Consider the following 144,179-nt stretch of genomic DNA (forward strand, 5'->3'; position numbering starts at 1 on the left):
CAGGGCTGGCCTGATGGATGGAGCCTGAGCCTCCTGCCGTGCTCAGTGTTTGTGGTGGGCGGGGCCAGCCTCCGGGAAGTAGCAGAGGCAAGCCCTGGCTGTCAGCTCTCTGCTCCTCCCGAGAGTCCAGCTCCCGATGCACAGCCTGAGCCTCAGCTCAGAGTGACATCCTCCACTGTCTGCAGCTCGGCCACCCAACCCCGCGGTGGCCTGCTGCGATGTGCTGAGCTCTCTGCTAGCCCCGCCCACCACCATGTAAAAATCAGGAGCGTAGGCAAGCCTGATTTAAATAGCGCGCCAGCGCTACCCGAATCCGCACTTCCGGGTAGCGCTGGCCCCACTGTTCTCTTCTGACCAGGGGCGGATTGGGAATTCAAACCAGCCCGGGAAATATTTTGAAGCAGCCCTAAAGCGGGGAAGGGGGGGGGGGGGGTAGTTGTTGGTGCGGTAAGGGTTAGGGGGGCTTTTGTGCATGCCCATTTGCAGCAGCATCTCTTCCCATGTGTGTTTTTGGAGTCCAGGAGACTGCCCCTGCACATTGCTGCCTGCTCGACACTACAACAAGTCAATAGTCAGGACTAATCCAGTTAAATAGAAATACGTTTTGGAATAATGTCTAATGGGAATTACTGTGCTTTGTGTATAAGGACATTACTAATGTAGGTGTGAGGCTTAATGTGTGAGGGTCATTACTGTGTGGCCTTATGTGTATACAGCCCTTACTAATGTGCTGGAGACGGAGAGATGGAACTAGTGCTAGCGCTACATGGTAGCAGCCAAAATCTAATAGTCCCCCTGCAATAACTGCATCCAGCCGAATCTAGTCAGTCAAGGGTTGAAGCCCGCCCCCCTAAAAAACGGATGACGATGGAAGCGCAGCCACTACTCACCACCACCACGTTTCCGTCGTCATCCAGCAGTGGCAGCTGCTCACACAGTGCAGCATAGCCCAAAACACAGGTTTGTGTGTGTGTATCGATAGGGTTAGGCTAGGTGTGTGTATACAGTAGATACAGTAGATAGAGTTACGCTATCTACTATATGGATAAGGTTCGGCTTCATGGTGGTGTGTACTAGCTACTAACCTGGCCTTCCTGTGGATGAAAAGAGCCTTCTTTTTAGGGAGATTCACTGGACCGGATTTATCTCATGTCATCACACTCTGGCTCTGGATACCTTCAGACGTACACACTCTGATACTGTAGGGCAAATAAGCTGTCATTACCTCGTGCACAGTGATTGCCACCTGTATGTAGCTGGGCTGGTAGGTTCTGCCGCTTGGGAAGTACAGTGTACACTGACAGTAGTAGCATCATACCCTCACCACCAACCCCCACCTCACCCCCACTCCCCCCCCCCCCCCCCCCAATAAGTCAGTCACACAGCATATGAGAGGCTGGGTAGGTGGCACAGGCAGCGGGTGCAATGGGCACAAAGCTCCTGGTGAGTGCTGCACAGTGCAGAGCAGTAAGAGGGGAAGTTGAGTACTTACTGTCTCCCTGGCCTATCTGCTGGCCTGGGAACACAAGCAGCAGACACTGGGCAGCAGTGAGTAGAAGTTGCAGAGCACATTGCCCAGCATATGGTGCATTCTCACAGGGCAGAGCTCCCCGCATCTCCTGGTACTTACTGGGCTCCCCGCTCTGCGGCATGCAGTGAGGATCAGAGTGGGGCGCTGCTCTGCTAGGGCCCCAGCGAGGGGCAGCAGCAGCTGGCATGGGGACATCCTGCACTGAGGGGGTGGAGACCATGCTCAACAAGTGATGTGCTGCAGCAAGACCCACTCATAGGAGGCACTGTCACACACAGGGCCGGTACTAAGGTGCTTGGCTCCCTCCAGCAAACTATAAATTTCATGCCCTCCTACAAACACAGCAAACAACATCGGCACAACCCTGTACCTCCCCTTGCACACACTGCACTTCCGCCGCTTCCCTGCACCCCCTTTGCCACAAACTACATGAGTGCTACCCTGCACCCCACACACTACAAAACCGTTGCTACCCGGCACCCCATCCCTGTGCACACTACTACCAGTACCCTGCACCCCTTTGCCACGCACATTACACTACCGTCGCTACCTTGCAACCCCCCCCGCACTCACTACTTTACTGCTGTGACTCTGCATCACACTCACTACACTACCGCTGTTACCCTACACACACACTGCGCTACCGCTGCTACATTGCACCCCACTCCACGCACAAACTACACTACCGCAGCGACCCTACCTTATACGCATGTCGCTATCACCAGTACACTGCTACCCTACTTTACACACACTACACTACCACCGCAACACTGCACCCCACACCGTGCACACACTAAACCACCTCCACAACCCTACCTTATACGCACCCCACTCCTCGCACTACAGCTGCTACCCTACTTTACACACACTACACTACCACCACTACACTGCACCCCACTTCCCACACACACTACACCGCACCCCACTCCCCCCCTGCCCAGCACACATTACACAATGCCCCCCTTTCCAGCACACATTACATTGTCACCCTCCAAGCACACATTTTACATGGCAACCCCCCCAGCACAATTACAATGCCCTCCCCAGCACACATTAACACCCCTCCCAGCACTCATAACATACCTTACTTTGTGCTGGTGTGGCTGGTTGTAGGGCTGGCTCCTCTCTCCATGTCTTTGGGCTCCTCCAGTGAGTGCACATGTGCACCATGTTCAGTAGAGAGGACGGAGTCGCTTCCGTCGAGGCTGCTGCTATGGGGGAGGGGGTAGCAGAGGGGAGATAGGTGAGTTGTGGTGCATATACTAACAGGGGAGGGAAGGGGGGATGCGATGCTACTGCTGACCGACAGAAGCAGGAGTGGGGAGAGGGGAGAAGGGACAGAAAACATCCCATGCTGCCAGCACCGCTGTCAGGCACAGGCAGTGGCTGCTGGCAGTAACAGTATAGACCAGCAGGGATGCAGGGCAGTACCTCCCTGCTTTGCTACCGCCACCACCCTCAGGCTCTCACACAGCCGCTCGGACTCGGAGCTAGGACAGCTGCAGTGTACGGGGATCAGTGCAGTGGGTGGAGTGGGCGGAGCCGTGAGCTGTCACTCACGAGCTCCACAAAAGGACCATGGGAGGAGCTGCACGCCCGCGCATGCGCAGCAGCCCTCCCGCCGCCATCTTGGATTAGGGCAAAAGCAGCCGCGGCCGCTAACCGCTGAGACTGCGGTCCGCGGCCAGCCAGAGTGGCCGGCCCAATTCTAATGTTTTATGGTGCGGCCCACCGGGAAGTGGCCCGGTTTCCCGGTGGGCCAATCCGCCCCTGCTTCTGACAGACACTAGAGGTATAGAAGTACCTCTAGTGTCTGTCTCCTATAAGGTGGCGGCCATTTTTGAAGAGGCCGTCACCTTACATTCGTGCGGCCAGGAACAGCTTGTGCTGAACACACGAAGGTGGCCGGCGGCTGCGTCGGTGATGGCTGGATTGCGGCAGCGTGTGCAAGATGCACACAGCGGCCCAGCCAGTAGATAGTCATGCCGGCCTGGGGGGCATGTGGCACTCTGCCCCCTGGCCCAGCCCGCCTCTGCGGCCAACACCACTTCTCCGGGAAGAGAGTCCCAAAGTATGACTGCTCTGACTGTAAAGAAATTTTTTTTTGTAGATGAACAAAATCTTTTTTCTTTTTTTTCTTCCTTTCTAGCAGAAAAAAGGGTGTTTGACAGTTCCTTATATTGGCCCCTAATATATTTATACATGTTGAGCATGTCAACAATTTAATACATCTCTTCTCTAGTGTAAATAGTCCCAAATTAGTCCCAAATTGCTTAATATTTCCTCGTAGCTTAAATCTTCCTTTCCCCTAATAAGCTTTGTTGCTCTTCTTTGGATTTTCTTTGGTATACAACCTTTAATATTTTATTACTCAATATATACATTACAGTACACTTATTGTATTTATAAGTATTATTATTGCCAACTGCAGAGCCAGATTAAGGTCTAAATGGGCCTGGAGCTGAATGATCAAGGACCTATTATGTGCAATAATAGGGGTTGTGGCCAGCACCTAATAATGTGGGTGACGTAACCAGTGTTCTGTTTGGGTGGTCTGTTCATGGGTGTGTCTGTATTTGTGTAAATACTTTCAACTAATTATATATGCCTGGAAAAGGCAGGGGGCTGGCATAAGAAAAATGCAGGGAGATATATTGGCGGGTGCACTCCAAAGGTGCTCCCACAGGACGTCAATGTCCTAAGATACTTGCGGGGTGAGGCGGCACTGCAGTCATAAAAAAAATACTGAAAGCCGAAACTTAGTAGACAACATTTCAGCACCTTTTATGTGGTCACCTAAGTTTACCACACCATATACAGTGGCAAACGCAGGATTTTCAGAAGGGGGTTTCCAGAGGGGCGGAGCAAAGCACGGAGATGGACACTTAGGTGACCCAGTATATGCCGGGTCAGTTAAAGTATTATAGATAGACCAAATGTATATAAATAATAATAATAATAATAAAAAAAATATATATATATATCTCTATTTGTACATACATACATACATACATACAGGGGCGTCAACAGCAGTGTAGACCCCTGGGCATAGCAATGTATTGGGTCCCCTACCGATCCTCCAGCGGTAGGGGTGGGGGAAGCTCTGATGTCCCCCGGGTGGTAGGGGGTATTATATCAACAGCTCAGCATGTAGGGCCTGGATCAGTAATTTTCACTTATTACCAGTTTACTGCAAAGATGGTGGGAGATGGGGTGGGAGAAGGGGGCATTGGGCTGAATGAAGGGGCCCTGATACATAACTTTTCCAGGCTGGTAGAGGATGTTTAATACGCAGAGGAGGGGTGTATAGTGGAGTGGGCTTATTATTCATAATTTTCTGGTGGGAGGACAGCTTGCTTGACTGCAGATATCTCCAGTTCCTGGAAATAGATTGCTTAGATTTTAATGGAATTATAAACTAGAGAATCCCACCTACCAAATGGTATTGGGGACAAGGGGATCAGAGTTCAGGGGGCAGAGCAATCTGCCAACGAGTATATAATACTACATACCAGGTGTGCGGAGCTGGAGCAGTAACCAGCTGCTGGAATGCTGATATCTCTGGTTCTGGGAACAGTAGAGACAAGCTACTAGTGTCTATCAAAGGGGGAGAGTCCCAGCTTTTGGAATATATCCTCAGAAAAACTCTATGTCAGACAGAACCTGAAATATCTGACTGGAAATAAATTAACAGGCTTGGATGGGGACCACTGCTTTGAAGTCAGATATCTCCGGTTCCCAAGGGCCGATTTTTACAATTCTTATACCCATGGAAAGAGGGGACCCTCAGCTTTCAGCTGAGGGCCCTTAGACTCCTGGGGGGGTTTCTGGGTACTCAGAAACCCCCCCTGCGTGCGCTACTGATATACCCCTTACACAAATCATGCAACACAATAGTAACCCCCTTATACTGTACTTGCCTCTATTACATTATGCCACATTGAATGAGCCAAAATTCACACTGAGTGAGCCAACATTCACACTATGGCACACAGATTGAGTCACAATTCACGTTATGCCATGCAGATTAAGACAAAATTCACATTGTGCCACATGGATTGAGCCAAAATACACACTACACCAGGCATAGCCAAACAGTGGCCCTCCAGATGTTGTGAAACTACACATCCCAGCATGCCTTGACATAGTTTTAGCATTCCCTAATAGCAAAACTGTGGCAATGCATAATGGGACTTGTAGTTTCAAACAGCTGGATGGCCATAGTTTGGATTTGCCTGCACTATACCAAACAGATTGAGCAATAATGCACAATATGCTTCATAAATAGGGGCATTGGCGCGCATTAAAAATTACACCATAAAGCCCATTACATGTTAAGACACACACCATAATCTCCATTACGTATTATGCCAAACACCATAATGCCTATTAAAATTTATGCAACATAAGTGTTGCTTACCTAAATGTTCATTGCCAGGGGTTCCATATTCATTGCCAGGGGTTCCATGCTCATTGCCAGGGGTTCCATGCTCATTGCCATGTGGGATTACATGCTCATTGCCAAGGGGAATACATGCTCGTGGTAACTGGGGGACAGCTGCCGCCGGGCAGAAATGACAGTCATTGACAGCCGGGCAGAGAGCAGGGGGCTGCCCGGCTGTATTCAGAGCACTACTATTTGAAATATTACCCCTTTCACACCAGAAAATGCAGGGACTTACCCGGGAATATGGTCCCAGGATCATGCAGGGACATTCCCGGACTGGCCCCTTTCACACCAGCCTAGTCCCTGCATTTTCTGGTGTGAGGGGGAGAGAAAACCACCCCCGCCCCCCTTTAAACAACCAGCTATATCTTTGGAACCAACTGACCCATTTACATGTAGGCTTCGACTGATTTTGGTCCCGTGAAACTGGGCAGTTTGGTTCCAGAGAACTGTGTCCTCAAACAACATGAACAGCCATGAAATTACATTTCAGAAATGAAAAAAAAATTTGTTTACCCGCAATATCTCTAGAACCAATGAACCCATATGGACCAGGTATCTGATTGAAGACCCAGCAATTTAAGTTCGACTGAGATCAATCTCGAGCTTCTGTGATTCCGGGAACTGGCAGCCATTGGAACCGGGTGGAGGTCGGAATTAGCGGGTCCCATGTTATCCTATGGGGAAAACGTTCCAGGTTTGCCTGGCGGTATCTCCGGTTCTCGGGGGCTAGCGACGCGGGTCTGGGCTCGTTGAAAGCCCTGGCCCTCAGCTACAAAATGGGCCTATTTGGAGAGTGGGCCTAGAGCTGTAGCTCCATCAGACCCATTGTTAATCCGGCCCTGGTGCAGCAGGCAGCAGGTAGTGATTACGCAAGCTTGTTAGAATGGCCCGGGTCTTCAGCTGTCCAATCACTACATGCAGAGCTGCACATATCCTTTGTTTTTCTCCAGAGGGCACAAGGTCATGCTTTTGGATTTGATCGTACCCCCAATACTTGGATTGGCTTTGAGATTATTCCCCTTTCATTGCTAAAACAAGCTATAATGAATATATTTATGTAAACAGACACTTTATAAAGGTCAAAATAATGGACAATTACACCAGAGAAGATAGCCCAAATGTGTCAGACTTGAGGTTAGAAATCTCTAATCTGCACTTTTTCTTACAATTATATATTGCAGAGTCAGGTGATCAAAGCATCTCTACTTAAAAAAATGGGTACTTATGTAATATCTGGGCTCCCGTTTTTCTTATGAGACCGAGTCCCCTCGCGGGGCTCGCTGCGCTCACCACGCTTCGGGCACGGTGGCTCGCTGCGCTCGCCACACTATATAAAATCAACTCCATGCGTAGTTGGATAGTAGGGGTATGAAAAAATGGGGTGCATTTAACATGGGAGCCCAGATAATACATAAGTACCAAAAAATGTGTTCTAGAATTCACTTTGAATACTGTGTATGTAATTTTCTGGCTGACAGTGCATGCTGGGACTTGTTGTTCCAAAATATCTTGTAAGACACTGGTTGCCTTTTGCTGATTTTGTACTACCTACTACAGTATATACAGTACTAATGTAGTGCATACAGTTTGTAATGACTCTTTAAGAATTTTCTCAAACAATTTAGGTCATGAAAGTTATGAAAACATACATTAATAAATAAAGACAAGGAAATAAACATTTTGCAGAAATTCTTAGCATGGAAAGAAAGGCTAAAATCAACCCAAACCGCCAGAACACTAAACTCCAAATCTAAAATAATGCAAAACAACCAGCACACAAAAAAATCACTCAACCTTCTACATTGACTGTCCACCTGCAAGGGTGATGACGCTGCCATCCATAAGGTTGTCCATCATGTATAAACAGTCAACAAAGTTGAGTGCACCTAAAAACTAAGAACCAATAAAACTCCAACTGAGATCTGCAACAAACACAGCCTGGTAACCTGCCATAAACTTGCCATCGGTAATCCTTATGCCCCGACACTTTAATAACTTATCTAAACTTATCTATCTTAACACTAAAATAAAGAGACAGACACAAGTGCTGGCGTTTCAATATGAATGTCAAATTTATTATTGACAACTATTTATATATATTGATCTTATAAAAGAGGGTGGCGGCCCTAAAGAACGGTCATAGAGAAAAGAAGGGTAAGATGACATCACACCATTCACACAACGTTGGTGTTCAACTCTCCCACGCAACCCACCCGTGCGGATGGTGCAGCCCATCCCCTGTCCAAGGGGCATGGGCTCGTGGCGTATCATTGAGGGGAGAGCGCACCCCACTATCCTCATATCAGCATTTGAACAAGGACCGTTCTTTACCGCCGCCAAGAAAGATAGAAAAAATAGGGAGGGAGGGTGGGGAAATTCGAGCCAGAGAGGCAGATCACCTGACCCTCTGGCTATTCCTAACTGCAGGAACTCCTCCCTTGCTCCCTAATTGGCTATTGCTGCAGCATCATAGCCCCCTTAACAAACACAACTTAAAGTGCAGGCATCTCGGATTCCTTCAGCAGTTTATGGCACCTCTAGCTTAATCAGCCCTCGGTTCTCTTAAACTTGCCATCGGTAATCCTTATGCCCCGACACTTTAATAACTTATCTAAACTTATCTATCTATCTTTTTTTTTTTTTTTTTTATAATATTTTTATTTTTCAAAAGAAATTTCCTTTTCATACATACATATAAACATTTAAGTATACAGAAATATTTTTGTCTTCCTTATTTCCTTTAAAAACATGTGTTGAAAGTTTTTACATTATGCTTTTTGATATTTTACAGGTATTGTCTAGGTTATCCGGTCCCCGGCGCCTCAATAATGACCTCTACTTTTAATTTACTGTTCCTATTTTAATTCTATCTATTCAAAAAGTGCATGGTGCTTTGTAGAGTGTTCAGCTTATTTTGTGTAATGTGCCTTTCTTCTATTATCTCTTGCTGTGTGGTATTACTTATTTTGGAATCTGATTAGTGCCCATTATAGATTTCGATGTGTAACTCCCCTTCCTTACTCTTTCCAAGTGGTTGTCGTTATGTGGCACCGGGTCTCGGTCACAATTGGTCATTTCCCAAACCCGTATTCCCTTCACGTTATAGTTGTTATCTGTCTAGCCATCTTAATTGCTGTTCCCTATGCCTAAATAGGCTATCTTCTTATGTCGGGCTCCTTCCCTTACTCCTTCACATATACTACCCAGACAAATAAGTCACAAAAAGTAAAAATAGAGCATAGCAGGATCCAGAAAATAAGTAACACAGGGGGGGAGGTGATTGCCCCAACTTAACATGTCCCGCTCCTGTATCACCCGTGTCCCCTCCAGTTTCATTCTTATCCCGTAATTCTGGTTCCCAGTATTATCAGAAGGGATCTGAGCCCATAGCTTCTTTCTCTATATCGTACCAGGCTGTAGTTATTATCGTCTTTCTTATTATTTCCTTGACAAGAGGAGATAGCTTTCTGACATGGGGCAACCAGATGTCGAAAAACCCCTTCACCCTTCTGTCTTTATCTATAACCATCTCAATCCAGTCCATCTGGTACAAATACAAGATTCTAGGTTTTAATAAAGCAATTGAAAGTGTATTTGAGGCCGTCCATTGTGAAAGGATCGTCTTCCGTGTTGCTGCTGCAATTTTTGCCACAAGTTTCCACTGCCCTTGCGATAATCTATTCTGTTTGTTATCTGGCAGTATATCCCATATGGCCCATTCAGGAGTCAAATCTATACCAATGCCATAGGTAGTTTGTATGTATGTCACAACTGTCTTCCAGTATCCTTGCACCTCTGGGCAGCTGTACATACAATGATACAGATCCGCCCCCGGTGCTGTACACTTGAAGCAGTCTGTATCCATAGATACTCCCATTTGATACTTTTTTTGGGGTGTATAGTATGCCCTGTGCAGGAGCTTGTACTGCATCTCCATATATGATGCTGTCACTAGATTTTTATTTATTCTAACAAAGGCATTTAGTATAGTTTGAAGGGATGTCCCAGGGAGGTCCCTGCAACACTTTCCCATCCCTGTCTGTATGTCATCCACTTGGGCCTGTTTTCTTATCTGTTCATACAGTGATGACGTGGTGATACTCCTACTGGCTGCTTGACCTGTCACCATATCCAAACCTCCCATTGACTCTCTATCTGGTAGTTGTTTTATTATACTTGCTACGTAGCTTTTTATTTGAACGTAACTAAATATTGGGATACTTGCTTCAGGGTATTTTTCAACCAGTCTTTCATAAGATAATATTGACATATCTTTCTGATCTAGTACATCCCGTACAATCCTAATCCCTTCCCTCTTCCATTTATGAGTGTCCTTCTTGTTTTGTATAAGTGATTCCTGGGTTTTTAAATTATGATATAGCGAGGAAAAAATTGAATTATATGGGGATATTCCTAACCTTTTCCGTGCAAGTCTCCACGCTTTACATGTCGTGACCAATAGTGGGTTCTCAGTGATCTTAGCTGGGAGTTGTGCTGACCTCATATGTAATAAATTACTTAAGGGGATTTCCTGGCAAAATGCTTGCTCTAAACCTGTATTTGCAAAGTTTTCTGTGTTATTAATCTAGTCCACTGCATACCTGTAGTTAGCCGCCAACCCATAGCTCCGTATACATGGCAGATTTATGCCCCCTACATTTATCTTCTGGCTCAATTTATATAGTGATATTCTTGCTTTCTTCCCTGCCCAAATAAAAGTACTCATGGCAGAGTTCAGTATCTTCAAGTCTGCCTCTCCAATCAGTATTGGTAACATCTGTATGTAATATAATAATCGTGGGAAGGCCACCATTTTAATCAGGTGGCACCTCCCTATGTAGGATAGAGGCAGGGATTTCCATCTCTTAAAATCTGCCAGGATACGTGCTATTATGGGCTGAATGTTATTGCTATATATATCTTTAAGCTGAGCCGATATTTTAATCCCGAGATAAGTAATATATGAGTCTGCCCACTTAAATGGGAATGTTCCTGACCACCCTTGTTTTGCCCTACTTTTTAGTGCTAGGGCGTTGGTTTTTGTCTTATTTATCTTAAATCCTGATATTTGTTCAAAATCCCCTAGCATTTTAATTATTCCTGGGACTGCTTCTTGTGGATTAGCGATATATAGTAGCAAGTCGTCAGCATAAGCTGATACTTTCAGGGCATTCTGTCCCACCTGTATTCCCTTCCAAGCCTCATCTTTATAGAACTGTCTGATCAAGGGATCTATTGCTATATCAAACAGCAAGGGTGAGAGGGGGCAGCCCTGTCTTGTGCCTCTATGTAATGTAAATTCTGTTGTGTTCATTCCGTTAACTGTCAAAAAGGCCTTGGGTGAGGAATATAATTTCCTAAAGAGTGTGATAAAACCTACCCCTAGGTTTTGTGCGTGCATCACCCTTAACAGGTGTGGCCATGAGACCCTATCAAAGGCCTTATCTGCGTCACAACTTATCAGGATAGATCTTCCCCCTGTGTTAGCCTCAGTTTGAGCTAAGGATGCTATTACTTGTCTTATATTATGAACGGATGATCTCCCACGCACAAACCCAGTCTGGGTGGAATGAATGAGCTTGGGTAGAACTATTTGCAGTCGGTCCGCTATAATAGATGTTAAAATTTTTAAATCTTGATTTAATAATGATATTGGGCGATAGGAGGATATTAGGGTAGGGTCTTTTCCTGCTTTTAGTATGACTATTACCCTCGCCCTATTGAATTCTGCATATGCTGGCTCTCCTGACAAAAATAAATTAAAAAGTGTTTGGAGGTATGGTACTAAGGGCCTTATTCTGATCGGAGCGGCCAAACGTGCGTACGTTCACAATTACCGCACGCTAGCCGTACGCTGCCGTTAGGCTTAAGTCCACCCACAAATCAGCCGCTTGCGTACGGGCAGAAATAACGTAGAAGGGGAGTGGTGTACAAATGAGCGTACGGCAACGTACGCGGCCGGCCCAGCCCTTACACTCCGACAACTGGCGTACGACTGAGCGTACGGCGCCGTCTACGGCCGTCTTTCCTCCGTCTCCCCACCGCCTTCTTGCGGCGATCTGAGCATACGCCAGCTTGCACGGACGGGTCCCTATTGTTTTCAATGGAAAACTCAGCTTATGTCACCGCTCGTGAGAGTGAGCGTACGTCCGTGCACGCTGGCATACCCTTCACATATATGGACCTGCAAATCTTGCCTCTCAACTACTAATCTGACAATTGATTAATTAATCTATTTGTTATTCACTTATTGTTTTCTATTAACTCAATTGTCTACCTTAATAAAGACCTAATAAAACTACATTTTAAACCACATTACATGTATATTTGTTATGTTCTAATGTGGCATTTTAATCACTATCTATGTGTCCCCATATTGCTGTTACTTTTAAATCAAGTTATGTTGGTGTTTCTGTATATGTACTAAATTATGTCCATAATTAGTTTGTCCAAAATGTGTAACATGTATACCTACCCTGATGTTATGTGTGATGTTGTAATCGAAAAACATTAAACATTCATGCATTTTCACTATGTGTTATTTTACTCAAAAACACACACATTTACACATCAATCATTACCCCTCACCTCAAATTACTAATATAACTTACATTACACATCTGTATGTACCTACCCTTACAAGCCCTCTAACATATTTATTATTAAAAACACAGGCAATTTATAATACAATATAAACTTTTATTTATTACAAACATAATAAGGGGGGGGGGGCTAAAAAAAAATTAAATGCGGGCCTCCAGTAGGCCAAAAAGAAGTTGCAAATAAAAAAGGGTCAGGAAGATCTCCCGAATAAGGGCTGCCACCTCCTCCTGCTGCTGTTCAGTGTCTGTAGTGAAGGGATAAAAAAAAAAATTAATATATAACATACACAAATGTTTGTTGTATTTGTACATAATAAAAAGTTGTGAGTTATGTGTGAAGGGCACATACATTTTTAAACTACATTGAAGATGGGTCTGCTGTAAACACAGTACTAAAAAAAAATATGTTAACACACACATACTGTACATAGTAAATAACATTAATTCAATTACTCCTTCATCAATGAATGTATGCTGTATCTCAATTGGTACTTTGTTTTTGGGGGACTGTCCTCTAACCTCACAATTAGCCTGTGCTATTTAAGGGTTATGACATTGTTGTGGCTTAAGCACTCCTTACTATTTTAAATTTAGGACATTGCTGTACAAATTATAGGCCTACAGCTATGTTTGTAAAGCATGCATCCGCATGGCCTCACACACTATTACCAAAACAATCTCTACATTTAAGTTGCACCAGTGGCAGATTAAGCCTTTGGGGGGCCCGGGGTACTTTAGAGCGGGGGGCCCCCTTGCACTTGTCATTACTGGCCGCACACTGCATGGCCGAATATTATACTGTCAAAACATAGAGTAAAGGCAGAATAAACTTGGTCAATGGTTACCTGCAGGGGATATATATATATATATATATATATATATATATATATATATATAGACAGGGGGTTGGCGGCACTCGGAATAATAATAGACACCATATATATATATATATACACACACCACATGAAAAGCCTGTGTTTGTCCCTCTGCCCCTTACTCTGGAGGAGACCTCACAGTCCTAGTGCTGCCTCTGATTAAAAACCCTCCTATGACTAAGCTGCTGCTGCTGTTCTCCATGGACCTGAGAAGTATGTATTGAGCTCCACCAATCAGAGCTCAGCACAAACTTCTCAGCCTCTGTCCTCTGGTGCAAAGTGTCATGGGACTTAGTCAACTCCCAGAAATGCACTGCACACTTGTGCAATCAGTGTGCCTTGCCTCCCGATGCTCAGCACCATAAATCATTGTCACATTGGCAGATAGGTGAAGCTGCAGCACTACCCCACCCATGCACAAAACATTTAGCAAAAAAAAAAAAAACATAACTTAAACATTGTCTTTTTAAAAAAAAAAAAATGACAACCACAGGGGGCCCCTAGCTAGAGGGGGTCCCAGGGGCACTGACCCCTTGCGCCTCCATTATAATCTGGCCCTGTGTTGCACATCATGCTGGGAACTGGAGTTACCCAACACCTGGAGCCACATAACTACCACACCACTAATGTCGGATATCTCATTGGATGTACTGTTATGTCAATTATTCAAGGGGTGAGGCATGGCCACACTCAAAAAAACCACCAAGGGGACCCTTGTTCCTGGAGAAGGACAGGACACACCTCATGGTCGCCCTGCAGTGATATGTTGCAACTAATGTTGATGTTGGATACACATATGTGGTTGTTGTGATTGTTTATGTGTAGAAATGTGTAGGTCAACATTAGACACATTATTTACTTACGGCTACTTGAGCCATCCTGGGCGCCGCTGGTTGGCTGTGGAGTGGTTGGGGAAGGCAGGAGCAAGGAGGATGGTCCTGGTCTTTGGCCCGAGGTACTGGGTGTTACTGGGGAGTGGAGAGGTTTGGGGGTGGGTGGTGGAGAGGTGTAGGGGGGTTGGAAATGGGGTGGGGAGGGGGGGGGGGGGGGTTGTGGAGGGGGGGGGGGTTGTGGAGGGGGGGGGGGGTTGTGGAGGGGGTGGGGGTTGTGGAGGGGGTGGGGGATGGGGAAATTGTGTGGGTGAAAACTGCACCCTGGGTCTCCTCTTCTTCCTCCTCCTCTTCTTCCTCCTCCTCTTCTTCCTCCTCCTCCTCTTCCTCCTCCTCCTCTTCCTCCTCCTCTTTCTTCTCCTCCTCCTCCTCTTCCTCCTCCTCCTCTTCCTCTTCCTCTTCTTCCTCCTCCTCTTCCTCCTCCTCCTCGGCTGCCTGGTCCCGGGCTGCCTGGTCCCGGGCTGCCTGCTCCCGGGCTTCAATGCGTGCCCTTGCCCGTGCTGAAATGTTCATGTTGATGGCATAGAAATCGAAGATTGGGTTTCATAAAAAAGGGGGAAAGAAAAATTCACATTAGTCATGCTCATAACCTTCAAAATTATCATTGCTGTGAAATTTCAGACATTTATCATGCAAACTATTTGATATCCTACACCCAAAAACTGATCAACTACTTAAACCCCCCCTATACACCCCCTATACACCCATATACACCCCCTATACACCCATATACACCCCCATATACACCCAAATACACCCCCATATACACCCCCTATACACCCATATACACCCCCTATACACCCATATACACCCCCATATACACCCCCTATACACCCCCTATACACCCATATACACCCCCTATACACCCCTATACACCCCCATATACACCCCCTATACACCCCATATACACCCCCTATACACCCCCTATACACCCATATACACCCCATATACACCCCATATACACCCCCTATACACCCCATATACACCCCCTATACACCCATATACACCCCCATATACCCCCCATATACACCCCATATACACCCCCTATACACCCCCTATACACCCCCTATACACCCCCTATACACCCCCATACTCAGGAACATATTTATAAAAAGTACACCAAACATTGCTAATAAACGCTGACATACTAGTAATCAAAACTTACATCGGGCAATATGGCGGCGAAGGCTGCTGAGTAGAACCGGCTGCCGCCGGCGCAGGTCGGACCAGCGCCGCTCAACCTGGCCCAGGCTTCTGCGGACGCCGGTTGTGGAAAATATCAGGCGGCGGGCAGCATTATACGCCCGCCGCTTGTCCGCATTAGATACATATGGGCCCCTGGGTCCCAGGTGACGATCCATCACTTCCACCAGGGCCAAAAGCTCAGATGTAGAAAAGGGCCTGGCTCTTGTAGAAGTAATATTGGCAATGGCGCAGTTATTAATTGCAGGTACATATATCACTTTTGGTGCTTGCTGATTGGTCGAAAAAATTGTTTATTTGGTATTAACTTTATTAATCCCTCTTATATTAACAAACTGGATGCGAATAGAAACTTACGCGGACCGTTCCGATATACACACCACAACCAACAGCATGCATTCAATGAAGAGAGAAGTACTGTATTTACAGTGTGCGGAAAATAATACACGCACCCCGTCTACTCCTAACTACGCTGCTTAAAGGGGGCTCAATACACCAATTGCCATGAAGAGAAGTACTGTATATATAGTAAGCGGAAATTAATACACGCAACCGTCTACTTATAACTACGCTGCTTAAAGGGGGCACGATACAGCGATATGCATGGGGAGGAGTACTGTATATACAGTAGGCGGAAAATAATACACGCAACCCTCTACTTATAACTACGCTGCCTAAAGGGCCACAATGCAACATGTTGCTGTATGACAATTTCATACACATTACATATGTAAGGAAAGCATTATAACGTGATGTTTTGAAATGTGACTCACAAAGCATACACGAACTCCAACAGATACCAGCTGACAACACTCATCATTGGAATGACAGGTGCACACATTTCACGATGTAGCCCACAATGCTCCACAACCTGTGTAGATACATATACGGGTGATTGATCAGGTGCATTGAGACCTGCGTAATTTAAGCGGCAATTATCGGCGGGAAATATCGGCGTAAATTTGCATCTACCTTGCGGGGAAAAATATACGCCCCCTTGTTCGTGGCGGGAGATTAACATATAAATATTCAGTCAGATGCAGCCCACAATTGCTGCAAACATGTCTGACTCTGACGATTCAGCAGCAGAGGACGCTCTGCAGAGAGCACAAGCCGAATCCATGCTTCAAGCATTACAGAAGAGGGAAGAGGAGCGGAGAAGGAGGGCCCAAGAGAGGAGTCGCCTGCAAGATCAAGCGGGCCCCTCAGTAACAGGCCCTGGTGAACCTCCACCAGCTCCACAAGGGCCAAGCAGCCAGCCAGAACAAGAGGTTGCATCTCTCCAAACAGGTGTGACCCAGCAGGTGCATGGTGAGAGAGCTGGGGCCACCAGAAAACGTGCTGCAACATCTAGGGTGATGACTGAGCAGGATACCACCACCAGAAGGAGAAACCCTGCATTTGTAGAGGCCGAAATGCGAATTCTCGTGCCCAGGGCACGCAAATGGATTGAATTGGCAACCAGGAAACCAGGTGCCAGTGCAAGGAGAAACCTTTGGGACAAGATCACAGAGGAAGTGAACCAGGTGTCACCAGTGGTCAGAACTTGGGACGCGGTGAAGAAAAGGTTAGTGTGTTTGTCAGGGCAATTTGTTCAGCAGTCTCCAGCAGGAACTGAGGCCCTTATTCTAGTTCACTCTTTCTGGCCAAATATTTCTTAGATGGACAAAACCATGTGCACTGCAGGTGAGGCAGGTGTTACTTGTGCAGAGATAATCAGATTTGGGTGGGGTTTTACACCTGCCTCACCTGCAGTGCACATGGTTTTGTCCATCAAAGAAATATTTGGCCACACATGGCACAAAAGATCACCCACACTAGGAAATGTCACGTAGCTAGGGGTACCACCTAGTCCCTTTAATTCCGGACACATATTAATTACACAGGTTCTGTGGCTGGCTGACTTCAAGACTCCACTTCACCTAATTTTAAACTGCCACAGAACCTGTGTAAGTAACATGTGTCCAGAATTAAAGGGACTAGGTGGTAACCCTACACGTAGCACAGTGGTGCACATATCTCATGGTGATATTTGTATTTTTAAACTTGTAGGTGGACTGACTTCAAAAGTTCCCTGAAGAGGAAGATGACTGACCGGTACAACCACAGCATGTCCACCGGGAGCGGTCCTATGCCTGACCATTTGGAGTTTACCCCCCTGGAGCTGGACTCCTGTGACGTGATCGATGTGGGGGAGATCAGGGGGATCTCCAATATGGACAGTGAGCTCCCGGTGGAGGTCTTTGCTGCTGCTTTTGATGGTAAGTCACAGTAATGCATTGTATTTAGAAAGATATTTTTTATTGCGTATGTGATGGTGACATTGTTTTCAATTCTTATCCTAGCAGAAGCAGAAAGTCAGGATGTACCGGCAGCATCGGCCTCTGCAGAGCCACAGGTGGAGCAGGTGGTCCAGCCTCCACCAAGACGTCGCCCCCAGCCCCAGCCTCAGGAGACATTGAGTGAGAGCCTGTTGGTGACGCTGGAGAGGATCGAGCAGCAAGGGGTGGATGCTGCGATCCGTCAGCAGCAGGTGGCGGATTTTCTGGCGGAGTGGAAGGCCACAAACCAGCTGCAGGTTGAGGCGTTGAACCGCATTAATGAAACTCTGGCGGCTGGCATGCTAAGCATTGGCCAACACCTCAGCCGCCAGAATGAACTTATTGCGGAGCAGCTGTCCACCGCCAGGTCCCTAAGGGACAATCCCCCATCTGCTGCCCCACCCCAAGCTGCTCCCCAACCTTCCACCTCGGCTGACCCTCCTGTGGCGACTAGGGGAAGACGCCGAAAGCCAGCTGACCCAAAGGCCCCTGTCCCCAAGGCCCCATCTAAAAGGGGCAAAAAAGGGCCCAAATGAGACCTGGGTCACTTCCTCTGTGGTTGGAGGCCAAAGGTTTAAATTGCACTGGACATCCGCTTCCTGAGTTGCCCATCGATCCATTTGCGTGCCATGGGCATGAAAGTTCGTATTTTGACCTCTACAAATGCAGGATATTTTTTTTGGTGGTGTGTATCTTGCTTAGTATTCACCCTGGTTGTTGCAGTACGTATTCTGGTGTCCCCATTTCTTTCACCATTGCATTTGCAGGGTAACACATGTTTGGAGATATGCAACCTCTTGTTCTGGCTGTTTTATTATTTGTGTGTCTATTTTATTTGTTTTTTTTTATTTCTCACATTAAAGTGTCAAGCTGTGATGCTGAACAGCAAATAAATTTATTTTACAAATTAAATCTAAATTGTGGTATGTGTCATTTCTTGTGTGAAACAAATACTAGATTTATGTGTACTTACTGACCAGGGTATTTTTGAACATTTGTTGAAGTGTGGTGGAAGTTTCCCATGTGTAACCCTCTCCATGGCCATTCCCATGTTCCTATCCAACTTTTCCCTGCTAATTAGTTTGTGTCAGCACATGTGCAGAGCAACTTAATAGGTGAGAAAGCAGTTTGTGTGCAGGTGAGGTAGCTCCTACAGTAGTAGGTAAAAGCAGGTCCAGAACAATGCTTTCCTCATGGAGTGGGTGAGGCAGACAAACAAGGGTGAAAAGGTACATTTGTGTAGGAATTCATATGTGTCCTCCCTAAAAAAAGATGTGTGAATGGGCCAAACATGATAAATTAGCTTGTGAACAAACATGCATAACTTTTAAAATATATATGATTTGACAGTGTCATAAGCAGATGTAGGAATCCTTTGTTAGAGAGATGAGAGTGCAATAATGTGATTGGTGGCATCTTACATCCAGAGTGTAGTGAAATCCAAATCATAGCAGATGAGATAGTGGTACAGGTCATAATTTTGGGTACTATACAAAGATTGTGTTGAAAATAGTGGTCATGTGCTTCAAACATTGCAGAAACATCCTTTGTAGGTGTTAGATGTGGTTTATGTTATTGTATCCTAAATACAAAACCTATGTTAGTATTAGAGTGAACACGTTGACACATGTCGACTTGTGTAGATTGAGTGTGCTACTGCGTAAAGTCTATGAAAGCAGGTAGTGAATGTGTCTGTTTATCAAATACCTACCTTAGCGTATAAAAAGATTCTTACCTTAAATTAAACAAACCTTTAAATGTGGAGAAGTATAGAAACATAAGCTTCCAATGTGTTTGCGTGCTGCATGTGTGGCTTGCAGGCAGTGAAATCATGGTTTGGAGTTAATAGACTGCAGCATTGCTTATTACATTCAGGTGTATGTGTTTAAGTACTAATCAGCGTTAATTAGCCAACTCAGGCGCACGCTGGCAAGCGGTATCTGTAAGAGTGGTTTTAGCTGGCGGTTGGCGGCCGCCTGTTTGGTGTCCGAAACGAACGGTGCCTTAGTCGATCGTGCGGTAGTAGCACCGCTCATTTCTGGTGCACACCCCCGTGTACGCCCATATTTACGCCCATTTTCCCTCATTATTTCGGCCGCTCCCATCAACACGCCCCTATGCCGCCCCATTACCCGTACGCTCGCGTACAGGTTTTTTCGCACGTTGAGACACCGGCCGTAAGCGATGTGGAGTGTTCGCGCCGGCGCATTAGCGTATTTGCACATGCGCAGATCGTGAAAAACCCCGGGACGTACGCGTACGGCCCGGACGCTCCAAGCAGAATAAGGCCCTAAGTGTGGTGTTAATAACTTATAATATTCTGCACTCAGCCCGTCCGGGCCTGGTGCTTTACCCCTTGCCAACCTCCCAATCACCCCCCTTATTTCCAGATCTGTGACAGGCCTTACTAAGTTTGAATTCTCTGACGACGTGAGTTTAGGCATGTCAGCTCCCCTTACGAAGTCCATCCCTAATGAAGGGTTATCCATGGGGGCTTCGTATAGCTTAGAATAGTAATCTAGAAAAGATTTGGCTATGTCCGCAGCCGCGTTTAATTGTTGTGTCCCTAGATTTATTTTAGGAATATGTGTTATAGGATTTTTACTTCTAATTAGGGAAGCCAGTAACTTACCCGATTTATTCCCTCCCCTAAAATAGCGATTCTTTTGGCAGTCTATACAGGTTGAGTATCCCGTATCCAAAATGCCCGGGACCAGGAGAATTTTGGATAACGGATTATTCCGTATTTCGGAATATTTTAATATTTCAATGATGTATTTTGAAGTATCTTGCATTTATGCTGTATAAACACATAATATACACACAAATATATTTTATTACCACATAAAATACACACAAACATATTTTATTTGTTCAAAAAACAAGGTTTCAAAACGTGAAACAAAATGTGTGTACTATCTCAGCACTGAATTTGAATGCCAAGCAATCATTGTCTTGCACATATATAGTGCCAGTTACATATCATGTCCCCAGTGATGCTGTTACATATGTCCCCAGTGAGTTTTTAGCAAAAAAAAAAATTTTTTTCACTTTCTGGAATGTCCGTATTTCGGAATAATTCGGATAACGGATATTCGGATACGGGATACTCGACCTGTATTAAATTGAGCTTTCTCTGTACAGAGTGTGTCATATAGGGCTTTCAGTTCTTTATATATTTTCTGCGTTTCTGTTGTCCTGTCTCCCAACATATTGGAATAAGCTACTGATATTTCTTTACTAAGTTCACTATATCTCTTATTCATCTGCTGTTTTTTGGCTGATACGTATGCTATGATATAGCCACGCATGACTGGTTTAGAAGCAGCCCATAACAAGTTTATATCTTCACTGTGTTGATTATTATCTTCCATGTAATTTAAAAAGCTTTTTTCCAGATACCGTTTGAAGTCAGAAGATTCAGTCAGGTATGAGGGGAACCTCCAATTGTAAGAATGGGTTTTGGGAGATGATAATGTTAGGGTGAACCAAATTGGGGCGTGGTCTGTGACTAGTATGTCCTCTATTTTGGTGTCTATGATCCTTACCAGCAATGTTGTTGGTATGAGCCAGAAATCTATCCTGGATGAAGATTGATGCGGGTGCGAGTAGAATGTATACTCCTTTTCTATTGGATGTTGGAATCTCCAAGGGTCGCTTAACTGTAAGGAGTCCATCAATAGAGACAGTGCTGGAGGGGGAGCATCCCTTGTGGCCTTATCTGATTTATCTAACCTTTGATTTAGTGTTGTATTAAAATCTCCTCCTATTATGATATGTCCTTCGGCCCACTCCTGTAACTGAACATATAAATTTGTGTAAAAGACTGTATTCGGTCCAACTGGGCCGTATACCGAGACTATTGTGTATAGTTCCCCTTCCAGCCTCATCTTTACAAAGAGATATCGGCCTTCTGGGTCTTGCTTTTTATCTATGATCACATATCGCAAATTTTTATTAATTATGATCATTACCCCTCTTTTTTTCTCCGCAAAGGAGGCTTGTATATGCTCAGTGAACCAATTATCTCTGAGTGTGTTCAAGTCCCCATCCCTCCAGTGGGTTTCCTGAAGTAGTGCTATATCAGGTTTCAATCTTTTTAAATGTTGAAGCACTTTCTTTTTTTTTAAAGGTGAGTTTAAACCTTCCACATTCCAGGATAGGAACTTGACACACTCTTGAACAATCAATTTCCCGTTATCCCCAGTCTGCCTGTCTACCATTCCTTTGTTGGTGGAACGTATATTGCCATTTCAGCCATATTTCTGATTATCCTCCGTCCCAGGTCGCAGAGCAATCCCATACCTAAAAATATCTGTTATATACATTAGACCTAGAACCAGTGTAGGACTAATTCCCTCTCCCCAACAAAATAAAACCTCACCCACATGCATTAATTTCCCATAAGTACTTATGATGTTGTCTATAGAAAGTGCCCCTTGACTCATACATTGGTTTCTTTGTGGGCTCCATTCTTTTTCCATATACCTGAACCAGTTGGGGATTTGCTTCCCCTTTGGTGCTAGGTAAATGTTTTGTATAAAATCCCAGGCATACTGCTGCAATGAATAAACCAAAAATACTAGAAACATCAAAATACCGTGCCAATTAGAAGACCAGTCTCCCCATATCCATAATGTATTTAAGCTACAAGTACCATTTATTAACATGTATTTAATGGAACTTTTTGTCTGTTGGAGTTCTACCGCTCTGTTAGTTTCCTTCCCTCTCTTTCTTTCTTCCTTTTTGTCTATCCAATGCTGACCGTGATTAATCTTTAATAATAAAAAATGCAATACAAATACGGGTTTATCATTTTTTACGGGACCAGTGATGTTACCTATGGGGGGGCGTACCCTCCTACGTTCCCCTGTCCTCCCACTTTGGTTTCTTTGTGTGCTTTGTTCCTTCTCCATATGCATAAGCCAGTTAAGGCTTTGTTTACCCTGTAATGTATTATGCATTGAGTCCCAGAAGCACCACTGCAATGAACCAACCAGTGACAACAGATTACCATACAAATCGGGAATACGTTCCCCCCCTATCCGTAACATTTTCAAAGTGTAAAGAACATATTTTAATAAACATTTAGCGGCGCCTTTTGTCTGTTGGTGCTTTGCCACTCTGTTATTCCCCTTCCCCTTCTTTTTCTTTTCTGTTTTATCTATCAAGTGCTGACCATGATTAGACTTTAGTGCCAAAGACAAAAAAAATAGAAAAACATATATACTGTACACGTGTAATATTTAGCGGGGTGGTATGTCCCCTGTTGTTTTCTAACTTTCATTATTGAGTCCCGGGAGTACCACTGCAATAAACCAACCAGTGACAACAAATTACCATACAAATCAAGAATACGTTCCCCCCCTATCCGTAACATTTTCAAAGTGCAACTAACATATTTTAATAAACATTTAGTAACGCCTTTTATCTGTTGGTGCTTTACCACTCTATTATTCCCCTTCTCCTTCTTTTTCTTTTCTGTTTTATCTATCAAGTGCTGACCATAATTAAACTTTAGTGCCAAAATAAAGAAAAATAAGAAAAAATATATACGCGTGTAATATTTAGCGGGGTAATATGTCCCCTGTTGATTTCTAACTTTCATTATTCAATCATTCAAGTAATTTTATACTTGCGTGTCCCAGTGTTCTTTTCAGTCCTGAATCCCTGGGCCCTCTTTCTGCTTATCCAGCAGAGTGGCCACAAAGGGTTGTGCTTGTGCTGTGGTGTGAAACAAGTGTTGTTTTCCATCATGGTGAATTCTTAATTTGGCGGGGTACTGTAGCGCAAATCGTATTCCTGCTTTGAATAAGGCATTGCAAATTGGTGTGAATTCTTTTCTCTTCATCCCGACCATGTAGGAGAAGTCCTGAAACAAAAGAAGCTTTTCCCCTTGGTATTCTAGGATTCGTGATTTTCTGAATGCGTCCATTATGATAAGCTTGTCCGTATAATTCATAACTTTAAAAATTACTGGGCGTGGCCTACGGCGGTCAGGTTGTTGCTCTGGGCCTATTCGATGTGCTCTTTCCACTACTATATGACCACATGCTGGAAGACATTGTAACTCCGTTGGTAGCCATTTTGTGACAATTTCCATCAGATCTTAATTTTTTACAGTTTCTGGAAGGCCGATCACTCTGATATTATTTCTGCGGCTCCTGTTCTCCATTTCTTCCAGTTTTTCCTGAATACTTATCAATGTGGTGGCCTGGGTACTTATAATGGCTTTGGCTGTGGCCAGCTCGTCTTCCACGTCTGAAATGCGTTGCTCTGCCTCCTCAAAACGTGTATTGTATTCTTTAAGTTGTGTAACCACTGTATTAATGGCTTCTTTAAGCCCTGCTAGCTTTTGGTCCAAGAGAGGAGCTAGTATGTCCGCTATCTCTTGTGCTCTTGTTGCCGCCGAGATGCTGCTTTGCTGGGTCTCCTTTGGCTCTTTGGGCATATCTTCGCTCAAAATTGAAGATGTGGAACTGTTGCAGGACTGTACTTTACTTTTGTTGTTTGAGCGTACAGCCACACTGCTTTTCCCCCCTTTCTGGCCTTTGCCCACATATTTATCCATGGTGGTATGATCAGGATCGGGGTTAGATTGTTTGTAAAAAAAAAAACGTCTCTTGCCTGCCGGGGTTAAACTTTCTTGTCTCTTTATTTTCAAGCCCAAGTGCTAAAGCTGGGTACCTGGTTTGGTGGCCCTTGTGCCTTTAAACTTGAAAGACTGGGGATTTCTTCTTTAACCTTTACTCTCCGGTGTGCTAGCTCCCTGTATCTCAGGGTCCCATCTACCACTATGGGGTTCTGATGGGGGCCCTCAGTCTTGTATCAGTGCGCTGCGTGCTTATATCTGGCCACCAGCAATCCCCCTTATTCCAGGTCTCCAAAAAGTGGTTACTTATAACAAGAGTCTCCTGTTCAATGTCTCACCCCTATTGCCTGTTACCTTGTTTTTCGTGCTTCTCCGTGAGGCTTCTTAGGACTCTGCAAACAGGCAGTCAGTTTTATGGGAAGCGGTTGCCACAGTTCTCAGCGGAGTCTAAGTGTCTTGCTTCTCTCTCCTGCCTCTTACTCAGACCTGGACAGCCAGTGTGCGGCGTGTTCTCCCCCGCTGTCTCTCGTCTGCCCATTCAGCGAGGTCTCTGCGCGGGGTTGCCAGACGCCAGACGCCGGAGCCAGACCACGTAATGCCCACGTCTCTCCGGGTCACCTCTTCGCGTTCCCTCGCCGCCAGGCTTGATGACGCGCTCCCCGGCAGGGTCTCGTTGGTATGTGCTTGGCGTCTTTACTAACGCCTAGATTCCGGGGGTTTAAAGTGTGGTTTAGGGGAAGCCGGAGCCCGCAGATGCTCTCGCTTTCTATCCCCGCTTTATCTCTTCTCCGCCCTGTTCCCCAGGGGTTTTTGTCTCCGGGGTAGTCGGGCTGCTTTGAAATTCTAGCAGTGTCCGGAGCAGAGAGCTAGCTCGTGCGACCGTTCTCTTGGTCCACCCACCGGAAGTCCAAACTTATCTATCTTAACACTAAAATAAAGAGACAGACACAAGTGCTGGCGTTTCAATATGAATGTCAAATTTATTATTGACAACTATTTATATATATTGATCTTATAAAAGAGGGTGGCGGCCCTAAAGAATGGTCATAGAGAAAAGAAGGGTAAGATGACATCACACCATTCACACAACGTTGGTGTTCAACTCTCCCACGCAACCCACCCGTGCGGATGGTGCAGCCCATCCCCTGTCCAAGGGGCATGGGCTCGTGGCGTATCATTGAGGGGAGAGCGCACCCCACTATCCTCATATCAGCATTTGAACAAGGACCGTTCTTTACCGCCACAAGCCAAGCATTTGGCTGCAGCACCGCCACCCTAACGCTCAGCACTTCTACCTAACAACCAGAACTTTAAAAACCTCTAAACAGGTCGTCCAGGAATATTGCCATTCCTTCGGGACTTAAATGGACACCGTCCGGCCTATACAGGGAACCCCGCTTATAGACGATGGAGTCATGCCTGATGACACCACCGCTATTCGCCAACAGGTATCGCTGCATCGCAGCATTGACCTTTCTCCATGCGCCATCCAAGCGGGGCCCTGACCTGGCTGTCCTCCAGACCCGCCTGGGAATCATTGAGGACCAGACCAGGTGGCAGCAAGGGAGCGTCTGGGCTATAATATGCAGGTCCCTGATAATAATTGACCGCAACTCTAAGGCAGTGCATCGGCCTAGATCATTTCCGCCCAGGTGCAAAATTAGCACCTCAGGGACTCCAAAGTCCCGCACTGACCTTAGCAATAGGCCCTGCAACGCTCCCCAAAGCATGCCACGCACTCCCAACCATCGAATCATTCGAGCTTTTGCACGCATACCCTCAGTCAAACTCTTACACGCTTTTGACGCCCAGTGGACAAACGAGTGTCCCATCACCCACACCGTCTTGACGTCTCTGCGACCTGCAAGATGTAAACAGGTTAGGACGCATGCCATCAACATTTCACCGCTTTTAACAATTCAAACACACTGGAGAGGGAGAGAAGAGAAAGAAACCGTAGCCGACCAGACCTTGAGGCACACTGCACAGAAAACCCCCGGAGTAAACTATCCATGACGCCATGTCAAATTGTAATTCAGCCGAATTGTGCCCCCGGGGGAAAGTGGACCACCTCAAGACTCCCGCTAAAGTGAGACGAGTACTTATGCGTCCAGTCGGCTACAGTCAGGCAGTTGGACAGATAGACCAGGCCGAATGTATCTGCGGAATGCTGCCGAACGCCATCGACCCAGAGACGTATCTCTGCGTCGGATTGACCCCCAGCAGCGGCAGATGTGGCCGCCCCAATCCGAAAAGAGTGTGTTCCAAACTCCCTTGGATCAAGGCCAAGCAAGACCAGGGCACGCCCCAAAACGTGGCAGAACTGGTATTTGGTCAATGTGGAACCATCCAAGTGCATTAACCATGCCCCCGGGCAGTCGGGCCGCAACAGGGCGTAGGCGCTTGCCATCGCCACTGGGCATATCCCTTCCACCGGGCACGGCTGCAATGACAGCCATTGACCTCTCCCAGCCTGGTCCGTCTTGGAACGCCGGACCCGGCACCAAACCAAGTCGACCTGAATTACCACGTCCTCTATTAACAGAGGCGAAGGCCGCTGCCTCGACGGGGCTACCAGTTTGCCAACCCTGAAAGCTCCGTGGAAAGCCATAGCATATGCCAGGCGAAACAGTTGGACCTCATAATCGGAATGACATATATCCCTCACTGCCCCCAATAAAGGAGGCAGCAGGGACACGTCGATGGGCCGTCTGCTATCCGGAGCCACAGGGTAAGCGCGGCGCCAGCCCCTCAAGGCTCTAGACACCACAAAAGACCGGCCGGGGTCCGATCTCCCATACAGCGATGAGAAGAACGACACACCGGCCAACAGTCATCTCACGGCCGACACAGACTGCCCCCTGGAGTACAAACTCCACACAAAAGCCTTCATGGCATCACTCGGGGCCTTACCTGCTTGGGATGCGGACAGTCTGAATTGTTCCCATTCCAGCCAGCCAGCTTGGTAACAACACAGTGTCCTAGGGGCAATAGCCCGCATGGCTAGTTCCTCCATGCCTGCCTGATGACCTGCCAAACATAAGGAGGACAGAGCTCACCAATCAAGTCGGCCCCTGGCGCCAGGGACCAAAACCTAGCCCAGTCACGTCTGGACAGGGCATCGGCAATCGAGTTGTCCACCCCTGGCACGTGCCTGGCAACAAAATGCAAGTTAATCTGCAGACATTTTAAAACAAGGCGGGCCAACAAACGCACTACCGGCAGCGAAGACGAGCTCTGCTTATTGATGGCCTGCACCACCCCCAGGTTATCACACCAGAAGGTGATGCAGGCATCGCGCAAGCGGTCGCCCCAAAGTTCTAAGGCCACCACTATTGGGAACAGTTCAAGCAGTAGCATGTTCCTGGTGAGCCCCTTCTCCGCCCATTCGTACGGCCATGTCGCAGTGCAGCAGGATCCATGTAGGAACGCGCCGAAACCTATACCCCCAGCGGCATCGGTGTATAGCTGCAATTCCCTACTATTCCTTGTAGGGCTAGGCCACAACAATACCCCATTGAAATCGCGTAGGAAAACCTCCCACACTCTCAGGTCTCTTTTGAGTTCCGCGTTGAGGTGTACAAAGAACTGGGGTCTATTGGGGCCGGACATGGCGAGTTCTAATTTTCTGCAGAAAACCCGGCCCATGGGGATAACCCGGCACGCGAAGTGGAACAGTCCCAGGAGGGACTGCAGCTGGCGCACCCTGAGCTTGCCAGAGGCCAGGGACTGGGAGATCGCCCCCGTAGCCGTGCAAGCTTATCGGAGGGCAATCAGGGAAATCAGCCGGGCCAACGCACAGGAAGTCGTCCAGGTAATGGGCGACCCCTGACTCGCCCGAGCTCTCCGTGACACACCAATGCAGGAAGCTGCTAAAGCATTCGAAGTAAGCGCAGGACACCGAGCAGCCCATGGGCAAGCAACGGTCTACGCAAAACCCAGAAGGCAGCTTAAACCCCATGAAACTAAAGGATTCGGGGTGCAGGGGGAGCAATCTATATGCTGACTCCACGTCCACCTTGCCCAGCAGCGCCCGCTTCCCAAAGCTGCGCACTATCGCTAATGCCTCTTCAAAGGATTGGTATCGTACATGACACAATTCCGCCGGAATTGCGTCATTCACGGATAACCCCGGAGGGTGGGATAGGTGTTGTATCAGACGGAACTTGCCCTGCTCTTTCTTGGGCACCACCCCCACTGGGGACAGGACCAAATCCTGAACCGGGGGTTCAGGAAATGGGCCCACCATCCTACCTAGGCTCACTTCCTTTAACACCTTTTCTAGTACCACCTGGGGCATATCGATGGCAGATTTCAGGTTTCTCGGACACCCAGACGCCACCTCCCCATGAATGGGGAGACGGAATCCTTGCGATAAACCTGTGGCCAGAAATTTTGCCTCCTCCCTGAGGGGGTACCACCCCAGCCAGCCGGCCAGGCGGTCGCCCTCAGTGGAGAAGGAGCCTTACTGAGGAGGGGCGGGAGCCGGGGCTGCTCCAGCATTATTCCTGGAAGCCCCGCCTGTTTGCTTGCTGCGCGGGCAGTCCTTGACCGAGTGCCCTCCCCAGCATTTGGAGCATTGATGTTTAATTCTGCAGCGAGCACCTGCTGCGCATCCTGCCCCATTAAATGCAAAACATCTCCCAGCTGCCTGTCCTCCACCTGCGCCCCCGCGAAAGGACGATGGGCCCCTGCGCGGGACCGCCGGCGCTGCCGGAGCCGTAGATGCAGCAGTCGTGGCGGTCGAAGCCGAAGGCTTCTTACCCATCCATACCTCGACATCCTTGGCCCCGAGAGCCATGATCTCGCAACCCGACTGCTTTCGCCGGAATTGCTCATCATAGGCCCGCCATACGCTCTCGCCGTCGTCCATGTACATGGCATGCATCATATAAATGTACCTTATCATATTCATATGCTCCTGAGGCCTGGTTTCCAGATAACATGCCGCGAACATGAATAGCCCCACCTGCCACCTCTGGTACGTGCAGTATGCAGCCTCCCCTATGCCTCCTTTGCGCTTCGCTGCGCGATAATCTTTCTCATCCTGAGCAGTCATGGTAAAAAAGCTCACGTATCTGCCATCCCTGATACGGTCCCTGATGCTACGCCGCAGGCCTCTCAGCACTGCGGTGTTTTCGCAATGTACCACTTGCCCCCTAGGGAACAGCGGGGAGCCCGAGTCACCGCTAGAGGACTGGGATCGCCTGCGGCGTCTCCCAGAACGGCGGTGCCTGCGTCTGGACCTATGACCCCCCTGTCACTGATTCAGACACCGATGACGAGGAGGTACGGGAACGTCTACGCCTGCGCTTTTTGTGTGTGCTGGAGGACCCACCTGGAACAGCTCCTGCTGTGGACGCTCCTGTAGACCCCGAAGGACCAGCCACCTCCACCGGCCCTGCTGCTTCGACACCCGCCAGCCATTGTGGTGTCACTGCTAGGCCCTGGATCGCGGAAGGAGTGGAACCCGCTGCCGTGGGTGGAAGGCCAAGGGCAGCCAGCACGTGAGAAGCAGGCCCTCCACCAGCAATAGCACTAGCAGAAAGGATAGCGGGGGGCTGGGACCCAGGTCCTGTCCCGGTGTGTGGTGTCGACTGCTGACCTGCCAGCGGTGTCAGCATAGCCACTAGCTGTCGCACTACAGACATATCAACAGCCGGGGAGGACGTCTGCGCAGGGGGAGGGGCTGGAGCCGCGATGTGGGACTCCTCATCCTGGGATGGCCTAATGCGCTGTGGCAACAGGCGGGCCCTGCTCAGCCACCTTCTCCTAGCTCTCTGTAAGGGAGTCATGGGGGGCCCCGCAGGCAGGTGCCGTGGGGTTGATGGCAGTGGAGCTGTAGCTCCCACTTGCGCTAACCCTGTGGGGGCAGGAGACCCCTGTGTCCCCCTCCCAGCCAGCCTCCTGGAGGCTGGCGAGGTGTGCGCGCTCTGTGTTTGCTGGGACCCGCTACTCGCTGCCGGAGCCCGGCGGCCATCTTGCCGCGCAGTGGGAGCGCCTAGCGCGGCCCTCGTTGCAGTCCCCCTCGCGCTGGCACCCCTCCTGGGACCCGCGCCGCCGCTGGGGGAGCCTCCGCTATCCCCCGCGAGCGCACTACTATCCCTGCACGGTCGCGGCCAAGCGCCGCGGGTGACCGCGTCATCAGCCGACGACGCGGTCCCCCTCGCGCCCCGCCGCACACCCGGCCTCATCGCCGCTCTGCTTCCCCGCCCAGCCAGCTCGCCGCCAGCCGGGGCAGGATCAGAGGGGGAGTCCTGCTGCAGGTAACGGGCGGGTGGGTTACGAGACCTACGTGGGCGCGGCATAACTAGGCCGACCTGCGGAGGTGCACGCGTTGTGACAGAAAATAAGGCTGTCAGAACCCCGGAAAGGAGAGAGAGAGGATAGATATAGAAGAGAGCTAGCTAGAGAGAGAGAAGATTGGATGATTATAAGGGATTTTTGAGGAGGTTAGGCAGAAATAAAGTAGTTGTACAGGAGGGGTTCTGAACACACCTTGCAGCCAGGAAATTCGAGCCAGAGAGGCAGATCACCTGACCCTCTGGCTATTCCTAACTGCAGGAACTCCTCCCTTGCTCCCTAATTGGCTATTGCTGCAGCATCATAGCCCCCTTAACAAACACAACTTAAAGTGCAGGCATCTCGGATTCCTTCAGCAGTTTATGGCACCTCTAGCTTAATCAGCCCTCGGTTCTCTTTATCTCCTTCCTACAACAGCACTAAAAGCAACAACCCAAAAAAGTGACAGAGGTGGAAAGACAGTTTCACACCAAAGGGTTGGGGTTGGTTTAGGACGGTGTTTGATATTAAAAAAGGAGTAAAAGGTGAATGAAGGAAGTGAGGTGGTTTGTGCATTCACGCAATAAACATAAACTCTGTATCAGGCCTAATAACCTTGAGACCTGAAGACAGGTTTAAAAACGAAAGACTGCAAAATTGAAGGATGAAGACTGAAGATTGAAGACTGGATCCAGAATAATAACCAGACTTGGAGATTAGACTGAAGACTGAAGGCGACCAGACTGGAACCAGGATTATAACCAGACTTGGAAGTGCAGCAGGACCAATAACCTGACTTGTCAGGGATCACTAATTGTTTTATGAACCTGCAGTCTATGTAAAGTCTGTGTGGGTAACTGGAGGACTATGTGTGGGTATCTGGTTGTTCTGAGGGAAACAGTTGATTGTAGAGATAAAGGGCCAGATTCTCTTAGCTTCAAAAGTGATAAAATGGAGAGTGATAAACAGCCAGCCAATCAGCTGCTGTCTGGCATTTTTCAAACACAGTCTGTGACATGGCAGGTAGGAGCTGATTGGCTGGCTGTTTATCACTTTCCATTTGATCACTTTTGAAGCTTAGTGTATCTGGTCCAAAGTGTAATCCCTGACCAAGAGTCAAACCCGTGTCTCAGCTGAGAGAGCCGTATCCTGACCTCTGAAACACCAGGGACTTTGGTGTTGATAACAGGATGGTTAATGTAGCAAGTAAGAGTGTAGCAGATGATTAACTAGCTGTATACTGATGAATACTTTAGGTCAGTGGTTGCCAAACTGTGTGCCTATGCACCCTGGCACACAGTAACCAGCAAAACCAGTGCTGGTAGCTACCAATCATTACATATGTTGGCAAACAGAAGCAAACCCTGTCCTTCAACACATAACTATGACACAATGCACTTAATTTAATATTTGGCCTAGGGGTGCCTTGAAAACATTTTGATTCTATCGGGTGTTGTGATTCAAAAAAAATTTGGGTATCGCTGCTTTAGGTAATAGGGGGCCAGATGCACTAAGCTTCAAAAGTGATAACATGGAGAGTGATAAACAGCCAGCCAATCAGCTCCTACCTGTCATGTCACAGACTGTGTTTGAAAAATGTCAGGTAGGAGCTGATTGGTTGGGTGTTCATCACTCTCCATGTTATCACTTTTGAAGCTTAGCATCTGGCCCAATATGAGAATCTGGCAGAGTGATAGGTTAGAGAATAATCAATGTTGAGCAGGGTTCAGCTGGATTGATGTGGAACAGGGTTCGGTTGGAACTGATGACAAAGTAATAGTGGACTGGAACTGATGGTATCTGCGTTGGGACTGTAGTGCTGACCATCACCACAAAACAAAATGTAAACGTGACCTCTCAGGCGCTCCACATAAAGATGACCTGGGTTTCTCTCCCCAGCGTGAATCACATGAAAAAAGAGGGAATAAAGATGCAAATAGTGAAGCAAGTTTTACAAGCTTCCCTCCCCCTTTAATAGATAATTCAAAGATACATGAATAAAAACAATTCTATCATAAAAACAATTTCATAAAAGATTCCTTCATAAAAACAATTCAAACAGAATGACAAAGTGTTGTGTGCAGTCACGGATTCTTTTATCCAAATAGGGACACGGGCAGATAATTACAGAGTTTGTTGGGAACTGGTGGTTAGGCAGTTCCTTTCAGCGCGTGCAACACTATTCATCAGTGGTGTTGACACTGAGCTCCTGGCACATACTCCCCGGTCCACCGTCCTCCGTCCGTCCACAGCAGTTGTGTAAAATCGCCACAGTTCACTAACGCGTTTCGTCCTATTAATAGGACTTTTTCAAGGTGTATCTGACCAGAGGCAATCTTCACATTTATATACCTTGCTTCCGTATGCCGGCAGGACTCTAATTAGTGTAATTCCTACAAGTCCCATGGTCCTCTGCCGGCATACGGACTTCCGGCCCGCAAACCAATGCGAGTCGGGTTGCCATAGAGACCCTGGCGTCCTGACGCAGCAGGACGTCAGGTCCCGATACCTAGCTTCCGGAATGCATGTATTGCGGCGCGTCACTTTCGGGTTTCCATAGTAATGTTAGACGCGCTGCTATGGTCTTTACTCCCCGGATCATGGCGTGTTTCTGTTGCCAAGGTGACGCACATCACAGACATTCAGTGGCAGATACAGGGGAGGGGCACCTGGGCACGTGCCCCCCCTGTCGTGCATTTTGTAGATGAGGACGAGAGCTTTCCAACGAGCCCAGCCCCATGTCTCTAGCCCCCCGGGAACTGGAGATATCGCCTGGCAAAGCTGTAACATTTTTTCCCAATAGGATAATATGGGACCCGTCAATTCCGACCCCCACCGGTTCTGACAGCTGCCAGGTCCCCCCCTGGCATCACAGGAGCTTGTGATTGATGTTATTCAATTCCAAATCGCTGGGCCTTCAATATGATACCAGGATGGTCCATATCGGTCAATCGGTTCCAGAGATATAGCGTGTAAATCGATTTTTTTATTTTTGAAATGTAATTTCATGGCTGTTCATGTTTTTGAGGGTAGATTACTCTGGAACCAAACGTTCCAGTTTTACTGGACCAAAATCATTCAAAGCCCACTCAAATGTTCTTCAATATGATACTTGTCTCATGTAAATGGGTCAGTTAGTTCCGAAGATATAGCCGGTTAAATGAGATAACTGGTTAAAGGGGGGGAGGGGTGGTTTTCTCTCCCCCTCACACCAGAAAATGCAGGGACTAGGCTGGTGTAAAAGGGGCCAACCTGGGAATGCATTTTCTGGTGTGAAATGGGTATTATTTCAAATAGCTGGGACCTGCAGTGCTCAGAATACAGCCAGGCTCTGCCACTGTCAGTGACTATCACTTCTGCCTGGCGGCGGCTGTCCCCCATTTACCACGAGCATGTATTCCCCATTGGCAATGAGCATGTAATCCCACATGGCAACGAGCATGGAACCTCTGGCAATGAGCATGGAACCCTTGGCAATGAGCATGTAGATAAGCAGCACTTATGTAGCATATTTTTTAATAGGCATTATGGTGTTTGGCATAATACATAATGGACATAATAGCGTGTAACTTAACGTGTAATGGACATTATGGTGTAAATGTTTAATGCGTGCCTTTGGTGGACAATGTCCCTGTTTATGAAGCGTATTGTGAATTTTGTCTTAATCTGTGTGGCATTATGTGAATTCTGTCTCAATCCGTGTGGCATTATGTGAATTTTGTCTCAATCCGTGTGGCATTATGTGAATTTTGTCTCAATCCGTGTGGCATTATGTGACTTTTGGCTCAATCTGTGTGGCATTATGTGAATTTTGGCTCAATCCATGTGGCATTATGTGAATTTTGGCTCAATCCATATGGGATTTTATGAATTTGGCTCAATCCGTGTGGCATTATGTGAATTTTGGCTCAATCCATATGGCATTTTATGAATTTGGCTCAATCCGTGTGGCATTATGTGAATTTTGGCTCAATCCATATGGCATCTAATGAATTTGGCTCAATCCGTGAGGCATTATGCGAATTTTGGCTCAATCCATTTGGCATTATGTGAATTTTGGCTCAATCCATGTGGCATTATGTGAATTTTGACACAATCCATGTGGCATTATGTGAATTTTGACACAATCCATGTGGCATTATGTGAATTTTGGCTCAATCCGTGTGGCATTATGTGAATTTTGACACAATCCATGTGGCATTATGTGAATTTTGACACAATCCATGTGGCATTATGTGAATTTTGGCTCAATCCATTTGGCATTATGTGAATTTTGGCTCAATCAGTGTGTTATTATGTAAATTTTGGCTCAATCCGTGTGGCATTATGTGAATTTTGACACAATCCGTGTGGCATTATGTGAATTTTGGCTCATTCCATTTGGCATCATTTGTAAGGGGCAAGTATAATGGGGTCTAGTATTTTGTTGCATAATGTGTAGAAGTTGTATATGGTGTTGTACACTACACTCAAGGACATGCTCCCTGTTGAGTGGCCAAACCCCCTTTTCCAGAGCGCGCCTTCGGCGCGCACACAACTACATCCTTCACTTTTGTCGACATGGTGGGCCTGCGTACTTTAAATGCCAGAGCCTATTTTTAATCCCATTCCCACCCTCTCTCTGCCGCTCTCTTAGCATGTACACTGGCACCACTAACACTGGCCCTCCCCCACCTAAACCCTCTTTTATCATGGTGCCCCCCCTGTCATTTTATCCTGGATCTGCCCCTGCAGACATTCGCTATTGCCATAAGCCGATTCTTATATCTCCATGATCCCTTATAGAGGCAGAAAGGTACAATGAATAAATATCACATAAATCATAAAATACAGACCATATCCACCACCACAAAGTGCATAATCGTGTAGTGTCCTAAAGTGCTTAGTGCATTACAAAAACCATTTAATGTCAAAATCTGAGTTTAACCCTCCAGGGATCAATGTACCCAGATCATAAATAAGCTGCATTTCAGCCTTGGCCAGTTGTTTAGGTAGCCCTTTGTGCCTCCAATTTTCTTTGATTTGTCTGAGGCCACAGAAATTAACAATCCCCTTCGGGTCACTCTGATGATGTGTTCTGAAATGTTCTGATAACGCATGGGTGGTCATTCCCCTTCTGATGTTCCTGAGGTGTTCACCCAAGCGTACTTTAAATGGTCTTGTAGTGCTGACCAGGCTGTATCCAGAATGATGACACTGGATGATCCCAGGAAATGCAGATGGTATTACTGGAACAAATAGATAACACAATAGACCCCAGTATTAGGTATTAACTGGAATGCAAGAGTATAGTAGCTTAAAGCTCACACATTGAGCTGTGTGACTTATGGCACTGGCTGATTCTGAAAATCAGGTCTACTTATACCCCATGGTGCTTGGTGATTGGCTAATATAGTCAGGTGATTCAGGAAGTCCCATGAATCACATGTGATCATGTGATCAAAACTTGTCACAGCAGTACTTATGCATTGATGTGGATTAAGGTCCATAAGGCTGGAAAACTGAAGCCTAAATATCCTAAAATGGACAAAGGATGCTTGCAGTGGAATGATAAACAGGACAGCATTGTGATACTCAGAAGAATGAGTAATCCAAGTTGACTATACAATACCAAGGAGCTCAGCTCAAAGCTGCTTACACTATGATAGCGACATTGTACTGGCGATTTGGAGGAGGCCAGTCAGGTCTATTATACTGTACGGATGTAGCGCCTCTCATTCAGCTGGCAGCTGGCAATAGAATCACCAGCCGCCAGCCCCCGCCATCCACCGGACAGGTGACAGCATACTATTATTGGTCACTGTGATCAGCTGATTCATTATAGAAATTGGAGTGGCCGAGATCCATCAGCTGACTTCTGCCAAAATGGCTGTGACCATTCCTGAGAACTACAGAGAGTGATGGACGGAGACAGTAAAGTAAGACTTTGTACGGTGGCAGAGTGGAAATTCCCCAGCATTCCTGGAGAGAGACGTTGTGTGTCAATCCTGGCGCTACCCACAGGCAGCACTAGCACACCTTAACTGCAGACTGCAGTGTCCTGCGGGAAAAGCAATATAATTGTACTTTTTTTCCAATTTAAAGTTTTATTGAAAATTGCAATACATCATAATCATGTTAATGACAACAGGTAAATTATAAAGCAAACAGATGAGAATAAAAATATTCAAGCATTGGGGGGCTGTGGGGGGAAAGTTAGGGAAAGGGGGCAGGGGTTACACCAAACATTTGTAATTAATAGTCTGGTAGGTAGAATGGGGCCTTAGCTATCCATTATATCCAACATAAGAAATACATTTCACACGGGGGTTTCACCGAACAAGAGGACGAAGGGTCTTGGGTACTTTATAGAAATCGGATACACATCAGCTTCCGAAACAGGTGGATAGGTTTGGGAGTTGTGTTAATGTTATAATTGTACTTTTACTACTCTGGATCCTGACGGACAGCAACAAAAGAGAGAACTAAACCCACACCCTCCATGTCTAAAGGACAAACCCTATCACGGGCCCACCTCAACCTCCTTGCTTTTACTTAATATACCATCATTGATATGCATATGATTTGTGCTATGATATATTTACTGCAGGCATCAGGCAGCTCTGAACACTAGGGATATAATAATGAATCACTCAATCAATAAACCATTAAACCTGAGTATGCTGAGCATTTATTACCATTCCTATAGCAGTCACAGAACTATTAAGGAATAAGTTGCTTTGGGAAAGCACTGATATTAATGGTGACAAATCTCTAGAATGAATGCAGCAGCAGCACGCCTTTCCAGCTATAGGCCTAGGTGATAAATAACACCAAGACAGTACAGAGCAGTAGAAGTCTAAGGTTCTGTTTAGTAATATACTGGTCTGTATACATCTATAAAACACAATACAGATAGCACCACGGGCCAGACTCAGGGCTTAATTCAGACCAGACCGTTGGGCTGCTAATATTTGGAGCCTTGAGATCAGGTATATGCTGCCCAGTGCAAGCTTATTTGCTTTGCGTAGCCGCTCACCATCTAATGATTTTTCCACTGTGTGCAGTCTTTGCGTAGCCCAGGACTTACTTGGTGGCTGCGATAGAATCAGTCTGATCAGGGCCAGCCTCAAACGCCAGCTACCTGTCAATCAACTTGTGTAACTCAAATGGTATTTCCCATACTTGTAATGAGAAATGTGATCTGGCTGAATTTAAAAAACAAACAAAAACAAAGTTAAGAATACTGGTGGCCGCCCTGTGATAATAATGCCATCCAGAGACAGAGTATTTACCGTTTCCCTCTTTCCCGAATCCTAAGCTGCCCTGCCCCAATCAGATCCCTCCCAAAGCTGCTTCCTACCTACCTAAGGAGACTGCACATCTAAGCTTATGGTTGCATCTACGCATTGCCTCTTAGCAGGATCTGTTTAGAAGGATGCTTATTCAAGACTTACATACAAAAGCCTGCTGCATCCTGCTTAACAATATGTGTGTAGACGCAAGAAGCTTCATCCCTCTGAACAGGATCCTGTTCAATTACGTCCTTTCAAAAGGCAATGTGTAGACACAACCTTACTTGATCGGTGATATTTGGGAAGATGACGCTGGACACTAGAGAGCAGTCTTTGCTTTCAACGTGCGGTGATGATGTCACTGGGAATATGGTGCCAGTGACAGGTACAGATGGAGCACAGCTCATTCAGCCGGGGGCTGGCGATAGAAACGCCAACCGCCAGCCGCGTGCTGTCCGCCGGAAGGGGGCGAGCATGCATGAGACACTCGCGCACCCCGTTCCGACAGAGCTCTCCGCCGCCGGTCCTCGCCACCTCCCCACTCCCCCAAACCCTGTTCAACTCCCTGAAGTGGAGACAGGCAGGGATTCCTCTGCCCACTGCGGAGCGACAGGGACACACATGCGCGTCCCTGCCAGGTGGAGTCCCTCTACACCAGCGTATGATATCTGGTGAATTCCTGTGCTAAATGAGAGGTGCTCTATCTGTATAGTCTGGAGGAGAGAGGGTAGCAGACCCAGGCACAGTCAGGCCCCTCCAGCAGCCTGGGCATGGGTAATTACTCCTCCTCTTCCTCCCCTCTCAGCGCTACTCCAAGTTGAGAGCAGTGGGGAACAGAAGCCAGTAGGAGCACAGTGGCGCCAGCTTATAACGATCCATCTGTATCACTGGATGCAGCCACTGGATGCAGACACATCCAGTGATACAGATGGATCGTTATAAGCTGGCGGAGAGGAGCTCCATCTGTTGGGGACGTGCAATAGTCTCACATGCACTCGCATCCCCGTTGCTCATCGGTAGGAATTCCTGCCGGGGGATAGCGGGGCTGGCGGTTGGTGATTCTATAGCCAGACCCGGCTGAATGAGCTTTGCTCCATCTGTATTTGTGCAGTAAGGACTCACATTGGGAAAGCATTCTCGCAACTGTCCCTGCATTCAATCATTTATACATCCCTGCAACATATTCAATTATTGCATTGCGGATTGGGGCAATGTTATAGCATCATATCCTCATCCAATGCAGATTGTGATAAATCTGTCAATTATTCTTTATACAGTATATTTCAAAATATAAAAAAAAAATTCCCTTCATTGTGAACACAACAGTTTGAACATGGAAATCATAACATCCAGTTGCGTATTTGTGATGGGTGCAATGTGTGCAATATACATGGGCCCCTGTGTTAAGATTAACCCCTTCCTTGCACATTTGAGGAGCTTATACTGTACATTGATCTGAGCTACTACAATTTGGTGAATAACCTTTAAAGCACCACAATTTGGCTTTTCTGGGTTTTTTTTACCAGAAACTCCTGACATTTAGGGCCTTATTCTGACCTGTCCGCTGTGTCATTAGGTTTGTCATCAGCGGCCTCCTTCACCCCACGGTCTAGACTTGTGAGCAGGGAGAAAATCATTAGATGGTGAGTAATTCCTAATGATTTCCCCTCACGTGCACAGCTGCGCACACATTCGCAGCCGCGCACATGGGCAGTAGTTCTGTCTGAAACCTCGCAGTCCAGTAAGCAGGTCTGAATTGGGCCCATAATTCTGAGATTCACTAAAAATATCTATATGGAAATCTACGCACTTCCCTCTGGTAAGTGAACTGTACATAGTAAATATTGGGGTGTGGTATAGGGGTCCGACAGTCGGGACCCGACAGTCATTAGCCCGACGTCGGGATCCCAACTGGCTGCACTCAGACAGCATGGTGAGCGCAACAAATCCCCTTGCGGGCACGCTGTGCTCGCCACGCTGCGGGCATGGTAGCTTTCTATGCTCAACACCTATTCTATTCTCCCTCTACGGGGGTTGTGGACCCCCATGAGGGAAAATAGCAGGTGGCCGTAGGGAACATGGCTGTCGTGTTTTGACAGTCGGGATCCCGACGTCGGGCAAATGCCTGTCGGGATCCCGGCACCCATAAATAATAATCTTCATGTTAGGTGAATAGTACACGCCATTGTTTTATTTGTTTCTCTCTCCCATTTCTTCCATACAGATGAACCATTGTATGCATGTCTTCAGAACCCATTTTTACAGGGTTGAGGTTTCTCATGGTTAATATTAGGGCTTGGCATAAGATTAAGGATTAGTGTAGAATAAGGTTAAGGGGGATATTCAATCCTGAAGTCTTCCCCGACAGCATTGAACAGGGGATCTAGGCAGAGCAAGCCCGACTTCACAATCAGTCGGGCATGTTCTGCCGGGAACGGCCGTGAATTGACGAGCTCCTGGCCGCAGCATGCAGCCTTGCCCCCTTCTCAACCAGCAGCAGGCGGGACATTGAATCCCGCCTGCAACTTCTCAGTCAAGCAGACCGAAAACGGGACAGGGTCCCGACAGCCGTGACCCGACAATAAATACCCCTTTAGTGTGATCCAACCTTGACCTTGCTGAATGTATTTTTTTAAATGAACCATCCTTTCTCCTGAATACATCCAGTAAATGTAATAAATAGGAATTTAATTCACTCTATGTAGAGCTGACTTTGGATGCATGCCTTGGTGGTGGTGATGGCCGGGGTATAAATGACAGCTTAATATATGTGACAGCTTAATATATGCTAATATACATTTGCAGGTTGCTCTTTGCTAACCACTGGGAAGATGCTAAGGTGCACCCTGTTGTTCTGCCTTTTAGCATAAGGGCACCGGCCATGTACTCAATCAAACTGGTCTGAATAATCGATTTAGAAAATTCAGATCCCCATGAATCTGGTTAATAAAAGCTTGCGGATTTATTTATATATCTGCAACAAATGGTGCCGCAGTTAAGATCTTAAGAAGTAAAAATACAAATGTTTAACCACAACACCATCTAGTGGAGATAAATTAGTTTTTGGCTATTATAACTTATATACTGTATCAGAAAACAATGAAACTTAGTAAAGGTATGTTAGCAATGTGTATAAAGGCAATTAGTTGAGCTATGCAGGTAGAGCAGCAGGGGTACAGGCACATGGACAGAGATCCTGTTTTATTTTCTCTCCCTCCTCCTTGATGTGCAAAAGATATATAGCATTGCATGGAGTCTGTTGCATACCTGACTATATCAATGGTATCACTGCAACCCTTCTTGCTGTGCCATATTAGTGGCCTCTGACATGGGTAGATAGGAAACTATGTGGCTGCAGAATAAAATTCTGTATGTGCCCTCATGTAGGTGGGACCAAAGCAGTAGCTATCACTAAAGCAATGAAAAGTGCTGTAAAGATGCCCATACACAGGTCCGATTTGGCCTGTTTTCATCTGATTCCAATGGATTGGAACGATATATCAGATGAACACTGGCCATATCGGACCTGTGCGAATCGGATTCTGTAGATTATATATGCAGCACATATTAGCTATCGGATCAAACCCATCAGCAGCACATCATGGGTGCTTATCAGAATGCACGATGAATTGCATCCGATCAGGGCTGTGGTGTGAGCCAGCGGTGCTATCACACACCAATAGTCTGCAGAAAAGCGCCAGGCAGGAGAGGCGCTCTCCCCACTCTGATCCTTTGTGATCCCCCCTTCGTCTAGTATTACTGTGTGTTTAATTTAAGATTTCATATGGGTCCTTCATGTGACTTCCATTCCATTCCACATTAATCTTTATACATTTAAGATAAATGCACTACAGACAACTACAGTGCACTACACACAGCAATGCAGCAGAAATTCAACCTTTTAAATTATGACAATAATATATGGGGTAGGTAGTCATAATTAAAGGAAACAAAATGATGACAATCAATCTGATGGAGCAATGCTAATCAAATATAAAATGAAAGAATAATATGTCCCTTAAATACTGTGAAATCCATTTTAAACTACAATTCCTAACAGACTGAGAGGGCCCATCCTAGGAAGGAGGCTGGGAGTAATGAAAGTCGAAAAGGAGCACAAGACAAGGAGGCGTCTAATAAGATAATTTTACTTGTGCAGAGAATGTGTTTATTTAAGAGAGGAGGGTAAAGAGTACAGTGAGATGATTAATGAAAGGAGGGGGGGGGGGGGGGTTCTGTGAGAGGCAGACATTAAAGGGTCTCGGGGATGCTGTAACCCAGGGCTGTATCTTTGCTCCAACCCCTTGCACATTGCACCACACATTAGAAGTACTCCTTATACATTATTCCCACAGTCATAGTGCCATTTGCATATTATAACCACACAGCTGTACGGCCCCTTACACATTATGCATCAGTGCCTGGCCAGCCAAGAAGGGGAACTACTATGCCACATGTAACCAGGAGGTAGCATAAAATAATAGTGGCCGTACCTGATGAAGTGTGCTGCCCTGGTCATTGCCTGGCCTGGAGACTAGCACAACAGCCACTGTTCCTTACACCAGTGACTTGCACATTTGCAAAATGAAAAATATCTGTTTGTTATAGGGGCGGGGGGCATACTGGCTGCTCAATCACTTTAAGAATCCTTCAGAAAAAAAATATATTCCTGGCACAATGAGGGCAAGATATACAAAAAAAATGTGGTAAAACCTAAGTTCTCTGGGTTTTTACCGCATTTTCGAATTCACTAAAGCCCCTCCTGGCGTAACCCAATGCTGCTGTGTTAGGGATCTGACATAGATCTCTCTCAGCAAGCCCCACAGCCTCCAGCTTCTCCGCACATGCGCAGTTGGACTTCCCCATTAGAAACGAGGAAGTAAAAACAACCGCAGGGATGGCAAAGGGCAGCTCTTATCAGGAGAGCTGCCCTTCACATTGCTCATTGCATATGTTAGTACATCGGCACGATGGGCGGCGGGATGTACCGCCACTGCTTGGTACATCCCGCCATGAAAAGGGTCAGCAAGGAGATTTGAATTCTGCATGATAATAGAAATATAGAGATCTCAGTGTGCATATATAAGACATTATTACACCACCAGGCCAACTCATAGTATGTGTCTCTATCACTACATAATATTAGTATCCAATCTGGCTCATATAATTGCATTTAATTATGCTACTATAGCACAATTATTAATATATCTAAATTGAGAGCCAACTAATGATAAAACTGCAGCCCAAAAAATATCTCCATGTCTGACGTCACAGCCCTAATACAGCAATATATTTATCTTGGTGATAAAGCTAAAAATTGTTTGTTTTTGAACTCCACCTTCAAACCTATTGGAGAATGCTGAGTCGCTCTGGGCGGGAGTATATGTGTGTGTGAGCAGACCTCAGTATGAAGAAACATGCTCTATAATGACCTACATTAGTCCTTCTGTCGGTAATGAAGATCTTCCCCAACAAACATCTGGTGTGACCATGGGGAGAATTGGATTCACCTGCTGAGGTAAGGAGTTTTTGAGGTTGTAGAACTGCCATGGGGAAGCCGGAGCATTTGCCATATCTCTTGAGAGGTTATAAACTAATAGTACATCTCCCTCCAGATGGATATGTTTGGAAAGTTTTTGAAAAAAAGCTCAGTCTAAACCTATAAAAGATTTATATTTTAAAGCACTTAAATAATTCATAGTTGTAGATGTAAATGCTATTATTCTTTGCTAGAATGTCAGCTACAGCGTGTGGCATTGTACTTACATTTTCGGAACAGCTGAATGCTAGTCGTGCTCTCCGTTATCAGTCATCTCAGACAACAAGCTCACTGTAGTAACGTAAAGAGAAAAGTCTGCATGTACGATCAGCAGTTTCTAGGTACAAAAATAAAGGATTCATTTTGTTTTATTTGTAAAAACACATGTATCACTGGTTAAGAGCACTGGCTGTTATTCCAACATTCAGAGGGTCCTTAGGGCGAGATGTACTAAAGGGAAAATGCGGTAAAACCCCCGTTTTACCGCATTTTCCTATGTACTAAAACCCGTTCGCAGCGGTTTCGCAGGGCAGGGTATCGCCACCTTTGGGTGGCGATACCCTATAGAAGCCTATGGGCTTCTTTTCGCCGCCCGCCACATCGCCGCAACCCGCCGCCTCGCCGACCCCCCCTTTCCCCCCTCCCTTGGGCTTACCTTCTTGCAGGTCCTCCTGGACCCCGGAAGGTAAGCCCTTCCTCCCCCTAGCAACGCAGCCGGACGTCCTTCCGGCTGCAGGGGGAGGAGGAAGCGCCGGGGACAGCTTGCTTAGCTGTCCCCGGCGTGGATGCTGCAGAAGCCGGCTGGGAGGTGACGGAGACCCCCCGCAGACCACAGTACAGGTATCGCGGGGGGCCTCCGTCACCGCATCGCGATGCCAGCCGCATATGTTAGTACATATGCGGCGGCATCGTGGCGGGGGGGGCGCGAAGGGCGGCGATGTATTTTAATACATCCCGCCCTTAACCCTTTGAAAGCCAAAATTTCTGTGAGAGATGTTCAAAATATTTGCTAACAATGCCAGCATCCCTCACATGTTTTATATAAATTCAAATAAAAAATGCTGTGTAAAAAAATGAAAAAAGATTGTATTTGATATATAAGGCAAACATTACAAGTCACTATGATGAAGATAAGTGTTTGCTTGCCAATTTTTACACCTATTTTGACAAATTCACTGGGCATTCAATGGGTTATTTAAAACATATTTGTGCATGCAATCACTGAAAATAGATTCATTTTATTAATTGGTGTTTTTCCTTGCTTTTACTTTCACTGTGAGTGATTCAGGGTTATCTTATTAGCCACGAAAAATGCGGACATTTTTCCAGTGAAAAGTTGTCATGACTATGAAAACAAAACAGCGAAAATGACTTTTCAACAAAAAATTTTGACCTATCCTATTGCTGAAATGGAATGTGTGCGATAATTCTTGCATTCAGAAACATTGAAAAGTGTATGTATGTTTGGAAAATCAGTCTGTACCTTAGAAAATGCTAAACTAACTTACAGAAGTGTGAATTATGTAATATTAAAGAGATTTTTGGGGGGATTAAAATGCGCTCAACTGACAGTTGTATGCATTTTTTTTTTTTTAAATGTGAAAAAAATCATAAAAATAAAGTTTTTTTGTGCAAAATGCCCTCATAAAATTAAGGGTTTATGAAAATGGATAAAAATTTGAGTAATTTTAAGGTACTGTTTAAGAAAGTCACACAAATAGCCAATAACTTCAACTTCTAGGCCTAAAACCACTTGTACCACTCAAAAAGCACCCCACTATACCTTTTCCATACCTTGTACCCACAATTTTCACTTATTTTTTCTGACAACAAAAAGGACATGTCACTATTGGCCAATTAAAATTATAAAAAAAAACTCTAAGTGCCTAATTGGTCATTCAGGGGGGGTAGGTGAAAGCAAGAATGTGATAAAACCTCTGGAGACCTTTTTTCTGACAACTTTTTGCAGCTAATTGTAGACCGGGTTTCACAATCCTGAAAAAAGACCTATATTTAATGTGGAATCCGTGTTTTTGTGGCTAATAGGATATTCCCCCAAAGAATCCAACGAACTCAATGTTGCATACAAAACAACTTTGCAGCTGGATCTTACCATTTTTTGGGGGTAAGTGTGCAAGCAATGGAGATGTAGTCAAGCTTCTAAAACATACAAGTTTCAATGAAGAGAGGGCTGCATAGACACAAAGCTATATAAGAGTCTTCCTTTTTTCATGATTGGTTAAGAAATAGATCTGTTGCTAGGCAGAGTAGCCCCCTTTGTTAGTTGCAGTAGCCTATCAAGAGATTTGTGGGAAGTAACCTTACAAGGGTTTTATATAGGTCATTTCTATATTGGCGCTTCATTTTTAGGCGCTCGGAACCCCACTCAACCTCCCATTTTTTATTCAATCTTGTGATTTGGCTGTTTATTAGAATTTAAATTTTGATTCAAACTTTAGGCAGGAAGGCATATGTGGTCACAAGGGGCATATGTGGTCATTGAGGAGCAACTACCCTTTTCAAGGATGGCTGGCGAGTCTTGACCGTATGGGGGGATGATGGGCATTTCTATAAAAAATGGTCACACTATACCACAGTAAAGGGTGGTGTTGCCTGCTAAATGCAGGTTATGCTTTGGCCGGATAGGACATTTCAGTCACCTCCATTTTATACAGTTGGGGCATTTAAGTCGTCACCATATATAAACTTATTTGGTTAGAGCTGGTCATCAAGTGCTTTGCTAGCCATTCCTTACCAGAAGGGTCATTTCACTTAATGAATATTAATGACCTTTTAAATTTATGCAGTGGTGTCTGTGTTTTTATTTTTAGTATGAGCTAGCTTATGGATGGTTATCAAAGGTCAATCACAATAAATCAATAGACCCTTTATGTGTTACACAGAGCAACATATCGTATTAACATCCCGCAGGAGCTGCTGCTCATCTTCTACACTGCCATAGTAGAGTCTGTCCTTTGCTCCTCGATCACAATCTGGTTCGGAGGAGCAAACGAGAATGACAGACGAAAGTTGCAAAGAGTGGTGAGGATGGCAGAAAAGATCATTGGGGCGGAGCTCCCCACTGTCCAAGAACTATACCTAGCCAGGGTCAATAAGCGTGCAGGAAAGATCTTGGCGGACAAGCTACAGACGTTTTAGGTCCATCCCAGCAAAGACGACAAGAACTACAAAAGGCTTCTTCCCAATAGCTGTCCACCAACTAAACCGTATTGAACATACGGTTTAGTTGTTCATCCTACCCTTTGGCAAATCCATAGTACTGCTAATCTGCTGACTGTCATAGTTAAAGACAAAGGAATCCACTAAAATTAAATTGAAGTTGAACCATTATTTCATGCAGATCTGCATTTTTCATAGAAACTCGAAAGGGGAGTTCACATTGTGCGTTTTTGCTTGCGATTCAATTGAATAAAATGGCAAGCAAAATGCATTTGATTTGGACTATATAGTACAGATCTGTATAGTCTTTCCTGCAAAGTCTATTTTTCTATTCAATATTTTGATGCCGCGTATTGGGATCCAATCAGCATCGAATGCGGCTGAAAACCGTTCGATGTCCATTTGATTTTGATTTGATTTTGCTTATATCAGCAAAATCAAATAGAAAAATAGACCAAATTGAACCGTATGTACAGGGCATTAGAGTGGAATTCAATTATATGTGGGAAATGGTATAAATAGCCTTTGGTGCGAGGTTCTTCCTGCAGTCGGGTTTTTACCCCCCCCCCCCCCCCCCCCCCCAAAAAAAAAAAAGTTTGATTCTTTTTTCAAATCGCTATTTTTAGAATAAATTACTGGGACTTGCTCTGGCACCTTTGCGGAACCCTCCCTAATTACTAATTAAGCAATTGGAATTTTCTATTAGCTTAGTCAGTCGTAATTTTTCAACTTCTGGAATCGTGTCTTCTCCTTCATCATTATGATCCAGGTCTTCTGCAGCAGTGGTGAATGTAAAATGTGCGTGAGTGTGTGTAAGTGTGCGAGTGTCTTTTAATGTCTGTGTGTGTGATCCTCTCATGTGAGTTTGTTTCCTCCCAGAAGCAGCAGCTGAAAGTACTACATTTTCTAGTAGCCTCTGAACCTTCCAACAGCCCCTCCCCAATAGGAATATGAAAGAAAAACCACTGTGTGCCCTAGAAACCACATGACAGGTGAGTATCATTGTTTTTTATGCGCCGCATGTAAAAAAAATTGGATACCGCAGGTATATGTGCTCCTCAGTGGTGCAAGTAGAATTTCTTTCTTGGTGGTATTGATAGCCTCCACCAAAAATGGGCGTGGTCATGTGTCATGAGGGGGCATGGTCACACAAAGCTAGAGGAGAGACTAAATGACAATAGTGGTGTGGCATCAGGAGACAGGGAATGACTGGCGGTGGGTTGGCTCTTGCTTGGGGGAGAGCTGGGCAGCTTGTGCTTATAATTGCGGAGCCTGCTCTTCATGCTCTCGGCGCCGCTGATAGGCTAAATCAGCAGTAGCCGGTAGCTGCATACAGCACCAATCATAATGCTGGGTGGGCGGGCTGTGGATGCATTATATTTAGACTTAAAATATAAATAGAATTGACAGTGGGTCAGGGCGTAAGTGGTACTGCGTACCTGCAACCATAGGCGAATCTAGAAATTTGGTAATGGGTGGTCCCAGATGAAAGTACCAATATAGATTGGATTGGCCTCTGGAGGGGGCGTGGCTTAACACGGAAAGTCACTCCCCCAGTTTTAGGAACATAAGAAAAACAGGTACTCTTTACCTAGAAGGGCGCCAGCGATTGAAATCGCGGTCGTCGGGGGTAAAAATCGCGGTCATCGCGGGCATCGCGGGCATCGCGGGTAAATCGGGATGGCCGCGATGCCCGCGATGACCGCGATGACCGCGATTTTTCCATAGGGAACAATGTTAAAAAGGCTAATTGACCGCGATTATACTGTTAAATGGCTCAATGGACCCGATTTGGCCATAGGAATCAATGTTAAATGGGCCACAGAGCCCATTAACCCTTAAATGTCCCCCCCAATTTTTTACGCCACCCCACGATCCACGTGAACCCGAAGCGTGGCGAGCGCAGCGAGCCCGCGAGGGGCGGCGGTACGCGTCCTCCGACCTTTTCATGCCCTACTATCCACTAGGGCGTGGAGTGAGAATATAATAGTGTGGCGAGCGCAGCGAGCCACCGAGCCCGAAGCGTGGCGAGCGCAGCGAGCCCCGCGAGGGGACGCGGATACCTTCACAGGTAGACGCGTCCCCTCGCGGGGTTCACAGGTGTCGGCGTCGCCACGGACACCTGTGAAGCCCGCGAGGGGACGCGTATAACTGTGAAGGTATCCGCGTCCCCTCGCGGGGCGCGCTGCGCTCGCCACGCTTCGGGCTCGGTGGCTCGCTGCGCTCGCCACACTATTATATTCTCACTCCACGCCCTAGTGGATAGTAGGGCATGAAAAGGTCGGAGGACGCGTACCGCCGCCCCTCGCGGGCTCGCTGCGCTCGCCACGCTTCGGGTTCACGTGAATCGTGGGGTGGCGTTAAAAATTGGGGGGGACATTTAAGGGTTAATGGGCTCTGTGGCCCATTTAACATTGATTCCTATGGCCAAATCGGGTCCATTGAGCCATTTAACAGTAAAATCGGGTCCATCGCGCCTTTTAACATTGATTCCTATGGGAAATCGGGAGCATCGCGTCGTGGGCATCGCGGGTACATTTATGTGTACCCGCGACGCGACCGACACGATTTCCATGTTTAACATGGGTTTCAATGGGAAATCGCGGTCAACGCGTCGGTCGCGTCGCGGGTACACATAAATGTACCCGCGATGCCCGCGACGGGCGCCGTTCTAGGTAAAGAGTACCGAAAAACATCCTAAGTATTCTAAATATTTACACATTGGTGGCAGTGTACTTACTGCTGTGCTGCGGCCGGGGGTACGGGAGGCGGGCGTGCGGTGAGCGGGCACTTGCTGCTGCTGTTCTTCTCCACCTCCCTGCTCCGGCGTGTAGTGATAAAAAAAAATGAGCAGGGGGAGGGAGCAGGGAGGGAGCAGGTAAAGTAAAGGGAGAGGACAGGAATAAAGGGAGAGGACAGGAATCCGGGCCGTCGCTCCCATCCCGCAATGGACCAATGGGAGGAGCTGCGTGCAGTCGCACATGTGCGCAGCCCTCCCATGGACATCTTTATGGTGGCAATAAGGAAAAAACAAAATGACAGGGCAGTCTAATGGGTGGTCCGATGCACCCCCGGACCACCCCCTAGATTCGCCTATGCCTGCAACATATTTCTTACAGGTACTCCGTACCACGCCATACCCCCTTACTTTCAACACTGGTGCTCCTGGAATCTGCGGGGTCCCAATTTTTAGTGTGAGGTCGACAATGCTTCTTACCTCACTATGAGAGAGATGCGCTAATTGAAAAATGTGGTAAAAACCCAGTTATCTGGGTTTTTACTGAATTTCTCCATGCACTTAAACCCAATCGTCGAGTTTTCACAATATAGAGTAACGCCAGAAAAAGCTGGTGTTACTGTATAGAAGCCTATGGGCTTCTCTCAGCCGTAGTAGTTGAGGGATCCATCACAGATCCCTTCCAGCATGCCCCATGGACAGCACCAACACTCCCTTGTCTCAGAAGTCAAGCGCTGTAGCCACTTCACAAAGTTTGTGAACCTTGTGTTAATAATATGTTAGTGCATATGCAATTAATAAAGATGTGGTACCCAATGAATGATAGCAATGTGGGCCAGTGAATGTTAGTGGATCCCCCCTAAACCTCACATACAATTGAATTCCCTAAGTTGCATTTATGACAGTGTGGTAGACAGTGGCATAGCTAAGTTTTGGGCGCCCCCCCGCCGCCAAGCACCCGCCACCCCACTGCCCATGAAACCCCCCCCCCCCCCCCCCAATCCCCTGCAGCCTTACCTATCGCGCTGGTCCCGGCGGCTCCGTTCCTCTGCTGAGGACCACCACAAAATGGCCGCCCCCATACAGCAGACAGTTTCAGAGAACTGTGTGCTATAAGGGGGCGGCCATTTTGTGGTGGTCCTCAGCAGATGAACGGAGCCGCCGGGACCAGCGAGATAGGTAAGTCTGCGGGGGATTGGGGGGGTGTAACTATAGTAGTGTAACTATAGTACCGCAGCCCCCGGCACCCCCACATGCACAGCGCCCCCCCCCCCGCCCCGTGGTTGCGGGGGCTGTGGTGCTATAGTTACGCCGCTGGTGGTAGAGGTATCAAAGTGTGGTGAGAAATAGATTGGAAAGAGATGAAGTACTAAACAATCAGCTTCTAACTGTCATTTAAAAGGCTGTGTTTAAAAAACAACAGGAGTTAATTGGTTGGTACTTTATCTCTTTTTATGCTTTATCACTCAAAACATTTTTGTGTTTGATATTATAATATTAAAAATATATATTAAAAATATATATAAAATAATACATTGAGTGCAAGTGGGCGAAAATCAAGAGACAACTACCATTAGGAACTGAAACATAACTTTTGTGGTGGGCTTATTGTATGATGACTAGATGACAGCTACCGTCCGGAACTGAAACATAACTTTCAGGGTGGGCTTATTATACGGTAACTAGATGACAGCTACCATCTGATACTGAAACATAAATTTCAAGGTGGGCTAATTGTATGATGACTAGATGACTGCTGCCATCAGGAACTGAAACCTAACTTTATTGTATGATGACTAGATGACAGCTACCATCAGGAACTGAAACATAACTTTCATGGTGAGCTTACTGTATGATGACTAGTTGACTGCTGCCATCAGGAGCTAAAACATAACTTTCATGGTGTGCTTATTGTATGATGGCTAGATGACAGCTACCATCAGGAACTGAAACCTAACTTTCGTGGTGGGCTTATTGTATGATGACTAGATGACAGCTACCATCAGGAACTGAAACATAACTTTCATGGTGTGCTTATTGTATGATGACTAGATGACCGCTACCATCAGGAACTGAAACATAACTTTTGTGGTGTGCTTAGTGTATGATGACTAGATGACCGCTACTGTTAGGAACTGAAACATAACTTTTGTGGTGGGCTTATTGTATGATGACTAGATGACAGCTACCGTCTGGAACTGAAACATAACTTTCAGGGAGGGCTTATTATATGGTAACTAGATGACAGCTACGATCTGATACTGAAACATAAATTTCAAGGTGGGCTAATTGTATGATGACTAGATGACCGCTACCATCAGGAACTGAAACCTAACTTTCATGGTGTGCTTATTGTATGATGACTAGATGACCGCTACAGTTAGGAACTGAAACATAACTTTCATGGTGGGCTTATTGTATGATGACCAGGGCCAGATTATAATGGGGGCACAAGGGGTCAGTGCCCCTGGGCCCCCCTCTAGCTAGGGGCCCCCTGTGGTTGGCATGTATTTTTATTTTAGCTAAAGGTTTTGTGCATGGGAGTGGGGTAGTGCTGCAGCTTCACCTATCTGCCAATGTGACAATGATTAATGGTGCTGAGCATTGGGAGCCAAGTGTGCAGTGCATTACTGGGAGTTGAATAAGTCCCATGACACTTTGCACCAGAGGGCAGAGGCTGAGACGTTTGTGCTGAGCTCTGATTGGTGGAGCTCATTACATGCTTCTCAGGCCCATGGATAACAGCAGCAGCAGCCTAGTCATGGGAGGGTTTTTAATCAGAGGCAGCACTGGGACTGTGAGGTCTCCTACAGAGTAAGGTACAGAGGGTCAAACACAGGCTTTTCATGTATGTATGTATGTGTGTATGTATGTGTGTATGTATATATATATATCCGCTGAAGTTACCCATTGACCAAGTTTATACTGACTCTACTCTGTGTTTTGACAGTGTAATATCCCCCATGCAGTTTGCAGCCAGTAATGACAAGTGCAAGGGGCCCCCCTGTCTAAAGTGCCCCGGGCCCCCCGAAGGCTTAATTGGCACTGATGATGACTAGATGACAGGGGTACCGGATGATCCTCTGACAGTCGGGACTCTGGCGGTCAGTATACTGACATTGGAATCTTGACTGTTAATTGCCTGACAGCTGGGTACCCAACTGACAGGAGCTATTCTCACTTTTGGAGGTCCACAACCTCCATAGAGGGAGAATAGAACCTGTGGCAAGCGCAGCGAGCCACTGAGCCCGCAAGGGACTTCGTAGCACTCACCCCCCTGCAGTTGAGATTCCGATATCTGTTTACTGTCACAATCCCAACAGTCAGAGCGTCATACCACTCCCAGATAACAGCCACCATCAGGAACTAACTCATAACTTTCGTGTGAGCTTATTGTTTGATGACTAAATGACAGCTACCAACAGGAACTGAAAATTTACTTTCATGGTGGGATTATTGTATGATTGTAAGATGACAGCTACTGTTAGGAAATGACACATAATTTCATGATGAGTTGTATGATAACTAGATAAAGATTTAAGGCCCCAACATTTCTATGTATTGTAACAGGTTCGCATTTCAGACAGGACACAGCAGGCAGTTTTTGTTACTTGTGAATGTATTTATTGTAGTGATGTGCACCGGACACTTTTTCGCGTTTTGGGTTTTGGGTTTTGGGTTCTGATTACCTTCAGGTTTTGGGTTCTAATGGGTTTTGCCAAAACACCCCCTAAAGGTTTTGGGTTTTGGGTTTTGGGTTTTGGGTTCTGATTTTTTTGAAAAAAGCATAAAAATGGTTAAAATCGCATAATTTAGGTGTTTTTTTGCTCCTATGCTATTATTAACCCCAATAGCTTTCTTCTCCACTCATTTACAGTCTATTCTGAACACCTCACACCTCACAATATTGTTTTTAGGCCAAAATGTTGCACCGAGGTAGCTGGATGACTATGATAAGCAAGACAAATGGGCGGCACAAACACGTGGCCCATCTAGGAGTGGCACTGCAGTGGCAGATAGAAAAACTAGGCCCCAAAGAGCACATAATTCAAAAGAAAAAAAGAGGTGCAAGATGGAATTGTCCTTGGGCCCTCCCACCCACCCTTATGTTGTGTAAACAGGACACGCACACTTTAACAAAGCAATCATTTCAGCCACAGGGTCTGCCACACGACTGTGGCTGAAATGATTGGTTCGTTTGGGCCCCCACATCACAAGCTGCCATTTAATATGTCCCTGCACAAACTGGCTCTACAGAGGCAAAAGGTCGTCCTCATCCTCATCCAGCAATTCCTCACCACCATCAGTATCTTGTTCTTCCTCACCCTCACAGAGTATTAATTCGTCCCCGCTGGAATCCACCACCACAGGTTCCTGTGTACTTTGTGGACGCTGGTCTTTCTCGTAGAATTGATAATTCATTTTTATGAACATCATCTTCTCCACATTATTTGGAAGCAACCTCCTACGCTTATTGCTGACAAGGTTCCCAGCTGCACTAAAAACTCTTTCGGAGTACACACTGGAGGAAGGGCAACTGAGGTAATATAGAGCCAGTTTGTACAGGGGCTTCCAAATTTCCTTTTTTTTCTGCCAGTACTGGTAAGGACTCTCTGACATGCCTACTTGGGTGCTGTCACCCATATAATCCTCCACCATTCTGTCAATGGTGATAGCATCATAGGCAGTGGCAGTAGACATGTCAGAAATTGTTGGAAGGTCCTTCAGCCCAGACCAAATGTCCAAACTTGGTCCTTTATCACCACCAGCGGGGGGTTTAGGAAATCGCAGTTGTTTCCTGGCAGAACCAGTTGCTGGAGAAAATGAAGGAGAAGGTGCTGCTGAGTCACATTCCACTTCAGAAGATGACAGTTTTCTCACCAGCAGTTCTTTGCACTTCTGCAGGCTTGTGTCCGCCGGAAAGAGTGACACCACGTAGGCTTTAAACCGAGGATCGAGCACGGTGGCCAAAATGTACTCCTCTGATTTCAACATTTGTACCACCCTCGAATCCTGGCAAAGCGTATGAAGGACTTTATCCACAAGTCCCACATGCTTAGAGGACTCGCTCCGTCTCAGCTCCTCCTTCACTTTCTCCAACTGTTTCTGCAAAAGCCTGATGAGGGGAATGACCTGACTCAAGCTGACAGTGTCTGAACTGACTTCACGTGTGGCAAGTTCGAAGGGTTGGAGAATCTTGCACAACACTGAAATCATTCTCCACTGTGCTTGAGTCAGGTGCATACCCCCTCCTTTGCCTATGTCATAGGTGGATGTATAGGCTTGAATGGCCCTTTGCTGCTCCTCCATCCTCTGAAGCATATAGAGGGTTGAGTTCCACCGCGTTACGACCTCTTGCTTCAGCTGATGAAGGGGCAGGTTCAACAGTGTTTGCTGCCGCTCCAGTCTTTGGCATGCAGCCGCCGAATGCCGAAAGTGGCCAGAAATTTTTCGGGCCACCGAAAGAGTCTCCTGCACAGCTCTGTTGTCTCTTAGAAAACTCTGGACCACCAAATTTATCGTGTGAGCAAAACAGGGCACATGCTGGAATTTGCCCTGCTTTAATGCCCGCACGATATTGCTGGCATTGTCTGACACCACAAATCCCCAGGAGAGTCTAAGAGGGGTAAGCCATTGCCCAATGATTACCCTCAGTTTCTGTAAGAGGTTATCGGCGGTGTGCCTCTTACGGAAAGCGGTTACACACAACGTAGCCTGCCTAGGAAGGAGCTGGCATTTCCTAGGTCCTACTACTGGTGCTGCTGCTGTTGTTGCTGCTGGACAAGGCGATTCATCTACCCAGTGGGCTGTCACGGTCATGTAATCCCTAGTCTGCCCTTTTCCACTTGTCCACATGTCCGTTGTTAAGTGGACAGTGGGTATGACCGCATTTTTCAGGGCACTGAGAACACTTTTATGCACTTCACTGTACAGCTTCGGTATCGCCTGTCTAGCGAAGTGGAATCTTGACGGTATTTTGTAACGGGGACACACTAAGTCCATCAATCGTCTAAATCCTATTCCAGCAGTTATGGACACCGGAAGCACATCTAATACAATCAGATCTGCTAAGGCCTCAGTTACCCGCTTTGCCATTGGATGACTGCTGTTATACTTCATCTTCATGGCAAAGGACTGTTGGACAGTCAATTGCTTAGTGAAAGAAGTGTTCCGACTTCCCCTCCGGGATGATGAACGACTCCCAGCAGCAACAGCAGCAGCGGCAGCAGTAGGAGGCGTAGCAATGCAGGATCCTCCAGAAGAATCCCGGATAGGAGAGGAGTCAGTCAGGCAAGTAACATGGCCTATAGGACTACTCCCAATCCTCATTGAGGATGAAATTGACGAGGAGGGACTTTGCGGTGTGGTTGGGCACGTGGACACAACAGGACAAAGGGATTTAGTTGTCCCTGGACTGTGTACATTCTTAGCCACAGTTTCTGAACTAAACAGCAACTTATGAACGCTCTTCAAGTGACTTAGAAGGGAGGATGTCCCTAGGTGGGAAACGTCCTTACCCCTGCTTATTTGAGCTTTGCATAAGCTACATATGGCAAAACAATTGTTGGACGGTTTGGGATAAAAATAATTCCAGACCGAAGAAATGGATTTATTGGTCTTCTGTCCAGGCATGGTGATGCCCTTTGGAATCTCACGGACAACAACTGTCTTGCCCGGTGCCTCATTTAAGCAAACCACATCAGCATCGTCCTCCTCGTCAATTTCTCCCTCAGCACCAGCTTCATCAATATCCTCCTCCTGGTGTACAACACTGACACCTTCATTATCGACATCTGCAACTGCACTGTCTGTGATCCTTCCAGCACATGCAGAGGGTGTGCTGCGAATGCTGAAAGGAGCCTCCTCTTCCCGTACAGTGATGGGAAGGTCAGGCATCGCAACCACCAACACCCTTGGACTCTCCGCTGGGATTTGTGATACCATGTCTTCTTTGGAAGGCAGAGTTGTTTGCTGGATTCTTGTTGGTGACAGCTTAACTCTCTTAAATTTTAAAGTGGGAGAAGGAGGAGGAGGAGGACGACGACTTTGATCATCTTCTGAAGCTGAGCCACTAGTCATGAACATAGGCCATGGCCGTAGCCGTTCCTTGCCACTCCGTGTTGTAAATGGCACACTGGCAACTTTACGTTTCTCCTCCAATGATTTGCTTTTTCTTTTTAAGGGCCTTTTACTCAACTTTGGCTTTTTGGATTTTACATGCCCTCTACTTTGACACTGGGCATCGGCCTTGGCAGACGACGTTGATGGCATTTCATCGTCTATGTCATGATGACTAGTGGCATCAGCTTCAGAAGCACGACGAAGCGGCTCCTCATCTTTTCCTATTTTTTTATCCTCCATATTTTGGATATCTAACGGTAGGCAGCGGTGTCAGCAAACTGGATACCGAGATATCAGCTGGTTGTCACTAGCCAGTGACAACAGCAGCAAGATACAATATTTATTTTGTGTATATACTGCGATATACTGGTAGGTAACACAACAAGTGGCGTCAGCAAACCGGAGTTATTTACTGCGATATCTAACGGTAGGCAGCGGTGTCAGAAAACTGGATACCGAGATATCAGCTGGTTGTCACTAGCCAGTGACAACAGCAGCAAGATACAATATTTATTTTGTGTATATACTGCGATATACTGGTAGGTAACACAACAAGTGGCGTCAGCAAACCAGAGTTATTTACTGCAATATCTAACGGTAGGCAGCAGGGTCAGAAAACTGGATACCGAGATATCAGCTGGTTGTCACTAGCCAGTGACAACAGCAGCAAGATACAATATTTATTTTGTGTATATACTGCGATATACTGGAAGGTAACACAACAAGTGGCGTCAGCAAACCGGAGTTATTTACTGCGATATCTAACGGTAGGCAGCGGTGTCAGAAAACTGGATACCGAGATATCAGCTGGTTGTCACTAGCCAGTGACAACAGCAGCAAGATACAATATTTATTTTGTGTATATACTGCGATATACTGGTAGGTAACACAACAAGTGGCGTCAGCAAACCGGAGTTATTTACTGCGATATCTAACGGTAGGCAGCGGTGTCAGAAAACTGGATACCGAGATATCAGCTGGTTGTCACTAGCCAGTGACAACAGCAGCAAGATACAATATTTATTTTGTGTATATACTGCGATATACTGGTAGGTAACACAACAAGTGGCGTCAGCAAACCGGAGTTATTTACTGCGATATCTAACGGTAGGCAGCGGTGTCAGAAAACTGGATACCGAGATATCAGCTGGTTGTCACTAGCCAGTGACAACAGCAGCAAGATACAATATTTATTTTGTGTATATACTGCGATATACTGGTAGGTAACACAACAAGTGGCGTCAGCAAACCGGAGTTATTTACTGCGATATCTAACGGTAGGCAGCGGTGTCAGAAAACTGGATACCGAGATATCAGCTGGTTGTCACTAGCCAGTGACAACAGCAGCAAGATACAATATTTATTTTGTGTATATACTGCGATATACTGGTAGGTAACACAACAAGTGGCGTCAGCAAACCGGAGTTATTTACTGCGATATCTAACGGTAGGCAGCGGTGTCAGAAAACTGGATACCGAGATATCAGCTGGTTGTCACTAGCCAGTGACAACAGCAGCAAGATACAATATTTATTTTGTGTATATACTGCGATATACTGGTAGGTAACACAACAAGTGGCGTCAGCAAACTGGAGTTATTTACTGCGATATCTAACGGTAGGCAGCGGTGTCAGAAAACTGGATACCGAGATATCAGCTGGTTGTCACTAGCCAGTGACAACAGCAGCAAGATACAATATTTATTTTGTGTATATACTGCGATATACTGGTAGGTAACACAACAAGTGGCGTCAGCAAACCGGAGTTATTTACTGCGATATCTACCGGTAGGCAGCGGTGTCAGCAAACTGGATACCGAGATATCAGCTGGTTGTCACTAGCCAGTGACAACAGCAGCAAGATACAATATTTATTTTGTGTATATACTGCGATATACTGGTAGGTAACACAACAAGTGGCGTCAGCAAACCGGAGTTATTTACTGCGATATCTAACGGTAGGCAGCGGTGTCAGAAAACTGGATACCGAGATATCAGCTGGTTGTCACTAGCCAGTGACAACAGCAGCAAGATACAATATTTATTTTGTGTATATACTGCGATATACTGGTAGGTAACACAAGTGGCGTCAGCAAACCGGAGTTATTTACTGCGATATCTAACGGTAGGCAGCGGTGTCAGCAAACTGGATACCGAGATATCAGCTGGTTGTCACTAGCCAGTGACAACAGCAGCAAGATACAATATTTATTTTGTGTATATACTGCGATATACTGGTAGGTAACACAAGTGGCGTCAGCAAACCGGAGTTATTTACTGCGATATCTAACGGTAGGCAGCGGTGTCAGCAAACTGGATACCGAGATATCAGCTGGTTGTCACTAGCCAGTGACAACAGCAGCAAGATACAATATTTATTTTGTGTATATACTGCGATATACTGGTAGGTAACACAACAAGTGGCGTCAGCAAACCGGAGTTATTTACTGCGATATCTAACGGTAGGCAGCGGTGTCAGAAAACTGGATACCGAGATATCAGCTGGTTGTCACTAGCCAGTGACAACAGCAGCAAGATACAATATTTATTTTGTGTATATACTGCGATATACTGGTAGGTAACACAACAAGTGGCGTCAGCAAACCGGAGTTATTTACTGCGATATCTACCGGTAGGCAGCGGTGTCAGCAAACTGGATACCGAGATATCAGCTGGTTGTCACTAGCCAGTGACAACAGCAGCAAGATACAATATTTATTTTGTGTATATACTGCGATATACTGGTAGGTAACACAACAAGTGGCGTCAGCAAACCGGAGTTATTTACTGCGATATCTAACGGTAGGCAGCGGTGTCAGAAAACTGGATACCGAGATATCAGCTGGTTGTCACTAGCCAGTGACAAAAGCAGCAAGATACAATATTTATTTTGTGTATATACTGCGATATACTGGTAGGTAACACAACAAGTGGCGTCAGCAAACCGGAGTTATTTACTGCGATATCTAACGGTAGGCAGCGGTGTCAGAAAACTGGATACCGAGATATCAGCTGGTTGTCACTAGCCAGTGACAACAGCAGCAAGATACAATATTTATTTTGTGTATATACTGCGATATACTGGTAGGTAACACAACAAGTGGCGTCAGCAAACCGGAGTTATTTACTGCGATATCTAACGGTAGGCAGCGGTGTCAGAAAACTGGATACCGAGATATCAGCTGGTTGTCACTAGCCAGTGACAACAGCAACAAGATACAATATTTATTTTGTGTATATACTGCGATATACTGGTAGGTAACACAACAAGTGGCGTCAGCAAACCGGAGTTATTTACTGCGATATCTACCGGTAGGCAGCGGTGTCAGCAAACTGGATACCGAGATATCAGCTGGTTGTCACTAGCCAGTGACAACAGCAGCAAGATACAATATTTATTTTGTGTATATACTGCGATATACTGGTAGGTAACACAACAAGTGGCGTCAGCAAACCGGAGTTATTTACTGCGATATCTAACAGTAGGCAGCGGTGTCAGAAAACTGGATACCGAGATATCAGCTGGTTGTCACTAGCCAGTGACAACAGCAGCAAGATACAATATTTATTTTGTGTATATACTGCGATATACTGGTAGGTAACACAACAAGTGGCGTCAGCAAACCGGAGTTAAAAATTTAATTACTGCGATATCTAACGGCAGCCAGTGGTGTCAGCAACAACAACAACTTATAATTTTTTTTTTTATATTTTTATATATTTTTTATTTTTTTTTTATTTTTTTTTATATACTTTGAGAGGTAGGTACTAGGTAGTGGCACTGGCAACAACAGAGGTGACTGCCTGGTAGGTGTTTACTACCGTATAACAGGTAGCCAGGCAGCACAAAAACCCCTCTCCGGCAGCACAATAAAAATTAAACCCCCTCTGTCTGTAGTACTCTGTAGCAGCAGCACAGTGACACAACACAACGCTCCAGCAATATAGAAAAAAAAAACCCCTCTCCGGCAGCACAATAAAAATTATTAAACCCCCTCTGTCTGTACTCTGTAGCAGCAGCACAGTGACACAACACAACGCTCCAGCAATATAGGAAAAAAAACCCCTCTCCGGCAGCACAATAAAAATTATTAAACCCCCTCTGTCTGACTCTGTACTCTGTAGCAGCAGCTCTGTAGCAGCAGCACAGTGACACACACAACACAACGCTCCAGCAATAAAGGAAAAAAAACCCCTCTCTGGCAGCACTGCACCCTGCTCTGCGTCTCCCCACAGAATAAAGATGGCGGCGGCGGGTCCCGGCTTTTAAGGGATCCGGATCTCGCGAGAATCCGACGTCACCAACGTGACGTCGGGCCTCGATTTCGGATCCGGGCCTGCGCGGGAGTCCGCGGACGTCCTGGATCCGGATTCGGATTCAGGACGTCCGTGCGGGTCCGGATCTCGGAGATCCGGACCCGCTCATCCCTAATTTATTGACATGCATGCCACAACTCCATTTTACGCCAACATAAGATTCATACCAACAAACAACAATAAAGTTTTTGTCCAAGCAGGGCTCCTTGTCCCTGGTGCTACAACACTTACGTTTACTTACTGGACCCTATCGGGCCTCAGCGCCCTGAGCACCAACATAAACAAGGTTTAAATCTCTTTCCCCTCTCTTGTAATTAGCCCAGTTCTCACCTGTAGCTGTGCAGGTCTGAAAACCTGAACTGGAGCCGTATGTTTGGGAGCCCACCCATCTATCCCCCCAAACACACATCAGAGACCCATTCCTGGCTTTGCAGTGAACCAGGTTCTGTTATCTGGCTGCAAAACACTCTCTCTGATGCTGGATGGCTCCTTAACCCTTTACAGGGCAGCTGTGACCAGATAAATATATCACTCTCTGGTGAAACTAACCCTGTTTCACCATAAGTAGCCTAGTGAATATGTTGCTTGTACTCTTATATCTACATAAACGGCCTAGAAATAACTTCACACGGACACACTTATCTAAAAATAAAGACGCAACACCGATAGCTTAGTTTAAACGGTCATACTTATTTATTTAAGAAACTGGTATGACCCCTGATAAAGGGGATGGCAAAGACCAGGCACCTGAGACCAGAGACCGTTCAGGGGTGTAACCCCGGGCAACGACCAGGTCGTTCCCAATCTCCTAAACACCCCTTACCAAAGGCACAGCCCGCCCTGCGTGGACATCCCCCCGCCTCTAAGGCCTGACGCGAACATATCCGCCTAAATGTTCGTCGCCCCACCGCGCTGAGTCGAGGCCCGTCCGCCCTCCTGGCAAGGAGAGGGGTAATACCACGCAGGGACCACCTGACACCCTTCTAGAATCCTGGTCGAGGGTGCTGTCCCGCCTATTAATAATATAGCCAATTGGATCAAATTTGATAAGGCAAAAGCCTTTATGAATAAGGGAAAGGGAGGGTGGGGATCAAAACTCAAAGAGGAGTGTAACCTTTGCTACCTCAGCTTATATACCCCTGACCTGGGGTGCTACCCCCCTGGCCACCCATTGGTGGGGGCTTCCCGCCCTGCATTAACCCCTCCTTCTATGCCTAGTCATTTTCACTAAACTTTATTATACCAGCCCAATTCACAGTCTCTTAACTACACTTGTGCTTATACAGCCCTCGTTCCACCTAAGTAGCCTAGTGAATATGTTGCTTGTACTCTTATATCTACATAAACGGCCTAGAAATAACTTCACACGGACACACTTATCTAAAAATAAAGACGCGACACCGATAGCTTAGTTTAAACGGTCATACTTATTTATTTAAGAAACTGGTATGACCCCTGATAAAGGGGATGGCAAAGACCAGGCACCTGAGACCAGAGACCGTTCAGGGGTGTAACCCCAGGCAACGACCAGGTCGTTCCCAATCTCCTAAACACCCCTTACCAAAGGCACAGCCCGCCCTGCGTGGACATCCCCCCGCCTCTAAGGCCTGACGCGAACATATCCGCCTAAATGTTCGTCGCCCCACCGCGCTGAGTCGAGGCCCGTCCGCCCTCCTGGCAAGGAGAGGGGTAATACCACGCAGGGACCACCTGACACCCTTCTAGAATCCTGGTCGAGGGTGCTGTCCCGCCACAGCAATGGTACACTCTACTGTCTTGGACACCGAGTACCAATGCCCCGCCATCCCCTATAAACTGAACAAGCCGAAACTAAATTAACTGTTTAAAAATATCACCCAGGAACACCGTCATGCCCTCCTCAGAGAGGTGCACCCCATCTGGCCTGTACATGCCTGGGTTCTCCTTCACAATCTCTGGGTGCCTCACTCCTACTCCCCCTTGCCTAACGACAAATCTGGTTAAGGCGTGGTTTAACTTCTTCCTAGCCCTTTCAATTGCCTCTGGGTTTTTAGCGCCTCTCCAGCAAAAACGTGGGACTATGTCCGACCACACCAGCCTCAAGCCGCTCCATTTATGCAACAAAGCCATCAGATCTTTCTCCATTTTAATCCTTAAGGCTATGCCTGTAGTTTTAGCCAAGTCATTACCTCCCAGGTGTATGACCAGTATATCCGGCTTGATAACTCCACTAGTTTTCTTCTCTAAGAACCCAAGTAAGTCCTTCCACAACATGCCTCTGACGCCTAACCACCGCACTGATTTTGCATACGCTAGCACTGGCGAGGTTCTGGCTAGGATATTTCTTTCCGCCCAGAAAACATATGAGTGCCCTACAAACCAAACTACCCCTGTGGGGCCAAAGGGAGGGGGAGGGGCTGCAAAAGAAGCAAAACCTATTGGTTAGTATCTCTACTTATGCTCTATAGTAACAATTAACGGGGATTTGATTAGGGTCCAAGTGGAGGTAAAAAACTCAAAAACCTCTAGATGGCTTCTAGTGTGGGGCCAGATTGAATTGAGCACCTCTTAGAGGAAAAATAAAAAATTCACTCCACACCGACGATTGCGGAACGCTAATCGTTCCATAACCGTTTGTAAACATAACGTTTTTGGACCCGCGCAACAGGCGCATACTATACTTCACTATAGTTAACTTATACTTATACTATACACTTAAAGCATATCAATTCTAACGTATTTCTTAAAATTATCTGATTTCCACCTGCCCACGGCTTTGATTGCGCTCTGTGGCAAGCCCGCCACTGCTGCTGACGTAGCTGCGCCAATTCTGAACGAATGCGTTCCGAACTCCTCAGGCCTTAGCCCTATCGCAGCTACTCCCTTCTTCATGACCGCAGCAAATTGAAATTTCGTTAGTGGAGACCCGTCTGCATGCGCTAGAAATTGTGCGGCCACACATTGTCTCACTTCTACATACTCGCCCGCTAGAGTAACTGGACAAATGCTCTTGTTTGGGTGTGGTCTCAGCGTGATCCAGGTGCCCCTGCCTTGTTGGTCTGTTTTAGACCTCCTCAGCCTGCATAGCACCTGCTCCTTGCTAACCACCACGTCATCCCAAAGTATGCCCGAGTGTACGCTCTTATTGCGCGCTGTTAGCTCGCTAACCCTAAATGCGCCGTGTAAGGCCCAGGCGAAAGCCACCTTAAAAAGTGCTAGCTCCGAGCCATTGTCTGCCACTGATGCCAACACTTGCAATAGTTCTCCTAACTTAACTTCGTCCAAGGGGCGCCTATTATCGGGTTGACCCGGCTGAACTCGTGACCAACCCTTCATCGCTTTACTGAGAATGAATGACTTCGTTGGATCCGTCATGCTAAATAGACGGCAATGAAAAGCTATTCCAGTCAATGTCGCCGCCATAGCCGACTTGGACCGGCCTCTATTATAACTTTCCCATACAAAAGCCAGGAGGCAGTCGTCAACAGACTTACCCCTAGCCTCCGGTTGCTGCTGATATCTACACCAATCTTCCCAGGCTTTTCCGTATGCCCTACGAGTAGCTGGCGCCAAAGACCGAAATGCCAATTCTGTCATGCCGGCTCTACCACCTGCCAGACAGAATTTGGACAACTTAGGCCGGTCTCGGCTGCTGTTGGTGCTAGTTCGCGGAACCTAGTGAACTGGAATCTTGATAAAGCATCTGCCACTTCGTTCTCAACACCTGGCACGTGCTTAGCCCTGAAATTGATATTGTTCTTCAAGCAAATAAGGACCAGGTGCCTCAACAATCTCAATGCTTCCGGTGATGTTGCCCTTTGATTGTTTACAGAATGGACAACCCCTAAATTATCGCACCAGAAGATTATGTTTCTGTTTGCGAGCTGGCCTGACCATAGCTCCACTGCGACTATAATGGGGAAAAGTTCCAGTAATAACATGTTTACTGTAAACCCCCTGTCAATCCAGGATTGCGGCCACTTCCCACAACACCATTCCCCTTGAAAGAAAGCACCAAAGCCTGATGACCCCGCAGCGTCAGTAAACAGCTGCAAATCCCAGTTTGAAGCTGCCTCTGATTGCCACATTAGGCAATGATTAAAACGAATCAAGAATTCGTACCATGTCTTCAAGTCATCCTTAATTTCTTTTCCTAAACGGATTGTATGGTGCGGGTCCTTAACCCCCGCAGTGGCCCTTTCCAATTTCCTGCAGAACACCCTGCCCATAGGTATTACCCTACAAGCAAAATTAAAAGAACCCAGCAGGGACTGAATGGTCCTCAGCTGAACCCTTTTTCTTTTTCCGCAATCAACGATGAGCTCCTGCAGCTTGTGCACCTTGTCAGCTGGCAGCCTGCAGCAACCCTCCCCGGTATCAATTTCGATACCCAAGTATGACAGGACCGTTACGGGTCCCTCTGTTTTGTCGTGGGCTATGGGAACTCCTAACGAACTGAAAACCCGTAAAGCGACTCGCAATGTCTCCCCACATGTTGCCCTACCTGCTGGTCCTACTATAAGGAAATCATCCAGATAGTGAGCTACCCCTCTGGAGTCAGCCTCACTTTGAATGCACCACTGAAGGAATGTACTAAATCTTTCAAAAAATGAACAAGAAATAGAACAACCCATGGGGAGACATTTGTCAATGTAATAGGCCCCTTCAAGCTTAAAACCCATAAATCTGAACGAATCAGGGTGCAGTGGGAGCAACCGAAACGCAGATTCTATGTCTAATTTGGCCATAAGCGCCCCTGGGCCAAAACTCTTAACCAAACTCAGAACTTCATCAAACAACTGGTATCGAACGCTTGCCAACTCTTCGGGAATGGCATCGTTGACGGAATTGCCAGGTGGGTAGGACAGGTGCTGTATCAGGCGAAATTTGCCTGGGGTCTTTTTGGGCACCACGCCTAGCGGTGATATGCACAGACCCGGTATAGGGGGTACCTCAAAAGGTCCCTCCATCCTTCCCAGCTTGACCTCATTTAACACCTTTGCCCTAACCACATCCGGCAATTCCCTGGACGACTTTAGATTCCTATTTGTGGAAGTGAAAAAAATTATTTGGAATGTGTAATGGGAAACCATAAACGAAACCCTCCAACAAAAACTCAGCATCTAACTTATTGGGGTACTCTTTCAAATAACGAGCCAACTGATGTACAACTATGGGGGATTCAGCCTTATTTAGAGCTAGACGTTCCCTCTCCGGTGTCCCCCGACTTGGTGCCCCCTTTGCAGGATTTGGCAGGGTGACCCGCCCCGCATATCTTACATTCGTGCTTAAAACGGCACTTGGCCCCTCTGTCACATTTTCCGTCGTTGTAGGCGAAACAACGCCCTTTCCCCCCTGATTTTCCCGACGCTTTTCCCCCTTGAAAGGACTTCTTCCCGGAGGCTTCTGTCATGGGCTGACTTTTCCCTATGACCTCCCACCAAATCTCAACATGTTTTGAGCCCATGGGCATGATGGGGGTACCTTCGTGACAAAGACGGAATTTTTCATCATATTCCCTCCACGCCGGACCTTTATAACTCATGAACGTCTCGTTTATGAGGTGTAAGTACCTAATAACATTCAAATATTCTGTGGGCCTAAGTGTGAGGTAACATGATGAAAATGCCAAAAAACCCCTCAACCAATTATGGAAACCCTTAAAGGCTGCTTCGCCGTTGGGCGTAGCCTTTTTAACCTTGTCGAACTCTTTCTTCATTTCTGTTGTAATTGTAAAAAAGTCGATAAATTTACCTTTGCGAATTTTTTAGCCCTCGAGCTACCGCCGTGTTAGAGCAGTGCGATGCTTCCCCAACAATTGTTTGCGCTGCTAAGGGGCTAGATTTCCTCTTGCGCTTTTTCCCGCGCACCTCTTTTGCCACCTGCTTTGCGACTAGCTTCGCTAGCTTACGCGGCCGCTTCGCAGCGCCTGACCCATCGCTATCGCCTGAAGAGGCTGAGGACCCGGACTCACCAGAAGAAGATGCCTCCTCTTCATCATCTTCTTTCTGTGACGAATCTCCCTCTCCATCCGCAACCACTTCCTGCACGGAGCTTTTCTTCGCGCCAGATGTCTCACTCTCTTTCGCGGTTGCCTGGACAGCTGGTGTAGCCTCCCCCGAAGTCGACTGCGGTGTTGGTGCTGGCGCAGTACTTTCCCGTGGCACCTCTTCCGACAAAATCGCTGATGTAATTGGCCGGGATTCAGTGACTGAAATAGAGGGAGGGTCATTAATTGCACGCATGTAAGTTGGCACTGCAATATCGACAACCCCAGCGCCGCCTTCCGATGTCCGTGATGCAGCAGCGGAAACGCTATATCTAGGCCTATCTACCCCTACTTCGCTTTGCCTAAGGGGGAGACCGGGGCCTGCTGTAAAGTAATCCCGCGGCGGTGGCACCCACCCCCCGTATGGTTGCATTTGGTAGCCCGGGAACCCATAGGCTCCCTGCGAGATGAAGGGGTTATACGATGGGATGCCGTAATTAAAGGAGTGGCCGGGCCCTGAGCCCCAATAAGGATACTGGGGCCCGCCGTGACTCCCGAATGTTTGAGGCTGATTGGGCCACTGACCCTGCCCCTGTTGACCTAATAGCAATTGTTGGGGTGGGTGATGGGACGAGCCCCCTGCTGCCAGATTAAAATGAGGGCTCGGTGTAAAACTGTGCTGTGGTTGGGCCCCGTATCCTGGCACCCATGGTGTCAACAGGCCGTGAGGCGGCTGACCCCTAAAACCCAACATGTCATGCTCATAAACTCGCTCCCCAGCCGGGGGGCGAGCCGCCCCTGTTCCATAGGGCCGCCCGGCCTCATGACCCTGTCTATGCCATGTCCGAGATCCCTCGTCCATGGCTCTCCCAGATACAGGTCCCCCAGTGATAACTATAAAGGGGCTTGACCTGCCGCCAGAGTGGCTCTCTCCTCCTACCACTCTTTCCTGGCTGCCATTTTCCCCAGGGGTGCTTAAACCTGCCCCCCCTGTCTCACTGGGCACGGGTCCCTGTGGTTGTGCCCCTGCCTCCCTATGCTCACCCGCAGAGAGAGTTTCTACATCACTCTCCGGCGCTTGCAGCTGGGAGTCAGCAGAGGGCGCTATAAGCCCACTGTCTCCCAACTGCGCACCAGAGACAGCGCTGGGAGCGGCGTTTTCGCCGTCTCCCACCGACGGCACCGCCCTCCCTGGCTGAGACGCCGCGGGCTGCCCCGTGGAGCCGACCAGGTTTCCCTCATCTAATACAATCATTTGCGCTTCACCGCCGTGAGCGCGCGCGAGGGGGGAGCGCGTCCCGCCCGCCCCTCCGCCTCCCGATGACGCGCCTGAAGGCCCGGCAACGCCGCCCGCACTGACGCTTGACTCGCCCGCCCCGCTGCAGCCAGGTACGCTGTCGGCGCTCGCAGCGCGAGCGGGGAGAGGGGAACGCTCGCCTGCCTCACCGCTGCCACTAGTGTTGGGAGATACAGGCCGCGACCCCCCGCCCCCCACCACTGTCACCGCGGACCTTCCAGCACCCTTTTCCCCACGACCAGGGACATGGCTGAGCGGGCGCGCGACGTCTGCCAGCCAGCGTGGCGGCGGAGCACTTCTCTTAGGCCTGCCAGTCATGCTTAAAACAGGTACAACTAGAGGGGGTACTTATCTTTGTGTCACAGATCTCCTGCAGATCAAAACTCAAAGAGGAGTGTAACCTTTGCTACCTCAGCTTATATACCCCTGACCTGGGGTGCTACCCCCCTGGCCACCCATTGGTGGGGGCTTCCCGCCCTGCATTAACCCCTCCTTCTATGCCTAGTCATTTTCACTAAACTTTATTATACCAGCCCAATTCACAGTCTCTTAACTACACTTGTGCTTATACAGCCCTCGTTCCACCAAGTATGTCATTTCAATGTTGCAGTAATGAATTTGGACAGGTCAGCAAGGGAGAAAAAGTTGCCGAATTGTTGCAAGGTGCAGTGAAACTAGCACACAGCCACTTTTATATGCACCTGTCTGTCCCTGCCCATCACTGGATATGCACTTCTGTGTCTAAGGATGAACTATAATAAACATGCTATTACCACTTAAAAAAAAAAACATTAATCTCCTTTTGATTGAATTAAAAGAAAAATACAATTATTATCACACTTTGTATTCCTATTACATAGACTATTACAAAAGTGTTGGCTTATATACATATATCGCAGGATGTCACAGAGTTTTAAAAATTGTTTTGCATTTCCAAACACTTATTTCGGGCTGTTTAGCTCTGACTATTAGATATCTTACAGACTCCTTATCATTCCTAAACACTAGGTCGCTTATTGGTTTTTCCCATTTTCACATGTCCTGACCACCAGCTGTTATCTCTTCCTGACACCAAGACGTGTCAGTCAGTTGCGTCACACATCATGAATGCAGAGCATATTTATTCCTCTAACATTGCTTCTTCTCGTTTCTCCTCTTATACAGGTCTCACCCCTGGAGCAAATTGGATTAATCACAATAACCAAACATGGTGGTCAGGAAATATGAAGAGAAATAGTCATGGGCCTACGTGGTTTCAGTTAATAAATAAAGGTATCCTAATTGTTTATTCTACTTTTGATTGGCTTGTTCTACATATGCAGTGCCCGATTAACCAATGACAGCTAAGGGAAAAAAATGAAGGCTTCATTTATTCCATGTTAGCTATCACCCATCCTGATGTACTGTGGGGTGTAAAGTTCTTAAGGTGACTGCTAGATGGCTGTGTCAATGGAACCATTACTTTATGTATATTGTGCTACAGCACCAGCTGGTCAGCCTAAAGCCAATGCCTCCTTCACACTAAGGGCTGGATGTATCAAGCTTCAAAATTTAATAACGAGGAGAGTGATAAACAACCAGCCAATCAGCTCCTACCTGTCATATTTCAAACCCAGCCTGTAACATGGCAGGTAGGAGATCATTTGCTGGCTGTTTATCACTCTCCATTTTATCACTTTTTGAATCTTGATACCTCTGTCCCATAGTGGCTGTTTCAGAGTGGTATACATCTCTGTTGCGCAGGTGGATTTTGCTATACTTAGCACTGTGCATGGGGCCTAATTCAGGCCATATCGCAGGGAATTTTTTTTCTCAAAATGGGCAAAACCATGCTGCCCTGCAGGTGGGGCAGATGAAACATGTGCAGAGACAGCTAGATTTGTGTGAGGTGGGTTTAAGCTGAAATCCCAATTGCAGTGTAAAAATAAAGCAGAAAGTATTTACCCTGTACAGAAACAAAATAACTCACCCAAATCTAACTCTCTCTCTGCATGTTATATCTGCCCCCCTGCACATGTTTTTATCCATTTTGAGAACAAATTTTCCTGTGATCAGGTCTGAATTAGGCCCATGGCCCATTGTGTGTTTATATGACTAAAAGCAACTACAGTTAGTTAGGCCTTAATTTGCTGGGTCTAACATACTGGTGGGCATGTATGCTCAAAATGTGAACAGGACAGTTGACCAGAGCATAATCGCCTGGGCCCATGTGACTGAATTCCTGAGCGCAACTGAACACCTGAGCATCCGAACGTGCCAAAACACAAATGTGCCGAGCACTCAAATACCTGAGTGCATATGAAAACTCAAGCACACGAAAACACCTGAGCGCCCAAGTGCACGAGCAGCCTGAACAACCGAACACGCCCGAACACCTGAGCGAATTAATTGCGCCTGAACACCCAAGTGCACGGACACCCGAGCACCTCCAAATGTGAACGGGCTCAAACACCCGAGCACACAAATTCTTCCATATGCCTGAACTCACACAAACACGAGAGTGTACGATTAAAACACGGTAACGTGCTCAAATGCCTAAGCGCACCAACACTCCCGAACACCCGAGTGCAGGAACTCACCCAAGTGCTCAAATGTGATAATTTTCTGGCGCCAAGGTCTGAGGGAGACCTTATGTGATAACCCAAAGGCAGCCTGAGAGGGAGCACAGGACAACTTGTACTCAAACCCACAACTCTAGCCAAGTGCTCAAATGTGTCCGAAAACCTGAGCGCAGAAACTCACCTGAACGCACGAACATGTTCAAATGCCTGAATGTGCCCAAACACCCGAGCGCAGGAATGCAACCAAATGACAGAGTGCAGGAACATGCTGACCACTTAATGCTATCCACTCTGAAAGGTTAGAGAAAACTCTTTGCTGGCTTAACCAGCAATTTTATGAGAAATGCAACAAAGCAGCAGACTCTCCTTGCTAATCGATTAAAGGCTTGTAGGGTACAGTACAATGGCGATTCCAGCACTCAAGTACTCCTCTGGCTCCCTTCAATTTAACCAAAGTCACTTAATCTTCCTATCACAGAGGAGGAGGTCTCCCAGGCCCTCAAGACACAGAAACTATCCAAGGCTCCTGGTCCATATGGTCTACCTTTTTCTTACCATAAGACCTTTCAGAGTTCACTAATGCTTCAACTACCAAACTCTTTTATATTCTCAATGATAGTAGCTTCCCTCAAGATACTTATAAAGATAAAGCCCCCCATTTGGTCACTAATTATAGGCCAATCTCCCTCTTGAATACAAACCTTAAACTTTTTGACAAAATTCGGTTGAATACCACTTACCACTCTTCACCAGGACCAGGTAGGCTTTGTACCCTCCCGACAAGTCCAGGATAATACAAGGTACACAGTGGATCTCATTCACCACTTGAACTCTATCAAGTTCCTTTCCCTTCTTCTTGCCATTGATGCTGAGAAGGCTTTTGATAGATTCTCTTGGCCTTTTATGATAACTACACTGCTCAGGTTTGTATTTGGCAATAAATTTCTCCAGGCCATTAAGGCTCTCTATCTTAAACCTTCTACTTCCGATCTTGCTGGAGGTCTCCTTTCTGACTCCTTTCCTATCTCTAATGACACCAGGCAGGGATGCACTCTCTCAATTAATATTTGCCCTATTCATCAAACCCTTGGCCTGCAGGATTAGGGTGAATCCAGATAACTCAGGCATCTCTATTGGTGGATCCTCTTATAAGCTTTCTCTTTTTGTGGACGATGTTCTCCTTACCCTCACCAATCCCTTGATTTCTCTTCCAAATCTATTTCAAGCAATTTCCCTCTATGGGCAATTATCCGGTTATAAGATAATTCATGTCAAGTCAGAAGCCTTACCACATCCCAAAGCCTTCCCTAGACCTCCTTCATCTTAGTTATACATTTAAATGGCTATTAGACTCCATTAAATACCTTGGTGTCCATCTCACCAAATCATATATTTCTCTATATAAAACAAACTATTCTCCTTATTTAGAACAGAATAAGATATCACTCATTGCAGACATTATTTGTATCCTGTATTGGTTGCATTAATGTACTTAAAATGAATGTCCTCCACAAACTTTTGTACCTCTTTCAGACTCTACCCATGGCGATTCTCACTTCTGTCCTCTCTTCTCTCCAATTGAGATGTGGTAAATTTGTCTGGGACCACAGGAAACCCCAAATATGAAGAGACGTTCTTTTAAGAGCTCCATAAATGAAGGTCTTGGTCTCCCATCATTACACAGGATGCGCGATGTGCAGGCGGGAAGGCTGAATTCACTTATGTTCCTTCTGTGGCTGCGGTTGCAGTTTCCTCTGGGCTTTTGGAGCGCCTGTAACCCAAACAAGAGATTAAGCCTACGGCTGACCTTAAATGTTAAAAACAACAGCCATCTCAAAGGTAAAGGGTGTGTAGGGTGGGAGCTGTTGCTAGGTGGCAATCCTATTCCATAGAACAAAGAGAGTTTTTGCAGATCACAGATTCCTACCAACTAAGGTTTGTTTATCGGGAGGATTGCCACCTACCAACAGCTAGTGGGTAGACTACCACATACCTGGTGGTTGCTCTAAACAATTGTATCCTTTGGGTATCGGAAGGTCTCCAATAGTGTTTCATGAAGGTCTGAGAGGATGACCAATGCACTGATTGCATAATGCCCTGCAAGGGAAGGCCCCTAGCTGCCGCCAAAGTAACGGCAGCACATCGAAGGGAGTGACCTTTGAAAAGGGAAGTGTCAATTCCTGAACTGTGCATGGCGGATACTATCCAACCCCTTATAGTGGAAGGTCCGGCGGGGCGGTAAGGTTTCTGGCATGTGATATATAGATTTGAAATGTCAGATCTCAATGAAGATGTAAGTGTTAGATAATGAGTTAGGCAAGTGACCAGGCAGAGGTCTGGATCTGTCTGATCCCTAACCAAATCAGGTTTTACCAGGGGAGTATGAATAGAACTTGTTTTAGTGTGACCCCTTAAGCCTATGTGGAAACCAGCCGGTGTTATGGTCATCCATGGCTCGGAAATGTGAATTAAGGAGCGCTCCACTCCCCTAGCTGTGAAGGCAAGGGACAATAGCACAGCTAGCTTTTTGGAAATACCAAAAATATCAGTTGGGGATGATATCGTGGCTAGGAAATCTAGGCTAGGGTTAATGTCCCAATATCTTGGGCATGGGGGCCTAGACAGGAACATACCTTTGAGAAGCCTAAGGTATAATTTGTTCTCTGTAAATCCAGGAATTAAGAGTGCCAGAGCTGAGCCATAGGAGCCTATTGTGGCGGAGGCTAGTCCCCTTTCGAATTTAGCGGCCAAGGAGCCTAGGGCTAAAATAGATTCGGAATGGGCGTTTGATGACATCTGTGTAGTACGCCAGGAAAAAAACTAAATGATTATGGCCTGATATCTGGATCTGGTCCTGGGCCTAAGGCAGGCATTAATCAAGGCTGCGGAGAAAGCTGAAAGGTTTTGTACAGTTAGCAGCATAGTAAGATCGCTATCTACATGCACTGTGGAAGTCGTTCCAGAAGGTCTGGAGTTCCTTGGAAAAATTCTTTGGACATTGGGAACCAAACTCTGGAGGGCCAAACTTGGTATACTAGGACTATTCGGGGTACCCTGCCTGTCGGTTTTGATTTTGTAAAGAACTTGTAGTAACATGGCCGGGGGAGGGAAAGCCCTCTGTTCCCACCCCCGCACCTGCACCTCCTCCCCCATGAACACCACAACCAATCAACGTCCCCCACCCATGGCACCAGAGCCGGCCCTAGGCATAGGCAAACTAGGTAAATGCCTAGGGCATTTGGAATGCCTAGGCCAGTGGTTCCCAAACTGTGCGCCGCGGCTCCCTGGGGTGCCGCGGCGCTGTCACCGGGGTGCCGCCGACGCAGCCTGTCAGCCGCATGTATTTTTTTTTCATGCAAGCTGGGCTGGACAGTGTGTAAGGAGCTAGCGCGGGGAGTGGGTGAGCGGCTGCCTGTGCCGAGTTAGCAGGACGGCAGCGTGATTGTCGGTGCCGGGGAGGGGGTATTAGTGCAGGGAGCTTAGCGGCTGCCTGTGCGGCTAGTCAGCAACCCGGGCAGCACGTACGTCGGGGCCGTGGGAGGTTAATGCAGGGAGCTGAGCGGCTGCCCGTGCTGAGTCAGCAGGCCGAGCAGCGTGTACATCGGCGCAGGGGTTAATGCAGGGAGCTGAGTTGCTGCCCGTGCCGAGTCAGCAGGCCGGGCAGCGTGTACACCTGCGCTGGGGGGTAGGGGGGTGCTCAGGCAGCGGGGGGGGGGGGGGTTGGGGTTGGAGCTGCCTCTGCTGCCACTTTACCCTGACCCCTCTGTTCCCACCCCCTTAACCTGTGTGTCTGCCACCTTATCAATCTGCTGACCCCTTACCCTGACCCCTGTATGCCTGCACCCTTACTCTCATCTCCATGTGCTTGCCACCTCACCCCTCTGTTGCCTCTTACCCTCATCCCTGTGTACCTGTCCCCTTACCCTCACTTACCATTTGCCATTTTTCCCCTGCCACCTCAACCCTCTGCTGCCTATTAACCTCATCCCTATGTGCCTGCCCCCTCTCCCTCACCCCTGTGTGTCTGGCTCCTCACCCCTTTGTGCTGCTCCCTTACCTTGTGTTTTATTGAGACCCCCCCCCCAGGACTTATTAGCTGGATATAGTTCACGGAATTTGGAGGTAGTGTAGTGATATAATGCGTGTATGTAACATAATGATATAATGTGGGGATGTAGTGTTGGTAGGAATTTGGGGAGGTATTGTGTGGAGATGTAGTGTCAACAGGTAGCATAGTGATGTAGAGTGGGGAGGTAAATATGATGGAATGCAGTGTGGGAATGTGATATAGAGTGGGAAGGTAGTGCCTTAATATTTGTAGTACTGAATGTCACCGGTACGGTACTGATTACACTACCTCTAATGGCACACAATAGGCCTTCCCTAAATGTCAGCTCCACGCCCATGACTAACTAATCTGGCACTGGGTGTGTGGGATGTGCTGTAGATGGTGCAGTGGCAAGTGATGGTCCATAATCCATTTGACTGGAATCAACCGGCGGGGGGTATTGTGCCGGATGTGCTCAGGGGGTGTAACCTGTAACTTGGTCAGACAAAAAAAAAATGTGATTATGCTGGAGTGTCCAAGGAGTGCACTGGACAAGAGTCCTGGCAGCTAATTCAAGTTCTGGCTGAGAAAGTGACAAAAAAAATAATATGTTTTATGTGAGAGGCTGCATAGGGAAATCTATAGGAAGGGGATGCCTGCTGTAAGTGACTTATACCTCTTCTTTCACACCGAGCAGCAAATTACCGGGTTAAAAATTTAAATCCGGTAATTTGCTGAATAATGTGGCCTACACACATAGTGATATACAGGCATTTTCTATGTGTTCTCACTAGTTCGCTTAGAAAATGCCCCTACATCGCACTGTGTGTAGGGACGATAGCATCGCTGTCATCTGGCGATTAATATGCAGCATGCTTTCCGGTGAGAACATTGGCTCTGACAGATCGCTCGTGCTAAGCGATCATGCTCAAGCGTTCTGAGCGATCTATCATCATTCAGAACGCTTCTGCATGACTAGGTGTGTAGGCCCCTTAACACTGATATTTCTTTGGTGTGAAAAGGTCAATTTGGGTTGAAAATCCCATGTCACCTACACTACTCTTCTCCAGGGTCAGTGACCCGGGATTTAAGACCCAGGTTGACCCTTTCACACCAAAGAATTACCTGTGTTGTTCAGCAAATTACCGGGTAATTTGCCGCTTGGTGGGAAAGGGGGTCAGAATGCACCCGGCAAAATGATGCTGGGTAATTGCCAGGTTGCAGGTACTGTATGAAAGGGGTATTATGCAATGTTATAGGGAAGAGAGAACAAGCTGGTAAGCAGGTGGGGGCATTGTTTCTTGGATTTCTGTTTATTATTTTTACAAACAAAATAATAAGTCATTTTTTCCTGAGCTAAAGACTGATAGCATTGTTTTGACCCAACAACTTAAAAAAAAAAAGAGGGATAGTTTGATAATTATTTTGGCTTAAGGGTGCCTTGAAAAAGTCATGGAGATCCAAAGGGTGCCCCGGACTGAAAAAGTTTGGGAACCACTGGCCTAGGGGCATCAGCAGCTTCTGCTGATTAAAATGATATGCAACATGCCTATATTATGTGTGTGAGTGAGGCTGTATCTGCATATGAAATAGTGTATTCATGGAAATCACTGTAACATAGCATTCTGTATGCAGGTACAGCCACAGTCGCACACAGAATATAGGCATGCCGCATATCATTGGATATGGTCTGCGATGCGATGGGCGCCATGCTAGTACACAAGTACCTATATATATATATATATATATATATATATATATAGGCAGAGAATCCCGCACTCGCATCCAGGAGAGTTGGATGTACTGGGGTGCACCTTAAGGTAATCCTATCCAGACGACCAAAAATATCCACAAGTGCTTAATAAAAAGCCAGGGCACTCACCATTGCAGTCACAGTCAGCTCTTGTTTAATTATACATAAGTATTGTCGACGTTTCGACCCTCTAGGGGCCTTTGTCAAGACAGCTCATATGCATCGATTGGCAAAACACAGGCAGGCAGAGTACTCTGCCTGCCTGTGTTTTGCCAATCGATGCATATGAGCTGTCTTGACAAAGGCCCCTAGAGGGTCGAAACGTCGACAATACTTATGTATAATTAAACAAGAGCTGACTGTGACTGCAATGGTGAGTGCCCTGGCTTTTTATTAAGCACTTGTGGATATATATATATATATATATATATATATATATATATATATATATATATATATATATTGTGTGTTAAGATGCCCAGACTGTTGTATAATTCTAGGGTTGTACTTAAAATATTTATGTCTGGCTCAAAATTAACTAAACTAAAACTACGTTTTATGCCAACAGCGGTAGAAAACAGGCTTTTTCTATAAATATGTTATATCATATTTGCCTTATCAAATTTTCTTTGCCTCTTAGAATGTTATCAGTTTTGGAAAATAGCCATGTACTGAACAAGCAAAATGTGACAATTAAAATGCTTCTTCATTGGATTTCTGTGATAGATTTGCTAAAAGGAGAACCATAGCCCACAAGGCAATTAATATCCAGCTAAACATGTATAAGTCAAAGAAGGTTAAATGTCACAGAGTTTTAAAGGTGGAAGTACAACAAGTCCTCAGTTTTCTGACTGCTAAATTATAAAACAACTTACACTCCATAAAATGGTCAATACATTCTCATCAATGTTAAAGATAACTCCATTTTGTCTAAAGGACTCCATTTTCAGCTTCTGATGATTTGGCTTTTAGCCTAGATAATTGTTCAAACTCACACAAATAGTTCTTCACATTCTTGTCTCACACAAGTTACAATTTTTGAACAGATTAGAAAACAGGATCATGTGGGAAGGTAACAGGACAAGGGACAAGATGTAACTGGTTTGGGAATGTATCCACAAATGTATCTGTAGAAATGTCAAGAACGGCTATTGTTTAAGAACAATCATGGCATTCTGTGTATGTGAAGAAGGGAAAAGTTATTTTAATCAACCCATAAGAATTTAGGGTACTTACAGTATGTATTAGCAGGGCGCCCATTACGTAGTTTCCGTAGTGGTGTATTGAGAATACCAATACACCACTAAACTGGCTACGTAAACTACGTAATTTACGCAAATTACGTAATTTACATAAACTACGTAATTTACGTAACTTTACATAACTTGAGCTGTGCTAATACATAATGGATCATATCCCCACTATCCACGTCATAGCCCCATTACCCACGTGGGCGTGGAGTTAATTTTATAAAGTTTTAATTTCATAAAGTGAAGTGGATATGCATCCCCCTCATGGGGCTCGCTACGCTCACTGCGCTTCACTTTATGAAATTAACTCAGCGCCCACGTGGATATTGGGGGTGTGACGTGGATAGTGGGGATATGATTGTGTTAGTGGGTGCTGTGTGTGTGTGTGTGTGTAGTGTGGGAGTGTGTACTGTGTGTGTGCCTGTGTAGTGCATTATACTTACCTCAATGATGTCCCTATCGCCAGCATTCCTCTCCTCCAGCACTCGTCTCTCCGTCCGCCATGACAGTCCCCGCAATGTACGCAATTAGCGTAGTGCTGCTGGGGGAGCCGGGAAACCATGTGATGCTCCCCCAGCGGCATTACACTGAATTACATACATTGCTGCCAGGACACGTATGCGTCTCCTCCGGCCGCCCGCCGGGATCTCCCCCCTCCTGCTGGCTGCCGAGGAAGCTCTGGCGGCCGCCCTTCAGACCGCGAAGATCTCCCCCCTCCGCCCGCCGAAGCTCCGCTGCCAGTAAGTTACATATTAGCCGGGCGCACGGCAATGGCTACGCTGACAACGTAGCCTAAGGTACGTTAAACAAGATGTAGCATCTGCTCAGTGGCAGGAGTTGGGTCCGCACTGTACTATTACATGCTCCCATCACAGTGAAGAAGCCGGCACTACAGACAAGGCAGTCTCCCACTAGGGTGACCACCTCATCCCTTTAATTTTGGACACAAATTAATTACACAGGTTCTGTGGCAGTTTAAAACCAGGTGAAATGGAGTCTTGAAGTCAGCCAGCGACAGCACCTGTGTAATTAATATGTGTCCGGAATTAAAGGGATGAGGTGGTAACCCTATCTCCCACTAATCTAGCTGAGAGCAGTGGGATGCCAGGAAAGGGAAATGACTGTTTGAGCCCATGGATTGGGGTGAAACGGGCACCATCAGTGCTACAGATTTGGGGGAAAAATTATCTTAAAGTTAAAGAGTATGAGCCAGTCTCCTCTGCTGCTGATTTGTGGCTGGTTACCTTTGGGTTCCTTTCTTTGCATATAACTTATCCTGCTTATATTAACTCTACTGTGGTCTGGGATTTTTGCATTGAAGTTATGAATTGTGAGCCTGATTCAGAGTCTGTCTGTCTGTTTATGTTTATCTGTCTGTCTCCATCCATCTGTCTCTGTTCGTCCATCTGTCTCTGTCCATCCATCCATCTCCATCCATTTGTCTGTCCCCATCCGTCTGTGTGTCTTCGTCTGTCTGTCTCCGTCCATCCATCTCTCCATCTCCCTCCATCTGTCCATCTGTTTGTCTGTCTCCGTTTGTCTGTATGTCTCCATACGTTCGTCTGTTTGTCTCTGTCCTTCTGTCTCTGTCCATAAATTATCCAACTAACTAAGTGTATCAGCTTCTCTTGCAATTATAGTCTGTTTCTAAGGGGTACATTTACTAAGATTGGACCTCTATTAAAGATGTGATGTTGCTATGGGCAACCAATCAGATTCTACCTATTATATTCTAGAAGGTGCTTAATAAATAAGAAGTAGAATCTGATTGGTTGCTATGGGAGACACCCCATCTTCAATAGAACTCCCATCATAGTAAATTTTCTCCTAAGATTATACTTACTTAGAACGTAAGGGAAGAAAATGCTAAAGCCACAACAAACGGAACCGCTACACGGCTTGCTGAGCTTTCTGAGCCTCTTGGGATACGCGTTAGTAGCCATCATTATGTATGCCTATAATAACTTTTCTTTTCCCAGAAGGCTGCATTTCCTGAAAATAGCAGCAGTTTGCTTAGTTTTCTTCACAAGACAAAGCCCTTCTACATAAAATGGACAGAAAAGTGTGTTTTTGAAATAGAAAATAGCACGGAAGTGAACTAAAAGCAATGGTGTTTCTTAATATTCTCTGTCCACCACCAAGAAATACGTAGCAGTTCTTTTTTCCAAAATGGCAAAAATTCAGATTCTAACTGCAGGTTTTGATTATAAAATTGCACTTAGAAATTATGATGCACTTCATTGTTAGTTTTCTTATGCATGGACGGTTACCGCACAAAATGCTGGCTTTCTGTCAATCAAAAAATTCTGGATTTTATCGCAGGATGCCTATTAGGAGCCGTACTTATGCACCGTTGTTTTATTACCGCCCTGCCTGAGAATTCACAGCTGTGCGATCAGACCTGAATAACCCCTTAGGTTTCTTACCCATATATTGGCTTTGCTAGTATCTGCAGTGACGGTTGATATTGTCTGAATGAATTTTCTGCCAAGTTCTACAGTTCATTTTTATTTTCTCATTTCAGGATGGCGTCTAGTCCAAATGTTAATACTACTTGTACTGTGGTTCCTGACAGCTGCTGTAGAAGGTGATTGCCCAGCAAAATGTAAATGTACTAATTTGACTGGAAAGACATTAAAGGTGGACTGCAGTCTCAGGAATCTGAAGGAAATCCCATCCTTTCCTGAAGAAACAGAAGAATTGTATTTGCAGGAGAACCTGCTCACAACAGTCCCTGTCGGAGCCTTTGATAACTTGGTTAAATTAAAAAAGTTTAACTTATCCTCCAATCCACTGCATTGTGACTGTAAGATCTGGTACTTAATTATGTGGCTGTCTGATGGAGGCATGGACACAGTCGGCGGGATGAAGTGCGTCTCCCCCTCTTCACTGTTTGGGAAATCACTGAGCCAGTTATCAGGAAAACAAGTCGCTTCTTGCTCCAGGCCCTCGAGACTCTGTTCAGACTTTCTTCTTAATGATGCTTTTCTTTACGTTTTACTTTTAGTTTTGTTCTTTGTTATGATGTTATGCTTGAAAACCTTTAAAATGATGAAATTTGAAGTTAATAAGAGAAAATGACATGAAATGATGGAACAGTATAAACAGAGGAGTAACTAGGGATGATAATGTCCAGTACAAATTAAAATATAACACCCTTTGAAACTGTTATTTAAAGTGCCAGCTGAATTCTTATAGTCGTACTCAGTGGCGGTTTTTACTTATGGGCTGCAGGGTGGCAGCCCATAAAACCGGGTCCCGTGCATGCGCAGTACGAGGACGATACTGCACATGAACTGGACCCGGAACCCTAATTATGCCTTCGGGGGCTGCTGCAAAAGCAGCCCACAGAGGTTGGGGGCCAGCACATGTGCAGTACTGAAGAGGCTACTTCGCATGCACTGGGCGCATGACGGGGACTGGGACCTGCGCAGCTGAGGGGACCAGGAACATGGCAGCGGAGGGGAGGGGGGGCCCGCATCGCGGCAGCCCCCCTCCTCTGGAGAGGTAAGAGCTGCTACTGATCGTACTAATAAAAAACGCACACTAATAAAAAATATGACTTTTGTAGTTGCCTCTCTTGGAGAAGCCCAGAGAGGAGACCCAAATTTGCACTTCAGGGGACGGGTACAAGGCTGGCATCACAAGGGGGGTCAGGGCTAAAATGATGCGAAATGACGCAATTTGCATCACTTTAGTCCCACCCCCTCCCTCGTCAATTTAAATAATTTGCTTCAGCGTGTCCGGGGGTAGGCAGGGCCTTTGGGGAGCATGCAGGAGACTTGCCCACCTTCCCATGAGACCAGGAGGGGGACCCGATTTTCGGGACCCTCCCTACCATTCCGGGAGGGTAGGCAAGTTTGGTAAAAACACTAATTAGGGAAGAGTGAGATCAGGGTAAAACATCAATACAACAGCAATAACTTCTGTGTACATACACACACTTGTGGATTCAAATTTGTGGTAAAAAGTCGGAGGGGGGTGGGGGGGATGCTGCAGACCATCTAGGACCCCATCAGCTCTGAAGCAACTTTGTGAAATTTATTTTAGAAGTTTGTTTGACAATCCTGCCACCAGCTGTTAGTTAAACTTAAAAAGAAAAATAGTTATGTGTTTTAACCAGTCTGTTACCTTATTTGAAGGACAATCTCAGACGTAATTGGTGATCAATCCTGACTCCTGACATATTTTTTTTCATTTATTCTTTGCAAAAGTACAATGTGAAAATCGCTAACAGGTCCTTTGGGTGGTATACAGTATGTGTGAGTTGATGTATTATTAGTATCCAATGTAATGTTCTTACAGTAAAATATGATGTTGATCTCAAATGGCATAAAAGTAAATGAAATATGGTGGAGTTAATGTAAACACAGAAAAAGAGGTGTTAAAATAAATGTTGTTTATTGTAGCAATTTACAATCTACTAAGTAGTACAGATGTAGCCGGCCTCATTGAGCAGGGTGCTGGCAGTCGGATCGCCAACTGCCAGACCCTGCCAGCCGCCGGAAGGGGATGCGCGCAGGAGATGCTCGTGCGTCCCCTTCCGACGGAGACCAACACTGTCTTCCGCCGCCTCCACTCCGCCCCCCTGTTGGTGCCCACAGCCCCTCGCACCCCCCAACCCTACCCATCTCCCTGAAGCAGAAACGGGCAGGAATTCTGTCCCCACCGTCAAAATACTGAGATGCTTGCGCATCCAAGTCAGATGGAGCGCCTCTCCACCGGCGATCGCCAGCGGGGGCATTCTGGCAATTCCAGGTGCTAAATGAGAGGCGCTCCCTCTGTATATACAGGCAGTGGTGCCGGGAGAGGGGGGTGTTGTATGTCGACATACCTTTGTTTATTTTAATGTGTCTTGCAAACTGAAGATTAGGTATTTTATTTCTTATTGATAAATAATACTTGCATGAGTACCAATAGACATCAACACCACATGCTTTATCTCCTTCTCCTTAGGCCTTCTCCATAATCTTTCTACTTCCTGATCACATGTTGCTCTCTACTGCAAGATTCTTAGGGGGAGATTCTCTAAGAATCTCCGCCCCCCTTCGCCGCCCATCGCAATTATAATTATCGCATATGTTGTAACATATGCGATAATTATAGCAAAGGACAGCTCTTGCGTTAAGAGCTGTCCTTTGCGGTGAGAGTCGCCGGGTCCCAGCAGGTCCCGGCGGCTCCCCCCTCCCTCCCACACCCGGCACTGCTGCTGCTGTGCCGGGCTCTCCTCCTCCCTGCACCCAGAAGAGGATCAGTGCAGGGAGGAGGTCACAGGTCCGGGCAGCACTGCGCCCGGACAGGTGAGGGGGTGATGCGGGGCGGCGGGGGTCTGTGCGGGGCGGCGGGGGGTCGTTGCGGGGTGGCAGTGGGATGCGGTAGAAGCCCATTGGCTTCTATGGGGCATCGCCAGATTTTTCTGGTGATGCCCCCCGCCGCGTTAACCCGGCAGGGGATGCTTACAGCATCCCAAAATGTGGTAAAAACCCCGATAATGGGGTTTTTACCACATTTCCAGCTTAGAGAATCTCCCCCTTAAGGAGATACAGTACTAACTCATCTACTATCCTATTTCTAGATACTATAAAGGAGGGGGTTATAATAACCCAGGCCCAGGTCGGATAGAGGGGCCCAGTGGGGCCCCTGTTACCTGGAAACAGCAGCTTCCGCAGATTTTCTCAACCCAACACATGCTGCTGTGTACTACGCTGCAGTGTGGCCAGGGACATTCTTAAAGTACTATTTTTATTGCATTTCTAAAAGGCCCATACACTATACTGACTTGTCCTATATTGCATGTAACTCCTACAAACAAGGGCCAGGAGAATTTTTAAAAAAACATACAAAAAATTGGGCAGCCACTGATAGAGCTCTCTCAACCAATCAGCAGCTGCCCATTCTTTTGTATTGGATTTTTTACAAATCTTCTGCCCACCACCGCAGGGGATGCAAAGCTGAGACAGTGCATCTCCTGCCAACACTTCCCTGCTCTGCATGGCCACACTTCTCATCATTAAGCCATGCCCCCTGAAAGTACCTGGGCTCTCTAATACCCTTTATCCTGGGCCAGTGCAAGATTGCAAGACAGCCTAGGCAAAGGTTCACAATGCTGCCTCCTTTCCCTCAACATCCTCCACCCAGCCCTTCAAAAACACATACAGATCAATTCAAAGTCAACATTTGATGTGGGGGAATCTGATAGGTACAAGTCTCCTGTGCAATGGCTACCGTAACCAAGTGTGGATCATAGGGAACACAGCAGTGGTGGTTTTAACGTATAAGCTGCAGAACTGTAGCCCCCCGTAGGTAAAAATCCACAACCTCCTTAGAAAAGTCAGTGGCTTCACTGTGACTGGCAGTGAATTCTTATTGGAAGTCCTACCTGCCAGTCACCCAAATGAAGAGTAGTTCCATTGGGATATGTACCCACCACCGGGACTGCCAGTCCGGGCTGCCATAGGCAGAGAGTTGGGTTCCTCTGTCTTGCCGTGCAGCCCTAGCTGGCTTTTCACTATGCCTCACCACACAACACCTGTATGGGTGTGTGACTGCACTGGATTCACTGTGACTGGTAATGACTTCCTATTGAAAATTCTAGTTATCAGTCACAGACACTACAGGCAGTCCCATTGGGAGATGTTTTCTCCCTCTGAGACTGCCATACCAGGCTGTGATAAGTAGAGAAGCCACTTCCTTCCTTTCATGCAAGCCAATCGGCTTATATGGGCTGCAGCCAATGCAGTCCAAAGAAGTCAGGGTTTTATGAATGCGCAGTCACACTACGACTAATACACCGGTGTATTACTCACCAAAGGCATTTGTACTGCGGGTCTGCACATGCGTATTTTTGACGATACGCATATGCAAACCCACAATATAAAACCCCGCTGCAAATTTGATTCTTAATGAGACGGCACACAGATAGAATGAGAGCCGAGTATCTTCTTTCCTCAGATAAAGCATATTATTTGCATCGCTATATCAATAGAACGCATTAGCAGACTATGTACATTAAGATTCTATATTTCATGTATTCTGTGTGAGACTGCAGCTGTATGTCGGTAACACATGCGAGATGGATAGTGGTAGATGCTCAATTAGTTCAGGTATATGTAACCAATATCTCTGAATTCTATTATCATGTAGTGTTCAAGATTGGTTACTAATACCATTCAGTGAGCTGGGGGAACCAATGTCTTGTTTTACTTAAAGAGATAAGAGACACTGAGAGAGACCGGGCATGATATTGCAAAGCCCCAGCCCCTTAATGGCAAATTGCAGTGATTCTCTGGGAATAAGGAGGAGCAGAGCCAATATTACACAATTTCATTACAATTGCATTATCCTGATAAGACTTGTGAAAACTCTGCTTTTGCGTCTGTAAAATGCTATGTTACTTCCAGGAATCAACAAAGTCTGCTTGAGCATCTTATTCACATAATGGTGCAAATAAGACACAATTTTGTTGGGAAAAAATGCACAAACATACGCTCAGTAACCACACTCCCCACTAGACTCAACCAGAAGGGCTGTTTAACATGACAGCAGCAATGATGAGGGAGGACACTTCTATACTATTGATGAATGTTGTGTAGCATAAAATCAATGACTGGCACCACTTTCCACATGCAGACGCATGCACCCTTGCATTAGCTGAATGGAATTGAACATTAGCATAAGGTGGTAAACTAAGCTTTCTTGGATGGACGCACTTTACTTCCGACTGAAAATCAGCCTTATTATCTGTATATTCATTGATCCGGGATCCCAAGAGAATCAGAAGTCAGAACTCGGATACTCTGGAATGCTGTTTCCTGTATCTTTACTGAAACAAGTTACCGTAATACTGTACCAAGAAAGCATAGAAAAGTTTCTTGTGCGTCATGATGGCCAATGATAAGTTTGCACTCTGTTAATTAACTACAATTAAAATTCTGTTCATTTATTTCATAATTATCTTCTATCCAGTTTTGAATTGTAAAGTTTGCTGACATATGTGATAAACAATCACTTGTTTATTTATGATGGAGAAATTTATCTTCCCACTGTTTGATTTATCTCTACTTCCAGATAATTACAGTGGTTTCCCCTTGATGTAAATTAAAGTATAACTATTCCATATTCTCAGTGTTAGTCAGAATTCTGGAATGCTATCCTGCTGGATCAGGGCTAATTTATTGTAGCTGGATTCCATCTGCCTAGCAAATATTTCAGCATCTCTCTGCACTGCTTCTGTCCAAGTAGCATTTACCATCTGCTAGACGTGGCACATTCTGGCATCTCCGCTATAAATCCATCTTCCTCTCTGTCAATTTCTCCACAATCCAAATAAACAATTGCTGGCGTTTCTTTCAGTGTTTGCATATCAGACTATTTCACTTACCATCAAACTGATGAAAAGTATGTAAGCAAATATCTCATTTTGAAATTCACTTAAAGGAAAAGCAATATTAATGCTGTACTGAAAGAGAAAGAAAACCGTGGGGTAAATTTACTAAGATGGGAGTGCTATTGAAGATGGGATGTTGCTCTTCGCAACCAATCAGATTCTACTTATTGTTTATTTAGCATTTTCTAGAACAGGCATGTCCAAATTATGGCCCTCCAGCTGTTGTGAGACTTCAAGTTCCATCATGCCTTGCCACAGTTTTGCTATTAGGGAATACTAAAACTATGACAAAGCATGCTGGGATGTGTAGTTTCACAACAGCTGGAGGGCCACAGTTTGGACATGCCTGTTTTAGAAGATTATAGATTGAATCTGATTGGTTGCTATGTGCAACATCCCATCTTCATTAGAAGACTCCCCTCTTAGAGCCTGATTCAGACCTGTCTGTGAGGCTGGTATGTTCGTAGTATAGCGAACAGGTAAACGCTTACAATGAAAAATCATTTGATGGTCGCTCACCATCAAATGATTTTTCACCCGTTCGCTAATAAAAGTCAGTCTAGACCGCCGGATTGGGAGTAGGTGCTTACGTCATGTCATGTCAGCCGCCCATCCCAAGCAGGAATAGAAACGCCTGCATCTGCAGTGGTTTGCCCAGCGTTTTTTGGGCATGTCCATAAAACACTGGGGGGCACACTTTGGGCCTCACTTTTTTTCCAAGGGTCCCTTAAACCAAAATAATTACTGAGCTGGCCCTTATTTTTTAAGTCATTGGGTCATAATGCAATTAGTATTTACATCAGTAAACAAATACTGATGAACTTGTTTTCAAAAATAATAAACATTAATCCAAGAAAGAAAATAATATATTTCTTTCAATTTCTTTTAAAGAACAATTAACAGCACTCATTAACAAGAATACGATCCAACAAAATAGAAGAACAATATGAACGAAATGTAAGTGGCTATTAACCCTTTCAGGTCCAACGTCTAGTCAGGCTCAACAGCCCTAACGCTAGTAGCCCATCCAATGGTGAGCCACTTTAAAATAAAAACATTAATACCCCTTTCAGACAGAAAAAAAGACCCAGGAATTTCCCTGCTCTTGCCGTGTCGACCCGGGTTTTTCTTCTGTCTGAAAGGGTCAACACGGGTCTAAAGTTCCGGGACTTCGACCAAAGTATTTACCTGGGTTTTTCCCATGTCAGACACGTGTTTGCGGCTGTGTGAAAGGCTCCGACCCGTGTTTTTCTCCCGACTATTGAAAAATCATGCTGATTGGCTGTGCAGCATGGCGCTGCGCGATTGGCTGATCTTTTCAGCTTCCCTGATTGGCTGAGCGGGCGTGGCAGTGGCGTGCAGCGCAGCACTAAATGGCCATGGCACATTGGAACGATGAGGAGATCCATGAGTTGCACAATGTCAGAGGGGAGGAAGAAATCCGAAAACAGATTACTGGCACAGTGAAGGACGCTGTAGTCTACGCTAATATTGCCAAGATCCTCACTTCAAGGGGCATTGTGCGTACCCAGCAGCAGGTGGTCAACAAACTAAAATCTCTGCGCAAGTATTACAACAAAGTTTGTGACAACAACAGGAGGAAAAGTGGTGCTGGGAGGAAGGAATGGGTTTACTTCGACCAATGTAACGAGGTCTTTGGCAATTCTGCCCTGGTGAACCCTGTTGCCATATCATCATCCAGTGCAGCTTCATCACGGAGCATAACTCCAGAATGCAGTCCATCTTGCCCACCTATAATGGAGTTGGAAGACAGCATAGACAACAGCATTCCTGATCCTATTGCTGCCATGGAGGACCCAATTGATCCAATGGAGGCTGAGGTTGAGGACAGTGGAGCCAGCACCATTACTCCATCTGGGACACCAACTCCTGCACAGACTGAGACCCCGACGTTGCGTCGTAACAGTAAGTTTTTGAAGTATTGTTTGTGTATCTATTTTAATTGATGTACAGGGGGCTATAGGTATCAGCAGGCCTTTAATGCCCCACATGCTGGTACCTGTGGTTCTCCGAAGTATCAGCATGTGTTGCAGGCTTGCTGGGACCTGTAGTCCCACTGTAACACAGGTAACAACCCCGCAACCAGTACTACAGCACAGGTGTGGTGTGCCCTGGAGAGGGGGGACCCCTTCATTTGGGTGTCCCTACCTCCCCAAGACCTCCCGGCCCCCACTCACGTATTTTGGGAGCCAGTGTAGGCTCTATTGAGATATACTTCCCCCAGACGCCGGTGATCTCAGACACAAAGCGTCTACGGTGTCTAGGCAACGGCCGCGGCATACAGGGGCGGAGCCTCACACCCGGAAGCTGAGCGTTCAGCCCTGGCAGCGGGGAACAGCGTCTACAACACACACGCAGCACTTATAAGGTAAGAGAGCCTAATGGTTCTGTATTCTCCCTTTTCTATATGCACTTGCACCTTGCACTTTCAGCGCACGTCCAGAGGACGAGACTCCACCAGTCTCGAAACGTTGACCACAGCTATGTTTTGATCTGCAACCCCTTATAAAAATCTTCTAAAAAAGACGTCTGAGTGCCACCTCCTTTTCTGGGGTAACCCCATCAAGGTCCCCCGGATTTTGTCTATACTGTCCAGTACCCAGGGAGGCACCAGTACGCAGCTGCATCTTTTATACAGAGTGCCGAACAACCAAAGACTATATATATATATATATACATACTGACATGGCTGCTATTCGATTGTAATGATTTTTCCTTTATTTTTAGTATTTGATGTACCTGCAAGGAAGAAAAAAACGTCAAAGATGGAGCTTGCTACGCGCTCAATGTCAAGAATCCTGGTAGATCATCTCCGAGAATCCGATCTTGAATTTCAAACTCAAGAGGATGCCCGACTGCAGCGCTTCTTTGACAATGAGATACAGTTGCAAGATTCCTTTCTCACACAGTTGGTGGGTCTGCACGAACGCATAGCGCGTGAAAATCGAGATGCACAGATGACCTTCCTTAACAATATGGTGTCTACATTACAGAATCCGCACCCTTACAAGATGTGTAGTCCTCCGTACGCTGAGGGTGATTATTGTAATCCACCACACAGAGGCCATACATTTATGCCTTCAAACTCAAGCCAAACTACTGTGCAGGTCCAAGGGCGTAGTTATACTGAAGACATGGGCAATAATTTTTCACATGCCACACAGCCAAGTAGGCCACATGCCAATACCAGTCCACAGGAGACAGTGCATGATAGTGTCAATGGCACAGGATATAGTAGGCAATATGGCAATGTGAAAAATTATGCCGATGATTCAGTGAATGCCAGTAATCATAACACTCTTGTTAGCACTGTAATCAGCACTGCCTACAGGCATTTGTAGTAATGTTGCTATATGGTCGTTCTTTTTATATTTTTTCTGGGCTCGTTCAATTTTTCTTGCTTAACAAGTGGCACTTACAAGGCCCGTCAAATGCTGTGTTCCATTTTAATGTACACAGTACAGTATGTGTTGTTCTTTAGTTTATGAGCCTCAAAAAAGCTCATTTGGTTGTTTCATTTTCAGTTTGGAGCTGCATTAAAGTTCTTAAACTTTTTTTTTTTATATATATATATGTGTACCAATAGAGTATACTCTAGATATGTGGCTGAACATAATCTATAATGTGTACACAGTATGCCTTCTTCTTTATCTTTAAGACAAAAAAAAATTCCCTGTTTGGGGCTTCTATTTATATATTTATATTTTTTGGGGTGTACTAAGGGCTATTTCACATACTCTGGCTCCTGTCAGATGGTGAAACCCTGCATGGCCAGGAAGCCGTGCCACACACCGTAGTTAATAATGGGCACAGATGTGACCATTCACCCAGGCCGCCTGGTTTCAGCCGGATCCCATCATTGTAAACTGCTGTGTACGGCACAGATTCCTGGCCGTGCGGGTTTTCACTGCCCGGCAGGAGCCGGAGTGTTTCGAATTGCCCTACAGGTACTAAAAATTGCAAATACAAGTGTTTAACATTATACAGTAAACGCCGGATGAAAAGGTGTGGCTGCTGGACAGTCAGACTAGGTGTGTCTCCCCTATACAATAACAGCTTGGATGGCAGCACAACCTATTCACCCACCACTGATAGTAGACCTATGCTAAATACATATTGTACCTCGTGTTGCAATAGTTCAATGTTGTTTCAGTGATGGAAGGGTATTTATGACCACTAAAGATTTATTTATATTTGAAAACTTTTTATATTTAAAGTGAACTAACAAGCATAACACATATTTTGCGAAAAATAAAACAAGTTCTTTCAAACATAAAACCAATGTGTCCTTCTACTTCTACTGTGTCATACTATGTAAGTTAATAGTGAGGGTGTTAGGATAACCTCAGCAGTGGAACAACTTGTCTCATTCTCGTACCCTGCTGATTCAACAGGGGTATCAGCCAGGTCATAGTCCTCCACATTCCACTCAGGTAAAAAGTTCTCTTTCTGTAGCTCACACACATTGTGCAGAATGCAGCAAGCTGCCACCACATTTGCCACCACATCTGGAACCAGGGTAATGGCAATGTCATTCCTCTTGAGTAGACACCGCCATCGCCCCTTTAGTCTTCCAAAGGCGTTTTCCACCACCATTCAAGCCGAGCTCAGAGTGTGGGTGTAGTGGACTTGGTCAGGAGACAGTGGGGTATGTTGCGTGAAGCCCTTTATAAGCCAACGCCTCAAAGGGTATGCCGCATCTCCAATAATATGGACTGTGATCTCCACCCCAGATACAAACTTTGACCACTGTAACGGGAAAAAAAAACCATTAGAATTGTATAGGTGGCAAGTGGTTTACTTGTGTCTCTATCTACTGTTTATTACATGTGAATGTCAGTGGTTAAAGAACACATTTTAAAAAATAGACAAAGAATAGACAAAGTTACCTCTCTAGGGAACAACCAGCCACCTCTCTTCTCCTCTGGGATCTGGAACAAGTCCGAATTGGCAAGTGCCCGTGAGTCATGAGCACGACCAGGCCAGCCAATGTAGACATCTGTGAAACTGAACAGAAAATGTATTTGTGTTTAACAATATACAGTGCGGCCCAATCATATCACTCACATGTAAACACTGCATACTGTACTACTTACCAATACTTATGGTCCACCACAGCCTGCAAGATGATGGAGTGCCAACCTTTATGGCTATCGTAATCTGCTGGGTTATCTGGGGGTGCAATAATGGGTATGTGTGTCCCATCGATGGCTCCAGCACAATGCGGATAGCTTCTTCGCAGAAAGCCTGTTATGGTCTCATCCAGTCGGTTGCCTTGTGGTAAGCAGATGAAACGCTTGTAAAGGCTCTCCAACAATGCCTGTGTCACTTCCCGCACTAGAACACACACCGTAGAAATGCCCACACCAAACAGACATGAGATGGTACGGTATTCCCCTGGTGTTGCATACCACCACAACACAATCCCCAGTCTCCTGCATGGCTCGATGGTTTTCCGATAATTGGTGCATCCCCTTGTAAGTGCCGGGGTGACCAGTTCCAGCAGGTAGTAGAAGGTAGCTCGTGACTTCCGAAAATGTGCCAGCCACTGCTCAGGTGCAAAAGCTTCCACAGTCTCCCAGAAAGCTTCTCCGTGCCTGCGGTCTCTGGCCCACAACGACCGGTTTGAGGCACTTGTAGACTTCAGGATAGAGGTAACACTGGACAAAATCAGTGCTCTCCTCCGGTGCAAATACCTGCGTCGAGTGGAAGCCCTCTCCACCAAAAATTGTGCCTTCCTCCTCCTGGCATAACACTGTGCCAGGTAGCACAGTGTATGCATCTGCATAATGCTCTGATTTGCTGTAAACAGCAAAACACACAGAGCACTCATGACCTCCAGGTTCTGCAACTTGTCAGCCATGTTTAATGCAATGCAGTGAGCAGACACCTCCCACTTTTCATGATCTCATCTCTGTGTACCTTTAAAACTGTCCTTTTCTTATGACACACAGAGTTTTGCAGGAAAAATCTGGCTTCTGTGTGAAAGGGGTTGACACGGGAAATACCCGGGTTTTTGCTCCTGTGTGAAAGGGGGTCAAGCCCCTTGCTGCCTAGTTGTACCCGGGTTTTTGTATCTGGGAAATACCTGGGTTTTTGGGATTTTTCTGTCTGAAATGGGTATAACATTGTTCAACATTCAATGTAGACCATTTTTGAAAAATAAAAAAACAGAAATTACAATTGATTTAAACATTTAAACTAGACTATTTGAAATGCAAAAAAAAAAATATTTATTAATGGGATATGTGCAGCCTGTTCTACACTACACAACTTTTCACACATTGAGAATGATTTGGACACTGCCACCCTCATTTCCTGTTCCACAATGATTTTTGAAGGGTACTTGCTTTTTGGTACAGCAATAGCCAAAAACCTAGATTCCCACAGATACGTTGTCGCAAATGGAACAAAGATTTTCTGTGCTTTAGCACTTATCACCGAATATTCATCTTTAATGGATATCCAAAAATGCTAAAGTCCCAAGCTGCTGAATTTTACTTTCACGGTCTTGTCCCAGGTGAGATCTATGGGTTTTTCTTCTTCTACTGCAGTCAATTTAGAAGGGGCTTAGTACCGAATGGATTTTGGATTCAGACAAACATCTCCATATTCTCTGGAAAATACTTTTCAAACCAGTCACTGAGGTTTGTTAGGTGCTGCTCAAAAACTGATTTAAGTTAATGTGTCAAATAAACATGATTGGATGATGTAACACACAGATGCAACATGGGAAACAGTATTTGTAACCATCATCAATTATTTCTCTTCTACATAGAAACAATCTTTTTTTCTGAATGCTGAGAGTTTAAGAATCTTGATGTTCCCTGGAGTGAGAGATTCAATGCATTGTTTTTCAAAGAGATCACACGGGTTTGATAACATGGACAAAAACTCAGTACCCCAGTTTTAATTGGTGCACTCATGTACTTCTTCTATGACAGTGGTTCCCAACCCTGGTCCTCAAGGACCCCCAACAGTGCACGTTTTCCAGGTCTCCACACAGAATCACAAGTGAGTAATAATCTACACCTGTGGATCTTTTAAAATGTGTCTGAATAATGAGTGCACCTGCTGGGTGACATGGAAAACGTGCACTGTTGGGGTACTTGGGGACCAGGGTTGGGAACCTCTGTTCTATGATATAGTAGAATTCCTGGCATAATTAATAGATATGGAAAATGGTTATATCTTAAGTGGTGTTGTTTGATAAAAGTATCTTCTCCAGCTTATTCCCCAACTATAATGTTAACCATATCCACTGCAGTCAGTAAAATCAGTTCTTCTGGGATGGTGTGAGGCTTTTTACACATTGCAACTCCACCTTGTAGGATGCAAGGAAAGCATCACTTGGTATGGATGCTTGTATATAAAATGTACCTTTTTATTCTTTTAGCAGGGCCGGTGCAAGGCACCGGAGCGCCCCAGGCGAGTTGGGGTGGGGGCGCCCCGGTGCCGGGGGGAGGGAGGGGGGGTGGTACCTGTATAAAAAATTGCTGCCCCGGCGTCCCTGCAGTGCTGGGGTGGTTAGGGGTGTCCGTGCCGTAGGGGTACCTGCGGCGCCGTCATGTGTATAAAGCTGGCTGCGGCCGGCGGGGTCCCTGTAGTGAATAGCAAATAACTAGCGCTTCCGGCGCCGACGCGCGCATAGCGCTAGTTATTTGCTATTCACTACAGGGACCCTGCCGGCCGCAGCCAGCTTTATACACATGACGGCGCCGCAGGTAACCCTACGGCACGGACACCCCTGACCGCCCCAGCACTGCAGGGACGCTGGGCAGCAATTTTTTTACACAGTTCACTGGGGGTGAGGGGCGAACTGCCGCCCTCCAGGTGCCGGCGCCCTAGGCAAATGCCTAGAGCTGCCTAGTGGTGGCGCCGGCCCTGTCTTTTAGCTTTCTGAAATCATGTGGTTTCTTAGCCATGTTAGTGTGATTGGTCTCCAAATAGCATCTTACCAGTGCCATATGTTCGTCCCAGTTGCCTGGAGGCAAGATAAATATTGCTGCCCCCAAATAACTCAATCAGTAAGGTGTCTGTCTCCAGTAACACAGGTCATGAGTTCTAATACAGGGTGTGACACTTGCAAAAAGGAAGGTAGGAGTGGGAGTCAGCCACAGAAGCGATAACAACGGCTTTCAATTAACTGATTCAAACTTGCAGGGTAGGAGAGGTGCTCCCTTGGGAGCAGGAGCCCAGCTGCAGATGACTCCATTGCCTCCCAGAGTTACGCCTCTGTATCTTACTGTAGTTTGCATTCTGCAGGCAATATTTTCAGCCAATGCACACACTGTGGATGCATTTCATGGTTTACATCGAAGTCTAGGTATTCATCATCGTATCTGCGATGTTTTCTTTTCTTCCCAACTTTGCGGTTTATTCAGACCTGATCTGCTTATTTGCAGAGCGCTGCGATTAGGTAATCGCCACCAAGCCGGAGTGAAATCCCACCCTGTGCAAGCCTGGGAATTGATGTGCAAGGCTTGCAAAAAGTATGCCGATAACCGATTAGCAGCAAATCCACACACAAGCCTCACATCATCAGGTGGTCCCACATCACCATATGAAATGCTTTTTCTTTATATAGTAATAACCAAAGCTTAGTTATGTCTGTCCCAGATAAACCCAGTCTGGGCAGGATGTATAAGTAATGGTAGAACACTCTTGAGACTTTCTGCTAAGATTTTGGTAAACAATTTATAATCTGTGTTGAGCGGAGACAAGGGACTATGGCCCTTATTCTGGTTGGTGTGTATATTTCCGAGTACTTTCGGATGGCGGTTTTTAGCCGACTGCGCATGCGTGGGGAGCGCTATGCACATGTGCCACGCATGGTCTCCGTACTTGTACTCACTAATAACGTACAGAAATGTGCACCGCAATCACTCGGTAAATATGGGCGTATTATGGGCGTCATTCGGAACTACACAGGGGCGTACTTTCAAAGTGGGCTAAACTGGGCGGAAACATGGGCGGACATGGGGGAGTGCACTTTTTTGGTAGGCGTGTATTCGGACAGCACACCGAATGCACGCGAACAAAACGGCAAGAAATATGCGGTGTCCATAAGCAAGTATTGCTTTGCGGACACCACTCGTTCATGCGCTAGGCAATCGGAACGCCTAATCACTACAAGCAATGTCAGCTGAACACAATACAATCCACTCCTTTACTCATTACTCATTAATTACACACTTGTCACTGCTTAAATTAGAACCATTGCAGCTTAAATGGTCCATTACTAAACACACACATATGCTGCACTTTTCACACACTTTTACATTGCAAATAGTGGACACAACTTAATATTAATAAGAGAAATACACATGTCACTTCGACATGTATCAATTGAACCACACATTTAGGGGTGAAAATTTTTTTTTATTACCAGAAGTTATAAAATAAAATGGAAACCGGGCAAAAATAAAATGTACCATGCCAGGAATAAAATTAAATAATATATAATGAAGACATGATTTTGGCCCATACATAGCCACAGCAGAATCATTAGGAACACATCAGGTGGCTTCACAACAAAAGTATAGCACCAACACTTCAAGCACAGCAGACAGTAATGCTAGCCGAAAGAGGCCAACAGGGGAACCAAACATGACATTTGAAACGAGGGCAAATGTGGGTACCCTCGGCACGGAATTGGACACAGGAAGCTGACACACACAGCTCAATGAAAGATTTGGGAAGACATAAGGGTGGAGATTAATGCGGACACAAGTTCATTTGCGGGCACGTTTGCCCCTAGCAGGCTCCTTGCCACGTGCAGCAGCTCTTCGGCCACGGCCACGGTCAGATGGTGGCCCAGTTGGAACAGATGCTGGTGAGGGGGTGGATGGATGGCAGCAGGGAGTGCTGATGGTGGGAATGCACCAGAAACGGATGACATTAGGACCCTATTGCTGGCAACTAGCTCCACCATAAGCTCATTATGGTGGAGGAGGAGGTCATTTTGCCGCAGGGCTTGATCAGCCAGCACCTGCAGGCTAGCAGCAATTGATTGCTGGGTGACAGCCATAGCCTGCAGGCTCCCAGCGATACTCTGGTGGCTGGTGACCAAACCCTGCAAGACCTCCTCGGTCCTACGCACCCGCTCTGATGCCGACTCTCCCTGCTGCTGAATATGGCCAAGCACCTGCCCCCACGTGGCCAATTCAGCCGCGGACAGTGGCTGCTGCTGCTGCACGGGCCTGCTACTGGGGGCAGGTGGCACAGACTCCTCAACCTCCTCAAGAGATTCTTGACCAAGCGGTGGGGATGCTGTTGAAAGAGAACATTACAATTACAACACATTCCATGCAAAATTAGAACAAGCTACTTATGGCATGGCAAATAATTACCTTCAAGCAAAGAAGCCATGACTTCCGCTGGGGACTCGCTGTCCATGGTGCTCACCCCCCGGACCTCCTCGACTGCAATGCAGCACTCGGCCATCTCTTCCAGGGGGGTGAGCTGCAGCTTTGATGGCATGGGGCCAGCCCCAGAGGTGTGGCTGTGTTCCCACCGCTTGGTCAGTTTCTTCTTGAGGTTGGTTTTGAAGTCGTGCCACCTGCAATCAAAGTTTACATATTACTACATGTCACTCCTCATGTTTGCTGTACCAACCATTGCAATCTGCCACAGATTACAACATGTGCTTCATGACACCAAACTTACATTATATTAAATTCGAAAACCAACCCTTAGAAGATACACTCACACTCACCCTACAATAACTATCAATTAAATGACATGGCAAACATGTCTGTGCCTCCAAGCAACGTGACCGGCCATTGACCAACTCCATCTAACATCTAATGTAAACATTACTGGTCTTGTACTGCTCAAATGTAACACACATGAACTTGCCTCTTCTTAACGTGCTCCGCCTCACGAACTTGTGGAGCCTCCGTATTAATCTCCGCCGTTATGTCCTCCCAGATCTTCCATCTCCTTGTGTGTGTCAACCTGTCCTGTGGACACTCGATCCAATCCCGTGCCCGGGGCACCAGGATGGCAAGCTCCTGCGCTTCGTATACCATGTTCCTGCTGCTTGGTTCCTCTGTTGGCCTCTTTCGGCCACGCCCACGGCCACCTGTCGCTGTACTCGAAGTGCTGGCCAGGCTACTCTGTTGGGAAGCCACCTGTTGTGATCCCAATGATTCTGCTGAGGCTGAAGATGGCCTGATGTAGATGGGCCAGCTGGCTGCTCTTCTCCCACTGGCTGGTCTGGGTTGAGGGGGACATAGGTGGTGTTGGAGTCCATGCGGGCAAACACCTGTTCTTCCTCGGATTCTGAGCCAGCCATGTTTGCAACAACTTTTTGCCTTTGTAGCACAACTTTAAATACTATATCTGTAATTGGCGTAAATCAGCTACAACCTGCGTTCCGTGCGGCAGCGTCACGTACGGCAGCGTACGCCATGGTGTGTGTGCGGCGCATAGGCCACGCCCATAGTAGCGGCAACTCGCTTGTGCAAAAGCTGGCGTAACATCAAACTATAATTAAGGTGACCTGTTTAAAGATTTGTTGTAATGGACACCTGTAACGTTATGCAATCCTAAATGCTATCTGTAAATGTTCAGTAGTACTGTGCTATTGTTGAGATTGTCCATAAAAAGTCAGGAACCCAATCCATTTTCAAATCCGGCCCAGAAGTCATGCAATAGTGATCACTGATGTCATGCACAACACATGTGCTAGGCCTATAAATAGTGCTTTGCTGCTAGGTGCATTTGTCTCCAGAGCTGTATTGGGCCAGGTTCTAAGGTAAGCACTCGCATGGTCCAGATTGTTGGTACAGCAAAGTCTTGTTAGCATTACAGAAACATGTTACCTGCCCACCATTTAACTGACAGATGTTAAACCGGTGTGGCACCATATAATGGTGAACTACATGTCCCAGCATTATTTGAAATGTTTCATTTTAGTTATTGATCAGTTGATCACACCTGTAATACTTACTTAGTGTTTAGTTGTTACATGTTTTAAATACATTTGTCTTTAAGAAGGTGTGTGGTGAGGTAATATTATTGTAACTTCATTATAGATTACTATGGATCTGTGGGACTACACTGGGCGCCCCTGTATTGTACGTATAGTTGCATCAAATGTGACAAATTTTTGAGCATCACCAATCTTTGCATAGGTGTCTCCTTATTTATGAACCTTTTGTTGTAGGTTGCTGAAGCAGTGATGCAGTATATGGGTGATAGGCTAAGGGCACTTGCGGCTCACCCCACTCGTCGGCCAAGGAGGCCAGGACGTGCTAGAATCTTCCGCACACGGGTGACACTCTTTGGGATGCCCGATGATGAGGTACTTACTAGGTACAGGTTACCCCCACATGTCATTCTAGATATACTCTCTTTAATTGAGAGTGATCTAGAACCTCTTCATGGGCTCACAACAGCAATTCCGCCTCACACTCAGCTGCTGGCGGTATTGCATTTCTGTGCCTCGGGATCCTTCCACAAGTAGTGGCAGTACTTGCTGGAATATCTCAGCCGGCTTTCAGCGGAATCCTGAGGCGTGTGACGTCAGCCATGTTAAGGCGCAAGGGGCACTTCATGGCCATGTCTTTTGCCCAAGAGACCCTTCACCGAAGCCAGCAGGCATTCCATCAAATTGCTGGCTTCCCTAATGTGATAGGGGCTGTGGATGGCACCCATGTACCATTTGTGCCTCCATCAAGAAGTGAGAAGATCTATAGGAACCGAAAATTGTTCCACTCACTGAACGTGATGGTGGTATGTGGCCCATCCATGGAAATTCTCGCCTTCAACTCGAAGTTTCCCGGAAGTGCCCATGACTCTCATGTTATCCGACAAACCGGGATTTGGCAAAGACTACAAGAGCTTGAAGGCCGTGATGCGTGGGTTCTGGGTGACTCCGGTTACCCATGTACGCCCTGGCTACTTACGCCGTACAGCTCCCCAGAACCAGGCCCACAGGAAGCATTCAATAGGGCGCATGTTGCCACCAGGCAAGTGGTGGAGCGCTCAATTGGCCTGTTGAAGGGTCAATTTAGAGTGCTCCACCGCACTGGTGGTGACTTACAGTATGCGCCTGAAATGGTGTCGAGGATTGTGGGCCTGTGTGTTTGCTTTCACAACATAGCTGTGCGGCGTGAGATACCCTTTGATGAGTGGGAGGTTCCATCTGAGCCGCAAGACCCGCCCATGCGCCCATCCCGCTCCCCTGAAAGCAGACGTGGATACCAGCTGCGGGACTCTGTGGCCATGAGATACTTCAGGTACACTTCTGAATGTTGTCCAGACCAAACCTCTTTCCGATCTATTATCCACATCAAGGTTGACAATGATTTAAATTTAGTGTCCTCCTAATTAAACATTAGGCAGCATGGCCTCTTAATGGCAATAGCAATAGCACTACGTATTGTGTTTGAGGTGTATTGGTTTAAGCCCAATATTGCACGTATTGACCATAGATTTGAAAAAGTATTTTATGGTTTCATTTTTTTAGCTGAGCTTATCATCCGTGTCTGGTGAGTACATTGAATTTCTTACTATTTTCACCATGTATGTGTGGGATGTGGGTGTGATTATTTTATTTGAAGATGTAATTTTTATGATCACATCTATATATATGTTTATTTGGGGTGTTTAGTTCAAAATATATTAGCAGTAGGAGCTAGGCAGGCAGGCAGGCAGGCAGGTGTCCAATATAATGGTATAATCAGGAGAAGTGCTAGTATGTGTATGTGTTTTTTCTCATAAATGTACGCATACACATAAATGCATACAGTAAGTAATGCGAAGTACAGCTAAGCGATGCCAAGCTATAGCACGCGTTGCTTGGCGGTGCGATGTTATCGCCGATGGTTGGGCGCATACACAATGTCCATGTCAATATGGATAATAAAGTTAATACCAAATAGTAAAGTTAACAACCAATCACACGACAGGAAGTATTTTCATGTGCCATTGGTAAAATGGCTTCCTACCAGAGAGCTGCGCCCTTCAGCACTGCGGAGCTGCTGGCCCTGGTCTCCGTTATGGAGCGGAGGCTAGGACGTGCAGGGCCCTATGTCTCTAATAGGGACAAGCGCCGGGCCTACATTGCAGCCTGGCGCAGAATATTCGCCCGCACAAATGAACGGAGGACCATCGCCCAATTGGAGAGGCGATGGTCCGACCTGCGGAGGCGCCAGCCGGAGCTGCTGCACGCACTGAGGTGGTGACTTCAACGCTGTAAGTATTGACGCAAAATACACATAATTGACAGTGGGCCACATTCTCTAAGCTTCTAAAGTGATAAAATGGAGAGTAATAAACAGCCAGCCAATCAGCTCCTACCTGACATTTTTCAAATACAGTCTGTGACATGGCAGGTATGAGCTGATTGACTGCCTGTTTTACACTCTCCATTTTATCACTTTTGAAGCTTAGTGCATCTGGCCCAGTGAATGATATCTTTTCCACATTATTGAATAATAAGAATACATGAGGTCAGTTGGGTGTTTATGACATAGAAATGCCATATACTATATGTGTGATATATAACACATATATAATGTGGTTATGATATGTACTTGTTATAGTGATTACAATGTCAAATGATACTGACCCATTTTGTTTGGTTAACCCACAGCACGGGAGAGAGCCAGACAGGCCAGAGAGGAGGAGGGCCAGGAGGCCGCAGAGGAGGCCCAGGAGGTCCAGGAGGTACAGGAGGTCCAGGAGGGCCAGGAGGTCCAGGAGGTCGCCCTGGAGGTGGAAGTGGAGGGCCAGGTTGAGGTGGAGGAGGAGGAGGCGGGACAGGTGGAGATGGAGGAGGAGGTTGAGGGCCACCATGAGGTGGAATACCTCACCTCCACCACCCCTACACACACCCCTCCCCCTAGCCACTCAACAACCTCCACTATCTACCTCCCCCCCCGTGTACCAAGAGGAGGAGCTCGCCCTACCCCTCGATGAGTTTCCACAACCTCCAAGTCTGGAGGAAGAAGAGCCGGTGGAGGTGTCTGGCAGGGGTAAGTAGACGTAATGACTCATGACTAACTTAGGTACAGTTAGTTATGTGGCAAAGATGATGACATTTTGCTATAATAGAGTAAAGAGTAGTCCAAACAAATGGAAAACAACAGACACATTTTGGCCTTATAGGGCCATGCTGCAACCGTGCAATGTGGAGGCTCATGTAGGTGATGAGTGTTTATTTAAGCAGGGTCTTTGTATAGAAGCCAAAAAAAACATCAATGAAATATGGGCAGGCCAGATTTATAACGGAGTCTCAAGTGTCCAGTTCCCCTGGGCCCCCCTGTAGCCAGTGGTCCTGTGTTGTTGCCATGTATTTTTTAAAGGACTTATGTAGGATGTATTAAACTTAGAAATTGTTTGGTGTATGGAAGCAGATTAGTGCTGCACTTTCACCTGTCTGGCAATGTGACAAGGAATCATGAAGTAATAGGGTAGAGTGACTAGCGTAGGCTTTTAATGTGTTATCTATCTATCTATCTATGTATCTATCTATCATGCAGTTTAGCTATTAAGCAGTAACATGCAGGTATGAATAACGTAATGTCTGCAATAGGCATGGAGTGGGTTAAACATCCAAGACTGTTGTGTGACCTAGGGAAGCATGTGACTCGGTGGTCCAATAAGGACTTAGGGAAGGGCAGTGTTAGCTGGGATATCAGGGCAGGAAAGGGAGGAGTATTTCTCTCTTTCCTGAAAGTTTTCTGGTGAGTGGACCTGTGCCCCTGAGCTCCCCAGTTATAGAGTGTATAACTGTATTCAGTTGAGTGCTGATACATTGCTTTGCTGCCTCAGTAGTGCTTTCCCTGACTATTACCATGCCATGCATACCTCCCAATTTCTGAAGATTGCAAATAGGGACTCTCACAGTGCATGGCCTATGCTAATTAGGTCGCGGTGTATGCTAATTAGGTCGCGGTATATGCTAATTAGGTCGCAGCATATGCTAATTAGGTCGCTGTATATGCTAATTAGGTCGCAGCATATGCTAATTAGCCGCGATTAGGCCCCCCCATCCCTCTGCGATGCTGATTACATGCTGTGTGAAGTCAAGGAGGCCTGAACAGACGCTGTGGCATCATCCCTGTCTCTGGTCCCCGTTCACGGATGGGCTTGTGGTAGACGCCCGGCTGCAGGTGAAGCCTTGAAGGCTCCTGCGCTGCGGCCTGCTTCTGGCCTCAGGCCCCGGGGCGGCTAGAGCCAAGGGGCGGGACGCCGCGGGGCAGCAAGGCCCGGTGTTGTAGGTGAGCGCTACAGTAGCTGCGAACATTAGGGGTCGGGCAGCGTGGGCCAGGTTAGTGCGGGCAGCATTTACATGCCCTCATCGGCCCGCTGTGAGGAGCTGCCACCTAGGGGACATACTACTGCACGGGCTTCTGGGGGGTGGAGTCAGGGGGGATGGCAGGCTTCCACCGGTGGGGTGCGCTCTGGATCCAAGGCAGGGTCTGGGGGTGCAACCACAGCTAGAGTCTCCACTACCTCCTTTGACCCCTCTCTGCTGTCCGCAGCAGTGTCCTCCGTTGCTGGGGCTCTGGTGCCCATTGTTAATACTCTGCCCCGGGAGACGGTGGGGTCCCAGACAGTTAGAGGATTGGTCTCAGGGGGCACAAAGGAGGCCCATTCCAGGGTGCTCAGAATTCTTGCAGGCTTTCAGGGATATGGGGTCAGCTGTTGCCATGATGGAGAGGGAGACACTCTGAGGTGATGGTTCTGCACAGAGCCGCATACGTGACCGAGGCCTACAGTCCTCGGGGTCGCCCCCCCCCCTTTTTGCATGTTCCCACAGATGTTGAGGCACAGCTGGACTACAGCGAAGAGGATTGGTTCGCTGCTGGCGAAGTCGGGGAGGACGATGCAGATGATGACACATGGGCTGCTCAGCCTGAATCGTCAGACGTTAAGTCCCCACGGATTTTCGGGCAGTGGAGTCGGCTATGGAAGCGAGCATGGATAGTGATGCTGATGTTGGTACATGGGTGGCGCGGCCTGGATTTTCAGGTGAGAGGGCTGAGCCTGTGTCGGGCGGATTATCTGGCATTTCTCACTCGTCCCCCCCCCATGGGGTTGACATTGGTTGGGCTCTGCGAATGCACAGCAGTCCTTCAGGTATCGAGGCATTAAGTGAGAGCCGTAGGGGGTGAATTTAGAAGGATGACTTTATGTACTTGTTCAGCCTAACCGACGAGTCCATGTAAGCCTCCCAGGCTCGGTGTTCCTATGTCTCAATTAGATCAGCCTCAACCCCTAGATCAGTGGTTCCCAAACTATGGGCCTAGGCTCCCTGGGGTGCCCCAGGATACTGGCAGGGGTGCCTCGGGTTGGTGGTCCGGGACCAATTCAAACCATTTACGTTCAATTATTTCTGGACAAAACCAGTGCTGGTGGCTGCCAATCATAAAATGTGTACAATCGGAAGTAAATCCTGCCCTTTACCACATAACTGACCCCAAGAGAAATATATCAACAGAATCTACTTGATTTGATATATTTTTGGGGCCTGGGGGTGCCTTGGAAAAATTCTGATACTCTAGGGTGTCGCAATTAGAAAAAGATTGGGAACCCCTGCCCCAGATACAGCGTTCCTAATAAAGTAGTTCAGCTCAGGGACCATCCTTCTCCAGGGTATTTCTCCAGAAGGGTGTGATTATTACTGCAGAATAAATAGATTACATAATATGGCGGTGGAAGCGCAGTACCAGCTAATGAGTTATTTAGGAGCATCAGCCTCTGAAGCTTGGATTAGCTGTATTCTAAGGTACAAGACCTGTCATTTGCTTTGCAATGCTAAAATTACGATGAGTGAGGGAAAGGTGACATGATTGGCGGTAGAACACATCAGGTAAGCGCATGGGCAACGCTGTGTTCTCGCACAGTAATATTCCCTTCTAAAAATTTCCAGCGATCCAGGCTATGCTACGGAAGCATATCTGGATTAGGGGTCGTTCAAATCAAAATATTTGCTTCTCGAATGTGTCACAAGCAGCAAAATAAAGAAAGGCAAAATCTCTAGCATTGCAGTAATAATCATTATTTTCGATAATAATATTCCACAATAATACTTCTAAAATTTATTGGATGCCAAGAACGAAATGAGTTTTGGTGGGCATACGTGTCCAGGCGAATTAAAATATAGACTTTAAGTTCAAGGCAGCAATCTATGGGTGCATAAGTCCCCTGTAACGCACTACTTAGTATGGGAACAATGTACATCACCACTACCAATTAAAAAGCAGCAATGCCATGAATAAATAAATCATGATTATAACACCTTTAGCCTGTTATTCACTAGCCTTAGCGAACGGATCTGCTGTGGAGAGGCGAGGAATACTTCATCGTCAAGTGTTGCCGATGAGGTGTTCCATTTCTCGTGCATAATTTAAGGGGTTACACACCTTTACACTGGGGCGTTGAAGTGACCCCGTGTCAGGGCTGTATCTCTCACTACCTTTAGGAATTGCTTTTTGTTGGCCCTGCTTATTCTGAACGCTGCGCTAGGCTCCTGGGTGGTTTCCGTTCGCTATTCGGACATTTTGGTGTGCTAATTGCTGAGGTTGGAAGGGAGGAGCGGTTACTTATCTGTCCTTTCTGGGAATCCAGATTGCCGCTGTGTATGACCTCTGTTACCTGAAGTCATTTGTACCCATGGGTCACTTGTCTTCCACTCACTAATAAGGGCCGCTGCGGGCGTGGCCAGATCCCATCATCTGGTTCACTTGTCTACCATAATTGGGCAGGATGGAATCCAGCTGGCTCTAGTAGTTGTCAATGCAAGGCTGCAGCCATCTACCCAGTAGGCCGGGTCTTCTTGGTTGCGTGGGCTAGGGGCAGCTCGCCCTGCAATGTTTGCACTTCGCAATTCTATTTAGGGAACGTATGTTCCGGGCATTGGGTTGGCTGATCTGCGCAGTCAGGTTGGCGGGGGTTGGGGTTAATGTTGTCTATTCTAGGAGATGTTTAGTGCCGGGAACTTCAGGGTGGTACTGGCGCATTACAATAATGGGTATTTTCTTTTTGATTTTTCCAAAAAATGCCCAGCCCCTCCCCACCACCCCATCACCTTTTGCTTTCTGCTGGTTTAGGTTTAGAGTTGCGCAGACTCTGCTTACGATACGCTATTGTCCGGGAGGAGTCTATCCTTGCTGTTTTGCTACAGCTGCATGGTGCCCCTCGGGTGTCTTATCTGGTAGTGCTTTCTAGGACCCGCGCTGCGTTTTTTGCTGGCATCAGATATCCGACTAGTCCCCGGGGTTTGGGGGTTTAAGATTAGGCGGCCGAGATGGATCTGACGGCTGGGGGGGGAAGTGTGTCCTTGGTTCCTGTGGTGCCCTAGGTCATCCTCCCAGTGGCCTTGGCAAACATTTATACACTGGTCAGGCTTTCCTTTGCAGGCTCTGGCTCCTGCAGTTTGGTGGCTCTCTGATGACCTGATGTCAGTTTGCTGGGTCGAGGTGGCGTTGTCCAGCGAGTTTCCATTTGGAATTTGGAATCCATTCCCACTGCCTTGGGGCTGCCACATCGGCTATAGCCGCTCAATTGGCCTTGTCGAGCTTTAAATCGCTAGGAAGATGGCGCTCCGCAATTTAAATAGTACATTAGGCCTCACCTACTGCGCTGTAGGTCCTTGCGCTTTGTATGTATGTGTTTGATTGAGGTCATTTGTTTATTCCCCCATCCTTGTCCATCCTACTCGGGGATTAGCTACGCTCTGCTGTTGGGCCAGCGTCCGGAGTTTTCTCGCTTTTTGCCTGAACTGACGGACTGAATTTGATCACTCTGATTCGGCTATAGTCTCAATTAAGAGTCCCTCAGCAGGTCCAGTCGTTTTTTCTCCGGCCGAGTACACCCGTTTTTTTCCTTATACCCTTCCATTACCTTGCCTTCCCCCTGTTTGTCTCTTTCCATCTTTGTTTCCTGGTATGGCTTCAATTGGTATTGGAGCATGTCTTAAGCACCTAAAATTGTGCTTCAACAGAACAAATTTATTTTCTTTTTGGCAGATCCTCCTATTATACTTAGGTCAACCCTTTAATATAAATACTACTAGTCTCCTCTTATAGCTTCTCCTTTAGAGGTATGGGGAAGGATAGGCTCAGAGTGTGCATAGTTGAACATTCATTTGTGTATTGGGCAGCCGGCTGGGCCTCATCTGGGGGTAGGCCGGTTGCGAATTCTCTGTTAGTCTGGTGGCTTGGAGTTCGAGGGCTGTACTGGCTTGGGTTTAGAGGCGTTCCTTGAGGTGAACGTCCGCCAGTGTCTGAGGTCTTTGGTACTTCAGCTGGAGGCAACAATTTGGGAAAATGTCCCGATTGAAGCTGTCGGCCTTGATCTTGAGTGATCTTGCAGCCATTAATACAGCTTGGTTTTTCTGCACCTTGGTTGGTCTCCAATTGTTTCCCCGACTCCGTTTTGAGAGATGTTAGAAATGGTAAGGCTTCAAATGAGGCTCGGAAGCAGCTATATCGGCGGTGGCACAGTGGGTTCTAGCTGCCAGAGGTGCTGTTGACCCACAGGAGAGGATTAAGTTTTGGTGCCATCAGGTCTTCCTGCCTAACGGGGTGCATTTGGTTAGGGATGGTTCATTAATTTAGGAGGATCTATCTCTGGTTGTAGCTCAGTGCGTTAGGTTGGTGGCCGGGCGGGGATTCTGGGCTCAGAGTCCCCGCTTTGGCGGGAAAGAACGGCAGGTGAATAGAATTAGTTCTTATTCAAATGATGATGCTACGTATATGTTTGCTTTTCGGTGCGCTCGCCTCTCATTGGCTTAGGCCTTCGCTCGATCTCCCGCTCGGGGGGCAGCGAACCCATCAGATGGGTGGGTAGTCAATGCAGTAGGTCGAGCGGATACCGCTTGTTAGGGTAGGCTTGATTACGTATGCAGATTGTGTGGGTGGAGCTTAGTTAATTAGCCGTTCTTTCTGGGCCACCATTAATTAATTAATTAATTAATTATTAATAAATTAATCTAGCTTAAAAGTGCTAAAATAAATCAGCTAACAATTTCTGCCAAACCTAAGTCTCCGAGTCTTTATTTCAGGTTTAGTTTGTAAGTTTTGAAATGTGATGTATATACATGCTAGAGGTCACACACATCAGATGCTAGGATGTTTAGAATAACGTAATGTCTGCAATAGGCATGGAGTGGGTTAAACATCCAAGACTGTTGTGTGACCTAGGGAAGCATGTGACTCGGTGGTCCAATAAGGACTTAGGGAAGGGCAGTGTTAGCTGGGATATCAGGGCAGGAAAGGGAGGAGTATTTCTCTCTTTCCTGAAAGTTTTCCCGCCCTCCCTCCCTTGTGTTATTATGGTTGGGTGGGTGTTAATCGCGTTGGCTGATAGGCGGGAAAGAACGGCAGGTGAATAGAATTAGTTTTTATTCAAATGATGATGCTACGTATATGTTTGCTTTTCGGTGCGCTCGCCTCTCATTGGCTTAGGCCTTCGCTCGATCTCCCGCTCGGGGGGCAGCGAACCCATCAGATGGGTGGGTAGTCAATGCAGTAGGTCGAGCGGATACCGCTTGTTAGGGTAGGCTTGATTACGTATGCAGATTGTGTGGGTGGAGCTTAGTTAATTAGCCGTTCTTTCTGGGCCACCATTAATTAATTAATTATTAATAAATTAATCTAGCTTAAAAGTGCTAAAATAAATCAGCTAACAATTTCTGCCAAACCTAAGTCTCCGAGTCTTTATTTCAGGTTTAGTTTGTAAGTTTTGAAATGTGATGTATATACATGCTAGAGGTCACACACATCAGATGCTAGGATGTTTAATATGTATGGCTAAATGTGGCATGTTGTAGTGGGTGTAGGTTTCCAGTAGATTGGGGAGTGTTTGGCCAGGAGAAGTGTGAGTGATCCTCAAGTGTTGTTGTGATTTTGATATATACATTGTCAAGTGTGTGTGTGTGTGTGTGTGTGTGTGTGTGTGTGTGTGTGGTGGCAGCATCATGATCATATATTTTCTGCCATTAGATACAGGATTGGCTAAGTAATTGTTTGTATGTATGATTTCTCATGCTGTAGGTACTTAGGATTGACTGTACAAGGTGTACCTGAGTAGCATAATTAATGTTGAACCCCCTTTCTCATGCCCACAGATGACCCGGAAGAAGCCTAGGGTGTGAGAGGGGCCCTAATGAGGCTGCGGGAGGACCTCATGAGAATGGCTGGCCATGTGCAGGACCTCTGCGACCTCCTGCTTGATTAACTTTTGTTTTTTTGTATTTATTTTGATATTGTATGTAAATAAATGTTAACGTTTATGTACGAAATTGTCTGTGTGTTATTTTAGTATTTTACAGTATAAGTATAAATATAAGGAAATCAGTAAAAATGTTGATGTTTAGTTATGTAAGGTGCAAAAGGGATATAAAGTATACGCTGTAAGACCGTGCAGAATCTGAGTGTTTCCACCGCACACGCATGGTTTGTATGTCGTTCGTGAACACGCCCTGTTCTTAAAGAGTGAGTCCGTCAGAATGCGGAGGACCGGTGGGCGTTTCTACGGACGATGTCCGCACGCCACCGCATAGCGTGGCGTGCGGACCGCTCCGTACGAATTCGGGAAAGTACGCACCGATCTGAATAAGGGCCATGGTTTTTCCCATTTTGAGAACAAATTTGTACTTTCGATCAGTTCTGAATAAGGGCCTAGGTCAATCCATTTTATTTAACAACGTGATCAGAACAATTGTTTTTTTTGTTAGTTTATTTCACCATTTTTCCAATTTGCTGTATTATAATTTCTATCTTGTATAATTTCTGTTCTTGTCATTTGCTATAGATATGCCGGAGGAGGCAGCTAATACCCCTTTTACACCGCCGGAAAATCAGGGTCAGCGGCGGGTCAGACCCAGATTGTCAGCGGTGTAAATGGGACACGCCGTGTCCCTTTACACGGGACTTCTACCCACAACTTTTCATATAATCTCTTTTTTCGCTTACACATCCTCTTGACCCCAATATTGCTGTGTGACTGTATCATAGAGCCCACCAAAAGCCTTTGCAATGTGGCTCAACCAATTTGCAATATGTGGCAACCATGTGCATAACGGAGTGTAAGCCTGTGAGCAGGGCCCTCTGAGCTTGTACGTCGGATATTACCCAGTCTTTTTCTATTGCTGTTTGTTCCCAATTGTAAAGCGCAATGGAATGTACTAGTACTATATAAGTAAAATATAATAATTAATCATTTAATAATTGAGGATGTCAGGAATGTGCTATGAAGCCCCATCACCCATCTACTGGTAGTGTCCTAGCATAATTATTACAAGATCTACTGTATGCATCAGAATCAACTTTATTGGCCATGTGTGCTTGCGCACACTAGGAATTTTTTGTCGATTATATTACATAACAAGAATACAATAAAACCACTAACAGCACACATTATGTATAACTGACTGATGTACCTGGCATTGTCCTGGTTTAAGCCTTTAATTATCAATGAGTTGGATATAAAGGTTATCATTTATAAATAATTGGCAGCTCTTCCAACACACCCATGGGGTGGCTGCTGAGTGTCGTTTTTTTTTTGTTGGGGTTTCGCCAGTAGCCCTATTCCCCAGTTTTCCCTCAGGTGTAAAAGTGTCCATACACATTACAATTATTGAATACAATATTGTATATAATACTGTATACAATAATTGTAACGTGTATGGGCACCTTTACTGCCGACCCAATTGCTGTTCATGTGTGCAATGTGTAGTGACCAACCTTGAAAGGGGTGTACACCTTAAGATGCTGTGGCGTTGGTCTCGAATTGCGGGATGGGATTGATTGCCGGACACAGGGAGGAAAATCACGCAGCGGCTTTTCTCTTGTTGTCACTTGATAAATATTCCCAGACCTGGGCACTATCCCACAGCCAGGCTCTGGAGGATGAGGGACTTCCGGCAGCACTGTGATCCCTCTGACGCCCTCGGAAGTCTTATGAGGGACACAGACACGGTTTCTCTCCACTCGTGTCTTGATAAACTTGGCCTTGCTTCCGTAGGTCATTGTGCTGCGGGATTCTTCATAAGCACTATCCGTAGGGCTGATGTGCGTGATCATAACCAATCGGCTTTTCCCGCTCAGTGCTCCCTTTAGCAGCCAGGTCAGCTTGCTGTCCCGATAGTTTATATGGCTGCCTGGTCTGTCACGCAGCGCCATGATACACATCCTGAGGGCAAGAAGGGATCGGTTGATGTATCCTCCTTCTTTCATGGTCTGGCCGCTGTTCTTAGTCTGGCTTGCTCGTTCTGATCCCGCAAGGTCTACAATGTACAACTTGCCTGTGCTCACACCATCACTGGCTGTCTGCTTTATGGTGACCTGCAATACTGCATGTGAGCGGGATGAGGTCTTATTATCGGCTGTGCGAGCTTCTGTGCGCTGCTTGTTGCCCTTCTTCAGTAGGGCCATGGCTTCCTCAGGAGTGCTAAGGGAGAATGTAGAAATCCCTTCTATTTTGGTGTTGCCATTGGGATCCTCTCTGAGGACCAAAGACCTAGAGGAAGGTCTTAATAGGTCTCGGACGGTTTCATTATAGATCTCCGCGTATGATAATGATACGGAGAAATTCTTTTTTTTCCCAGTCTCCTCAATGGCTTTAAACAGGTCCTTCAGGGTGCGATGCATTACTCCAGGGTTGCGGTCCTTACCCATCATGGTGAAGGTCTTTCCAGTGCCTGTCGGGCCGTAGGCAAATATGGCAGCATTGTACCCGGACAGGATGCCACCCAATAAGGGCTTCACTGTGGAATCATACACAGTCTCCTGGGTAGCTGCCTGGTCAAACACCTGGCTAAATTGGAATGTTGTTTCTCTTGTCCTGGTGGAGCGCAGGACATCGTAAGGATCCTCGGCGGGGTCCTGCAATAGCACTGTCTGCGGTCCGAGCTGGTGTGTGATGCATCGGGCGCGGTTCTTAGTCTCCGTCAAATTAACTGGACGGATGCGCAGAGCGACAGTCATTTGGTGGTCTATAGCTTTATTAGCTTTCGCCTTCTTCATTTTATATCAAACTTCAATCTTCAGAAAAGAGTGAAAAATTATCTGTGTTGGCACAAGTCCAGCAATATCAGTTATGACTCAGGAAGCAGTCAGCTGCCAGTGTTCTACACATCACAGCCCATTGTGACATCATCGGCCCATTGTGACATCACTAGCTGCCATGTGGCAGAAGGGCACTGCTATGTATATCATCCAGGGCCTGCTGTTACAGAATGGGATGTCTTACCTCTTACTTATTTACATGATAAAAGTTAATAGGCACAAAGAACCTTTTATCTCTGCATGTTTGTAGCCATTCACAGCAGTGGGAGCAATTGTATTAGTTCTGAAAGAAAATATATGTTGCCCACAGGTGCCAGTGGAAGTGCGCCTCCAGTGGCCAAATTATTAATTACTTTAGTATAGTGTGAATACTGCTTCATCTCTCGCGGCAGTGTCATTTTTATAATCAGGAGAAATATACCAACCTTGTACAGTTACCTTGTAATAAACCAGCTCATGTCCTCTCTTTCTGCAGTACAATGCATTAAGGACCGCCAAGCATAGGCGAATCAAGGGGGTGGTCCGGGGGTGCACCGGGACACCCTTTAGCCCATTTTGTAGCTGAGGGATGGGGCTTTCCAACGAGCCCAGCCCCGTGTCTCTAGCCCCCTGGGAACCGGAGATACTGCGTGGGCAAAGCTGGAAAGTTTTCCCTATAGGATAACATGGGACCCGCTAATTCCGACCCCCACCCAGTTCAACGGCTTCTAGTTCCCCCTTCGGCATCACTGAAGCTTGGGGTTGATCTCAGTCGAACCCAAATCGCTGGGCCTTCAATCTGATACCAGGCTGGATTCATATGGGTTAATTGGTTCCAGGGATATTGAGGTTAAACCGTTTTTTTTTTTTTAATTTCTTAAATGTAATTTCATGACTGTTTATGTTCTTTGAGGGCAGATTTCTCTGGAACCAAATAGCCCAGTTTCAAGGGACCAAAATCCTTCGAAACCAACTCAAAAGTTCTTCAATATGATACTGGTCTCATGTAAATGGGTCAGTTGGTTCCGAAGATATAGCTGGTTGGTTAAAGGGGGAGTGGTTGTCTCTCCCCCTCACACCCGAAATCCAGGGACTAGGCTGGTGTATGAGGGGTCAGCCTGGGAATGTCCCTGCATGATCCTGGGACCATTTTGCCGGGTAAATCCCTACATTTTCTGTTGTGAAAGGGGTATTATTTCAAATAGCTGTGACCTGCAGTGCTCTGAATACAGTCGGGCAGCCCCCTGCTCTGTCCAGCTGTCAATGACAGTCACCCCTGCAGCTTCCGCTCCAATTCTTCTCCCCACTTTCACCTCAGCCCGCCACCCCTTTAATCATGTGGTGCTGGCCCCCGGTGTGCCCCCTCAACGTCACGCACAACAACAGCGCACACAATATTTTGAAATGTCCACTCGGCTAGAGGGGACACCAGGAGGGGAGTGGGAGCATGCTCTGCGCTGCGCTCTGCTCCTCTCCCCATAGAAGCAGCTGCACCGCTCTCCATCTCTCCCTGCAGCAGCAGCGAAGGCTCATATAAAAATTAACACTTGGCGATATGTGGGGGCATTACGCATAATGTGTGGCTTAATTTGTAAGGGGCATTATGGTGTGCAGCATCATGTGTAAGGGGCATTATTTGTGCTGCATCATGTGTAAGGGGCATTATGTGTGCTGCCTCATGTGTAAGTTGCATTATGTGTGCAGCATCATGTGTAATGGACATTATGTGTGTAGCATCATGTGTAATGGGTACTATGGTGCACGGCATCATGTGTAATGGGTACTATGGTGTGCGGCATCATGTGTAATGGGTACTATGGTGTGCGGCATCATGTGTAATGGGTACTATGGTGCCATCAAGCAAGAAACCCCTAGTAATGAGCACGTAGGTAAGCAGCACTTATGTGGCAAATGTGTAATGGGCATTACGGTTTGTTATATAGTATGTAATGGGCATCATGATGTGTGGCACAATGTGTAATGGGCATTATGGTGTGTGGCCTTATGTGTAATTGGCATTCCGGCGTGTGGCTTTATGTGTAATGCGTATTACAGAGTTTGCTAAAATGTGTAATGGGCATTACTGTGTATGGTCTAAAGTGTAATACCACACCCCTTTTTGTGATGCCACGCCTCCTTCCCATGAGGCCACGCCCCTTTTTGCTGCGCGGCACGGCCGCGCAAAGGTCCCCCTGCTATTATGTCTGGATCTGGGACCACCCATTACCATAATTCTAGATTCGCCCATGCCTCCAAGGATATTATGCCAAGGATCCTTACAAAAGCCATGATGGGGACTGGGACAGATGAGGATATGTTAATCCAAATTCTCATCACCAGGGCAGAGGTGACAGGCTATAGTTTGAGAATGGACATTGTGCTGCTAGGAGGACGCAGAGTGTTTCTCACTGATAACATCACAACATGTGCTCTAAGTGCACATGAGAGTAACCATTTGCTCCCAAACACAGACAATGGCCATTCACACAAATAAGGGCCCTTATTCTGTTCTAATCGCAGTACAAATTTGTTCTCAAAATGGGCAAAACCATGTGCCCTCCAGGTGGGGCAGATTTAACATGTGCAGAGAGAGTTAGATTTGGGTGAGTTATTTTGTTTCTGTGCAGGGTAAATACTGGTTGTATTATTTTTACACTGCAATTTAGATTTCAGTTTCAAAACACCCCACCCAAATGTAAATCTCTCTGCGCTTGTTACAACTGCCCCACTTGCAGTGCACATGGTTTTGCCCATTTTGAGAACAAATTTGTACTTTCGATCAGTTCTGAATAAGGGCCTAGGTCAATCCATTTTTATTTAACAATGTAATCAGAACAATTGTTTTTTTTGTTAGTTTATTTCACCATTTTTCCAATTTGTTGTATTATAATTTCTATCTTGTATAATTTCTGTTCTTGTCATTTGCTATAGATATGCCGGAGGAGGCAGCTAATACCCCTTTTACACCGCCGAAAAATCCGGGTCAGCGGCGGGTCAGACCCAGATCGTCGGCGGTGTAAATGGGACACGCCGTGTCCCTTTACACAGGACTTCTACCTACAACTTTTCATATAATCTCTTTTTTCGCTTACACATCCTCTTGACCCCAATATTGCTGTGTGACTGTATCATAGAGCCCACCAAAAGCCTTTGCAATGTGGCTCAACCAATTTGCAATATGTGGCAACCATGTGCATAACGGAGTGTAAGCCTGTGAGCAGGGCCCTCTGAGCTTGTACGTCGGATATTACCCAGTCTTTTTCTATTGCTGTTTGTTCCCAATTGTAAAGCGCAATGGAATGTACTAGTACTATATAAGTAAAATATAATAATTAATCATTTAATAATTGAGGATGTCAGGAATGTGCTATGAAGCCCCATCACCCATCTACTGGTAGTGTCCTAGCATAATTATTACAAGATCTATGCATCAGAATCAACTTTATTGGCCATGTGTGCTTGCGCACACTAGGAATTTTTTGTCGATTATATTACATAACAAGAATACAATAAAACCACTAACAGCACACATTATGTATAACTGACTGATGTACCTGGCATTGTCCTGGTTTAAGCCTTTAATTATCAATGAGTTGGATATAAAGGTTATCATTTATAAATAATTGGCAGCTCTTCCAACACACCCATGGGGTGGCTGCTGAGTGTCGTTTTTTTTTTGTTGGGGTTTCGCCAGTAGCCCTATTCCCCAGTTTTCCCTCAGGTGTAAAAGTGTCCATACACATTACAATTATTGAATACAATATTGTATATAATACTGTATACAATAATTGTAACGTGTATGGGCACCTTTACTGCCGACCCAATTGCTGTTCATGTGTGCAATGTGTAGTGACCAACCTTGAAAGGGGTGTACACCTTAAGATGCTGTGGCGTTGGTCTCGAATTGCGGTTGGGGATTGATTGCCGGACACAGGGAGGAAAATCACGCAGCGGCATTTCTCTTGTTGTCACTTGATAAATATTCCCAGACCTGTGCACGATCCCACAGCCAGGCTCTGGAGGATGAGGGACTTCCGGCAGCACTGTGATCCCTCTGACGCCCTCGGAAGTCTTATGTGGGACACAGACATGGTTTCTCTCCACTCGTGTCTTGATAAACTTGGCCTTGCTTCCGTAGGTCATTGTGCTGCGGGATTCTTCATAAGCACTATCCGTAGGGCTGATGTGCGTGATCATAACCAATCGGCTTTTCCCGCTCAGTGCTCCCTTTAGCAGCCAGGTCAGCTTGCTGTCCCGATAGTTTATATGGCTGCCTGGTCTGTCACGCAGCGCCATGATACACATCCTGAGGGCAAGAAGGGATCGGTTGATGTATCCTCCTTCTTTCATGGTCTGGCCGCTGTTCTTAGTCTGGCTTGCTCGTTCTGATCCCGCAAGGTCTACCATGTACAACTTGCCTGTGCTCACACCATCACTGGCTGTCTGCTTTATGGTGACCTGCAATACTGCATGTGAGCGGGATGAGGTCTTATTATCGGCTGTGCGAGCTTCTGTGCGCTGCTTGTTGCCCTTCTTCAGTAGGGCCATGGCTTCCTCAGGAGTGCTAAGGGAGAATGTAGAAATCCCTTCTATTTTGGTGTTGCCATTGGGATCCTCTCTGAGGACCAAAGACCTAGAGGAAGGTCTTAATAGGTCTCGGACGGTTTCATTATAGATCTCCGCGTATGATAATGATACGGAGAAATTCTTTTTTTTCCCAGTCTCCTCAATGGCTTTAAACAGGTCCTTCAGGGTGCGATGCATTACTCCAGGGTTGCGGTCCTTACCCATCATGGTGAAGGTCTTTCCAGTGCCTGTCGGGCCGTAGGCAAATATGGCAGCATTGTACCCGGACAGGATGCCACCCAATAAGGGCTTCACTGTGGAATCATACACAGTCTCCTGGGTAGCTGCCTGGTCAAACACCTGGCTAAATTGGAATGTTGTTTCTCTTGTCCTGGTGGAGCGCAGGACATCGTAAGGATCCTCGGCGGGGTCCTGCAATAGCACTGTCTGCGGTCCGAGCTGGTGTGTGATGCATCGGGCGCGGTTCTTAGTCTCCCTCAAATTAACTGGACGGATGCGCAGAGCGACAGTCATTTGGTGGTCTATAGCTTTATTAGCTTTCGCCTTCTTCATTTTATATCAAACTTCAATCTTCAGAAAAGAGTGAAAAATTATCTGTGTTGGCACAAGTCCAGCAATATCAGTTATGACTCAGGAAGCAGTCAGCTGCCAGTGTTCTACACATCACAGCCCATTGTGACATCATCGGCCCATTGTGACATCACTAGCTGCCATGTGGCAGAAGGGCACTGCTATGTATATCATCCAGGGCCTGCTGTTACAGAATGGGATGTCTTACCTCTTACTTATTTACATGATAAAAGTTAATAGGCACAAAGAACCTTTTATCTCTGCATGTTTGTAGCCATTCACAGCAGTGGGAGCAATTGTATTAGTTCTGAAAGAAAATATATGTTGCCCACAGGTGCCAGTGGAAGTGCGCCTCCAGTGGCCAAATTATTAATTACTTTAGTATAGTGTGAATACTGCTTCATCTCTCGCGGCAGTGTCATTTTTATAATCAGGAGAAATATACCAACCTTGTACAGTTACCTTGTAATAAACCAGCTCATGTCCTCTCTTTCTGCAGTACAATGCATTAAGGACCGCCAAGCATAGGCGAATCAAGGGGGTGGTCCGGGGGTGCACCGGGACACCCTTTAGCCCATTTTGTAGCTGAGGGATGGGGCTTTCCAACGAGCCCAGCCCCGTGTCTCTAGCCCCCTGGGAACCGGAGATACTGCCGGGCAAAGCTGGAAAGTTTTCCCTATAGGATAACATGGGACCCGCTAATTCCGACCCCCACCCAGTTCAACGGCTGCCAGTTCCCCCTTCGGCATCACTGAAGCTTGGGGTTGATCTCAGTCGAACCCAAATCGCTGGGCCTTCAATCTGATACCAGGCTGGATTCATATGGGTTAATTGGTTCCAGGGATATTGAGGTTGAACCGTTTTTTTTTTTTTAATTTCTTAAATGTAATTTCATGACTGTTTATGTTCTTTGAGGGCAGATTTCTCTGGAACCAAATAGCCCAGTTTCACGGGACCAAAATCCTTCGAAACCAACTCAAAAGTTCTTCAATATGATACTGGTCTCATGTAAATGGGTCAGTTGGTTCCGAAGATATAGCTGGTTGGTTAAAGGGGGAGTGGTTGTCTCTCCCCCTCACACCCGAAATCCAGGGACTAGGCTGGTGTATGAGGGGTCAGCCTGGGAATGTCCCTGCATGATCCTGGGACCATTTTGCCGGGTAAATCCCTACATTTTCTGTTGTGAAAGGGGTATTATTTCAAATAGCTGTGACCTGCAGTGCTCTGAATACAGTCGGGCAGCCCCCTGCTCTGTCCAGCTGTCAATGACAGTCACCCCTGCAGCTTCCGCTCCAATTCTTCTCCCCACTTTCACCTCAGCCCGCCACCCCTTTAATCATGTGGTGCTGGCCCCCGGTGTGCCCCCTCAACGTCACGCACAACAACAGCGCACACAATATTTTGAAATGTCCACTCGGCTAGAGGGGACACCAGGAGGGGAGTGGGAGCATGCTCTGCGCTGCGCTCTGCTCCTCTCCCCATAGAAGCAGCTGCACCGCTCTCCATCTCTCCCTGCAGCAGCAGCGAAGGCTCATATAAAAATTAACACTTGGCGATATGTGGGGGCATTACGCATAATGTGTGGCTTAATTTGTAAGGGGCATTATGGTGTGCAGCATCATGTGTAAGGGGCATTATTTGTGCTGCATCATGTGTAAGGGGCATTATGTGTGCTGCCTCATGTGTAAGTTGCATTATGTGTGCAGCATCATGTGTAATGGACATTATGTGTGTAGCATCATGTGTAATGGGTACTATGGTGCACGGCATCATGTGTAATGGGTACTATGGTGTGCGGCATCATGTGTAATGGGTACTATGGTGTGCGGCATCATGTGTAATGGGTACTATGGTGCCATCAAGCAAGAAACCCCTAGTAATGAGCACGTAGGTAAGCAGCACTTATGTGGCAAATGTGTAATGGGCATTACGGTTTGTTATATAGTATGTAATGGGCATCATGATGTGTGGCACAATGTGTAATGGGCATTATGGTGTGTGGCCTTATGTGTAATTGGCATTCCGGCGTGTGGCTTTATGTGTAATGCGTATTACAGAGTTTGCTAAAATGTGTAATGGGCATTACTGTGTATGGTCTAAAGTGTAATACCACACCCCTTTTTGTGATGCCACGCCTCCTTCCCATGAGGCCACACCCCTTTTTGCTGCGCGGCACGGCCGCGCAAAGGTCCCCCTGCTATTATGTCTGGATCTGGGACCACCCATTACCATAATTCTAGATTCGCCCATGCCTCCAAGGATATTATGCCAAGGATCCTTACAAAAGCCATGATGGGGACTGGGACAGATGAGGATATGTTAATCCAAATTCTCATCACCAGGGCAGAGGTGACAGGCTATAGTTTGAGAATGGACATTGTGCTGCTAGGAGGACGCAGAGTGTTTCTCACTGATAACATCACAACATGTGCTCTAAGTGCACATGAGAGTAACCATTTGCTCCCAAACACAGACAATGGCCATTCACACAAATAAGGGCCCTTATTCTGTTCTAATCGCAGTACAAATTTGTTCTCAAAATGGGCAAAACCATGTGCCCTCCAGGTGGGGCAGATTTAACATGTGCAGAGAGAGTTAGATTTGGGTGAGTTATTTTGTTTCTGTGCAGGGTAAATACTGGTTGTATTATTTTTACACTGCAATTTAGATTTCAGTTTCAAAACACCCCACCCAAATGTAAATCTCTCTGCGCTTGTTACATCTGCCCCACTTGCAGTGCACATGGTTTTGCCCATTTTGAGAACAAATTTGTACTTTCGATCAGTTCTGAATAAGGGCCTAGGTCAATCCATTTTTATTTAACAATGTAATCAGAACAATTGTTTTTTTTGTTAGTTTATTTCACCATTTTTCCAATTTGTTGTATTATAATTTCTATCTTGTATAATTTCTGTTCTTGTCATTTGCTATAGATATGCCGGAGGAGGCAGCTAATACCCCTTTTACACCGCCGAAAAATCCGGGTCAGCGGCGGGTCAGACCCAGATCGTCGGCGGTGTAAATGGGACACGCCGTGTCCCTTTACACGGGACTTCTACCCACAACTTTTCATATAATCTCTTTTTTCGCTTACACATCCTCTTGACCCCAATATTGCTGTGTGACTGTATCATAGAGCCCACCAAAAGCCTTTGCAATGTGGCTCAACCAATTTGCAATATGTGGCAACCATGTGCATAACGGAGTGTAAGCCTATGAGCAGGGCCCTCTGAGCTTGTACGTCGGATATTACCCAGTCTTTTTCTATTGCTGTTTGTTCCCAATTGTAAAGCGCAATGGAATGTACTAGTACTATATAAGTAAAATATAATAATTAATCATTTAATAATTGAGGATGTCAGGAATGTGCTATGAAGCCCCATCACCCATCTACTGGTAGTGTCCTAGCATAATTATTACAAGATCTATGCATCAGAATCAACTTTATTGGCCATGTGTGCTTGCGCACACTAGGAATTTTTTGTCGATTATATTACATAACAAGAATACAATAAAACCACTAACAGCACACATTATGTATAACTGACTGATGTACCTGGCATTGTCCTGGTTTAAGCCTTTAATTATCAATGAGTTGGATATAAAGGTTATCATTTATAAATAATTGGCAGCTCTTCCAACACACCCATGGGGTGGCTGCTGAGTGTCGTTTTTTTTTTGTTGGGGTTTCGCCAGTAGCCCTATTCCCCTAGTTTTCCCTCAGTTGTAAAAGTGTCCATACACGTTACAATTATTGAATACAATATTGTATATAATACTGTATACAATAATTGTAACGTGTATGGGCACCTTTACTGCCGACCCAATTGCTGTTCATGTGTGCAATGTGTAGTGACCAACCTTGAAAGGGGTGTACACCTTAAGATGCTGTGGCGTTGGTCTCGAATTGCGGTTGGGGATTGATTGCCGGACACAGGGAGGAAAATCACGCAGCGGCATTTCTCTTGTTGTCACTTGATAAATATTCCCAGACCTGGGCACGATCCCACAGCCAGGCTCTGGAGGATGAGGGACTTCCGGCAGCACTGTGATCCCTCTGACGCCCTCGGAAGTCTTATGTGGGACACAGACATGGTTTCTCTCCACTCGTGTCTTGATAAACTTGGCCTTGCTTCCGTAGGTCATTGTGCTGCGGGATTCTTCATAAGCACTATCCGTAGGGCTGATGTGCGTGATCATAACCAATCGGCTTTTCCCGCTCAGTGCTCCCTTTAGCAGCCAGGTCAGCTTGCTGTCCCGATAGTTTATATGGCTGCCTGGTCTGTCACGCAGCGCCATGATACACATCCTGAGGGCAAGAAGGGATCGGTTGATGTATCCTCCTTCTTTCATGGTCTGGCCGCTGTTCTTAGTCTGGCTTGCTCGTTCTGATCCCGCAAGGTCTACCATGTACAACTTGCCTGTGCTCACACCATCACTGGCTGTCTGCTTTATGGTGACCTGCAATACTGCATGTGAGCGGGATGAGGTCTTATTATCGGCTGTGCGAGCTTCTGTGCGCTGCTTGTTGCCCTTCTTCAGTAGGGCCATGGCTTCCTCAGGAGTGCTAAGGGAGAATGTAGAAATCCCTTCTATTTTGGTGTTGCCATTGGGATCCTCTCTGAGGACCAAAGACCTAGAGGAAGGTCTTAATAGGTCTCGGACGGTTTCATTATAGATCTCCGCGTATGATAATGATACAGAGAAATTCTTTTTTTTCCCAGTCTCCTCAATGGCTTTAAACAGGTCCTTCAGGGTGCGATGCATTACTCCAGGGTTGCGGTCCTTACCCATCATGGTGAAGGTCTTTCCAGTGCCTGTCGGGCCGTAGGCAAATATGGCAGCATTGTACCCGGACAGGATGCCACCCAATAAGGGCTTCACTGTGGAATCATACACAGTCTCCTGGGTAGCTGCCTGGTCAAACACCTGGCTAAATTGGAATGTTGTTTCTCTTGTCCTGGTGGAGCGCAGGACATCGTAAGGATCCTCGGCAGGGTCCTGCAATAGCACTGTCTGCGGTCCGAGCTGGTGTGTGATGCATCGGGCGCGGTTCTTAGTCTCCGTCAAATTAACTGGACGGATGCGCAGAGCGACAGTCATTTGGTGGTCTATAGCTTTATTAGCTTTCGCCTTCTTCATTTTATATCAAACTTCAATCTTCAGAAAAGAGTGAAAAATTATCTGTGTTGGCACAAGTCCAGCAATATCAGTTATGACTCAGGAAGCAGTCAGCTGCCAGTGTTCTACACATCACAGCCCATTGTGACATCATCGGCCCATTGTGACATCACTAGCTGCCATGTGGCAGAAGGGCACTGCTATGTATATCATCCAGGGCCTGCTGTTACAGAATGGGATGTCTTACCTCTTACTTATTTACATGATAAAAGTTAATAGGCACAAAGAACCTTTTATCTCTGCATGTTTGTAGCCATTCACAGCAGTGGGAGCAATTGTATTAGTTCTGAAAGAAAATATATGTTGCCCACAGGTGCCAGTGGAAGTGCGCCTCCAGTGGCCAAATTATTAATTACTTTAGTATAGTGTGAATACTGCTTCATCTCTCGCGGCAGTGTCATTTTTATAATCAGGAGAAATATACCAACCTTGTACAGTTACCTTGTAATAAACCAGCTCATGTCCTCTCTTTCTGCAGTACAATGCATTAAGGACCGCCAAGCATAGGCGAATCAAGGGGGTGGTCCGGGGGTGCACCGGGACACCCTTTAGCCCATTTTGTAGCTGAGGGATGGGGCTTTCCAACGAGCCCAGCCCCGTGTCTCTAGCCCCCTGGGAACCGGAGATACTGCCGGGCAAAGCTGGAAAGTTTTCCCTATAGGATAACATGGGACCCGCTAATTCCGACCCCCACCCAGTTCAACGGCTGCCAGTTCCCCCTTCGGCATCACTGAAGCTTGGGGTTGATCTCAGTCGAACCCAAATCGCTGGGCCTTCAATCTGATACCAGGCTGGATTCATATGGGTTAATTGGTTCCAGGGATATTGAGGTTAAACCGTTTTTTTTTTTTTAATTTCTGAAATGTAATTTCATGACTGTTTATGTTCTTTGAGGGCAGATTTCTCTGGAACCAAATAGCCCAGTTTCACGGGACCAAAATCCTTCGAAACCAACTCAAAAGTTCTTCAATATGATACTGGTCTCATGTAAATGGGTCAGTTGGTTCCGAAGATATAGCTGGTTGGTTAAAGGGGGAGTGGTTGTCTCTCCCCCTCACACCCGAAATCCAGGGACTAGGCTGGTGTATGAGGGGTCAGCCTGGGAATGTCCCTGCATGATCCTGGGACCATTTTGCCGGGTAAATCCCTACATTTTCTGTTGTGAAAGGGGTATTATTTCAAATAGCTGTGACCTGCAGTGCTCTGAATACAGTCGGGCAGCCCCCTGCTCTGTCCAGCTGTCAATGACAGTCACCCCTGCAGCTTCCGCTCCAATTCTTCTCCCCACTTTCACCTCAGCCCGCCACCCCTTTAATCATGTGGTGCTGGCCCCCGGTGTGCCCCCTCAACGTCACGCACAACAACAGCGCACACAATATTTTGAAATGTCCACTCGGCTAGAGGGGACACCAGGAGGGGAGTGGGAGCATGCTCTGCGCTGCGCTCTGCTCCTCTCCCCATAGAAGCAGCTGCACCGCTCTCCATCTCTCCCTGCAGCAGCAGCGAAGGCTCATATAAAAATTAACACTTGGCGATATGTGGGGGCATTACGCATAATGTGTGGCTTAATTTGTAAGGGGCATTATGGTGTGCAGCATCATGTGTAAGGGGCATTATTTGTGCTGCATCATGTGTAAGGGGCATTATGTGTGCTGCCTCATGTGTAAGTTGCATTATGTGTGCAGCATCATGTGTAATGGACATTATGTGTGTAGCATCATGTGTAATGGGTACTATGGTGCACGGCATCATGTGTAATGGGTACTATGGTGTGCGGCATCATGTGTAATGGGTACTATGGTGTGCGGCATCATGTGTAATGGGTACTATGGTGCCATCAAGCAAGAAACCCCTAGTAATGAGCACGTAGGTAAGCAGCACTTATGTGGCAAATGTGTAATGGGCATTACTGTTTGTTATATAGTATGTAATGGGCATCATGATGTGTGGCACAATGTGTAATGGGCATTATGGTGTGTGGCCTTATGTGTAATTGGCATTCCGGCGTGTGGCTTTATGTGTAATGCGTATTACAGAGTTTGCTAAAATGTGTAATGGGCATTACTGTGTATGGTCTAAAGTGTAATACCACACCCCTTTTTGTGATGCCACGCCTCCTTCCCATGAGGCCACGCCCCTTTTTGCTGCGCGGCACGGCCGCGCAAAGGTCCCCCTGCTATTATGTCTGGATCTGGGACCACCCATTACCATAATTCTAGATTCGCCCATGCCTCCAAGGATATTATGCCAAGGATCCTTACAAAAGCCATGATGGGGACTGGGACAGATGAGGATATGTTAATCCAAATTCTCATCACCAGGGCAGAGGTGACAGGCTATAGTTTGAGAATGGACATTGTGCTGCTAGGAGGACGCAGAGTGTTTCTCACTGATAACATCACAACATGTGCTCTAAGTGCACATGAGAGTAACCATTTGCTCCCAAACACAGACAATGGCCATTCACACAAATAAGGGCCCTTATTCTGTTCTAATCGCAGTACAAATTTGTTCTCAAAATGGGCAAAACCATGTGCCCTCCAGGTGGGGCAGATTTAACATGTGCAGAGAGAGTTAGATTTGGGTGAGTTATTTTGTTTCTGTGCAGGGTAAATACTGGTTGTATTATTTTTACACTGCAATTTAGATTTCAGTTTCAAAACACCCCACCCAAATGTAAATCTCTCTGCGCTTGTTACATCTGCCCCACTTGCAGTGCACATGGTTTTGCCCATTTTGAGAACAAATTTGTACTTTCAATCAGTTCTGAATAAGGGCCTAGGTCAATCCATTTTTATTTAACAATGTAATCAGAACAATTGTTTTTTTTGTTAGTTTATTTCACCATTTTTCCAATTTGTTGTATTATAATTTCTATCTTGTATAATTTCTGTTCTTGTCATTTGCTATAGATATGCCGGAGGAGGCAGCTAATACCCCTTTTACACCGCCGAAAAATCCGGGTCAGCGGCGGGTCAGACCCAGATCGTCGGCGGTGTAAATGGGACACGCCGTGTCCCTTTACACAGGACTTCTACCCACAACTTTTCATATAATCTCTTTTTTCGCTTACACATCCTCTTGACCCCAATATTGCTGTGTGACTGTATCATAGAGCCCACCAAAAGCCTTTGCAATGTGGCTCAACCAATTTGCAATATGTGGCAACCATGTGCATAACGGAGTGTAAGCCTGTGAGCAGGGCCCTCTGAGCTTGTACGTCGGATATTACCCAGTCTTTTTCTATTGCTGTTTGTTCCCAATTGTAAAGCGCAATGGAATGTACTAGTACTATATAAGTAAAATATAATAATTAATCATTTAATAATTGAGGATGTCAGGAATGTGCTATGAAGCCCCATCACCCATCTACTGGTAGTGTCCTAGCATAATTATTACAAGATCTATGCATCAGAATCAACTTTATTGGCCATGTGTGCTTGCGCACACTAGGAATTTTTTGTCGATTATATTACATAACAAGAATACAATAAAACCACTAACAGCACACATTATGTATAACTGACTGATGTACCTGGCATTGTCCTGGTTTAAGCCTTTAATTATCAATGAGTTGGATATAAAGGTTATCATTTATAAATAATTGGCAGCTCTTCCAACACACCCATGGGGTGGCTGCTGAGTGTCGTTTTTTTTTTGTTGGGGTTTCGCCAGTAGCCCTATTCCCCTAGTTTTCCCTCAGTTGTAAAAGTGTCCATACACGTTACAATTATTGAATACAATATTGTATATAATACTGTATACAATAATTGTAACGTGTATGGGCACCTTTACTGCCGACCCAAATGCTGTTCATGTGTGCAATGTGTAGTGACCAACCTTGAAAGGGGTGTACACCTTAAGATGCTGTGGCGTTGGTCTCGAATTGCGGTTGGGGATTGATTGCCGGACACAGGGAGGAAAATCACGCAGCGGCATTTCTCTTGTTGTCACTTGATAAATATTCCCAGACCTGGGCACTATCCCACAGCCAGGCTCTGGAGGATGAGGGACTTCCGGCAGCACTGTGATCCCTCTGACGCCCTCGGAAGTCTTATGAGGGACACAGACACGGTTTCTCTCCACTCGTGTCTTGATAAACTTGGCCTTGCTTCCGTAGGTCATTGTGCTGCGGGATTCTTCATAAGCACTATCCGTAGGGCTGATGTGCGTGATCATAACCAATCGGCTTTTCCCGCTCAGTGCTCCCTTTAGCAGCCAGGTCAGCTTGCTGTCCCGATAGTTTATATGGCTGCCTGGTCTGTCACGCAGCGCCATGATACACATCCTGAGGGCAAGAAGGGATCGGTTGATGTATCCTCCTTCTTTCATGGTCTGGCCGCTGTTCTTAGTCTGGCTTGCTCGTTCTGATCCCGCAAGGTCTACCATGTACAACTTGCCTGTGCTCACACCATCACTGGCTGTCTGCTTTATGGTGACCTGCAATACTGCATGTGAGCGGGATGAGGTCTTATTATCGGCTGTGCGAGCTTCTGTGCGCTGCTTGTTGCCCTTCTTCAGCAGGGCCATGGCTTCCTCAGGAGTGCTAAGGGAGAATGTAGAAATCCCTTCTATTTTGGTGTTGCCATTGGGATCCTCTCTGAGGACCAAAGACCTAGAGGAAGGTCTTAATAGGTCTCGGACGGTTTCATTATAGATCTCCGCGTATGATAATGATACGGAGAAATTCTTTTTTTTCCCAGTCTCCTCAATGGCTTTAAACAGGTCCTTCAGGGTGCGATGCATTACTCCAGGGTTGCGGTCCTTACCCATCATGGTGAAGGTCTTTCCAGTGCCTGTCGGGCCGTAGGCAAATATGGCAGCATTGTACCCGGACAGGATGCCACCCAATAAGGGCTTCACTGTGGAATCATACACAGTCTCCTGGGTAGCTGCCTGGTCAAACACCTGGCTAAATTGGAATGTTGTTTCTCTTGTCCTGGTGGAGCGCAGGACATCGTAAGGATCCTCGGCGGGGTCCTGCAATAGCACTGTCTGCGGTCCGAGCTGGTGTGTGATGCATCGGGCGCGGTTCTTAGTCTCCGTCAAATTAACTGGACGGATGCGCAGAGCGACAGTCATTTGGTGGTCTATAGCTTTATTAGCTTTCGCCTTCTTCATTTTATATCAAACTTCAATCTTCAGAAAAGAGTGAAAAATTATCTGTGTTGGCACAAGTCCAGCAATATCAGTTATGACTCAGGAAGCAGTCAGCTGCCAGTGTTCTATCCATCACAGCCCATTGTGACATCATCGGCCCATTGTGACATCACTAGCTGCCATGTGGCAGAAGGGCACTGCTATGTATATCATCCAGGGCCTGCTGTTACAGAATGGGATGTCTTACCTCTTACTTATTTACATGAAAAAAGTTAATAGGCACAAAGAACCTTTTACAGATGGGTCTTGTCCCATCCTTGCTGGCGGGTCGCCAGAACGTCCGCGCTGGCGACCCGCCAGCAGCCACGCCAGCGAATACACTGAGACGCGCGTGCGTCTCACGCGCACTCGCGTCTCAGTCTCCGTCGCCATTGCGATGTAAACCCTGTCCGTCTCCGCCTCAGGGAGACGGACAGGGTTAGGGGGGTTAGGGGGGGTGCGGGCAGGCGGCGGGGACCCCGGGTTACCGCCGGCAAGCCGGCGGGGACCCGGGGGAACGGATGGAAGCGCGGTCGGAAGGGGACGCGCGCGCCTCTCGTGCGCGCGCGTCCCCTTCTCACCATCGCCATGGCGCTGGCGGGGGATGGCGGCTGGCGACGCCAGCGCCATCCCCTGCCAAGATGGGACCTGCCCCATCTGTATCTCTGCATGTTTGTAGCCATTCACAGCAGTGGGAGCAATTGTATGTTCTGAAAGAAAATATATGTTGCCCACAGGTGCCAGTGGAAGTGCGCCTCCAGTGGCCAAATTATTAATTACTTTAGTATAGTGTGAATACTGCTTCATCTCTCGCGGCAGTGTCATTTTTATAATCAGGAGAAATATACCAACCTTGTACAGTTACCTTGTAATAAACCAGCTCATGTCCTCTCTTTCTGCAGTACAATGCATTAAGGACCGCCAAGCATAGGCGAATCTAGGGGGTAGTCCGGGGGTGCACCGGGACACCCTTTAGCCCATTTTGTAGCTGAGGGATGGGGCTTTCCAACGAGCCCAGCCCCGTGTCTCTATCCCCCTGGGAACCGGAGATACTGCCGGGCAAAGCTGGAAAGTTTTCCCTATAGGATAACATGGGACCCGCTAATTCCGACCCCCACCCAGTTCAACGGCTGCCAGTTCCCCCTTCGGCATCACTGAAGCTTGGGGTTGATCTCAGTCGAACCCAAATCGCTGGGCCTTCAATCTGATACCAGGCTGGATTCATATGGGTTAATTGGTTCCAGGGATATTGAGGTTAAACCGTTTTTTTTTTTTTATTATTTCTTAAATGTAATTTCATGACTGTTTATGTTCTTTGAGGGCAGATTTCTCTGGAACCAAATAGCCCAGTTTCACGGGACCAAAATCCTTCGAAACCAACTCAAAAGTTCTTCAATATGATACTGGTCTCATGTAAATGGGTCAGTTGGTTCCGAAGATATAGCTGGTTGGTTAAAGGGGGAGTGGTTGTCTCTCCCCCTCACACCAGAAAATGCAGGGACTAGGCTGGTGTATAAGGGGTCAGCCTGGGAATGTCCCTGCATGATCCTGGGACCATTTTCCCGGGTAAATCCCTACATTTTTTGTTGTGAAAGGGGTATTATTTCAAATAGCTGTGACCTGCAGTGCTCTGAATACAGCCAGGCAGCCCCCTGCTCTGTCCAGCTGTCAATGACAGTCACCCCTGCAGCTTCCGCTCCAATTCTTCTCCCCACTTTCACCTCAGCCCGCCACCCCTTTAATCATGTGGTGCTGGCCCCCGGTGTGCTCCCTCAACGTCACACACAACAACAGCGCACATAATATTTCAAATGTCCACTCGGCTAGAGGGGACACCAGGAGGGGAGTGGGAGCATGTTCTGCGCTGCGCTCTGCTCCTCTCCCCATAGAAGCAGCTGCACCGCTCTCCATCTCTCCCTGCAGCAGCAGCGAAGGCTCATATAAAAATTAACACTTGGCGATATGTGGGGGCATTACGCATAATGTGTGGCTTAATTTGTAAGGGGCATTATGGTGTGCAGCTTCATGTGTAAGGGGCATTATGTGTGCTGCATCATGTGTAAGGGGCATTATGTGTGCTGCATCATGTGTAAGGGGCATTATGTGTGCAGCATCATGTGTAAGGGACATTATGTGTGTAGCATCATGTGTAATGGGTACTATGGTGCACGGCATCATGTGTAATTGGTACTATGGTGTGCGGCATCATGTGTAATGGGTACTATGGTGTGCGGCATCATGTGTAATGGGTACTATGGTGCCATCAAGCAAGAACCCCCTAGTAATGAGCACGTAGGTAAGCAGCACTTATGTGGCAAATGTGTAATGGGCATTACCGTTTGTTATATAGTATGTAATGGGCATCATGATGTGTGGCACAATGTGTAATGGGCATTATGGTGTGTGGCCTTATGTGTAATTGGCATTCCGGCGTGTGGCTTTATGTGTAATGCGTATTACGGAGTTTGCTAAAATGTGTAATGGGCATTACTGTGTATGGTCTAAAGTGTAATACCACACCCCTTTTTGTGATGCCACGCCTCCTTCCCATGAGGCCCCCCCCCTCTTTTTTGCTGCACGGCACGGCCGCGCAAAGGTCCCCCTGCTGTTATGTCTGGATCTGGGACCACCCATTACCATAATTCTAGATTCGCCCATGCCTCCAAGGATATTATGCCAAGGATCCTTAAAAAAGCCATGATGGGGACTGGGACAGATGAGGATATGTTAATCCAAATTCTCATCACCAGGGCAGAGGTGACAGGCTATAGTTTGAGAATGGACATTGTGCTGCTAGGAGGACGCAGAGTGTTTCTCACTGATAACATCACAACATGTGCTCTAAGTGCACATGAGAGTAACCATTTGCTCCCAAACACAGACAATGGCCATTCACACAAATAAGGGCCCTTATTCTGATCTAATCGCAGTACAAATTTGTTCTCAAAATGGGCAAAACCATGTGCCCTCCAGGTGGGGCAGATTTAACATGTGCAGAGAGAGTTAGATTTGGGTGAGTTATTTTGTTTCTGTGCAGGGTAAATACTGGCTGTATTATTTTTACACTGCAATTTAGATTTCAGTTTCAAAACACCCCACCCAAATGTAACTCTCTCTGCGCTTGTTACATCTGCCACACTTGCAGTGCACATGGTTTTGCCCATTTTGAGAACAAATTTGTACTTTCGATCAGTTCTGAATAAGGGCCTAGGTCAATCCATTTTATTTAACAACGTGATCAGAACAATTGTTTTTTTTGTTAGTTTATTTCACCAATTTTCCAATTTGCTGTATTATAATTTCTATCTTGTATAATTTCTGTTCTTGTCATTTGCTATAGATATGCCGGAGGAGGCAGCTAATACCCCTTTTACACCGCCGAAAAATCCGGGTCAGCGGCGGGTCAGACCCAGATCGTCGGCGGTGTAAATGGGACACGCCGTGTCCCTTTACACGGGACTTCTACCCACAACTTTTCATATAATCTCTTTTTTCGCTTACACATCCTCTTGACCCCAATATTGCTGTGTGACTGTATCATAAAGCCCACCAAAAGCCTTTGCAATGTGGCTCAACCAATTTGCAATATGTGGCAACCATGTGCATAACGGAGTGTAAGCCTGTGAGCAGGGCCCTCTGAGCTTGTACGGCGGATATTACCCAGTCTTTTTCTATTGCTGTTTGTTCCCAATTGTAAAGCGCAATGGAATGTACTAGTACTATATAAGTAAAATATAATAATTAATCATTTAATAATTGAGGATGTCAGGAATGTGCTATGAAGCCCCATCACCCATCTACTGGTAGTGTCCTAGCATAATTATTACAAGATCTACTGTATGCATCAGAATCAACTTTATTGGCCATGTGTGCTTGCGCACACTAGGAATTTTTGGTCGATCATATTACATGACAAGAATACAATAAAACCACTAACAGCACACATTATGTATAACTGACTGATGTACCTGGCATTGTCCTGGTTTAAGCCTTTAATTATCAATGAGTTGGATATAAAGGTTATCATTTATAAATAACTAGGTGATTCATCGCGCCCTACGGGCGCTCTTCACACCGTCGTAAGGGGCTGCGCCCCCTTAATTTGTGAACATTTGTATAGGAGAAATATGGTTAGAATTGTATGAAAGATGCCTGTATTGCAACTTGAGATATAGGTGAAATGTGTTAAATAGAGAGCATATGATTTGGAAGGGGGTGTGTATTGTTTTGTTTAATTAAAAAGCAGTTACAGAGTAAGATGTACATTGATAGTGTGGATGGTACAGTGACAATTGTGGGTGGGGGGGGGGCTGTGTGTGCATGTTGTTTAGGTGTGTGTGTGTGTGTGTGCAATAGTATAGTAGGGTGTTTCTGAGTCAGCGGCTCCCCACTGGCGGAGGTCACGACACAGGAAAACAGGAGGCTGGGTAGTGATAGGGGTGTGTGGACATAAGGGGGACTAAAGAGGAGGGTGGGAGATACTGTGCAGCTTCTGCCAGTGGGTGAGGGTCCAGCGTGGCAGTACAGGAGTACAGGATGGTGGCCCTTAGTCAGTGTCTCCTCCTACTGGGTGGGAGTTCGGGTGCATGAGAGCAGGAGGCTGGGCTATGAGGCATGATAGGGGCATGTGGGCAAAACAGCGTCAGCGACTCCCCAGTGGTGGAAGTTATGGTTCAGGAGAGCAGGAAGCTGGGTAGTGATAGGGGTGTGTGAGCATACGGGGGACTAAAGAGGGGCTTAGGGGTGCCGTGAATTGCGGGAGGGGCGCGGGGGGTGCCGTGAATCAAGGGAGGGGGGGGCGTAGTTGTCGGCGAATCGCGGGAGAGGGCGGGGGTCCGCAAAGCGTGGGAGGGGCGTGAATTGCGCAAGGGGGGGGTTGCGAATCGCAGGAGGGGGGTGCGCGGGGGGTCCATGAATTGCGGGAGGGGGGGGCACGGGGCGCGATGAATCACCTAGTTGGTTATATATTCTTGTAGAAGGATGGTAGGATGTTGCTGTCATTCAGAATGCATTTACATAAACAGTAATAGTAGTAGTAAAAGGTCTGACTTAAAACACCTACAGTAAAACAGAACAGGTGTTATATATTATACAAAGAAGTGGTTGATGATGTCTAGGTTGACATGCACATAGTTCATAGTTGTCACTGGAAAAAAATTGCTACACGAAAAAATCAACACAGAAAGTTCAACACATGTAAATGTTGACATAAGTGTGGCACTTCATCGGTGTCCATGTCGACACATGAGAATGAATATGAAAACATTCCAAAAAAAAAAAAAATCTTCAAAAACTCATTTCAACATTTCATTGTCGACCATAGCCGTGCCAGTGTTTTGCATGTGCCATTTAATCCTGGGGTTGCCGTGAATCGCGCGCGGGGGTGGGGGGGAGGAGGTAAGGGGTGTCCGCAAATCACGGGAGGAGGGGTCGTGGGTGGATGCCGTGAATTGCGGGAGGGGGGGTCGCGGGGGGGGGTGTGGGTGTCGCAAATTGTGGGAGTCACCGGGGGTGCCGCGAATTGCGGGAGGTGTGCTGCAAATCGCGGGGGGGGTCGCGGGGGGTGCCGCGAATCGCCAAAAGAAAAAATCAACACATGTAAATGTTGACATAAGTGTGGCACTTCATTGGTGTCCATGTCGACACATGAGAATGAATATGAAAACATTGAAAAAGTGAAAAATAAATCTTGTCAACCTTTTTCATTGTCGACCATAGCCATGTCAGTGTTTTGCATGTGCCATTTAATCGTGGGGATGCCGTGAATGGGGGGGGGGGGGGGAAGGGAGGGAGGTGCATACCTTCCAACATGACCCTCTCCAGGAGGGACACATTGCTCTGTTTCTGGACTTTCTTCTTAATTTATGGATTACCATCACCTGTGCTTAAACACCTTTCTTATCAATTACCCTGTTTAAAACAGGTGATGACAATCATAAATTAAGATGGAAGTCCACAACCCAGCGTTACAGCTCCAGACACACTTTGAGTGACAGATGTAGCCAAATATATAAGAGATTCAAAAAAAGAAAAATAAATCTTCAAAAACTCATGTCAACCTTTTTCATTGTCGACCATAGCCGTGCCAGTGTTTTGCATGTGCCATTTTATCCTGGGGTTGCCGTGAATCGCGTGCGGGGGTGGGAGGGAGGAGGTGAGGGGTGTCCGCGAATTACGGGAGGAGGGGTCGTGGGTGGATGCCGTGAATTGCGGGAGGGGGGTCACGGGGGGGGTTGTGGGTGTCGCGAATTGTGGGAGTCACCGGGGGTGCCGCGAATTGCGGGGGGTGTGCTGCAAATCGCGGGGGGGGGCGCGGGGGGAGCCGCGAATCGCCACAAGAAAAAATCAACACATGTAAATGTTGACATAAGTGTGGCACTTCATTGGTGTCCATGTCGACACATGAGAATGAATATGAAAACATTGAAAAAGTGAAAAATAAATCTTGTCAACCTTTTTCATTGTCGACCAATGGGGGGGGGGAGGGAGGGACACATTGCTCTGTTTCTGGACTTTCTTCTTAATTTATGGATTACCAACACCTGTGCTTAAACACCTTTCTTATCAATTACCCTGTTTAAAACAGGTGATGACAATCATAAATTAGGATGGAAGTCCACAACCCAGCGTTACAGCTCCAGACACACTTTGAGTGACAGATGTAGCCAAATATATAAGAGATTGGCAGCTCTTCCAACACACCCATGGGGTGGCTGCTGAGTGTCGTTTTTTTTTTGTTGGGGTTTCGCCAGTAGCCCTATTCCCCAGTTTTCCCTCAGGTGCAAAGGTGTCCATACACGTTACAATTATTGAATACAATATTGTATATAATACTGTATACAATAATTGTAACGTGTATGGGCACCTTTACTGCCGACCCAATTGCTGTTCATGTGTGCAATGTGTAGTGACCAACCTTGAAAGGGGTGTACACCTTAAGATGCTGTGGCGTTGGTCTCGAATTGCGGTTGGGGATTGATTGCCGGACACAGGGAGGAAAATCACGCAGCGGCTTTTCTCTTGTTGTCACTTGATAAATATTCCCAGACCTGGGCACGATCCCACAGCCAGGCTCTGGAGGATGAGGGACTTCCGGCAGCACTGTGATCCCTCTGACACCCTTGGAAGTCTTATGAGGGACACAGACACAGTTTCTCTCCACTCGTGTCTTGATAAACTTGGCCTTGCTTCCGTAGGTCATTGTGCTGCGGGATTCTTCATAAGCACTATCCGTAGGGCTGATGTGCGTGATCATAACCAATCGGCTTTTCCCGCTCAGTGCTCCCTTTAGCAGCCAGGTCAGCTTGCTGTCCCGATAGTTTATATGGCTGCCTGGTCTGTCACGCAGCGCCATGATACACATCCTGAGGGCAAGAAGGGATCGGTTGATGTATCCTCCTTCTTTCATGGTCTGGCCGCTGTTCTTAGTCTGGCTTGCTCGTTCTGATCCCGCAAGGTCTACCATGTACAATGTGCCTGTGCTCACACCATCACTGGCTGTCTGCTTTATGGTGACCTGCAATACTGCATGTGAGCGGGATGAGGTCTTATTATCGGCTGTGCGAGCTTCTGTGCGCTGCTTGTTGCCCTTCTTCAGCAGGGCCATGGCTTCCTCAGGAGTGCTAAGGGAGAATGTAGAAATCCCTTCTATTTTGGTGTTGCCATTGGGATCCTCTCTGAGGACCAAAGACCTAGAGGAAGGTCTTAATAGGTCTCGGACGGTTTCATTATAGATCTCCGCGTATGATAATGATACGGAGAAATTCTTTTTTTTCCCAGTCTCCTCAATGGCTTTAAACAGGTCCTTCAGGGTGCGATGCATTACTCCAGGGTTGCGGTCCTTACCCATCATGGTGAAGGTCTTTCCAGTGCCTGTCGGGCCGTAGGCAAATATGGCAGCATTGTACCCGGACAGGATGCCACCCAATAAGGGCTTCACTGTGGAATCATACACAGTCTCCTGGGTAGCTGCCTGGTCAAACACCTGGCTAAATTGGAATGTTGTTTCTCTTGTCCTGGTGGAGCGCAGGACATCGTAAGGATCCTCGGCGGGGTCCTGCAATAGCACTGTCTGCGGTCCGAGCTGGTGTGTGATGCATCGGGCGCGGTTCTTAGTCTCCGTCAAATTAACTGGACGGATGCGCAGAGCGACAGTCATTTGGTGGTCTATAGCTTTATTAGCTTTCGCCTTCTTCATTTTATATCAAACTTCAATCTTCAGAAAAGAGTGAAAAATTATCTGTGTTGGCACAAGTCCAGCAATATCAGTTATGACTCAGGAAGCAGTCAGCTGCCAGTGTTCTACCCATCACAGCCCATTGTGACATCATCGGCCCATTGTGACATCACTAGCTGCCATGTGGCAGAAGGGCACTGCTATGTATATCATCCAGGGCCTGCTGTTACAGAATGGGATGTCTTACCTCTTACTTATTTACATGATAAAAGTTAATAGGCACAAAGAACCTTTTATCTCTGCATGTTTGTAGCCATTCACAGCAGTAGGAGCAATTGTATTAGTTCTGAAAGAAAATATATATAAACCAGCTCATGTCCTCTCTTTCTGCAGTACAATGCATTAAGGACCTCCATGCATAGGCGAATCTAGGGGGTGCACCGGGACACCCTTTAGCCCATTTTGTAGCTGAGGGATGGGGCTTTCCAACGAGCCCAGCCCCGTGTCTCTAGCCCCCTGGGAACCGGAGATACTGCCGGGCAAAGCTGGAAAGTTTTCCCTATAGGATAACATGGGACCCGCTAATTCCGACCCCCACCCAGTTCAACGGCTGCCAGTTCCCCCTTCGACATCACTGAAGCTTGGGGTTGATCTCAGTCGAACCCAAATCGCTGGGCCTTCAATCTGATACCAGGCTGGATCCATATGGGTTCTGCATATATCGTATAGTGCTTGAGTCCTCTTTCAAAGCTTTTATCTTTGTAGGGTATCTGCTACCCTTTAATAAATCTTAAAGTATGCATCCTGCTTTATTTTATATATATGTATATAGTTATTTCTTCCCTCCTTAATTATGTTACTATTTTAATATAGTGTTCTTAATTGGGGGAGGTGCACCCAGGAATATGTATACAATCACATGAGAAAAAAAAAAAGTTATTCCTACATGGGGCACTCTTATTTAAATAAGTTGTCTATTTCCTAAGGATGTTTGTACATCAATAAAGTGCCCCAAGAAAACAACAATGTATATATAAAATATATTCAAATTACTGAAATATTAAAGAATATAAAGTAAAAAAAATGAAGTGAAGATGTGATACGTCAATAAAAGATGTTTGATTAAAATTAGTCCAGTGTGTGTATGTGTGTGTGTGTGTGTGTGTGTGTGTTATTATTGGAAGTACAGTATGTGTGTCAATCATGTGTATAAGTTTTCACTCTGGTACCTGATCTAGTTTTATAGAATTAATTGATGTTATAATTAATCAGAATCAATATATTGGGTTAATCGGGGTGAGTGTCTAGTTACAAAATTTGTGTTGTAATTTCACACCATTGCAACCCTTATTCCCACTGTTTTAAACAGTACAACAAGACTCTGTAATTAGAACCTAACAGTAGGCCTTATTCTGATCGGTGCGGATATTCCCGCATGCGGACGGACCGCCGATGTTGATCGTCTGCGCATGTGCAGAGGTCACTCTGCGCATGTGCAGGCGATTTCGCCGCACGGATTCTTTATACGCCGCACAGGGGGCGTAGAGGGGCGTAGAGGGGCGTGAGGGGCTACTTAGCCTCATTACCCTATGCATACGCCCCGCGTTTCATGGGCGTTCCCATGCAAACGCGGGGCGTATGCATGGTAATGAGGCCGTGACGCGTGGGTACGGGGCGGGCATCTGACAGCCTGTCAGCTGCCCGCCCCCATACAAGTGTCCGTGTGGTCTTGTGTGGCGGGACCTGGTGGAGCGTGCGGCCCTGCATTCGATGTTCGGCGACCATCGAATGCAGGGGCTGCTCCCAAGACGGAGGAGGCGTATCCCCGTCCAATTTCATGCGGATCGCCACATATCCGCGTACGGACGGCAGGTGGCGATCCGTATGGAAGGCGGGGATTCGCCTGCACGGTCGCGGCCGCATATTCTGATTGGGCCGCACCGATCAGAATAAGGCCCAGTGTTCTAAGTACAGAATCTTGTGCCTTAGAACAGACATATGTGAAACAAATGGAGAACTCATCCCCCTAGTGGTCATATAAAAGATATGACAGAAATCCTGTTATGGAATTCTAAAGACAATCTAATTTAATTGTGTTTAAATTGTCTTAGATTGAATAAAACATGTGACTATAAGATCTAGCAGAAACACCACTATTTATCTTCCTCAGTGTCATCCCTCATAAAGTAAATGATGTGAACTAGTATAAAAGCTTGGCCTTAATATGCAAATAATCCAAGCTTTGTTGTTTATGGCCTGCATATCATATGGAGTATGTCACCTAAGGCCTAATTCAGCATGATTTTAGTTCCACGAGAATTCTCAAAACTACAACTCCTTCCTCTAGCATGCAAGGGACTACCCAACACCGGACCGTGACCCCCCGTTGCTGCATCAATGGCCCCCAACACTGCGTTGCGTCCTCCACCGGCACTTAGACTGCGGTCTCTGATGCTTATAGCCTTGATAAAATAAGGAACCAAAACGAAATGTGATAAGCTAAACATTTTTACAGACAAATATTGGTACTGATAAGAATAAATGTAGAATAACAGTAAACGGCAGTACAGATGGATATTTAGCTCAAGTGGTTGGATATATGACAGTTGGCTACATCAGGGTTTGCCATATCTTCTTCTATGAGGAACTCCTGTGCATCCATTGAGGTTGTAAAGTCTTCAAAGTCATTGCCATCATAAATGCGAATGCGGTCTCTGAAAAGCAATGCAAATTTGCGATTAGCTCTGGCTAGCTTAGTGCAGACTGGTGCCATTTCTCAGCGGGCTCTTGCAACTTCAGCTGAATAGTCTAGGAACATACGAACGTTGATATCTTTCCACTTGATTCTACATGTCTTTTGTGCATACCCGCCAAATTGGTGGGAACATTGTTTCTCAAGAATGCTATTAGAGCAGGTCCTTTAAAAGTTTCCAGAAGGCTGATAAATTATAAATTATTTACACGGTACCAGTTTATGTTGTTTCAAAAATTGTGGTTAGATTTTTGGAGTTGAGAGAATAGGGGTGAGATGTAATAGAGTGCGATTAATAATAAGTACTAATCGTACCCTATTACATTTTGCCCTGGATCTTTAAGCACAGATACATACTGTAACATTTCTGGGTACTTGTTTCCTAGCACGGCGCCCATCGGGTCCCATCGCATACCTTAAGTTAAGGTAAGCGATGGGACCGACCGACGCAATTTCTGGCTTTTTTTAACCTTTCCCGACAGTTAGAAAATCGGGTCCATCGCATGCCATTATAATGGCATGTGATGCGACCGACGCAATTTAACATTGTATGCGTTGTACTCAATGTTAAATTCCTATGTAAAATCGGGTCCATTGTATGCCATTATAATGGCATACAATGCGACCAATGTGATGGACCTGATTTTACATAGGGAACAATGTTAAATGGCCCACCATACCCGATTTTTCATTGTATACCCACCCTGATGGGTAATTTGTATGTGAAATGCCCCCCCCCCCCCATTAACGCCACCCCACGATGAACGCCAACCCGAAGCGTGGCGAGCGCAGCGAGCCCGCGAGAGGCGGCGGTACGCGTCCTCCGACCTTTTCATACCCCCACTATCCACGTCGGCGTGGAGTTGATTTTATATAGTGTGGTGAGCGCAGCGAGCCACCGAGCCCGAAGCGTGGGGGGACGCGTAATACCTGTGAAGTAATGTGCGGCCCCTCGCGGGGCTCGCTGCGCTCGCCACGCTTCGGGCTCGGTGGCTCACCACACTATATAAGATCAACTCCACGCCGCCATGGATAGTGGGGGTATGAAAAGGTCGGAGGACGCGTACTGCTGCCCCTCGCGGGTTCGCTGCGCTCGCCACGCTTCGGGTTGGCGTTCATCGTGGGGTGGCGTTAACAATGGGGGGGCATTTGACCCATCAGGGTGGGTATACAATGAAAATTGGGGTCTGGGGGGCATTTAACATTGAGACCAATGTAAAATCGGGTCTCAGGGACCATTTTACATTGGTTCCAATGTAAAAATCGTGTCGATCGCGTCGCATGTGATTTGGTTGCATGCGATGGACCCAATTTTTGCGGACCCGATGGATACAATTAAAATCACTGGCGCCGTGCTAGGAAATAAGTACCCATTTCTGCTATTCGACACTCATTTGCCATCACTTGTTTGGAGACATGTTGCAACTTAGGTCTTGGATAGATGCTGCAAATTTGTCTGCTTGTGCTTGCATTGTTCCATGGTTTCTCCTACTGCCTTAACAATACCAGTAGGCAATAGCTTGAGGTGGTGTGTCCACTTTCGAGGAGTATGTGCAGGTTTTAGGAGATTGTGTAATGGTGATTAGGATGTACAGTAGGTAAATTAGTGGCTGTCAGGGAAGCTGGTAGATCTTTATTTTTATTCGCTCAGGAGCTACAGTATGTCGTTGCATTCTTTTTACTCCTCATTTTCCAGCCGTATTTGGCAGAAGCCTGCACAGATCAATTAGATCCGTGCAGGCTTCAGTGTGTAAAAATAGAATAAATAAATAATTAAAAAAAATGTCGTGGGGTCAAAAAAATGGGGCACAAAATGACTAGGGGTCCCCATATTTTGAGAAGCAGTACCGGGCCCAAACAGCCAGCAGGGTAATGCCACAGCCGGGGGAAACTATATATATATATATATATATATATATATATATATATATTAGTTCCCCCGGCCAAAACATTAATCCCTGTGGCTGGTCAGTCCAGGCAGGGAGCCTGGGGGAGTGGGAACCCCCCATTGAAGGTGTCCCCACCTCCAGAATTAACCCTGCCTGGGCTGATGCTCGGGGCCTTTTTCCAGTGCCCCAGGGCGGTGGGCACTGGGCTGATTGTACGGTTTAAAAATAGATTCAATAACCATTTGGTACTGCTGTGAAGCTACAAGTCCAGCAAGCCTCACCTGCATGCTGAGACTTGGAGAAACACAAATCCCAGGATGTGGGGCAATAATGGGCCCACTGGGACTCTTAGTTTCACAGCAGAACCAATAGCCCAATAAACACACACACAAACCTGAAAAGTAAAACTCACCTACCTTGACTCGAAGGATCGGTCCACTTATCCAGTAGAATATCCATGGGGTACCTGCAGAAGAAAATTATACCCACCAGCTCCTCTGGCGAAGATTGCGTCCTCTTCATTCCAAGTAGAATCCTAGTTCAGGTGAAATATAAAATTGCCATATGCGTACCATGCCAGACTGGGAGTAGCAGAGGATGTTTACAATCTCCTCTCCTCCATCCAAGTCATCAACCAATCAGAACAAAGTGGATGTATTTGGATGTATTTGGACATTACCAGGGAGGTATACTTGGGCGTTACCAGGGGGCTATATACTTGGGCATTACCAGGGAGGTATACTTGTATGGACCCCAAACATGACATAAACCCCTTTTTGGAATATTGCATGCTTATCAAGTTTTTTTATTCTTCCAGAAAGTTTAAAATTGAATGGGCAAGACAAGAGGTATATAACCCCTCATAGAGTTGGATGGAAGCCTGGATTATTCTGATTTAACTATGTACCATTTCTATTGTCTGTTGTTCTTTTCTGATGTTATGAAACTGTTTAACAACTGTTGTTTAGGTGTGGATGGAATTACACATTTGAAACAATTGTCCTTTAACCAACGGACTAAGATGACAATGTTTACAGACAATTGTTTTCTATGTCCTTATGATGTAGAAAAGTTCTAAATCTCCATTCTTGTGTTCTTTGTAATTCAAGAAATATCTTCTTTTTGTTTTTGCATATCTGTAGAGCTTTTTTTCTGCTAGTTCCGATTCATAATGTTGTTCTGGAAATACTGCTTTTGGATTGGCTACCTGCTCTTCGAAAATCTCTGGTTTTGAACAATTTCTCTGCAGTTTTTATGATGATATGATCTATGGAGGAATAAATCTCTAGCAAACGACAGTCACCAATATATTGTTTCCATATAACTATGGGCCTTATTTTGGTTCATTCTTTCTGACAAAATCCTTCTTAGATGGACAAAACCATGTGCACTGCAGGGGGGCAGATGTAACATGTGCAGAGAGAATTAGATTTGGGTGAGTAATTTTGTTTCTGTGCAGGGTAAATACTGACTGCTTTATTTTTACACTGCAATATAGATCTCACTTTGAAGTAAAACCCCACCCAAATCTAATTCTCTCTGCACATGTTACATCTGCCCCACCTGCAGTGCACATGGTTTTGCCCATCTAAGAAGGATTTTGTCAGAAAGAATGAACCAAAATAAGGCCCTATATGATCTCTAAATGGATTATTATTCCAAATGGATTACATCTCCGTTAAGTGAGGTTAATATATGGATCTCCATTTGAATGGGATTTGGTGCAGGTGGCTTAGAAAGCTTGACAAGCTTTGGTTTGGCTGCTGTGCAGGTGCAGATGCAGAGGCGTCGGAGCCCAGGGTACACTGACCTGTCTCGTTCCACGGTCACGCCATACCACATACCCCGAGTGTTTATTGCAGCCTGCATTATAAATTAGCTATACTTTGACTGTACATTAAAATTCCTCCTCTCATTTTATCATTGGTAAATGTTTATTGCCCTACAACATAAAGAAAAATTCTAACATGAATAATTTGTAGCAGGAAATATGTGAATTTGTGACTGAATTGTCACATTATATCTGTGCCATCAGGAGAACCTGCCTGCATTGCAAAGTGTCATCTGTTACAAATGCTTTATAGCACTAGAAATGATCAACAAACAAACATGTAATTTGGGTGTAATCAGTATTCATAAGCAGTTGGGAGTATAAAATCCAGGTCTGAGCTTGTCGCTCCCAGCGATGTTTCTAGCACGTAACATTCAGGGTCTTCAGCACAGCAGATGAATCATAATCATGGCAAAATAAAAATGAAATAAGATGTGCATTATTTAACATTTACATAACAGCTAAACATACATAGAAGGCATCTATCACTGTGGGCCTTATTCTAGTTCACTCTTTGTGACAAAATCCTTCTTAGATGGACAAAACCATGTGCACTGCAGGTGGGGCAGATGTAACTTGTGCAGAGAGAATTAGATTTGGGTGGGGTTTTACTTCAAAGTGAGATCTATATTGCAGTGTAAAAACAAATCAGCCAGTATTTACCCTGCACAGAAACAAAATAATTTACCCAAATCTAATTCTCTCTGCACATTTTACAGCTGCCCCCCTGCAGTGCACATGGGGCCTTATTTTAGTTCAATCTTTCTGACAAAATCCTTCTTAGATGGGCAAAACCATGTGCACTGCAGGTGGGGCAGATGTAACTTGTGCAGAGAGAATTAGATTTGGGTGGGGTTTTACTTCAAAGTGAGATCTATATTGCAGTGTAAAAACAAATCAGCCAGTATTTACCCTGCACAGAAACAAAATAATTTACCCAAATCTAATTCTCTCTGCACATTTTACAGCTGCCCCCCTGCAGTGCACATGGGGCCTTATTTTAGTTCAATCTTTCTGACAAAATCCTTCTTAGATGGGCAAAACCATGTGCACTGCAGGTGGGGCAGATGTAACTTGTGCAGAGAGAATTAGATTTGGGTGGGGTTTTACTTCAAAGTGAGATCTATATTGCAGTGTAAAAACAAATCAGCCAGTATTTACCCTGCACAGAAACAAAATAATTTACCCAAATCTAATTCTCTCTGCACATTTTACATCTGCCCCCCTGCAGTGTACATGGTTTTGTCCATCTAAGAAGGATTTTGTCAGAAAGAGTGAACTAGAATAAGGCCCTGTGTTACCAGCTATACAAATCTTTATATTTAACATTACAATTATCCTTAGGTTTATTATCCGGACTTTTGAACAGAACCCAAAGAATACAAAAAGCAATCGATTGAGATGAGTTGAGGTTTTGCATAGCACTGATCATGGAAAGGTGAAGATGTACATGATCACTATAGGCCAGAGGCACTAAACTTCAAAAGTGATAAATGGAGAGTGCTATACAGCCAGCCAATCAGCTCCTGCCTGACATTTTTCAAACACAGCTTGTGACATAGCAGGTAGTAGCTGATTGGCTGGGTGTTTATCACTCTCCATTTTATCACTTTTTGAATCTTAGTGCATCTGTCCCACAATGTGTTTGAAAAATGTTAGGCAGGAGCTGATTGGATGCTGGTTTATCACTGTCCATTTTATCACTTTTGAAGCTTAGTGAATCTGGCCTAATGTCTTACCATAGAACAGAAGGTCTGCCCTCACCTTCTCACATTACACCAACACCCAGATGTGCAACTATGGAGCCGATTCAGACCTGTTCGCTAAGGTCCAAATTCATCCCGCACACGATGGTTGGGGTTTATGCATGTGCATGCACAAATATGCGCCTGTGCAATACCCCTCACACTCGCTGAGGCGTTTGTTTTGTCAGGGGAGAGAAGGGTGCAGGCAGAGGGCTGGAACAGGGAAACGTCCAGTGTTTTATGGGCGAGCCCATTAAAATGCTGGGCCTTCCCCTGTGAACACATGTGTGACGGTGCCTGCTCGGTGGCAGAAGGCTGACGTCACATGACGTTAGCGTCCGCCCCTAATTCGACCATCAGCCAAGATAAAAGTCAGTTTAGATTGACTTTTATCTGCAAACGGGAAAAATATTATTTGATGGTCAGCGACCATCGAATCATGTGTTTTTGCCTGTGTGGCCACATGTGAGGGGATTTGTAAGTGTACATATCCCCTCGCATGTAAATGTGGGAATTCACGTAGTGGGGGGGCAGGCGTTCAGTCAGGCGAACTTATGCAGCTTAGTGAACAGGTCTGAACTGAATCAGGCCCCATCTTCTCTACTCATTTCCATTCTGGAGTCTGATTCAGCGATAAATATTTTTTTATTTTTTTAAAATGAAATGGGGCCCCCACAGTTATAACCAAAGAGCCAGTTAGAAATTCAGGGATCAAAAAACACAGGGGATCCCCATAATTTCTAAAACCAGAACTAGGTTCAATGGCTGGTCCTGGTTCCCAAAATACGGGGAACAAAAATGTACTGCAGTATACGGGTACGAATGGCTAAGAATAGGCGTATTCATAGCCAATTGTATTTTAGTCAATTTCTCCCGGAGTATTCTTCATATTCAACAACAGATGATATAATTGTGCTTAAAGATTAAAGTAGTGCTGCATCGTGGTTTTCACAAATCAATAGAAAAGGGATAACGCTTATTTGAGGTACTTTTTCATTATTATAGTCATATGTTAAGTTGATCTGGATGCATAGTATAAATGTGTATATACATATATATATATATATATATATATATCCTTTTGTAAAAATGAGGACACTC

At 46.3% G+C, this 144,179-nt stretch overlaps 1 protein-coding gene across 4 annotated transcripts; it reads left to right on the top strand.

Annotated features, from left to right (window-relative positions):
* The first annotated feature begins 43,383 nt into the window (after positions 1-43,383).
* LOC146026074 (platelet glycoprotein IX-like) lies at positions 43,384-82,164 on the top strand. Of its 4 annotated transcripts, none has more exons than XM_083156440.1 (4): positions 43,384-43,538; positions 47,619-47,731; positions 69,344-69,451; positions 80,316-82,164. In XM_083156440.1, exons 2-4 carry the CDS (start codon positions 47,725-47,727, stop codon positions 80,870-80,872), a joined length of 672 nt encoding a protein of 223 aa, XP_083012566.1. In that variant the 5' UTR covers positions 43,384-43,538; positions 47,619-47,724; the 3' UTR covers positions 80,873-82,164. The 4 variants fall into 4 exon arrangements, with proteins under 4 accessions (XP_083012566.1, XP_083012567.1, XP_083012564.1 ...); XM_083156438.1 differs by lacking the exon at positions 47,619-47,731 and adding an exon at positions 72,274-72,579 and having other exon boundaries at positions 43,511-43,538; XM_083156441.1 differs by lacking the exon at positions 47,619-47,731.
* Positions 82,165-144,179: the final 62,015 nt, after the last annotated feature.

This window comes from Crinia signifera, chromosome 8 (assembly GCF_055691185.1).
Source record: "Crinia signifera chromosome 8, ASM5569118v1, whole genome shotgun sequence".
NCBI classification, from domain to species: domain Eukaryota; kingdom Metazoa; phylum Chordata; class Amphibia; order Anura; family Myobatrachidae; genus Crinia; species Crinia signifera.

What these genes read in the sequence shown, in the direction of transcription:
- LOC146026074 (XM_083156438.1), top strand. Translation starts at nt 72,363, where the DNA reads ATGAAGAGACGTTCTTTTAAGAGCTCCATAAATGAAGGTCTTGGTCTC. An exon ending in AAACAACAGCCATCTCAAAG is followed by an intron (nt 72,580 to 80,315) that starts GTAAAGGGTGTG and finishes TTCTCATTTCAG; the next exon opens with GATGGCGTCTAGTCCAAATG.